Genomic DNA, 144,179 nt, shown 5'->3' with positions numbered 1-144,179 from the left:
CTTTTGTGTCTGCGGCTCATCCGGTATTCAAGTTCAGGTAATATAAGGTAATGTAGTATAAAGGCAAAAATATACATGTTTTTGTTTGGCTCCTCCTGACATTGTACTGTAGGAGCATGCTGCATAGTCACAGTGATACACAACAATAATATGATTGGGGAAAAGTGCTGTAAAAGTGATTGAAAGTCAATTGTCTTTGGCATTCTTGGTCACACAGGCTTGGGGTGGGGGGAGCGGGGTGGGGGGAGCGGTGTGGGCGGCTTGGGGGTTTTGTTGGGCGTTGAAATATTGTATTGAATTCAAAGCAATATCTCCCCTTCCAGCTTCCAGCCCTTTCTCCTCCATGCAGTCAGAGACAGAGACGTTACTGTGTTGGTAATTACATGTCTTTCCCTGCTTCCTATACGCTGCTCTATTGACGCACTGTTTATCACCCTGAGATTACAATGACAAATTGACTCTTAAAATGACTTACTCACACATTTGCACACACAGCCATACTGCGCACACCTGGTCTGGCTGTTCAAAACCCCCTCCCTTGATTACATTTGAGCGATAGGACGTCTAGACGTGTATAGGATGTTGTGTGAGTCAGTTACAGTATCTAGGGGTGAGTGTGTGTGTGCATGCATGCGATTGTGCACGTGTGTGTGTGTGTGTGTGTGTGTGTGTGTGTGTGTGTGTGTGTGTGTGTGTGTGTGTGAGTGACTCAGTAAAGTTTGAGCTTTGTTTGTGTTTTGAATAAGTGGAAATTCCAGCCACTGTTCCACATTGTGCTATAGCTCCGCTTAGTCAGACGTTTGATCAATGTATTTACAAACCCCTGGCTGCTGCTGGGAGATTGAGTGGCCCGAGACATCCACAGCAGACGCACGCACACACACACACACAGACACACATGCCGAGAGTCCTATGTGTTTGCTTAGCCCTGACATGTCATGTGGTCACTATATTGATCCCTATATACGGCACCAGAGGGCCACACAACAGCGAGTGATGAATTGGTTCGCAGTGATTGATCGGTTGGTCATTGTGCCAAACCCGATCGGGTGGGAGCTCGGGGATGTTTGTCTAAGCAGTGTGACAATGGTTTGTCTGTTCACATGGATCTGACTAGGATGATTGATAAGGCTGTTGTTGACTGTGGCCGTACACATGTGAAATGTGCAGCCTCAGTGTGAACACTATGGGCTGGGTTGCAGCGTATACAGGCCCCTGGTGTTCAGCGTATACAGGCCCCTGGTGTTCATGGTGCAGCGTATACAGGCCCCTGGTGTTCAGCGTATACAGGCCCCTGGTGTTCATGGTGCAGCGTATACAGGCCCCTGGTGTTCATGGTGCAGCGTATACAGGCCCCTGGTGTTCATGGTGCAGCGTATACAGGCCCCTGGTGTTCATACTGCAGCGTATACAGGCCCCTGGTGTTCATGGTGCAGCGTATACAGGCCCCTGGTGTTCATGGTGCAGCGTATACAGGCCCCTGGTGTTCATGGTGCAGCGTATACAGGCCCCTGGTGTTCATGGTGCAGCAGCGTATACAGGCCCCTGGTGTTCATGGTGCAGCGTATACAGGCCCCTGGTGTTCATGGTGCAGCGTATACAGGCCCCTGGTGTTCATGGTGCAGCGTATACAGGCCCCTGGTGTTCATGGTGCAGCGTATACAGGCCCCTGGTGTTCATGGTGCAGCGTATACAGGCCCCTGGTGTTCATGGTGCTGCAGCGTATACAGGCCCCTGGTGTTCATGGTGCAGCGTATACAGGCCCCTGGTGTTCACGGTGCAGCAGCGTGTACAGGCCCCTGGTGTTCATGGTGCAGCGTGTACAGGCCCCTGGTGTTCATGGTGCAGCGTATACAGGCCCCTGGTGTTCATGGTGCAGCGTATACAGGCCCCTGGTGTTCATGGTGCAGCGTGTACAGGCCCCTGGTGTTCATGGTGCAGCGTATACAGGCCCCTGGTGTTCATGGTGCAGCGTATACAGGCCCCTGGTGTTCATGGTGCAGCGTGTACAGGCCCCTGGTGTTCATGGTGCAGCGTATACAGGCCCCTGGTGTTCATGGTGCAGCGTATACAGGCCCCTGGTGTTCATGGTGCAGCGTATACAGGCCCCTGGTGTTCATGGTGCAGCGTGTACAGGCCCCTGGTGTTCATAGTGCAGCGTATACAGGCCCCTGGTGTTCACGGTGCAGCAGCGTATACAGGCCCCTGGTGTTCATGGTGCATGCAGCGTGTACAGGCTCCTGGTGTTCATGGTGCAGCGTGTACAGGCCCCTGGTGTTCATGGTGCAGCGTATACAGGCCCCTGGTGTTCATGGTGCATGCAGCGTATACAGGCCCCTGGTGTTCATGGTGCAGCGTATACAGGCCCCTGGTGTTCATGGTGCATGCAGCGTATACAGGCCCCTGGTGTTCATGGTGCAGCGTATACAGGCCCCTGGTGTTCATGGTGCAGCGTATACAGGCCCCTGGTGTTCATGGTGCAGCGTGTTCAGGCCCCTGGTGTTCATGGTGCATGCAGCGTATACAGGCCCCTGGTGTTCATGGTGCAGCGTATACAGGCCCCTGGTGTTCATGGTGCAGCAGCGTATACAGGCCCCTGGTGTTCACGGTGCAGCGTATACAGGCCCCTGGTGTTCATGGTGCAGCGTATACAGGCCCCTGGTGTTCACGGTGCAGCGTATACAGGCCCCTGGTGTTCATGGTGTACGACAGTGTTTTTTGTGTTTTTTTTACTTTTTTGAACTGTTTTTATTTCAGTTTAGGCAACTTCACAGAATTACAAGTATACATTTTTCTTACAACTGATTTTTTTTTCTTTTTTCTTTCACAACCTCAGCTGTTTCATACCTTCACAGGATATATACACTATATACTCATACACACAAACAACTTCACATACATTTACAAGAAGAAAAACAAGAAGAAAAACAAGGAAATAAAGTATATAGCGAGACAAAAACGACAAAGCGTCGACAACAATGGGAAGTGAACAATACTGAGGACAGACATGACTGGAGATGGAGGAAGTACGACAGTGTTTTGTGTGTAATTATTCACATGGCGAGAGTCAACATATGTGAAAATTCCTCAAAGCATGTGTGTTACATATGTGTGATTTTATGAGAACATTTCCCCCTGCCTGCGTTGCGTGTGCGTGTCGCGTATGTGTGTGTGTGTGTGTGTGCACGTGTTCTCCCCGTGGTAATAAGCGATAATGGAAGCTAGGGGTATACAGGAAGCTCGTAAGGAGAAGGAAGTCATGATGTCAGTCAGACGACACACTAAGCTACAGTACAAGACGTTCAGAACTCACAGGGGGAAAAACCTGACTGCAATCAACAGGGGCTTTAGTTTTCCTACACGGTTCTGTATGTCTGAGAGTAAACACACACGCACGTGCACACACACACACACACACACACACACACACACACACACACACACACACACACACACACACACACACACACACACATACTCACACAGGACTTTCTCTGCCCTGTGGTGGTACTAGGGAGACAGCCGGCAGCAGTCCCAATGCTTTATGGCTGATTCATTAGTTGGTAATAACAGCCCAGACTAAATAGACCCCCACTAATCACCACCTATGCGTGTGTGTGTGTGTGTGTGTGTGTGTGTGTGTGTGTGTGTGTGTGTGTGTGTGTGTGTGTGTGTGTGCGTGTGCGTGTGCGTGTGCGTCTGAACTATGACTAACACATAACTAACACTGATTCCTTTTGTAAACTTCATTTACATTTTACATTTTAAAGTAGCCTATACTTGCACTTCAGCTGTACTTTAAATAATTGTAATAAATGTTTTTCTTTGGCTGAAATTATGACGCTTTACCTCTGGCAGTTGGTAGGTGGGCAGATATACTGGCACACTTGAGGAGCAGTGACTGTGTGCTCTTTGTGACCTGGGAGTTGTAGAGGATGAGTTTCATTTTGTTTTCTAATGTCCACTATATCATGATTTTCATTGTTTGAAAAAATCCAGGATAAGAACCCAGATCTGTTTTGTATGTCTGAGTGTTTTATGTTAAATTGGTTGTTCAGTAATGATTTTTTTCTTTTTGGAAAATTCACAGAGAAGGCATGGCAGTTACGTTGGAGAACGATGTATCCATGAGTAACTGTCTATTTGTGTATATGTATCATTATATATGTACAATTTTGTGAGTGTCTTGTAAGCCCGTGCGGGCTGGGCATCTTATGATGTAGGACACTTTAATAAAAACTCTATCTATCTATCTATCTATCTATCTATCTATCTATCTATCTATCTATCTATCTATCTATCTATCTATCTATCTATCTATCTATCTATCTATCTATCTATCTATATCCCCGTCGTCATCTCTCATGATGGGTGATGTATATCCTTGCCTCCACCCGTCCTCTTTGCTTTTTAAAAGTGACGGTAACTTTCTTGCGGCTGCCTCAACCAAGTAGGTGTGACTGTAGAACTGGGTGCTCTGACTAAAAGGTATGGAAGCCACTGCCTTAAGACATGCACACACACACGCACACACACGCACACACACACACAGTGCACACACACGCACACACTCTGAACACCTGACACCTGCCCCTGTCAAACCCTAATTGAGATGGACATTTTATCACGAAGCGAGGCTTATGAGACTTACTGCTGACAGACAGACAGACGGAGCACCTGGCAGACGGACATGCTGAATGCTGATATGTAGACAGACAGACGGACAGACTAATGATGAGGTAACGAGCCACTGTAAAGAGCAGATTAGAAGAACATCATAGAAATTTCAGCACGTCATTGACGACTTGATGACACAAAGTATCGCTTTTGAATCATCCTATGCTCGCATTCATACTGGACTGTACTAAATGTGTGCGTGTGCACGTGTGAGTGTGTATATATATAGGCCTATATATATATCTTTCTCTTTGCACTTTGCAGTGTCTGCCTGTTCTCTCTCTCTCTCTCTTTCCATCTGCTCTATCACTTTCTCTCTCCCATACACTCTTCCAGTGCTCACTTCCCTCTCCCCCTCCCCCTTCTCCCCCCCCCCCCCCCTCTCACTAGCTGTCTCCAAGCCAACTGCAGTTAAAGTTTCAACCGATTGATTAACATACATATGGCACCCAATGGAAAAGTCATTTAGTCAACTGAAACCATGTGCCTGGTTATTGAGTAACTCAGGTAAGCTTATCTGGGACGAGCCTCGAGGTGGAACATTCCTAATGAGGACAAGTATATGGACAAACAAATGGCTACAGCACAGGTGTGATTGTGTGTGTGTGTGTGTGTGTGTGTGTGTGTGTGTGTGTGTGTGTGTGTGTGTGTGTGTGTGTGTGTGTGTGTGTGTGTGTGTGTGTGTGTGTGTGTGTGTGTGTGTGTGTGTGTGTGTGTGTGTGTGTGTGTGTGTGTGCGCGTGCGTGTGTGCGTGCGTGTGATACGTGAATATGTGTGTGTCTGTATGCACACACATGCACATCCACTTGTGAGAGATATATGTGGATTTGTTGTGTGTGTGTGTGTGTGTGCGTGTGCGTGCGTGCGTGCACTTGCATCTGTGTCATATTAGGCCAATGAAACCTGAGAGACAGCGATGGGAAGCCTCTGTGTAGCTCGGGTGTTGCCAGGTCCAGTTCTCTCCTGCGGTGTCTCTCTCGACTCGGCACTCGCTCTACAACTCGCCACTCACAGCTTAGTCACAGCCCCCCCCCCCCCCCTCCCTCTGTCTCGACCATCACATCGGTCCTCCTATTCACCATCACGTCGGTCCTCCTATTCACCATCACATCGGTCCTCCTATTCACCATCACGTCGGTCCTCCTATTCACCATCACGTCGGTCCTCCTATTCACCATCACATCGGTCCTTCTATTCACCATCACGTCGGTCCTCCTATTCACCATCACGTCGGTCCTCCTATTCACCATCACATCGGTCCTTCTATTCACCATCACGTCGGTCCTCCTATTCACCATCACGTCGGTCCTCCTATTCACCATCACATCGGTCCTCCTATTCACCATCACGTCGGTCCTCCTATTCACCATCACATGCACGGCGTCTATGGAAAGAGACATCGGGGTGAATGATGAACGTTCCATTACTAAAGGAGAAGCGGTACTGTACTGCCATGTATACGTCACCACCGCGCAGGATGTGGTTTCGGGTCTTGTGAGGCTGTGGTCAGCTGTCAGCTTTGAGAGTAGGATGAGGCTGTTGTCCTTGGCTACTGGTAAACACGTATTGTGCTTACGCCATTGGGATTTCTTTTTTTGTTATCATAGTGACAAGAGTTTGTACTGTATATGTATCCTAGAGACATGATGATGATGATATTTCTGGAGATGACTGGTCATGTGTTTGTGTTTTTATTCTTTTTTCTCTCTCTCTCCTTTGAGATTGTAAATAATTAGACACGGATCGATGTGGAATAAATGAAATTAAAATGTTTTACTTTTCCACTATAAATATACACTTAGTTGACCGGGATTCTCTGGGGCTGTATAGACTTACTCCTTTTTTCACTCAACACAATCCTGGTATTAGTACAAGACGTGCCTGTGATTCCAAGTAATTAATAAATTCCAAGTCCAAAATGTATATTGGTGCGTGCGTGCGTACGTATGCATCTATGTGATTGTGTGCATGTCAATGTTGATCTATGGGGTCAGCAAGGAGACTTTCCCCCCTGACAGGGCCAAGTGTTTGTCAAGCAGCCCTAATCCCCTCAACACACACACGCGCGCACACACACGCACGCAAGCACGCAGGCAGGCCTGGAGCTGTGGGGGAAGCAAGCAGCACATCTAGTGTTCTCGAGCCTGCAACACACTTTGCTGATGCCGTCCTCTCCTTTCTTCGTGCGTGGCCTCATTTGGCTGTTGAACCCCAGTCGACGACGACACAGGAGAGAGTTGCACAAACTCACTGCGAGTAGATCACGTTGAGAGAGCGTTGAGACCAGTTCCTACTAGTCACTTGGCAGTGAGAACGAGGCTGCATTCTGCTGACTGTGTCCTCGTGTTGGCCTTCGCGTTGGCGAAGAAACATGTGGCCAAAAAGACCTGTTGTCATGACTACGGCAGTGAGAGACAGTGGAAACTCTTTTTCATATTATACACTGTGAATCGTCACTGGTTCCACTCCCTGTCTGGTCATTTGAGAGAGAGAGAGAGAGAGAGAGAGAGAGAGAGAGAGAGAGAAAATTGAGAGACAGAGAGAGTGTGTGTGTGTGTGTGTGTGTGTGTGTGTGTGTGTGTGTGTGTGTGTGTGTGTGTGTGTGTGTGTGTGTGTGTGTGTGTGTGTGTGTGTGTGTGTGTGTGTGTGTGTGTGTGTGTGTGTGTGTGTGTGTGTGTGTGTGTGTGTGTGTGTGTGTGCAGCGAGCTCCTGCACACGTAAACCAGTGCAGAACCCATTGATCTGTGTTGCAGTGTGCTCTCCCTGGGTTTTTTCCTAACCTTCCCCTTCTGTCTCCTTTCTCCCCTTTCTCTCCCTCTCTCATTCATTCCCTCTCTTCCTCCTTTTTCTCACACACTCCCCAGCTGGTTTGGCATGACCTCTATTCTTCATTCTTTCTCTCTCTTCTCTCTCTCTCTCTCTCTCTCTCTCTCTCTCTCACGCTCACACACACACACACACACACACACACACACACACACACACACACACACACACACGCACACGCACACGCACACACGCACGCACACACACACACACTGGTTTCTCTGTGCCAGCTGTGTTCCAGTGTGTGAGTTACAGGGATAATGTAGAGGATAATACCGACGTTACAGGCTATAATGGAGATGAATGTCCAATCTGCATTCCTCAACTCACAATTTACAGTTTGAGCGTAGACGCTCTCGTATCTTATATCATCATAGACGCTCTTATCCAGAGCAAAGCGTAACTTGTGTCTACTTGTATCGTGTGCACTTTTGTACTGCTATAATTCTCAGGAAATAGACATTGCATTACAAAGGCAAGATTTTCACTGATAGATATCCCGGGATCAGGTAGACACAGTAATAGTCATGATCACAGATCATATTTCTTGGGTAATATGACAGATTTAAAGTAAGTACAACATAAGATCTGAGTTATTTTGTTTGCTAGTAATCGGTACAGAGATAAATAATAAGGTGACTATGCTACTGAACACCCCCGAGCCCCTCCCAAAAAGTAGTGGTCCATCCCTGCAGTGCAAATCCCCACAGAAGGTCATTGGGAGGATGAAGATAGTCACGGGTCTCATGTTAAAGTTTTCTAAACTTTGCACACGTACTGGAACAGATGCGTATAGGAGCAGGCAACCAGTGCATGAAACATGAGACCGAGAAACGTTGTAATAAACCACTTGTTTGCTGTAAGTGACACTATAGTGTGCGAGATCTCCATGTTCGAGGATTAGGCATTTAGAGGTTAGGTTCAGGGATTGGGCCATGCCTGATTTATTAGTTGTTCCACTTTGTTGTGCACCGATGTCACAGACCGTACATGGCACGTCATCTACTGTATAAGCTATAAGTCTGTAAGTCACGCTGACAACTAAGTATAACTTTGGCTTTAGGCTTAAAGTAGGCAAAACAAGGCAAAACAAGATGCAACAAAAATGGCATTCATAATTATTACCAGTAAGACGCCCTGAGGTCGCGCTGAAACAACAACAGAGCTTCTTAATACAGCACAGTTGAGAAGCAGGAGTTAAACTATTAATCTGGTATAGCCTCGGAAACCCAGACGTTTTTATTTCCAGGGAGAAAAGAAAAAAAGTCCACTTCAATTCGGCAAACCTGGCGCAAACGTCGATCACTCTCCGCTGATTTCCGATCGTCTGCACCTTTGTTAAATTGACGCATACACGCACACACACACACACACACACACACACTCCTCTCTCTGTCGCTCTAATTCATTAGTCTCATGTCGCGCAGCTGCTGCCTATATGCCATAGAAAGCATAGGTGGACCCCAGGCTATTAATCTGGTGACAGTGAGGTCAGAGGTAGAGCTGTTGGCCGGCTCCTTATATGCAGATCTAGTATGTCAAACCATGTATGGCTATCCAGGGTTTGATGAGGTCACTGTCGTGATCTCATGATGTCAAATTGACATATGGAGCATGTCACAGTAATGTCACGAGGCGTGATGGACTGATAACCATATATGGAGATGTAAGGGTCTCCATGATGTCACGTGATGTCACAAGGTCAGATCCATATATGGTGATCTAAGGGTCTCCACGCTGTCACGAGATGTCACGAGGCGTGATGGATTGGCAGCCATATATGGAGTCGTGACTAACAGGAGATGTGCAGGTGTTCATGGTAAACGCGACCTACGCTCGCAAGAAAATGTACTCAAAACTAGTGTAGTAGTAGTTTCAAGATGTTAGTGTGTCTGTGCGTGTTTGTGCGCGCTTCTTTTTCCCTTCCCTCTCCCGTCCTCTCTCGCTATAGCGCTGCCTTTCTTCTGTCTCTCTTCTCTCTGTCCTCCTTCAGTAGCACAAACACACGGGTGTGGCTCGTAGCCACTGTGTTGGCCTCAGTGAAACAGACAGACAGACAGACAGACAGACAGACACGGTTCTGAACTGTCGCCCTTTCCACAAGCCCCGGGATAGAAGTCATAAGGACCGATATAAGGATGATGAATGGTGCATGTCTGTCATGTCAAAGTATGGAGAGGAGCCTTTAGGCCTTATTTTGATGAGTGCTGACAGAGCACTGGATGAATTGGCCCACGTTTTCTCCTAATCTCGTGTCACGTGTGAGTGTCGTAGAGTTGATAATGTGCATATGTAGATAAGGTATGCGCAGACAGAGACGGCGCAAACACCACACACACACACACAAATATAGCCCTGCTTGTCCCAGATGGCGTTCCCACACTTGCATTCCTCCCAAGGACACGGCGTCTCAAAGAAACACCACAATACTGGGGAATTGTTTGTGCATGCACGTGCCGTGCGGACGTCAGCATGTATATCCGTGTGTCTATATGTGTGTGTGCATGTGGCTGTGTGTGTGTGTGTGCATCTTGACCTTTACTCTACAGAGGCTATAGGAAGTTCCGGACCTGTTGTTGAATAACAAGGGTGGACATTTTTCTCCCTCTCTGTCTGTACCACGGAAAGCCCGGCTGCTGCCGCCCTCAACCTGATTACCATGATTGCCAGAGATGATTTCCTTTCCTCTTAACGCCAGTCACTAATATTATTTCACTGCCTAATGGTCTGGCAAATTATGGCCTGCGGAGCTAATATGGTTTTCCTTTTTCACTCCTGTGCTTCAGTTCAGTGTAGGTGGCTCTGTCAATAAAGCCTGCCTTCGTGAGCGAGAGACGGACAGAAAGAATGAAGGGGGGAGAGAAAACAACTTGGAAGACAGAAAAAGAAAGAGAAAAGGAATACAGAGAGAGAGTTAATAGCTCTAATTAGCATAGTTAGATATAGATTCAAGTCATTCCTGTCTGGAACTTGATGGGCCTAATTACCTTCCAGGAAATGCCTCTCTGACCGTGCAGCACGGCCATTTCCCCTCCCTGCCAACGGACACAGCCCTGCCACGCAGCTTCTGTTTTCTGGTACAAGGCAATGAGCTGATGCCACTTAGCAACATCCTCGGCACCAGACATACAGTCAAACAGGCTGCAGCCTGGCCACTGAGCGAGTGTCCCACAGGAAATGGGGAAACGCTCAGTGGAATGCTATGGTGGGTTATGGGTTTGTTATTATCATTAAGTCTTGGTAAGAGACAGGCCGAACCTGTTTGTGTTTGTCCTGCACGAATGTTGCAACGGTCTGTCGCGCTGTTACCAATGGCCTTAACAAGTAAGCACCTGCATACTGTAGTATCTCTGTTTCGTCCCTATAAACACTAGACTATGACTATGGCTATTTTATGTAAAGCACTTTGGTCAATCTTGGTCGTTTGTAAATGTGCTCTATATAAAGTTTGAGTTGAGTTGACCTCCATCATATTGACAGGCCTGTTGACGTTCTGGTGTGTTCTGCAGCCCAATTAAAAGCTGTTTTTCTATGACTGTAAGTGATGTAGATCTTTTCTGATTGCAGGGGGAATTAAATTAATTTGGAAGTGAGCTTGTTGTTCCGCTGCCCAATTATATAACTTTGGATTTGCAGTAATATTCTAAGATTAGATAGTTTGGTTATAGGGCCTTTGACCCCTATGCTAATACCCAGGGCCTTGCCAACGGCAGTTATCTGTACATTTTGTTGTGAATTTAGTAAACGCTCGATGTGGTCCTGAAGAGTTTTTCCTCTGATGATTCGGGTGAACTGTCAGCTCAGAGAACAAGATGACACCTGACCAGTTTCACACATAAGTGACGTTTATTAGATACATACAACATTTTACATACAACATTAAATGCATTTATTTTTGAGTGGTGCAACCACTCCTACAACCAGCAATGTCCGTGTCCGCCTATGTGGCATTGGCATTTGGCATTGGTCATGAGCACGAGTATATGACTTATTAGTACCAGTAGGGGGCGCCAGAAACAGAGGGATAGTGCATGCTCTGTTGCCTGCTAATGAGAGAGAGAGAGAGAGAGAGAGAGAGAGAGAAAGAGGTGTGTGTGGGGGGGGGGGGGAATTGCACCACTCAGTTCACACGGGTGTGATTTTTTATTTAGGGTGGACCTACTGGGAGTGTGTGCATGAAAGGTTTGATGACGATCACTCCAGCGATGACACACACACACACACACACACACACGCACACACACGCACACTGATGTGCAAAAAACCCCATTATAATCTCCTGGCCTGTCAGCCTGCCCGGAGATAATAACCAGCAATGGAGCACCACCCTCATTACAGTCTTTGAGGTCACAGGCTGCAGTTGTCTTTTTTTCCCCGTCTTGATTCATGGTACATTTAGCCCTATATATTCCGATTGTCATCTGCAGCCCTCAGCATCCTAGTTGACTTACAGCCTTTAAGCTGAGCGGCATACAGTAATTCACTGCTCATGACAAGTATACACGCGGTTCAGAGAGAGCGCGTGCGGCGTCTTGTTTTGGCCTTCTCTCGGCTTTTCTTGCATCCGTCTTGTCTATTTATTTGTGCTGGTGGGAGGGAGGGAGTTATGGATGACAGGATAGAGGCCTGAGCTTGTAGAGGAAATGCTCTAATATGACAACAGTGCACTATTATTCTTCGTTTCCAGTGGGCCTGCGTCCCTGCCAGAGCACGCACACACGCACACACACACACACACACACACACACACACACACACACACGTGCAATTTATGAAAAATGACATCACTATAACATAAATCTACAGGCAAGCATGGACAGAACTTTTAATGGCAAATAAATAGAGAGATCTCTCTCTCTCTCTCCCTCTCTATCCCTGTCTTTCTGTCCTTCTTTCTCATTCTCTCACACACTCATGCGAACAAAGAACAAACGAGCACAGACAAATACAAGATGTCATTTATTGTTTGGGGAAAATGACATCACAAAAGAAACATACATTTGGATTTGGGCATGCTTGGATGCACCTTTTTAATGGAAAGCTGGAAACAGGTGGGATCTCTCTCTCTCTCTCTTACACGCACGCACGCACGCACGCACACACACACGCGCGCGCACACGCCACACACACACTGTGGGGGAGCTATTGATAAAGCACTATAAACACTCCTGTCCATTGTTTGGCCTGTGCTGGGCAGTAATTATGCGTGGCACCAGCGCCCAGCAGCCTCTGCTGAGGTTGAAAGGTGGCCCCTGTGTGGACTCCTGCCGGCAGGGTTCTCAGGACAGTGGTTACTGGTTTTGTGCCCAAGGCACACCATGATGGGCGAGTCAAAATCTCATGATTAAGATATTTTTATTGAGCAATTTGGAAAAACAAAAACATACACGTTTGTCTTCAAGTTGCAGTACTTTCCCCCCCCCCACACAATCAGACATAAGAAACAAATACAAATAAACCAGCTGAAACATGAAGTGGAGTCTGTCAACTCCCGCAATTTCCTTCTTCCCATATTGCGCTGCAACGACACTGGGATGAGCCCCCCGAAGGGGGGCGAAATTCTAGTCCATTTAACTTTTGTGTTTCTCTTCTTTATATATTACTTTACTGTTGAAATGTAAAATTTACATTTTAACCAAAGGACCTGTAAATGACAACACAAAAACTAAGGCACTGGTGTCGTACTTCTGGTTTACCGGAACGGGGTGCAACTCCCTGCAAAAATTGAAAATTGCGGAAATTTGAAATTGCGGAAATTTGAAATTGCGGAAAGCGGAAATTGCGGAAATTGGAAATTGCGGAAATTGGAAATTGCGGAAATTGCGATTACGATATCTGTATAGGGTATAGGCCAAAAAACCCAAAGCAGATATATAAGCTCACAACTTGTGAACCTATAGATTGGCTATAATATCGTCCACGAAAATGTCATACAACTTTTTTTTATTTGGACGGGACAGTGCGTATTATACTGTACATACATGATGTACTTCAGCACTTCAACTCAAGTGCAAAAATGTGGCTGAGCAACTTTCACTTGAGTAATATTTGACCAGGAGTATCTCCTGGTATATACTGTCCACCACTGGTTAGAGTTCCTCCCCTGAGGGTCCAGGAGGTAATCTGGTCATGTGTTAACCTGAGCTCTATAATGGCAGGGTGCTGCCGCTGGTCCTAAACTGAACCCTGATCCACACAGCTCTGACCCGCATGGCCCACAGGCCCATGGGAACACAGAGGAGACGAGGGCTGGCGGAATGGAGACGAGGGTAGCAGACTAGCAGGAGGGAAGGGTAGGTAGAGAGATGGAACAATGGACAGAGGGAGTGGACAACAAAGAGAGAGAGAGGAGGGAGGGAAGGCAGGAGGCTACAGGGGGTGAAAGAATGAACAATGAGAGAGGAGGAAGAATGGGGGGGAGAAATTGTGATAAAAAGTGAAGTCCAACATTCCAAAACCACACCAGATAGAACATAGATAGTGTTTTTGTCACTGCATTGTCCTCTGCATTTACCCATACAATAACTACTGGGAGCAGTATACAGCACCACTCTACGGTGCTCTGGGAGAACTTAGGGGTTAAGAGTCTTGCTCAGGGACACACATGGACACACTGATGGCCTGGCTTGGACTCGTACTGTACCCGGGACAACCAGGGCCTCGGTCTTACCACTCGGCTATATGGCCACCGGAAGGGCTGAAGAACATGTGGATGAAACCCAAGATACGACGAGATGTGAAAGAGAGGATAAAAGGGAGAGAGCTCGGGCCTCGTGGGTCAAGAAATGGGAGCACGATACACGTTCAAGGAAGGAAGGAGTCAGTCTCTCGAGACAAATTGAAAGGAGAAGAGGACGCTGCTTCTCCTTTCTGTTTTGACGATGGGTTCTCAGATTGGGAAGTGGACTGACGGAGAGAGTGATAATAAAACACAAGGATGGGAGGAGAATGGAGGGTGAGAGGAGACGGCATCTGTCAGCACTTAATTATTAACAAATAACAATGGCCTTTGTGTGTTAAAATAACATTTACACAGGTTTCATTTCAAAAAGAAATATCTATTTCTTATGGCTGCATTTGGAACGCATGCTGGATAAATATTAGAGGAAGTATGAAGGAAGCTCATTTAACCACCATATACTTGGGTGACTTAAATACATAAAAATATCCTAGCTGGGGGGGGGGTCCTGCGCTCAACACAGTTCATCCACTTTTGACTACAAACACAACTACCGCTGCTTCACAAAGCTATATCGTGGTATAAAGCACTTCCCCTCGAAGCACGTTTTTGTTTCTGTGAGACAGAAACAGTCCTACACTGAAAGTACTGTCAGAAAGACTTAGCGCTACTCAACTCAATTACAGTAATTGCGTTTTAAACATTTTTTTGGGTAGATTTCGTTGTGGGGCTGGGGGGGGGGGGGGGGGGGGGGGGGGGGGGGGGGGGGGGGGGGGAAGGAGGAGGAGGGTGCGGGGAGATGAAAGGGGTCTGTCTGGCTGGAGTTGTTTACCAGTACTGAGAGACCCTGTGTGCTCCGGCATGAGGCGAGGAACGTGGTTTGGGTGTAATTAAAAAGGCATTTGTGGAGGACAGCTTGTCTTTCACTGGCTCAGCTATATCTGTCCCCCCCCCCCCCCCCCCCCCACACACACACACACACACACACTCCCTTAGGAAGGCTGCTGAGGCAGGGAGGATGGAAGGTGCCCTTTGGTTTTGATCAATCCTCCCATCAGTGGATGGTTGTTTGTGTGTCTCTGTTGGTTTATTGAGTTATTGGTTATTGAGAGAAGAGAGAGCATCTATTGAGGCTGCAATGGCAGCCATTGAAGAACAGAGGGAACAAGTTTAATACCAATTGTCAACATTCCTCAACATAAATCACAGGCTCGGACACGGACAATGGGACATGCTATTCCTAGAGACGATGGACCTCGTTCTGTGTGTTCGTGCTATGGTGTTATTAGATTTGACAAACTTCTATTGTTGGCTCGGTATTTTCGTGACATGGAAACATGTCCTGCTTTTTTCTCACTGTCCTAAACAAAATAACAAGATCAGGCTCAACAGAGAAGTCATTGTAAAAGTTGCGACTGCCATTGCAACTTTTAATCGACCATCTTTACCCCTGCCTCTCTGTCTCTGTCTCTCTCTCTCCATCTTTACCCCTGCCTCTCTGTCTCTATCTCTCTATATCTCTCTATCTCCGGCTCAGAGGTATAGGAGCTACTAATAGCTCTTATCTGTTGATCTTATCTGTTAACCTTTCTCACTTGACCCTCCCCTGCCATTACTCACCATCAGGACAACAGCACAGCTTCAGCTGACAATGCCTTTAGTCTGCCGGTTAAACCAGTGACCTGCCTACACTGTGAAATACGGGTCAATTTTCACAGTAATTAACCACAGTAAGAACCCTGGCATCCCTAGTCTGGGCATGTCATAATTAAGCAAACGTTCAGCAGAAATAGGCAAACATTCAGCTTAATATTCAAGCTTGTAGATTGGCTATTTAAGTAGAGGGGTTGAATAGGAGGGGGGCAAGTACAGACCCCAGGGGCACCCTGGTCAACAACGTATAGGCTTTAAGAGTGGTTAAACCAATGACCTATAGTACCTACACGGTCAATTATTATACAACAGCTCGTTTCGAGGAAGCAATCTGATTGGTTGAAAAATAATATAACCCAATTGACTCCAGTCCTCTCTGTTTAATTCACTACAGTAAGCACTTGTGTTATTTATAAAGTGTTCTTAGAAGACAATTTTACCTGGATAAATTATATAGTATACTGTACCAATTTTATAATAATTTATAAACTGTTAATAAAAATGTATGACAAAAAGAACAGTGGAATATATCTATCTATATAATGAAACTATATTTATAAACTATGCATATAACCATGAAGTGCTATGACTACATAATGTGTGGGGTCAAACTAGGGGTTTTTCATGACTCTGAATCCATTAAAAGCATTACTTTTGCACAAAAAGCACTTTTGGGTGACACAGTACTACAGCTCTTGTCATGATTTCTGTATACAAAATGCAATCATATTCACCACAATTGCCCAAGAGATGGCTTATTGACATTACATTCCTCCTGGATAGATGGTTGTGAATGGCCTATTGACATCCCACAATCAAAATAGGAATAGCAATTTGCCTGATTGATTGCTATGCATACCTCAGCATACCTAAGATCATTGTTCCAGAACCCTTAATTAACACCTAGGAATGGAAAACTAAACTGAGTTCAAACCATATTTAATTTTTTTTACATTTTAAACTCAAAAGTTGAAGAATCACCCACATACTAAAAAAGTGCTATGATTACATACAAAGCATTAAAATAACAGTCTCAGATGCATTAGGCCATGTAAATGTGCCAAATGAGTACAAATAAAAACACTATATAAATGCACTATATAAATAAGATTTGTGTTGTTAAATGCTTGCTATTTTCGCTTATTTTGGACTTGAAGTTGTTTTCACAACTGGTTGCTTATTTCTCTCGCAGAATCTGGCAACATCCTTTGTTGTGGTAGCTCTGTAGGCTAGGCAGACCAAGACATTTTTTACAAAATACCATTGTTAATATTTCCTTCTCTGCTATTTCTGTTAGCCAGTTAGTACCATACTAGTATTATCTTCAAAAACGATCTGTTACAATTAACGGATTTTATCGCGAAATTGGTTTAGCAAATGACTTTACTAGCATGGAAGCTGTAGCATTGGTAGCAAATTACTTTTACCCATGCCCTAGCGGGGGGTGGAGGGCACTCCTTACTTTTACCAATTACTTTAGCAGGGGACCTTCACTTACTCAGTTACTCTGTGATGTTTGACAAGGGTGTCCCCCCATGCCCTCCGTGGGGGGACAAATACTCTATGGGGGGGACCCACTCCAAGCGGGGTGGGGGGCCTGCGTGTAGCGTGTTTACAGTCTAAGTGCGTCTGAGCCATAGGTCTGAGCCTGTCTGAATACAAAGCGACGGTCTGCGCATGCGCGACCAGACTCACTCGGGGGGGGGGGGCACTATCAGTTCCATATACATGGCCAGGCGGGCCTGATTACTTTACTACTATATAATGTAATGACGAGGTGGAAATGATTTGATGAAACCTGGCAGCGAGAATGACATGGAGAGAACAGGATGCTGGCTTCTGGACAGAGAGGTACAGGAAATATACAGGAACTGGAGGGATGGAGGCTTGGAGAGTGGGACATCTTCAAAACGTTCACCAACAGATGGGAGCCAGCCAGACATGCAGTGCCATCATCAATGGGGAAGGAGCGTGACAACAGCATGGAGCCATCTGGGATCTGACCGGTGAGAGAGACACACGCACACGCACACACACACACACACACACACACACACACACACACACACACACACACACACACACACACACACACACACACACACACAGTTATGCATACAGGCATGCACGCACCAGTATACGGTCAGTGTCGTCTTTCTCATTTCCTACATGAATCTGTAGATTCTGTAAACTCTGTGACCTTTGGGTGGCCCGGAGGTGGGGTTATTCTGGTGAGGAGGGATACAATTAGTCATACACAAACATGCACGCGCACACACACACACACACACACACACACACACACACACACACACACACACACACACACACACACACACACACACACACACACACACGGGGTCCCACAAAAGAATGTCCTAGATCTTGGGGTCCCATCGTTCTAAATGAGCGTGACCTGACTGTGTGGCCCGTGTGGGACACACACTGCACATTCCAGTCATACACACACACTGTGTGGGTGTCACAGACTATTTCACTGTTGCAATCAATCAGTGTCTTTCTTGTGCACTTTGTGTTTGACGTGTTCAAATGCTTTTCTAAGAAAAGTTTGTTGCGTTTTGTCTGGGTGGAAATGGCACCAATTAAGATCCATGTTTGCACCCAGCGGAAGACTTCATGAACCACATGAACCCCATGCATTCCTAATTCTGGGCATGTCACAATAGGTGAATATTCAGCCAAAAATAGCTGATCTAGTATACTGAGTATAGACCCCAGCCTGCATGGGGAACTATACCACTACCAGTCAACGAAGTTCAAGAGATTTAAGAAGTTTCATTTGATTATAAAGAAATTGACGGGTGGAGCACTATACAGCACAGATGCAGTAGATGTTTGGCGACGTATTCTTTGTGCTTACTGTATTATCTATCAGTATTCTTAACAAAGCCACGCAACTCAAACACACCAGTGACACGTCAGTTCTAATTGGATCAGGGTTCTGTGTGTGCGTGCGTGCGTGTGTGCTTGTGTGTGTGCCTGCGTGCGTGCGTGCGTGCGCTATGTCAGTAAACGTTACAGAGTGAGTCGCTGTCCAGCTACTGGCCACATAGACGACCTTGATGATTCAACTGGGCTGAGATCAGCCGCATGGGATCTGCTCATCAGTTCTACATTACGTGTTCACACCTGTTCCAGATAGGGATAGCTGTGGTCTTAACTCAGCCAAACTGATGTCATTACTGTATGTGGGGGGAAAAGCACAGAAACAGTGGGGGAAAGCTGTTCCAAACTGTTTAAAAAATAATGAAAAACATGTATTTAAGTATAGTTTGAAATTCCTGAGGATTTGAACAATAGTCCTTATGCCTTTTCTACTACAGCCTATTGTGTTTCCTGGCTTGTGATGTTTGAACTATGCCAGGGTAGAACAGAACACGACAGAACGGAATCAAACTGGTGTTTTGATTCACTGCTAAACCCTGGTCAGTGTGAGTCATCCCATAGCTCAGGGAAACCCAGGACTTCAGAAGTGCATTCAGTGCATGCGGAGAGAAGAGAGCAGCTGTGTCCAGACCTTGGCCTTTGGCCCGGTGAAATCATCTTTCTTCACTCATAGCGCAGCATCATCGTCCTTCCATCATTATCGTCCTTGGTTACACCCACATGACAAATACCCACCCAGGAACCCAATCGCTTGCAACACAGCAACAATGACGAATATGTTTAAAAAGAATGTTGCATTGGCATACAGTAAATTATTCTAGATTCATGTTTGCTGTTAAGTCAAACAAATGCTTTTCAATTGTGATTTTTAACACCACCATAACATCTGTTATGTGAGTGAGTGTGAAAGAACATTTCCCAATACATCCCAGATTCCCAGTACATGTTCATCCTTCAAAGACTAAAGACTAATCTTCAACTATTATACACGATTGTCAGACTTGTCATAACACATCCTGTGCTTTTTGTATATTGAATTTCATCAACCACCTCTCATTCAGACAGTGCACACATTCCACCTTGGCTGTCCCGCTGCAAAACAAGCTTGAGAAACAGAAAAAGTCTCTCATTCTTTAAACGGGTCTTTAGAAAGCCATTCTAGCACCTGCTACTGAGCCTTCCATTCCTACCATAGATAGACTCACTCACAGCAATATAACTCACAGATGTGTCAGACCAACACGCCCACCCAGGCACTATATTCTGATCTCCCAGTGGTCACAGTGTGCGCGTGTGCGTGTGTAGGCCTATACATGCCGGCTATGGCTGCCTGTGTGCATTTGTGTACTTCTTGCATCTGTGAAGCCTGATTTTAAAGATGGAGTGCCACAATTTTTTTATTTTTCCAGTTTTTCATGTGTCTATGAGGTGACAGTACGTCATTAGACACCCTGGAGTCGTTTGTATACGTGCAATGGTGTATTGACTTTGTATTTAGGGTTTCTTCCTGGAGGCTGAACCCTTGACAGTCAAACGGGCCAATGAAATAAACAGTAATATAGTGACGCCACACTATCAGCCCCTCCCCCAACCCCTCCCCTTTATCATACAACTACAGCTGTGGGTGCGGCTTCAGTTAAGGTGGATCACCACCCATCACCACCCACCAGGCAAACCAGGCATGCTTAATGAACTGGTGGACCTACGTGTCCACATAAAAGCATGATTTTAACAAATACTGTACACTTTTTGGAAAAAGTTCTTCCCCCTTATATTATAACAATACCTGATGATCATGTTTTAGGGTGGAAAAAAATCACGGCACTCCATCTTTAACTTTGTCGTGTTACAGTTTCGTCTGCCACCTCGCTGTGTGCGTGCAAAGCATCTGCCTGCTCTGCACCATGTGGCCCTCCCCACACAAGGAGGAGATGAGGACACAGCGCACGTTTCATCACGCCGATGCTATTTGAGGTCATAGGTCATCAGAAGTCACACAGGGAGGGTCCACTTCTTTCTCCAGAGTCAGCCATCCATTCTTGGCCGGGCCCGAGAGAGAAACTCCTACCCAAGACGACAGCGAGACAAAATAGGTTTAGGGGAGGTCATTGTTTTTGCTGATAAGGAACATAGTGGCGACCACTATGGAAGGTGTAGGGACTGTGGAGGATCACGGAAATGACAGTAATAGCTTTGTACATCACAGCTGACCACCACCCACTGTACAGATAAGACTCTGGACTCTCTCGTAATGTTATTACATGATGGTCTCAGTTCATTTTAGTTCCATGCAATTGCTTCTTGTCTATAGGGTGCACAGACGTACAGTGGGTGGATGCACAATAAATATACATACATACATACATTATGCCATATGCACACAAACATGCACTCTGAAACATACACGCACACGCACGCACGCACACACACACACGTGCACACGCACGCACACACGCACACACACACACACACACACACACACACACACACACACACGCATACTTTCACCCGTCCGTTGGATTGCCAGTAGGGACATCTGGCCACCAGTCATGTGAAGACCCAGTGGTAAGCTGAACCTGATATTTGGCTCTCTGTGTATTTCTGTCTCTTTGTGATGTGGACGCATACATCTGTGTCTGTCTCTGCCCAACTTATTCATAGAAAAACTTGCTCGAGGAATCTTCTTGCGGGAACCTCCTCGAGAACTCGTCTAGAATCTGCAGTGTTCTTAGTAAACGTTCACTAAACTCCCATAGATATTATACATCCTATGAATGTATCGTCGGTGCACCTGTTCACCTCCTAAAATTGTATTGTCACGGTACATCTGTATACTCCATAAACGTGTCGTCAGTGCATCTGTTAATAGCTATCATCCACTCTCTCCAATCTACTACTCTCTCTTATCTGTGCGAATCTTATCTTATGCCTGCTTTCCCACACTTCCAGCCCAATGCACTGCCCCGGCCCAGCCACGGCTGGTGGCTGATGCCAAACCCCATGCAGTGCTGCTCCCGGGAGCTGCACCCCCTCTGCCAAAGCGGTGCCTACTGCTTGCCAAGTGGGGAGGTTGTTTTAGAAGACAAGGGGTCATATACTGTGCCAACACAGTCTCGCAAGGGAGCGCTTCATGCTTATCACCCAGCCTCTGCCACCACCATGCAAGCACTGCCCCTAGTTTCTCTCTATCGCCTGACTGGCAGGTGGGCAGACAGTGGGTGTGTGTGTGGGTGGAATACAGTTCGCCGTGCCCTTCTGCCTCGCTTTGCCAACTGTACTAAAGTAACAACACGGCGACAGACAGGGCGCCTACGGTATGCCAGCTTCCTGCTCTCAGATTAACACAGAGCCGTTGGCATTGATAGTACGCCTTTGCCAGCTGTGAGTGGCAGCCACATGCTGCTCTGAGGGACTCTCAGCCTGTGCAGGATACTTATTGTGAGAAGTTGAGAACATGGAAAAAGATGTCTTCCTCCTTCCCTTCCCTTCCCTTCCCTTCCCTAGCACCCCAAAATAATTATAGATCTTACATAACTGGAAGTAACCAAAGCATTCACGATGTATTTCATCTGATTCATCGGATCAGTGACAGTCCAAAGGTGTGGAGGGAATTCATCCTTTGCTTTATACAACTGGTTCGCTGCCAAATCTAGACAGACAGCCCACGTTAGAGAGACTCGGAGAGACAAGTATCTTGGATCGGAATAGAATGGCTTCCTTGCACCTGCTGCATTATATGCCCCATTATGGAACTAAGATGGAAATGTGTCTGCCCTGAGGAGAGTGACCTCTGACCCCTACAGATCAGCTGACCACTGGGCGTACCGTAAACGATCGCTAAAGGAACCCTCCAGCCACACCTGCTGCAGGGCCAGTGAAGGGTGACAAGGGTCACCCTCCTGTCTCCCACCTCCTCTGGAAATAGACCCTGTTGCTACAAAAGTTACATAACTACCTGCTTTGTTGAGTGGTTGACTAATGGGCAAAAGAGGCACCCGATTTATAATATCTATTTCAGTGTGTGTATGTGTGTGTGTGTGTGTTGTTTCTTAGTGCTAGGGGCCACATTATTTGAAGGCAGTGAATGCCAGGCCTATTACTGCATTATGCAGTCTTTTTCAGCCTGTCATTCTATTTTGTTGACTGTAAGTAGTCAATTGTAATTCCAGGAAAATCACCTCAGTTGTGAACTATTGGCTACAGCTACACACAAGGATACAGCCTCGTCAGTCATGACAAAGAAGCTGGTAGAGATTATTCATCATGATTGAAAAATCCACATCAAGTCCAACCAGCCATCTGAGGATCTGCCTAAGTGGCCTGGGATCTCCCTAGGATAAGTGAATAGGATACTTTGTTGACTGGTGTTCCCCAGTAGTCTATCAACAACACTTCTAAGAACTGTTTTTTTGTTTGCTGCATGGCACACACCATACATATACATACAACTTCAACAGAAATTCATTATTGTTAGAATGTGTGGTAGAGGCCTAGACAAGTAGTTAAGCGGATTAAATTCATGGCTGTATACGGTATCATGTTACCAGTGAAACGTTATTGGTAGAAACAAAACCTGCTGTAAAATAGGAAGAAATGGAGGAGACACGTCACACATTTTGAAAGAACAATACCTCATAGTTTATTATCTCCGATAGACATTAGATGTGTTAAATACAATGTATATTATTTTCCAGTTTTTTTCAGTATTGCTTTCCAGTTTTGTTAAGTATGTTCTCAGTGAATTAAGATGTCAGTTCACAATCGTCAGAAGCATGAAACCAGCTTGACTTCAGTCAATGAGCGTCAAACTTAAATCTGACCAGCGGTCTTCTTAATAGCAAGGCAAATATAATTTGAAACAATTATTATTTACATAAGATAAAAAAATATATTTCACAAAAAAAGGTATTACTGACAAATTTACAATAACCAGCTCTATAAAATTACAAATATACTTCTATTATAAAAAGCCTTTTCTTTTTAAAATACTCTTGCTGCTCAAGTTTTGCATGAGGGAGCATAGCCTCTAGTGTGTGTGTGTATGTGTCTGTGCGTGCATGTGTGCGATAGATTTGTAATAAAGATAATACACATTCCAATCACTCTCTGTTTCATCTTTCCCCTCGTCCCGTTTAAATGATCCATGGATCACTGTTCAATACATTACTGTTGTCCTCATCTTCCCTATATTTTGAACCTTCTTTCAACCAAGAACCTTCTTTCAGCTAAGAACCTCCTGTTCTTAGCCTTACTGTACTGTAGTTTAGTACACTGTAAAAGACAAAAGTGTTTAACTTTGGGAGCGTAAAATTGGGCTTAGTTATTACACCACAAACACTCATTTTACATTGTATATACGGAATACGGGCGTCAGCTGGCGTCGTGGAGTCACTTGGCAGTCGCGGTGCCATCCATCCTGTCCTGTGGTGGTCGGAGGTGTGTGTGTGTGTGTGTGTGTGTGTCGGGGGGAGGGGAGTGCAGGGTCTGCTGCCCAGGGGTCCAGACAGTCACTCCATTCCCTCCCTCATGGCTACACTCCAAGATGGGTCTCAGTCTCCGTGTCTCCATGTCACATGCCTAAAGAGAGAGAGAGAGAGAGAGAGAGAGTGTTCTGTTTAGGACAGGACCTACTGGCTCCTTGGACTCTGGCACTATTCTTAGGGGGTGTGATGTTCGCTTTTTACAGAATGGTCATCGTAAACACGGGGTGGCCCTAATAAACAGGCCGCTCTGCTTTAAAGGGCTGGCTGACTGACTGACTGGCTGACTGACTGACTGACTGACTGCCTGACTGCCTGACTGGCTGGCTGACTGACGGACTGACTGACTGACTGACTGAATGGCCAGCTTTAAGAGAGCTGGATGTCCTCAGCTTTGAATGGAGAACATTCAGTGAGCAAAACACAGGAAACAGTTAGAGGAACACTGGGATTCTCCAATCAGAGGTAAAAAAAAATAACCCCCCCAAAAGAAGGAAGTGATTCAATTCCTAATCATGCGTTGCTCCATTCCTGACGTTTACAGTCGGAGTCCTAGTATACCCCAGGTTTTACATGTGCACATTCCATGTGCTCCGAGGCAAGTTCCAACACTCACAGAGCCCTGTAGTAAAGAAGAGGTCCAAAACAAGCCCTGTGGTAAAGACGAGGTCCAAAACAAATAAAGTGAGCTACGTTGGTCCGTTACCGTTCTGTAGCTACTCGCTCTCTCAGGTTACAACCGGTACATACATCGACTACCACAGATCTAGAGTTGTGTATGTACACAGAGAGATAGTGTGTGTGTGTGTGTGTGTGTGCGTGTGTGTGTGTGTGTGCGTGCGTGCGTCCGTTTTCACAAATGTATATGGGGATAATGGGGTGTTGTATGCGGTGTTGTATGCGTGCGCCTCTTGAACTCCACTTCTTCCTAAGATGAGTGACAGGTGAAAAGGGATACTCCTCCAGCTTAACCCCAGAAGGCCTCCCGCTCCGGCCAAAGAAGGAAAGCTACCTCTTTAGCTCCCATCATTGTTTCTTAGAAACCTGGGGGTACGCCGTGTCACTTTATGAGTGGTCGTTAGCATAGCTTACATAGGGAACACACGTCAGCACTAATCTGGGGGAGGGGGAGGGGGCAGCGCCAAGCGCCTGCACCAATTCATCATGGTCTGTGACAGCCGTGCTGCATTAACACTTACTCGCTAATGTCCTGTCAAGGTCAGCGATGAAGTCTTCCAGTTCCTTAGTGTCACCGAGCTTGGCTGTGGGACACAAGCGAGAAAGACCCGGGTTCAGTACATTGGCAGAACAAACAACAACAAACTCTAGTTAATTTAATGCTAGTGTGGGCAAACATGTTTGGCCATAAGACAGCAAACGGGAGTAATGCTGAAGATGTGCATTTAAAAAAAGAAATAATCTCATTCACCACATTTGACTTTTGCTGTTATAATGCATTGTTAGGTAGAATTGCTGTGTCCTGACACCATTCCACTTAGCTAAGACTTGCTTTCATTGGATTGACATGCCTTGTAAGGGTGTGTGAATGTGTTCTGGCACTGACAGTCATACCTGTGTGTGTGTGTGTGTGTGTGTGTGTGTGAGAGAGAGAGAGAGAGAGAGAGAGAGAGAGAGAGACAAAGACCTTTAGGTGATGTAAGAATGGGTGAGGTGGTGGCAGGGGAAAACACAGTGGGGGAGTTGAGCCTCTCGTCACTGAAGCTGAAGCTGTTTCTGTTGAGCGACTCTGCACCTGAGATAGAGAGAGATAGAGAGAGAATGCAGGAAAAGGAGAGAGATTCAATTAGTGTTCAGCTTTCACTGTGCCGCCTCGGTCATCTGTACAACATCCTGACCTACACCTAGACCTACACAGACACATACACGCACACACATACGAATCAAAACGTATCAAGAACCCACTTTTGTCACCATTACAAATGTACAATTGTGCATATATGTATGGTGCTTTTAATTTGTTGCATGGTAAGAAATCTAGATGGCTACAAAACACACAAGCACTCAGCAACCACGAAAAGAAAGGGAAGACTAACATTAATTAACATTATGACATTGGTTAAAGAAGACAAACAAAACAATATCTACTACCTACAAACATGCTCAACTCATAGTCAGGACTCCAGGAGGCATCAGTAAAAAACAAATTTTTAAAGTAAGGAGTTTTCCAGTTATGTCTGCTTCACTGGAGGACCAAAACATCAGATAACTCCTCTCCTGCTCTTCGAATATGAATTATTATGTATATACATTCAGAGGTCAGTGTTAAGAGTAGTGCAGTCCTGTCCGGATAGGACAAGGACAGTCTCATCCTGCCTTCTCCGTGCATCCCCAAATCTCTGCACAGATAGTTGCATAAGTGATATAATAGCCACTTAGATTCTGCCAAGCCATATTTCAAGCCGCTGCACAACGCGACATATTTTCACTGTTATAGTTTGTCTGAGGGATGGAATAGACTGAGAAAGAGATCTCTTGTGGGGAAAAGCTCTCTGGCTTCTGTGCAAAGTAAAGTACAATACCGGTATGTGCTGTCCCTTAACTTAGAACGTATTTATCTGTTCACCTCCAATTCCCTTTCTCATGTGGCAGCCAATACCTTTTAATGTTTGCCTTAAGCATGCCCCCCACCCCGCCCCTCACTTCACACAAGTATCATTTGTCTTTAATTCACTACAGCAGCAGCAGTCTGACAAACGGACGTGTTTCGGCTACTCAGACCTTCATCAGCGTTTCAATTCCTTAATAACTTAATACACACAGACGTTTCTTACAAGTGCTTCTCACCTGTGTTGTCTAACGTGAGTATGGAGTGACACTGTGTGTGTGTGTGTGTGTGTGTGTGTGTGTGTGTGTGTGTGTGTGTGACTGTGTGCATAAGAAGATTAGCCCGGCACTTAAAGCTGTCCTTGTCTATCTGTCTCCTCTTTGCAGATCTCCAGTAGACCCTGACAGAGTGTCTGCCACTTACCTAGTCTCCCCTCTCTGACCTGAACCACTCCTAGCACTCAGCACCCGAGACAGACACCCACAGACACACGGCAAGATGGAAGATACCGTAGGAAAAAAGTGAGATATGCCGACACAGACGACCATACTAGCCTGAGATGATAAGCATCAGCTTCAGGAACTGAAACTCTTTTACTCTCTCTCTCTCTCTCTCTCTCTCTCTCTCTCTCTCTCTCTCCCTCCCTAGTTGTATGTCTATTGCTGACAGACAGACACACACACACACACACACACACACACACACACAAAGGGGTGCATCAGGGTGCACATGTCGTTGGCCGCGCTTTCAGCGGTCTATCCATCAGACTTCAACACAATAGGCAGTCCCTGCATGGGACAGGTCTATCTTCAATAGACTACCATGGAGAGGACAGGGCTCAGGCAGGAATCCCATCCTCAAATCAACCAGCATGGTTCCTGGGCTTTTAATCATTGGAGGTGGGTTCATTTAGAAAGGTCAGTCCTTTTACACCAACGCCAGCGACACGATGAACGGTGTTGGCATTTCTCAGGTGCCACGTTATGTAACTGAACTAATTATGTTTTTATAACTGAAATCGGATTATTTGTTACATAATTTAGACTGTCTGATTCCAACTCTGAAGTCAGTCATATTATGTGTGATTGGAGAGCTGTCGAGTCTGCAGTCAGCTGGACAGTCTCTCTTTAAACTATTCCACAGGCTGCCCGTTCTAAAATACTTAGGGCTATAAAGCTCCTTTTCACATCTTCCCCCGGAAATCCCAGCCCACTCGCATGTGGTTGGGAAATTAAATAACTTTGCACATGGGGACCGGGAGCATATTTCTAACTATATGTAAGCATATCATGCCTTTGGTCTGGGGCCTTCCTGGGGCTTACAGTGCAGCTGGGTAAGTAGGCAGGTCTTTGAGACACTGTACGGTATGGTAATGTACAGTTTGAAGTCTACACAGGAGGGCGTTATAATATATAGTCAGCTTTGTGACAATAAAACGAAACACCGCCACAGAACCGTGGCTCCCTGTCAATATGCGAGCAGGTCTGCCAAAATATGCAGCAGTAGCTCAATCTGACCCCAAGATCTCTGGAGCAAGATCAAGGATTTCTATCTCTCTTGTCCATGTGTGCATACGTGTGTCGGTGTGTGCACGAAACAGTTTGCCAGCACTTGAAGGTACACCCATCCGCATTGCACAATTTGCACACATTTGAGAATGTATTTTTTGGACCATATACTTTGTTGTATAAAGATTATTTTCGGTGAGTGACTTCACAGTATATCTAACTCTTGAGTGAGAGAGAAATAAAGAATGAAATGGTAGGCCTATACTAGTATACAGGCTCTACTATTTCAGACTGTGGAGTGTATGCTTAATGTTTCAGTTTTCACCGTTGTATGCAGCAAAATCTTCAGTGTAATTTTGTTCATTTGCAACTCTGAGAGTGTGCAAATCTAAGGACGGACCTTACAGCCAGCCATGAGATCCAATATAATATTGCATGTGTATTGTGTATTGTAGTGGTAGCTATACCACTGTACACTTTCACAGTGTCATTATCAAAGGTGACAAAAGAAGAGCTTCGTCACTTACTCTCCGAGTCGCTGATCCCGCTGTCACTGACGCTCGCGCTGCTCCTTCTCTTCATGGTCTTCAGGTGCTCGTCGTACCTGAAGTGACGTTTCTCCACCGGCGACGTGAAGTCCTCGATCACGGCGTCAAACTCACACAGCACGTCGGTCAGATCGCTCTCGTTGATGAATTTTGCTGCAGGTAGACGTACAGTACGTGGCAATAATGTAATGAGAAAATGGATGGAACTGTATAAATCCTCAGACAGACACTGATTCTACTGTGTGTGTATATATAGGCCTACTACATTTATTTACGCTGAGGCCTACTGAATAGGCTAGTCAATAAATCACAGATCGCCTACTCAATTTAATACATGACCAATGTAGCTAAAGAAAAACACCAAAGAATGTAACAAAAATATAAACTTACGTTTACCTTGGGATTTCAGTTTTGGGGACTTCATGATTCCTCTATTTTTTAATTATGGGATATTATCCAAGATGTTGTATTGTATTGAAATGTCCCAGTCAGTCAGTCCCAAAGTAAAATCCCAGGCTGATTTATCCTCTGAGTAGCCAGTACTCCTGCAAAGTCTCTTCTAACAATCCCGCGCCAGAAGGCTGGCTTTTTAATCTCCAGCAGGGCTCTTTGGGGGCGGGGTGAGAGAGAGAGAGAGAGAGGGAGGGAGAGGGGGAGAGGTGGCCGTCACTTGGCTTCTTCAACTCTTCCCGGTTGAAGTTACACTCCCTGGCGTCACCCTCATATAAGTATGTGTTTGTAAACAACTTCTGTGTCACTTGGCGGGCAGAGATGTAATACAGCTATATTTATAGCCACGAGCCTGGTACTTTTCATACTTTATCACGAGGCAGATTTTGACACAACGAGGCCAGTAAATTACTATAGCTGATAGGCTGAAAATGGAACTTGAAGTCATCGCTATGAATAATCAATGTATTGTACCTTCCAAATTATAATTCCAAACATTCCACATTCACAAGGCAGCGCTACTACTCCTACTTTAAAAATAAAATAAACACTTCATTTGTATTTACAGTCAAATAAACAATAATAGTAGGCTATTAATGAAAATACATCGGATGACAATATCATGACATTGACGAGCGCCGTCTTCAGCTAAAGTGGGTTTGGTGCGACACCTAGCGGTACAATGTAACAACGGCACCCTTTGCTTTATTAGTAACTCCAAAAAGCAGGCCAGGCTCCTGCCTGCATGTAAAAAGTCGACTGTATAGGCCTATACTATACCGAAATAAACGGTTTTCTCGGATAGCGTAAAAGTGATGAGGCTGACTCTTTGAAATAACCTGCCCACTGTTTTCCCTCCAACAAGGAAGCCTATAAAAAAATAGACATAAACCAACACCTGCTTGTTTCTCATCAGGATTCCCAACAACACCCCCTGGGCCCTGCAGGATCTTCCCAGAGACAGGTCAGTAGCATGCAGGGGCACTTTTTAGGATTTTCACACCTTCAGTCAGTGCCCAGTCCAGCAAGGAAGGCAAATGGACAAATGGGCATGTGGATGTGTGTTTGCAGCTGCACCGTGACTCTGGGGGCCCAACAAGGTGTTGCTCATCATGGGACTGGCCTGGGTCGCTGGGTGTTAAAGATGACACCTTTTACAGCATGCAACTTGCATGATGCAAGGGATCGGATCTCACGTTTACACACGCACGCACACACACACACACACACACACACACACACACACACACACACACACGCTATGTGGCTGTGTCAGTGCCCATAGCATTACAGGTAGGCTAGCTAGATCATGGTTCATGGCCATATATATAAGCTATAGCGTGTCTTGGAAATGACAGACTGAAGGACTAGACGTTGATTGATTGATTGAAATATTTATTAACAGTTTGCACAATTACAGTACATTTCAAGCACAAACTCAATACAAAGACTGTTAACTGTGAGTGGACGACCCAATTAAGCATTACACTTGTTTACAAGAGGGTCCACCATGTTCAATTCATCAAAACATTTAGAGATGTAAGACACTTCTATATAGAACAGAACAGGATTTCATCATAAAGGAGGTCAAAAGGGAAAATAAACGTATACAGTAAGGGGAAAAGGGGGGGATACAGATTTTACGCGGACATTGTGATATCACAATGCGTATCCATATATGGGGACATTCCCATATATGGGTTTAATATCCCTGATAATGTCATAGTGATGTCACGAGACCTGGGCACAATATATGGGGGCTTTGCCCATGTATGGGGGTTTTGAGTGACGAAGAACGGTGCAGTATTGCACAGTACAGCACAGTACAGGACAGTATTGTACAGTGCAGTGTAGTATGGTACAGTACAGTATTACAGTACAGTATTACATTACGGTACAGTATTCTACAATACGGTATAGTATAGTTGCGAATCCAGTGAGCACTTACTATGAGACCTAGCAGATCATGTCTGTCTGTCTGTGTGTGTGTGTGTGTGTGTGTCTGTGTGTCCCACCTTTGTGCCCATATATGGAGCTGAGTGATTTGTTTGTGATTGATGCAACACACTCCATATTTGGACGTATAGCTGCTTTGGGGACTCCTTATATGGTTATGGCTAAGTTAAAAACTTAACTTAAAAATAACTTAACTTAATGTACGAGCTGCGTTCGCTTCCCGCGTTTGCGCGTCTTACTGGTATAGTATAGTATAGTATAGTTTTTTTAAGTCTCATGTCACCATGACTCAGCCATAACCATATAAGGAGTCCCCAAAGCAGCTATACGTCCAAATATGGAGTGTGTTGCATCAATCACAAACAAATCACTCAGCTCCATATATGGGCACAAAGGGGGGGGACACGCACGCACGCACAGACAGACATGATCTGCTAGGTCTCATAGTAAGTGCTCACTGAGTTCGCAATAACTGCAGTTGCTCTTATAGTCTCAACATCAACAATGTGAGTCTGCTGTGTGAATATAGTCAACTATATTCGACCGGCCTTCACCCTTCGGCCACCCCATCCAGGTGGCCAGTGTACTGTACTGTACCGTACTGTAGCAGGCTGTACTGTAGCAGGCTGTACTGTACTATACTATACTATACTATACTATACTATACTATACTATACTATACTATAGTATAGACTCACATTGTTGATGTTGAGACTATAAGAGCAACTGCAGTTATTGCGAACGCAGTGAGCACTTACTATGAGACCTAGCAGATCATGTCTGTCTGTGCGTGCGTGCGTGTGTCCCCCCTTTGTGCCCATATATGGAGCTGAGTGATTTGTTTGTGATTGATGCAACACACTCCATATTTGGACGTATAGCTGCTTTGGGGACTCCTTATATGGTTATGGCTGAGTCATGGTGACATGAGACTTAAAAAAGTAATAACTTAAAAATAAATCTTAAAAGAACCCAAATATGTACGAGCTGCGTTCGCTTCCCGCGTTTGCGCGTCTTACTGGTACTGCAGTTATACCAATAGGGTTCCGAGGGGGTGTTATGTGCACAATGGCCGCCATGTGAATGTGGTGATTGGCAAGCAACCGCCACGTCATATAGTGACGTAATGCTACATCACGGGATCTTATAAGACAAAAAGGCCCGTTCAGTTGAGTTTATATGCCTGTACTGAGCCTTACTCTTAGGAATGGACTCCATAGTGTGTTATGGCTATGAATCCGACGCTGAGATGGAGGAGGAATGCAGCGACGACGACACCCTGGAGCTGGACGATCTGGAGTTAGTGGATCCCATAGTGGATCCCGTCGGAACCGGCCACAGCCGAGGACGGGAGGAGGACTACCGCTTCGAAGTGCTGACCGGCCAACAGATCCACCAGCATATGCTGGAGTGTATCCGGGAGGTCAACGAGGTCTTCCAGAACCCTGCGACAATTACACGCATTCTCCTTAGTCACTTCAAGTGGGATAAAGAGAAGCTAATGCAGAGGTACTTTGATGGGGACCTGGACAAGCTGTTCTCCGAGTGTCACGTTATCAACCCCAGTAGGAAATCACAGACCAGTTGCCCGAAAAACACAGGATCATCTGCAAAGGACATGCCATGTCATATCTGCTATCTAAACTACCCCAACTCCTCCTTCACAGGCCTAGAATGTGGACATAAGTTCTGCATGCAGTGCTGGGGAGATTACCTGACTGCCAAGATCATGGAAGAAGGACTGGAACAGAGCATTTCTTGTCCCGCTCATCTTTGTGACATTCTGGTCGATGACAACACAGTCATGCGCCTCATAAAAGATTCAAACGTGAAGTTGAAGTACCAACACATAATCACAAACAGTTTTGTAGAGTGTAATCGACTGTTAACATGGTGCCCTGCACCTGACTGCCATCACGTCATCAAGGTCGAGTATCCGGATGCCAAGAATGTGAAGTGCAAGTGTGGCCGCGAGTTCTGCTTCAGCTGTGGAGAAAACGACCACGATCCCGTCAAGTGCACGTTGCTGAGGAAATGGATAAAGAAATGTAACGATGACAGCGAAACCTCAAACTGGATTTCAGCAAATACAAAGGAGTGTCCTAAATGCAATGTCACCATCGAGAAAAACGGTGGCTGCAATCACATGGTCTGTCGGAAGCGGAGTTGCAGCTATCAGTTCTGCTGGATCTGCATGGGTTCGTGGGAATGCCACACTAACTGCAATTCTTACAACGAAGACGCCATAGCGGAAAAAGATGCACAGCAGCGCTCCAGCGAAGCCCTGAAGAGGTACCTCTTCTATTACGACCGCTACATGAACCACATGCGGAGCCTGCGCTTTGAGCAGAAGCTCTACGCCGAGGTGGAGCAGAAGATGGAGGAGATGCAGCAGCAGAACATTCCCTGGATCGAAGTGCAGTTCCTGAAGGACGCCGTGGACGCGCTCGGCCGCTGCCGCCAGACGCTCATGCTGACGTATGCGTTCGCCTTCTACCTGGGGAAGAACAACCAGTCCATTATATTCGAGAACAACCAGGCGGACATGGAGAACGCCACCGAGGTGCTTTCTGGCTACTTGGAGCGGGACATCTCGAGGGACTCCCTGCAGGACATGAAACAGAAGGTACAAGATAAGTACAGATACTGTGAGAGCAGGAAAAGCATGCTACTGCAGCATGTGCACGAAGGCTACGAGAGGAACCAGTGGGAATACAGAGAGGCTTGAGAACACGTCTCCTCATCATGTACAAAGGAAAGGAAAGGTATTATGTTTACCCAGGGTAACGGGACTAAGCTCAAGAACTTGTTTACAGCCAGCTCATAGAACATTTCATGGTGGAGGTTCAATGCCTTGTCCAAGGGCACTTCAGCGGTGGTAATTTTAACGTGCCGGTCCGGGGATACGAACTAGCGACCTTCCGATATCAAGACCGCTCCGCAAATCGTTCGGCCACCGCTGCCTCAATTGCAGCATGCAGCATTGCACACATGCAAGAGTATAGGCATGACGGGGTACCCACTAGTGCTCTCTCTCTCTCTGTCTCTAACTTGAAGTTAATTGAATTTATTAGGGCTTAAATGGCATGGAAAACATGAAAAAATAAAGAGAAATGTATCAACTGTGTATCATTGCAATAAAATAAATAGTAGGTATTAAAAATATAAACAGAAAACGTGTGCTGTCTTGTCACATGTATCTATGATGTACGCCTCCATAATGGGCAAGTTTTAGACCATTAGTATCATTATTGTGATTGTAAAACGATATATGCTTATATACAAAATTATAAAAAAAAATATATACACTATGAGGAAGAAAAAGACCTAACTTATATCCATGACATGTGACTCCAAGGTTTCAGCGCAATCACAGCGCCACTGACTTTATTAAAGTAGCTATAAGCAATAATTATGTCAACGTTTTAATTACCTTTTTTTTTTCTTCTTTTCGTATTCACACAGCCAGCAATGGGTAAAACGCTCCACAAAAAACAAAACAGAAAAAAACAAAAAGGTCATTAAATCTTTGACATATTATTTCTTATAGCTACTTTAAAGCCTTAAATATCCATGGAAGTACTTCCTTGGCTTACTGGCAGTTTGCACAAGCAATGTGATACTGATCAGTATTCCAGTGGTTTGCAAGAATATCCCCACACACACACACACAAACACACACACACACACACACACACACACACACTTCGGCCTCCTATGCTGTCATAAATGCATAAACAAATAAATACATTTAACATGGTGATGACCATATTTGGGCATAGCTGGTGACTTCACACTACATCATGGATGATCTTTATAAGCACACCATATTTGGGCGCAGCTGGTGACTTCACACTACGTCATGGATGATCTTTATAAGCACGCCACGGGCGAGCTTCAGAACGGGGTGAGAAGACAAAAAGGCCAGCCAGTGCTAGTAGTGAGTTTATAATCACCACTGAGAATGGGCTCTGACAAGAGCTATGACGATGAATTTGAAGAAGAGATGGAATGCAGCGAAGACAGCCCCGAGGAGGAGGAGGAGGAACCTGAGGACGACACCCTGCAGCTTGGAGAAGTGGAGTTGGTGGACCTCAGTGGGAGCTGTGGCCATGGCCAGGGACAGGGGTACCGCTTCGAAGTGTTGACTGGCGAACAGATCCACCAGCATATGCTGGAGTGTATCCGGGAGGTCAACGAGGTCTTCCAGAAGAACCCCGCGACAATTACACGCATTCTCCTTAGTCACTTCAAGTGGGATAAAGAGAAGCTAATGCAGAGGTACTTTGATGGGGACCTGGACAAGCTGTTCTCCGAGTGTCACGTTATCAACCCCAGTAAGAAATCTCGGAACTGTGCTCCTATCAACACAAGATCGTCATCTGCAAAGGACATGCCATGTTATATCTGCTATCAAAACTTCCCCAGCGGTAACTTCACAGGCCTTGATTGTGGACACAGGTTCTGCATGCAGTGCTGGGAAGATTACCTGACCACCAAAATCATGGAAGAAGGAATGGGACAGAGCATTTCTTGTCCGGCTCATCGCTGTGACATTCTGGTAGATGACAACACAGTAACAGATCTCATAACAGATCCAAAGGTGAAGTTGAAGTACCAGCATATAATCACAAACAGTTTTGTAGAGTGTAATCGACTCTTAAAATGGTGCCCTGCGCCTGACTGCCATCACGTCATCAAGGTTGAGTATCCGGATGCCAAGAATGTGAAGTGCAAGTGTAACCGTGTGTTCTGCTTCAGCTGTGGAGAGAATTGGCACGACCCCGTCAAGTGCTCGCTGCTGAGGAAATGGATCAAGAAAGTGGCAGACGACAGTGAAACCTCAAACTGGATCGCGGCAAATACCAAGGAGTGTCCTAAATGCCACGTCACCATCGAGAAAGACGGCGGCTGCAATCACATGGTTTGTCGGAACCAGAACTGTAAATCTGACTTCTGTTGGGTCTGTCTGGGTCCATGGGAATGCCATGGCAACTCTTATTACAAATGCAATTCTTACGATGAGGACGATGCCAAGGCGGCCAGAGATGCACAAGAACTCTCCCGGGCGACCTTGCAGAGGTACTTGTTCTACTACAACCGATACATGAACCACATGCAGAGCCTGCGCTTTGAGGAGAAGCTTTACGCTCAGGTCGAGCAGAAGATGGAGGAGATGCAGCAGCAAAACATGTCCTACATCGAGGTGCAGTTCCTGAAGAAGGCCGTCGATGTTCTGGGCCAGTGCCGCTCCACGCTCATGTTCACCTACGCCTTTGCCTTCTACCTCAGGAAGAACAACCAGTCCATTATATTCGAGGAGAACCAGGCCGATCTGGAAAACAAGACCGAGGTGCTGTCTGGCTACTTGGAGCGGGACATCTCAAAGGACTCCTTGCAGGAGATCAGGCAGGCAGTACAGGATAAGTTTAGATACTGCGAGCACAGGCATACTTTGCTGCTAGAGCACGTGCATGAAGGCTATGAGAAGGACCTGTGGGAGTACAGAGAAGATTATCAAGTATAGTCAAGTATCTTGACTATAGTGCTGATGCAATTTAACAGTGGCATGGGCCTCTCCCTCTGCAAACCAGCCACTTTTTTGTGTCTTTTGCGTTTTTTCTTCCTGGTGTTTCTTTAATGAAATCTTTCATATATATATACACACAGTACAATATTAGACTAAGTATATTACAAGTATTTTTACAGTGGAAACAGCATGACATTGAGGAGGCAATACCTCCATCTAAAACATAATACAGCCTATTGACTCGTATTGTAACACATTCTTTTCCCCTCTGTTTCCCTGTCTTTTTTTCTCTTGTGAATCTTTTGTTAAGTTTTTTATTGTTTTTTTTTAACAATATGTTCCTCCATTACTATGATGTCATCAATATGACGGCAGTCCTCTCCATATTTGGGCTAAACCCGGCAATCTGACAGATTTGTATGTCCAGTAGGCCAAAGAATGTTTTTCCAGTCAACATCATTTTATATTTTTGTGAATGCATTCATTACCTCACGCCCATGTCCCTCAAGAATACAATATAAGGAGGAGAAGCATGAGTTAAGTCCGTTGCTCTCCCCAGGTTGGCGGAGGGTGTGTAGAGCCCAGGATCACAGTAGATGATTGACACAGGGGTGAAAAATGGGTTACAAAATCGTGGGATAAAAAATATATAAAAAAAAGAATACAATATAAGGAGATGCCCATGCTGTTCCCCTTCACAGGAGAGTGCAGCTACACACAAGGCCTGTGTATGAGGTTGAGTCCACACAAGTGTGTCTTTTTCCTGAACACAGTGTAACCGCTGCATACCTTTAGTATGCTACAAATGCAGCGTGAAAAGGCAAAATAATCATGCATGATGTTTGGCATTTACTTCTGGTCACAGAGTTCACAAATCACCAAAACCAAAAATACACAGGGAAGACATATTTCAATATACTACTATAAGTACTAATAATGTTAACTCCATAGATGCATACTTCATCTAACTATAAATGCAGTATAAGTCTGTGTGTGTGTGTGTGTGTACGTCTGTAATCCACGTAAATCCACATAGACATACATACAACAAAGTTAGCGATGCCTTTCATCACAATGAATATGACGTATATGTCAACAACATGACGTCACAGACATACTGTACACACAGAGAGCTCAAAAACAGCCAGTGCGGTCACTTAGTCCAAAAGGGATAGCTCCAAAAATAACTTCTTGCGGTCTTGTTTTAATTCTCTAACAATGGGTGCTCTGACAAACAGCCTGTTTATACTTGTTTGATACTCTGTGGGTATTGCATAACTCAACAGGCATAGACGTAGTCAATTATTATTAATAATATAAATATTCAGGATCTGTGTGTGTGTGTGTCTGTCACATATCTCAAGAACCGTCTGACCAATTGCTTTCAGACTTGGTGTGTGGATTGCTCATGGTTCAAGGCTGTGTCCCACTTAATGCCCATATGGAGATCTCTGTATATGTCTGTCCCTATTATGCCCATGTATGGCGATCCCTGCTGTCATCAGCATGACATCATAGTGAGGGCGGTTGGTGGCGTGCTGCATGCGAAAGAGACGCAACAGAACTGGCTTCATGCTTCAGAAATATGATTCAATATGTTCATAACGCCATGTAGTCTGTCACGTCTGGTTGGTACCAGCATGAAGCAGGAATCGGTTAGAAATGCCCTTAGAAATCAGCATTGCGCTTGCCACCCATTTTACACATCCAAATGGGTAAAATACCAGCATCTGAACTTCCTCAAACGACATTATGTGACAAAAAGCAACAATGACCTTCACATACGAGCTACCCCTAAACAACCGTCTATCTTGGCCATGTCCATGTATGAGATGGATGACGTGGTCATCGCACACTTGCCGCATGTACCAGTCACCAGTCCTACAGTTGCAGACGTCACGCTACACAGAGGAGAGGTCACCCGCGAGATAGTAACGCAGCCTGTGACATCCGCACCCACAGAGACCTCGTTACAGGCACCTGCTGCGTCTGGGGCGGAGTGGACCTCAGTGGAAACCCCCCGTGTGCAGCTGGAGACAGAAGAAGCCAGACACGGCCGTCTGCGCAGACAGTGGAAGGAGCTGAAGGTCGAGCTGGCTGATCTGCCGGACGTGTATGCCAGACTTGCCAAAATCAAACTTACAGCACTGGTGGTCGCGACCGCAGCAGTGGGCTATGCAATGGCTCCGGCCCCCTTTGACCCCACCGTGTTCTTTGTAACTTCCCTGGGGACAGGCCTGGCCTCGTGTAGTGCCAACGCCATCAACCAGTACATCGAGGTTCCCTTTGACTCCAACATGAAGCGCACAAAGAACCGCCCCCTTGTCAGAGGACAGGTAAGTCCCCTGCACGCGGCGTCATTCGCCCTGGCCTGCGGTGTGCCCGGGGTCGCCATGCTCACAGTGGCGGTCAACCCGCTGACGGGCTTCCTGGGGGCCCTCTGCGTCCTTCTGTACACCTGCTGCTACACTCCCCTCAAGCGACTCAGCGTCGCTAACACCTGGGTGGGGGCGGTGGTGGGGGCCGTCCCCCCCGTCATGGGCTGGGCGGCGGCCACGGGTTCTCTGGACCCGGGTGCTCTGCTGCTGGGGGGCTTCCTCTACTGCTGGCAGTTCCCGCACTTCAACGCCCTGAGCTGGAACCTGAAGGAGGACTACTCCTGCGGCGGCTACCGCATGATGTCCGTCACGCATCCCGCCATGTGCCGGCGGGTGGCCCTGCGCCACAGCCTGTGCCTCGTCGGCCTGGCGTGCGCGGCCCCCGTGCTGGGCGTCACCACCTGGGCCTTCCCGCTGGTCTCGCTGCCCGTCAACGCGTACATCAGCCTCCTGGCCTTCCGCTTCTACAGGAAGGGCGACCGCGGCAGCGCACGCAAGCTCTTCTTCTGCAGCCTCTGGCACCTGCCCATGCTGCTACTGCTGGCGCTCACGTGCAAGAAGAAGCCCGACGTGGACCTGGAGAGTGAACCGGCTCTGCTTTGCGGAGCCGGTGAACAGCTAACTGGCTGCACGTCTCTGAGTGGCATGACGTCATGTTGACGCTTTGTCAGCATAACATTTTGTGTCCAATGTAGAGTAAGTACCCCTTCCGTGTACCATATTGACGAGTACAGATTTACTATTCTTTACCTATATCACATGCCTCAATCATCAGAGATGGTGCATGCTGAGAAGTGAAGCTGTTCAGGAACTCTTGTTAAAAGAAAGTGCACTTACTAGCCTTGAGAAGGCTATTGAAATTGGTTTATCCAAGGAATTATGCCAAGACTCATCAGTTCAGTACAAGTGGAAAATTGCACAAGGTCTGGAAGAGCAAATGTTACCGATGTGACAAAATGGTACATCTTGTAGCAAGCAATTGTTGGAATGTCAATTTTAGGAAATGTGGCAGAAAGGGGCACATGATTGAACATGCTTGTAAAAGTTAGCACATGATTGAACATGCTTCTAAAGGTTATATAGGGAGCTGACAGAAAACAATGAAAGGCCATATACACACTAAAGCTGAAAGCAGCAGTGTATGTACTTTCAGTTACTGGGTTTCCCCTCTGCTGGACAGAGAACAAGGTTCATTCCCTCCAGTAGGCCTATTATAGTAATACTTGCAGGCCACTGTGGTATAGCCTATAGTCCGCATGAAAGAAGTGGCCTGGGACTCAGGGATGGAAATGATTATCAGTACACAGTACGTAAATTGTAGCAATACTTTTATCTTACCACTGCTTTGCATAAGCCTTCGTTTACTCTAGTGTCAGGACATGTCTAACTTAAAACTATACTCAATCTTCGATAAGAACAACATAGATATATTTACACATTCAAAATTAGCAACATAATAAAGGGAAACTAGGTAACATTAAGCCCCTCCAACGTATGTGGCAGCCAAGTCTATGGACTTTTAATGTTTGTTTAGAGTAAATTGTAATAGATGATGCATTAGATTGTGCATTACATTCACACACCGATGGCGGCGGAAACCATGCAAGGAACCAGCCTGCACATCGGGAGCAATTATAGGTGTCTTGCTCAAGGACACTTCGACACTAATTCTGGGGGAGGCTGGGTTTGAACTGGCAACCTTGCGGTTGGCATCCGTCCACTCTACCCTGAGCCACTGCCGCCCAGACAGAGTAACAGAGTAGTAACAGAGTTTAAAGTTATATTTTAGGATTTCCCTCGCAGCCACTATATTGTTGTGCTGATGTGTTTCCTTGGTTTTGTTCCACTGTTTAGTTGACATTCATCCCTTTCCATTTCTGGTGTAACACTTTGGAACAGGTTGAACAAGGAACAAAAGCAATGTCCAAGCATCAATCAATTTAAAGCAATGCACAAAAACATGATATTTTCAAGATACAGGGAGGAAGAAAATTGATTTCACGAGTACTCAAAATATATTATATTTATGTATATTATATATTATATATATATTGATTGGGCCATGCAAGTGTAAAACTTGATCTGTGCTTTGTGTGATATCACCACCCATACCCAAATATGGTGTGATCCAAGCAGGAAGGTCTGTCTCTCTGTCTGTCTGTGGGGAATTGGCTTTTGGTGTTGAGGGGATGACATGAATGGCACATCTCTTCAACATTTCATGGAAGTCTGGGACGGTACCGAAGCAGTAGCTGACTGGGTGGTCCCCCCTTTTCAAAAAGGGGTACCAGAGGGTGTGTGCCAATTATAGAGGCGTCACATTACTCCAGTCTTTCTGAGTGACGTGATGTCATGTGATGTCAGGTCGCAGACACATTTTTATGGGTCCGTGACTGACTGCGCTAAATATTATTTTCCTTTTCCTACATACATTCTTTCATCAATTAAAAACAATTTCACCATTTTTCATTCATTAATAAAGTGTTTCATAAATAACATAAAATAATTCAAATAGCGTAGGTCCTGGGCAAATTAAAAGATTTTGAGCTAAAACGTTTGGGAACAGCTAACATACTGATATCAGGCCTCCCACATGAACTGGGCTATTATTATAGCCATGCCATGTGTATATATAACATTCTCTCATTATAGAACGTTTCCCTCCAGACCTTTAATGCTCTAGGCTTTAATGTGATTTGACAGCATTTAATTCATCCACTGAATACAGTAAAGGGTAATTAGATTTATTGACAAATAAAATAAACTTATACTACTTACATATTTACATTCATTCACATTAATTCACGACACAATGCAATGTATATAAAAGTGTGTACATTTCATCCTCCATTTTCATTTCCTACAGTATGGAAAAGGCAATAACACTGTCTGGTATATTGGTTGCAGCATCCCTGCCTAGATGGATGTAACTCGAGTCCCCCCCTGGCGGCATGAATGCTGATTTATGATACAGTAGAGATAACTGTATAGCTGTTGAACTTCTCACATACACGTCACAATGAGGAATGGCCGAAAAGCAAGACGTGGATATTTTAACCTATACAGATATCCCCGTTTGTTTTTGACTGCACGTACAGACTGGGTACGTGCGTGCGTGCGTGCGTGTATAGGGTATATGTGCTTGCATACAGTATGTATGCATACAGTATGTACGTTTGTACTGTGCGTATCGGGTATACATAATAGACTCCGTGCCAGTATATGTTTTTGAGTGGTGCAACCACTCCAAGGAACAGCAATGTCCGTGTGTCTGTGTTCACCTATATCTATGTGACGTTAATGAGCACTAGTATTATCTGAGTACCAGTAGGGGCGCTGTTTGCCAGAAACAGAGAGAGACAGTGCTGCACTGTTGCCTGCTAATGAGAGAGAGGGAGAGAGGAGGGGGGGGGGGGGGAGAGAGAGAGGGGAGTTGCACCACTCGGTTCACACGGGTGTGATTTTTTTCTTCTTGCGTGAGTTCCATCACTCAAAGTCACAGCCCAGCAGTTCTATCCTCATGGTGATGGAACTCCTCCAACTCCTGGGGAGGACGCGTACGAAGCGGGAGAAGATGGGAGGGTAGATGTAGTTCTTCACGTGACCGTTGTTGTCCGTGTTCCCGATAAACGTCTGGAATGGGAAAGTATGACGGACATGTTTTGAATGACTCCAGTCGTCGAGCTATACTACTACTGCCCAAAACGAAAAACCAGTGAGTGAGTGGACTTGTTTTCACGTTGGTTGGAAAACAACTGAACTTACAGTACATTCACCCCCTTTTGGTGTTTTAAGCGTTATGCTATACTTTATAGCTATTGAAAAATAGCAGATCTACAAGCTCATATAACGAGATCTACGAGCTTGTAGATCTTCTATTTTTGACAGTCTGACTGCTGTCTATGCAGAATCGTGTAGGACGGTTTGTTCGAATTAAACTTTCTGTCTGTGTTCACACAATATTCGAGTCTGATACATCTGACTCTCTCTCTGTGAAAATAGTTGTGAAAATAGCAGATTTACGAGCTCGCAACGTGAACTGATCTACTATTTTCACTATAGTTTAGGTCCTGGGCAAATTAAAAGATTTTGAGCTAAAACGTTTGGGAACAGCTGACATACTGATATCAGGCCTCCCACATGAACTGGGTTATTATTATAGCCATGCCATGTGTATATATAACTTTTTGTACACCATCATAATAATATTTCAATTATTGTCTCCGTGGGGCCAAAGGCATGGCTGAAACTAGATTTAGACGGATCTAGACGGATCCGTCATATTCCATCCCGATTGGCTAAGATTGACTTTCATAGTTTGCAGAGCTCGTAGGTCTGCTATTTTTGAAAAATCGAAGAACGACTGACATTTTTAGAATCTGATCTCAGGTCAGAAGGTCATCAGACCAGTGTGTGTCCAGTGGAAACCTCGTATGAATCTGATCTCAGGTCAGAATGGGTTAACAGCTGGCATACAGTACCTTTGACGTGTAGTCCGGGTCATCCGTGTAGTCGTTCCAGTGAACGCCGTCGTTGCTGTATTGCAGGGCGTAGGAGATCACGTACATCTCGGTGCCGATTGCCTTGGCACCCTGTGTGACGATGCCAGTGATCTTCTTCACCTGGGCGAGCTCCACCTGTAGCCACTGGTACATGTTACTCGTCTAGAGAGAGAGAGAGAGAGAGAGAGAGAGAGAGCGTGAGTGAGTGAGTCAGGGAGAGAGTCAGATGTATCAGACTCGAATATTGTGTGAACACAGAGTTCAATTCGAACAAACCGTCCTATACGATTCTGCATAGACAGCAGTCAGACTGGGACATTTCCATAGAGTCGTGATGATTGTGTGGTTCTCGATCCCTTAATTCCCTTCCCAAAGTCTAAGACTGACATTAAATCGGAATCATCTTTATTGTCACATTAAATAAAAAGGTGGGTATAGAACAAAATAGACGGCGATGTGAGTTACTGACCGTCGGCCATTTGAATCGCGCATGTGCTTGCTGTGTGTATTTGTCTTAATCCATTCTGGGCGGGATCCCCTTTTGGTGTTAGCATTATACTATGCTTTAGCTATTGAAAAATAGCAGATCACCGAGTGGCGTGCTACGAGCTTGTAGGTCTGCTATTTTTTTTAATCGAAGAGCGAACTCACATATAAGACATTTTTAGAATCTGATCTCAGGTCAGAATGAAAACTGTCAGGATGTAGAAGACATTTTTAGAATCTGATCTCAGGTCAGAATATGGGTTGTACCTTAGCCTGCCATGCGTTGATGGTGCCTTGCATGTTGAGCCGTGCCAAGGACGGCTTCCAGGGACCAGAGTACCAGCTGGTGGCGGTGGAGCTGGCCTTAATGCGACCGTCCTCAATCCGCCTGCTCTCCATACCCAGGGGCACTGAGCAACCTGGAGGAGGGATCGTCACGTGATATCACAGGCAGCTGCTATAGTTTGCAGAACTTTCACCACGCATCAAATAAGGTATAGTTCTCTAAAATGGGGCCCTCAATGTCTTACCGTCAAGCTCACAGCCATAGAACTCCATGCGTAGCGTGGGGTTGTTGTGAGAGTTGATAGGGTGGAGTCTGATGAAGCGGCCAATCAGAGGCGGGAAGAAGGTGTTCACCTTCGTCTCATAGGCTTCCTGGTTCCCAGGGAATATCTAGGTAGACAGAGAGAGCGATTGTGGGTCAATTATCTAATGTGATCCTGGACTCTACACACTCTCCGCCAACCTGGGGAGAGCAACGGACTTGAACTCATGCTTCCTTCATGCCTGAGTGTCAAAGTTGCACGTTTGCACGTTCTAATCATCAGCATGAAGAGATTTTGTTTAATTATTATTATTATTATTATTTTATTATTTTAGAATTACATTTTAATGAATTACGTTTAAGTTAAAGTGACCCAAAACATGTTTGAACGTGAAATATCTCTCTAACTGTGTGGACTGGCTCTACTGTAACTTCCACCCACCTTCCTGAATCTGTTGCTGTCGCCCTTGTAGTAGATCCACTTCCTGCGGTCGGTGCTGTAGGAGACGGTGTAGTTGGTGACGTATTGATCGTACATCATCTGCCTGGCTCCCTGCGTGGCAACCTGGCTGATCACCACCGGCCTCAGGAAGTCCACCTGTGGCAAAGGGACAGGGGAGACATCAGACATGGACATTATCAAGGGACAGGGGAGACATCAGACATGGGGACATTATCAAGGGACAGGGGAGACATCAGACATGGGGACATTATCAAGGGACAGGGGAGACATCAGACATGGACACATTATCAAGGGACAGGGGAGACATCAGACATGGGGACATTATCAAGGGACAGGGGAGACATCAGACATAGATACATTATTAAGGGACAGGGGAGACATCAGACATAGACATGGGGACATTATTAAGGGACAGGGGAGACATCAGACATGGGGACATTATTAAGGGACAGGGGAGACATCAGACATAGACATGGGGATATTATCAAGGGACAGGGGAGACATCAGACATGGACATGGGAGACAACGGACAGGGGAGACATCAGACATGGACATTATCAAGTAAGTAAGAAAGTACATTTTATTCATATAGCACTTCTCACAGAGAAGACTCACAAAGTGCTTTACATACAGATAATAAAAAAACGAAATAAAACAAGGAAATGAAAGCAATTAAAACAGGCCTATACAATTTATCGCAAACAGGACATGAGCAAATAAGAACAAAAACATGGAAATCAAGACAGGAAGGCCATTTATTGTGTCCCCTATTGACTATTCCATACACATGTCAATATAACACACACACACACACACACACACACACACACACACACACACACACACACACACACACACACACACTGTAGGTACCTGAATCCAGTTGTGTTCCCCCTCTGTGCTCCATGCATTGTATTTACCCTGGTTGTTCAGTCTGGCCAAATGAGGTACCCAGAATCCTACAGAGGCAGACATGTATTTATATGCTTTTTGTATCCCCATTAAAGGCCCGTGCCCTATACACAGACAATGATTGGGAGAGTGCATACACTTTACAACACCTGCTTCCAATTCATTATCAATCAGCCGGCTTGGAAGTGGCGGGTCAAGTTGTAAAGTATATGTTCTATTTATTGATACTGTAACTGAAATTCATTGCTGAAGTATAGAGCGTCGCAGTCCCTCCCCCTTTCAGAACAACGAGTGGCCCAGGAAATGAATCGCAATGCATTTGTCCCATAGGCATTTCGTGCTTTAGTTATTTAAAGACCTTTTAAGCGTCGTACGAAGCCAACTCTTGTCGTGACAAATCATGACCACACACACAATATTTCGGGCCAAACAAAGAATTAGAAAGTAGAAAAAAACGGCAGGTTAAAACCCTTTTTGTTGTTGTTTTTCTTCTTTGTAATTATTTGTTTGGTCCAAAATATTGTGTGTGTTTTAAATGTATTAATAGCCTATTGATTTGAAGTTGAATTGGTTGTGAGTCACCTCTCCCCTCTGCAGTGGCATTCCTGTTGATTGGGAAGGTGCCAAGTGCTGCAGAGGAGGAGGGGCGTTTGATTCGAGAGCAATCTTATTTAAAACAAAACTATAGTTCGTGTATGAATGGACGTCTGGAATTTCATGTTTAAGTTAATGGTAAAAACCTTCAGTAAGGGTGTGCTAACTCATTGGCCTTTTGTTTGCTTATGGTGAGTTAATTGAATTGCCAATTGCTGTGATGTGGTTTGGTATGTCTCACTCCTATAAAAGGGAGCCTGCAGGTGATGTGTGGGTTAGTTAGACTTTGGTTGACACACAGGTAACAGCCTAAGTGAGAGCTGCCAGGGCCCTTTGGAAAGTAAGGGTATGGCCTGTTACAGTTTATGTGTGTACAGCTGTTATTTTGGCCAAATCTTGTTATTTGTCATCGTCTTTGCCGAGGCTGCACTGTACTATAATCTGCACTGGACTGGAAAGGTGAATAAAAAACGCTAAAAGGGCATTCTTGTCTTTTTGGAGCCTTGGCCGGTCGGCCTACTTCACAATATTTATTTATTTACTCAGTATTTAGCGTGTATCACAGGTGATAACTCGGACGGACGGAGACAGGCAGGCGGAAGGAATAAGAAGAGTCATAAAGGGCCGGGGTCCAAATAGATAGATTAGTTACATTAATTAAGAGATCTATATTCAATGCAATACTTTTACAGGCCACTGTGGCTGTGATACAGTAGGACTATGAAAGATACAGTATGTTACTAGGAAGGATACTATACATCATGGTTACCTCTGGTATGGTTAGCAGTGATCTGATTGTCTTTCACACTCCCAGAACTTAATCCCAGGGGATAGTAGCATTCTAGGAAAGATACATGAGCAATGTTACGGAATATAAAGTAACAACAAAATGACAATGAAATTGTGTTCTAACTTTGGTGGTCTATAGTGTTGAGTGGCTCGTACCTTTATCGAGAACCAGGAAGAGGGTCTGCATGCCGTTCTGCTGGTTGAAGCCAACCTCTGTCTCCAGCTGCCAAAGGCCAGGCTTGGATGGCTTCATCTCCAGAGTGGCAAAGCCCCCTGGGACAGAAATGGCAAGGTGAGGGGACATATTTTTGGCACAAGTGCTTATTTTGGGTTACATCAATAGTTTTTGCTGTACGTTATACAATATAAGAGTTTACAACTCGAGTCTCAACAAGCAGTCTCGTCAATGGTGTGTGCACAGCTCAGAAGGCACGGGAAGCACACACGCATGCTGCCCTGTACCTAAAGGACATTTCAGACCCCTTTTCCACTGGTTGGTTCCCAATGGGAACCGGTTCAGTTCTTTTTGGTTTTTAGTCCATGAGCCAGAGCTCCAAAATTGGTTGGCAAACTATACCCTATATTAAATTGTTTATAGGATCAATACAAGTAAATTAATACATGATAACCCTTCCACAGTAGTAGCTTTCTCATATATCATATCTCATATATTTAAATATTTAAAATTTGTAATACAATAAATCATTGTCTTCGTGTAAGTACTCAATTGGGGAAGTTTAATGGTGATAACAATCTAATATAGGTATGGTTTTGCACACTCAATTCATAATTAACGTTTCAATTTTGGAGCTCTGGCTCATGGACTAAGAACTAAAAAGAACTGAACCGGTTCCCACTGGGAACCAACCGGTGGAAAAGGGCCTGTGAGTGCTGGTGATTTGAAATTCGGAATAAAACCTATACATCAGACTGCAATGGAAGCGGCGCTAACCAGGCAGCAGCGGGAAGACAGCCTGTCGGTGACTCTTTGTCTGCTTGTGGAGGAAGGTCTGTCCGTGGAAGTAGACGCTGTGAACGTCCCTCTGAGATCCCATGTTCAACAGGTGCCAGCGAACCATCTGGTCTGTGTACATCCTCAGCCCCTTTAGGCTGTACACGATGCCATTGATGGCTGGGGGACACAACACCGGAGACATCAGTGATGGACAATAGTAATCAACATTCTAGCTATTCTATTTGTAAATGTATTTAAAGTAGTAGCTGGGTGCTTGATATTTATATTTTGTGGTTAAAACTAAACGTTTGTTGTTGTTGTTGAAAGGTTAAAGCACTATATTCTGATAGTAATCATTGCTATACATTAGTTTAACAAAAAGATATCACGTGCCCTTACCGTACCTTTAATAGTTCTTAGTATATATGCAGGGGAAGTATTTGACACAGATGGTCAGCTATATTCTTGTGAAATATACACAGTACAATACTCTTGTCTATGACAGTAAGCAACTAAGCATGGACCCAACACTGAGGATTTCAGTCAATCAACGGAATATAAATCTGTGAATTATGGGAGCGTTCTTACACGGGAACTTGTTCTTACACCAGCTCAGTGGCCTTGTGGTTAGAGTGTCCGCCCTGCGACTGGGAGGTCGGGGGTTCAATCCCTGGCCGAGTCATACCAAAGACTCTAAAAATGGGACCCAGTGCCTCCCTGCTTGACACTCAGCATCAAGGGTTGGATTGGGGGTAAGTCCCTGCGACATACTAGCGTCATGTCCAGGGGGTGTACATGTACATCAAGCTGCCTCACGCTACAGAAACAGGAGAGCTCCTGTCCTATGGGCCTCATGGCTCGGCAAGGCTACTACTTACATGGGAACTTGAGGTTCTCTCTAAAGTTGGGGTCCCTGACTGCCCTTTGGTTGGTCCTCTCCATCATCTCCCGGTTCCTGTCGTAGTACCAGCTCCGTGTCTCGTCGAAGGTCATGAAGAGCAGCACAAACTCCCGCATGTCGAGCAGCTTCTGGCGCAGCGTGCCCTCCCGACACACTAGCAAGGGCCCGATCAAACCGGAGTGGATATCCCTCTCCTAGAACGTTTTGTAATTTACAGTATTCAGAGATATTCTTACATGAAGATTCAGTGATATACGTGTATACAGGTGCATACAAATATATAATATTGTGGGGAAACATGCATATATTCTAGATTCATTGCATAAAAGTGAAACCTTTTTTCTTTTAATCTTGATTATTTTTTACGGTATAGCTCATGAAAAATGAATAAATATTAGTCATTTTCGAGTTACACAGCTTTTTGTCATAACTCGTGTCACATTTGCCATTGACAATGAAAGGAGAATTTACGCCATATGTATCCGAGCAAATCGACATGTTACGTCATGATGATGTACGATGATAAGAGTGCCCCTCACTTCACACGGTTTATATTATAATTTTTCATTTAAAATATTAGTCTTGTATAATAACAAAAAAGAAGAAAGTTTTATAACACAGAGATGTCAACCTTCCGAATTTGGCACCTTTCCACCAGTGTTGTTTTTGGCAGCAAATTTCTATTTTAGTTTAGTCATAGTCTTTGGACTGAAACTTCATTTAGTTTTAGTCATATTTTAGTCACCTGGAATGTCTTAGTGTTAGTCTAGTTTTAGTCGACTAAATGTCATAAGATTTTAGTCGACTAAATCTACAGTTGATTTAGTCGACTAAAATGTATTTTGGCGGGTCTTGATGCCGTCGTAAGGAGTGTTTTTACACTTGCTGAAAATAGCTGATCTACAAGCTCACAATTGCGACGCGTTGTGAGCTTGTAGATCGGCTTGTAGATCGGCAACCAAGTGTAAAATGACTTATACTGGATCTCTTGTCCACTAGTCCCTTCCTAACATTTTAGTTTTTATTTGTCGACGAAATTGTCAGTAAATTTAGTCATCGTAGCTTAGTTTTCATTTAGTTTCCATTTGTTTTTGTCAGTGAAAATAAGTAGTCGACGAACATTTTTCGTCTTAGTTTTAGTCGACGAAAACAACACTGCTTTCCACAGTGCAAAAACTACTAGTAACTGGTTTGCTGACGATCGGCTTTTTGTGCCAACACAAACATTAAATGTGCAAACACAAACGTTGTGCCAACACAAACATTGTGCCAACACAGACGGGAAGAGGTGAGACACCATTACCAACAATGCAGACGCTATCAAAGCAAACCAGGGCATGGTGGCATGATCAAGTATTGAGTGCATAAATGGACAACCTACTTTTCAGATGGTCAACATTTCTCTATTATAAATATTTTTTCAATGTAATATATTCTAATATTTTGAGATACTGGATTTTTGAGCTGAATTAATCAAGATTAAAAAAAAGAAAAGTTTGAAATATTTCACTTCATGTGCAATGAAAGTTTCACTTTTCACAATATTAAAAAAATATATATATATAATTCAAGAAATCTGATTGAACTGACAGTAGACGTTTACACAAAAGTTATAATTTTCAAAAGAAATACTTATATTACTCTATTTTTCTTTACTCACAGGATTGACCCCAGAATAGTACGCCCAGGTCCGACAGGAAGACTCGTCTTTCGATGGGCCGACCCTGGCAGGGACCTTCCACAGGTACGTGAAGGTGGTGTTGGGTTGAACCTCATTGTCGTATTTATACCAGTATTTAGACTCGTCGTCGTACTCCAGGCCCTCGGCCTGCTTGTTATAGGTAACCCCATTCGGGTGCAAGGAGAAAGGACGACTGGCCTTGTTTCTGAAGATCACCTACAATCCAGGAAGACCACATGAGTGGATAGTTTAAAATAATCCATATTTGAGCTCCAAAAGTGGTCTAAAGTGGTATACCACTCCACAAAAAGTGGTATATACCACTTTTAAAAGTGGACCATATGCCTCAGTTTAGTTATTTGCACATCATTGCTCATTATTTCATATTTTGTTCAGTTTTTTAAGATATTTTTGAGGCTTTTCTGCCTTTATTGATAGGACACAGTGAAGATAGACAGGAAACGGAGAGAGAGAGAGAGAGAGAGAGAGAGAGAGAGAGAGACTGGGAATGACACGCAGCAAAGGTTATCGGGATTGGGACTCGAACCCGCGACATGCTGTCAGGCATGCGCCTATACGTGTGGTATGTGCCGGCTGGACCACTAGGCCAGAGGGCGCCCAATATTTCATATTTTTATGTTTCTTTTCATAAATCAGTGTCCTATATTTTAGACTTTGTCATATGACATTGTCGTGCAGAAGTAGATGTGCTATTTCCGCTATACTTTAGGGATGCTTGTGTGTGTGAAACTGTAGTTGCACTATAACTTCACACTCATGCTTAAGCCCTTTCCACACCTAAGCGCAACGCGGTTTTGCGCCGCAGACAGATGAAGCTGTGATGCGTGTGCGCAGCTGTTTTTTAGACAGCTGGTGGGTGGGAATCAAGCTCCACCTCCGCGGACGATTGACGCGGAGGAGAGCACTTTCCTGGGAATCTGGCCGTTGCGCAAGTCGTCTGCGGAAGTGGAGCTTCTTTTCCATCCACCAGCTGTCTTAAAAACCCGGTTTTGAAGCTGTGCGCAGCCGAAAACGTGTGCGGCTCTTTTGATAGTGTGGCAGCACCTCTATAGCTTACCAAGATGCTCTGTCCAACTTCGGCCTTGATGAGCGGCCCCAGGATGCCCAGGTGCTCCTCCAGCTCCCCCCGGAGGTCTGGGGTGGTGAAGTCACTGTCCAGGTATTGCCGGAACACAACCTTGGTGAACTTGGTTTCTTCCATGCTTTGAAGCGTCTTCTCTTGCCGCCTGCGGTGAAACGAGTTAGTGTACACACTAGTATGTATGTATGTATCTTTGTTCACAGTTAGTATTGTGCATTTTTAGCAATAATATCCTCAAGCATGCCATCTTTCTTATGGCAGTGCGTGTCATTCCTAAACCCGGTGCTTACCTATGTCCATAGCCGCCATAGTCCCAGACTACTTCCTCTGCGGAAATGAAGTACGTTTTTACGTTGGTGCCAGCTGTTTTTAGGTAGTATTTAGTAGTCTCGTCCAGGGTGATTTCTTTTTGTTTACTGTAGGGGTCTATGTAGGACACGTACTCGTACTCGTTCTCTTTGACGTCGTCCTGTATGTCGAGATGATCGGGGTCTTCGCCGGGTACGTATAACTGATAGTCTCTGAAATCGGGCCGTGGCACACCGATGACCACCGGCGTGTTGATCAGATCTTCCTTGCTAGAGATGGACCGTGGCTTGCTGTAGACGGGCCGTGACCCACGCGGGGACATTCCTGCAGGGTTGAGGCCCCGTGGGGATAAAGAAACTGGTGGTCCAGTCCTGGCCTGGGGCTTGTACGCTATCCTCCGCCTGGTCTTCATGGCATGGCCTTTCTTGGGCCACTGTCTGAGGTTCACCGTCCTCTTGGGTTTCTTTGTCGTGGTCGTGGTCGGGGTCGGCGGAGCGGTTGACTTTGGCGGATCGTTTGAAATATACTTGATCATGTGGTCGGGCAGCTCCATGGGGACCGTCCGGTGTGAACCGTTGTAGGTCCAGTTGTGTTCCTGAGAGTGGAGGGAGGTGGTTTTGATCGCTTCCGAGCTGTTGTTCATTAGGTAGATGACCACGTCCTCACCGCTGTCACTCCCCTCCTCAAAGCTGCTACTGTCTGGAACATGGGGACTGTCCCAGACGGAACCTGTAGATTCACTTGATAACACGCTCATATTATTTTCATGTTGATTGGAATCAACGCTGGAATTAGTTTCTTCTGAAGAGGAATTAATTGGATTTCCATACTCCTGTCCCGCTGTCGTGTTCTGCATATCATGTACGTTGGTCACATTACTGCTTCCTTCCACCATCACTTCGGTGCTGGTTAGGTTGAAGCTGTCTGTGTTGCTGGTGTTAAAATGTGAAGCCGCAGCGCTGGAATTGGACCATGAATGGTTTGCTACATCTTTTGATATATTAAATGTTGCATTATGATTCGCCACTGTTGCGTTCTCAATGGATGAAACTGCAGTTAGAGATACATTGCCCGTTGATGAGACATGTTGACCAGATGTTGGATCTCCATGAATGGGCGTCTCACTCTCTGTCTTGGCCCCTGCATCTGGGACCGCCGTCTCCCCTGTGGTGTTGGAGGTGTGGTTAAGAGCAGTTAAGACGTCTCCTCCTGTGATTTTGTCCTCTGAATCCTCACCCTGGGTCATGTTTGCAGAACTCTGGTTTACACTCTTGTCCTCCAAGACCGAGCTAGCATGTCCTGATAACGTGTCCGTGACATTGCTAGTGTCTGTCGTTATGTTATCTCTAGCAAATGATGAACTCACATTATGAATTGTCTTGTTGAGTAGACGTGTTGATAAGGCATGTTGACCAGATGGCAGGTCTTCTTCCTTCATGGCGGTCTCGTTGTCTGATGCAGACGCCATCTTGGCCCTCGCATCCAGGAGCACCATCTCCTCCCTGTTGTTGTGGTGGCGATCGGGTTCAGAGTAGTAGAACACGTCTCCTCTGGTGATTCTCTCCTCCGAATCCCCACCCTGGTTCGTGTTCACAGAACTCTGGTTTACACCCGTTTGGGTTAAATTAATTCTCTTGTCCTCCACGACTGAGCTACCATGTCTCGTTATATGTTTTGCTTCTGTAATGTTGTTCTCTCTCAGCAGTACACTGGTGTTATGACGTGTGTTGTTCTCTGCCACAGAGATGTTGTGAAGAATTGAACCACTCGAAGCAGTGCTATTCTGTGTCTGGGTTTGATTTTCACCGATGCTTTGGTTCAACACAGTATTCGTCGTGTGGTAGGAGCCTTCAGACTTTCCCTGCTCAGAGTCTACGGTGCTATTTGACTCAGGCTCTGAAGGAACGGTGTCATTCCCATTCTTTCCCTTCTCAGCGGCACCCACACCATGTCCAGACACGCCATAGTCGAAGCCGGAGAGATCCAACTCCTCCATATCCGAGTTTTGGGACTTGTTCTTATGAGACCTGAGGCCGAGTTCTTCTGCAAACATTGCTGTGTAATCATCAACCACAACCTCTTCCTCCTCCTTGTTTTTTAACATTAACGCATTGCTTGCCTCCTCTTTTTTCTCTTCTTCTTCTTCTGAACTAGGAGGCTTCCAAATCGTAAAGTCTTCCTGTTTGCCTCCTGTTTCCTCGTAGTCTGAATATTCATACTGATAGTCACGGAAGCACTCCACATCCCGGAACTTTACTCTCATCCCTTTGGTTGTCTCATGGGAGTTGAGGGAAGCCAGGAGCCAGATGCCTGGTTTAAAGGAGACATACAGTATGCATTGGTCATCTGTGGTCTATATTTGGCCACCTGACCCTATCATCCCTACTCTGGAACCGAACATTTGGCAAAAATATCTGTTTTACAAGTTCACAGCGTGTTGCAATGCAAGCTTGTAGATCTATCTATTTTTGTCTAAGAGATTTGGGGCTCCATTTTCGTCACTGCTAAGCCCCTTATCCCCAAACTTCTTTTACTTTTTTACTATTTTGAAAAACATTTTTGAATAGTTCAACTAGCCAATCTACATTGACACGTTGTGAGCTTGTAGACTGGTGATTTTAACTATTCAAAAATGTTTTGCAAAATAGTAAAAAAAAAAGGCTAAGATGTTTAGGGATAAGGGGTTTAGCGGGGACGAAAATGGAGCCCTTGGTGATCCCTGGGGGGCTCTGGTCAATGAAGTACATGGGGTGTAAGTTGTACGTATCTGTGATGATGACATTATAATTAACACTGAACCCTCATCTATGCTAAACCAAAGGATTGCTTTAGCTGCAAATGCTATCAGACTGATCTGAGAGGATTACACATTTTACAGATCACAAACAACCGTGCAATGTTACATAAAAAGTCACTGTAAGCCACGACTTGCCAACATTGTCCATGTTCATGGAGATGGTCTCTCCAGTCATGGGGAAGAGGCTGAGGAAGTCCTCCGTGCGCTCATTCAGCTCAAACGTGTGTCCGTAGAAGGTGGCCGTCTGGATGTAGTCCTGTGCGCCTATGCTGGACATGTGCCACGTTGCAATCTCACCATTGCAGAAGCCCAGGGTCTGACCACTCTCAAACACATAGCCATTGATCGCTGCAGGGACAAAACATCAATAAATACTGTAATATATGGGTCAGAAATACAATGGTAGGCCTACAAGGGGGTTCCAGGTGGTCCCCAGCTACATGATGGAGAGTTGGTAACCCTTATTTAGATCTTTAACCCTTGAGAGCATAACATGAAACCATATTTTACGCTCTTAAGAGTTAAATTCTTGTTAATCTGCAGTACTTAATTTACAAGAAATATACACAATTAGAGAATTTAAAATAATTATAGCCATATAATAATGGAATTGTGAACAAAATCTTCTCCGACAACAAAATATTCAAAGTTTTGGGTCCGAGAGGCTCACATTCTGTAATGGACCTTGACATGAAAAGGGTTGAAAACAACTGATGTAAATTCATCACACAAATCCGGTTGTATGATACTGTAGATGGTAGGCCTTTGATGTGATATGGTGAATAAGACATTTTGAGTACTGTACAGTAAAAGGATGATGAAGATTTGTAGCAGAACTCACTGTGCATAACATTAGATTTATAAAAGTCAGGGTCTGCCTTGTTGACTCTGGATAGATCACTGTAGGTGCGAATGTTCTTATCCAGGTACCAGCTCTTGTTTTCATCAAAGACTGCAAACATGGCATGCTGCTCTTTGTCTGATTTCAGCTATAAAAGAAAAACATACAAATATAAACTGGGTTCATCTAAGCAGGATAAAATAAAACGGCACTGGAGAGAATTCACACTTTGTGTTTTAGTGGCCCCAAGTGGCAGTAAGGGGTAATGTCACACCAACATTTCACTGCTTGTACATGAGTGAGTGACAAATAAACCCTTGTGTTGAATCTTTCGTAGTTTAGCTTTAATACTGTTATTACCGTTAACTGTTACAAGTATTTTGTTTGTTATGCAAGTTCTCTGTAATATTGACACATGCTGACAACTACCACGTTATCTAAAAAAGTTAAAAAGTTTCATAATGCAGATGTCTTAGTGTCTGTGTGAAACGTGTGAGTACATTACCTGCACATTTCTGACATTGAGGGACTGACTCTTGCAGATGAGGATCGGTCCCACGAGTCCTGAGGCGATGTCTCGAGGTGTGTCCACCGCGCTGTGGTACATGCGCGTGAGACACCGGGAGTCTCCCTCCAATGGCTCGTCCTGCTCCACCACTTTCCATGTGTAGACGTGAGTCTGGCCCGGCTGGACACCATGAGTCTGGTTCCCTGGGAGGACACAGGCAAGTATCACTTCTATTCAGTGATGGATAGCTGCCAGGGCAAATGGGGTATGTGCCCTGATGTGAACATAAAACCTAGCAGACACTACACAGTATACATTATGTCTATCTACAGTAAATAACATAACATATGTGAACAACAAGTACTCAACATACATCTGCATAATGTAGTATAACTATTATATATTGAAAAAGACAGCAAACTAGTCATACAAGGAATGAGGAGTGCTAGAGGGTGAGTCTGAAAAGGTTTATTCCACAGCTTGGGAGCCAGGAAATAAAAAGGTAGATTTATTGCTGTGCATATATGGGATTCTTCATGAGAAATTAGATCAAATCTAGGACGAATTCAGCATTAAGCGCAATTTTATCATGGAAAAGGAATGAACTGCATGTATGTTGGCACTGAAAAGCCGTTTCCCAATGTTTGTACTGTATGTATTCTATAAGCAATATAACAGAGTTTGTGTCCCCAAGTCATGATAATCCATCTCTGTTTCTATTCTATCCTATACATTTGTTATTTTTTAAAGTGGAGCGGACAGCCCATTAAAACTAATGTTGGAGGAAAGACAGAGAGATTTGTTCACAGCAGAATCAGAATAAGATGCCATGATGCTCCACTCTTTGTTGTGTTGTGTTCTATGGTATTCTGTTGTGTTTCCATTGAATTGAAATTGAAATTTGGTCTTGGCTGTGTCCAATGAATAAATGTTACCTCTCAAAACAGAAAAACAGAAAGACACAGTACCTCCCGCTGGGTAGTTGACCCCTTCTTGTGATTTCTCTATGGTCAGTCCATGTGGGTAGATGCTGTAGGGCCTGGAGGCCATGTTCTTGAAGTAAATCTGATAAAGACAGATGGACGTGAGAGCCAGTATCTACAGTATGTGCTATAGTCAGAAGGTGAGTCGTGGGAGTGTGATGTCACCTTGATAACGTCTCTGATCTGGGCTCTGATCACTGGGCCCAAGATGCCAACCTCGTCCTTCCTCTGCTGGTTCTCTGCTCTCACAGTGAACGTATCGTCTGTGTACTGCGTGTACAACGCCTTCCTGTACTTTCCACCGATTCGATTCAAGCCTGGTGTCAGGTAGTCTAACTTGAAGTCCCTAAAACAGATTTATGGATAGAGTGACAGGTACACAGACAGACAAAACAAGCAGCCTTAGTACAATAGTTTTCCACTCAACGCATTTTGATGGCATAGGATGGCTCCGGGTAGAAGAAAATGGGGCTGACTTTCAAAATTGTGAATTCAGCCCTGCCCTCTGTGCCCTCAGTCCCCATTTACTTAACTGATTACCTCACAAGGGTGAGCAACTCTCACAGCCACAAGAGGGAGTATAATGATCTGGTGCCGCCCACATATAGAACAAATAATGGGTAAATTCACTTTCCACAGCACTGCCACTCAGGTATGGAATGCCCTGCCCCCTTCCCTCAAAACAAACAAATCACTGGCTTCCTTTAAAACCGGTCTGAAAAATCACCTATCAATGTCAGCGGGTCAAAAGGAGAGAAGATGACTTCCCAACCGCCCTATACCCCCCTCCGAGTGATTTATTTGTATTTAGATGTTTTTGTACTTACACCTGTAAATAGTTATCATGTTTTTGAGGTATCTCGATTACTGTCATCATTGTGTCGTGAATGAATGCATGGGACCCGAATGGAAACAAGACCGCAAGGTCTTTTTCCGGTGAGATCCTTTTTAGAGATGCACCGAAAGGGAAATTCTTGGCCGAAACCGAATACCGAATATAGGAAACAGTTGGCCGAAAACCGAATATCCAAATATGATTAATATTATATATATTTTTTCCTACCATTGCTGTCATGGCCGTACCTTAAAACTACCTGATTTATGGCAAAATAAATTGTTATGGCAAAACTTAACTTAAATAATAATCACTATTATGGGTCCATAAAACATTTATTCAGCTCTTTTGAATGCATTAATTGCATACACTATTCGGTGATATTTCTTCTGCCAGTATTCGGGCCGAAACCGAATAGGCCGAAAATGCATTTTTAGCCATTTTCTGACGAATATTTTCTGCGGACGAATATTCACTAATCCTTTTGGATAAATGTGCTTTGACTGTACCATGTACTGTTTTGCATTTGTTATTGTCTAATAAAATAATCAATCAATCAATCAACGCTATACAAAGCAGCTTAAATAATAAAAATAATCCCACTGTGAAGTGAGGGGCGCTCTTATCATCATACATCATCACAATGCACGCGATTGAGGATAAAAAGTCAGGACAGAGAATTGAGGACGATGCGATGATGTACGACGATAAGAGCACTTCACACGGGTGTGAATTTCATTTCATCAAGGATCAGATCAGTGAATATAATTTATTTTACTTGTCAATGGAATCTGGCATGTTGGGCGCGTAGTTCCAGATGATCTCCTCAGCAGCGATGTAGTACTTCCACACTTTGCTCTCACGTCTTTGCTGAATGGTCAGCCTCTGCTCGGGTGCCATGAAGCCAGCACAGAACTTCACATCCACAAAACCATGCAGGCCGGCTAGAGGGGAAACAATTATTGATAAAAGTGCAGTAAAGGTCCATTCGAAGGTACTTCATTGCATTTATAATATCTCGATGCGCTCTCTACCTTACTTGACTACTTGTAAGGAAATTTAATTAGTTCAAGAGGTTGTATAAACGTACTATACTCTACATGCTTCATTTTTGTTATACCAGTTATACAGTAAGTAAGTAGCCTTGTCGAGCCATGAGGCCCATAGGGCAGGAGCCTATCTCCTGTTTCTGTAGCGTGAGGCAGCTTGATGTACAAGTACACCCCCTGGACATGACACTAGTATGTCGCAGGGATTTACCCCCAATCCAACCCTTGATGCTGAGTGTCAAGCAGGGAGGCATTGGGTCCCATTTTTTGTCTTTGGTATGACCCGGCCGGGGATTGAACCCCAACCTCCCAGTCTCAGGGTGGACACTCTAACCACAAGGCCACTGAGCTGGTATACAGTGGAAGATACCAAATCTGTAGTGTGATAAACAGAACGCATGTTCATACCTTCCAGGTGTTTGGTGGTGTGTGAGGACAGCATCCACCTGCCAGGGTGAACAGCTGTCATGCTGGCCGTGGTGGCAGAACCACTGACCAGGCCCACAGATGACACTTTGTGCCCAGCCTGCTGAAACACCTGCCCGTTCATATGGACAGAGAACACCTCGGGCTCTGAATTCATGCCCATCAGGTGCAGGCTCACAGCGCTGTGAGCACAAATACTGACATCTGGGGGAGGGAGAGAAGAAAGCCACAGGTTATCTTAGGGGCAGCGGTGGCCGAACGGTTTGCGGAGCGGTCTTGATATCGGAAGGTCGCTAGTTCGTATCCCCGGACCGGCACGTTAAAATTACCACCGCTGAAGTGCCCTTGAACAAGGCATTGAACCCCTACCATGAAATGTTCTATGAGCAGGGCCTGGCTGTAAACAAGTTCTTGAGCTTAGTCCAGTTACCCTGGGTAAACATTGTAACTTTCTTTCTTATCTATTTTCTCTTGAGTTTACTGCCAGTGCTATTCGCATGGTCACATGTGGATATTTTGGCTGATTAAATTTAAGTCATTCATATTTTTTATTTTATCAATGAATCATTCACAATCATGTTATAGTTTATCAACTATTTTAGTTTCTAAATTATTCACACTGATTAATCAAATAATGGAAAATAACTTGACAGATGAATTGACATATTAACCAATTATGAAAATAATTATATCGGGCAATGTGAACCACAAAGGACCGATGTGTGACGTAAATATGTTGTCACACAGCAAAAATAGCAAATCTACAAGAGCTCAAAACAAGTCACAGATGACACCATTGTGGACAGAGAATACATTAGGCTTGACTAAAACTGACCGGGAAGGGATCCACTTGTGTATCCATTGATGGTGTATTTGACTTGGTTGTCTGTGCCGTGGCCTTGGCGGTACCAGCTCTGTCTCTCATCAAACACCCCAAACAGGAACACATATTCGTGGTGGAACCGGAACTGTTCCCCCAACTCGTCCAGACTGCCTGTTGAAAGCCAGAAATAGACACAGTGAGACAAACGCACAGACCGACCATGGAAGAGAGCGGAAATAAAAGATAGGAAGAAGAGAGTATGGCGTAATGGGGGGAGAGAGAGAATGTGTGTGAGTGTTTGGGCTAAATACTGTATTTCCAATACTATTTCATAACTCATTTCTTCCCAAACATTGTATCACAGTTTTTAAATTCAATAATCTTGCAGATGATGGTTGTGATGGCATTAGAATCGGTGCACCTGGCTTCGCTGTCTTTTTAATACTGCATGTTGTTTTTGCAGACAGAAGCCCTTGTCCAGTGGGGTTCTTTCTTATCTGTCTGCATTCCGTTATGTTGAGCTATTGCAAGCAAGGTCATTCCCTCCCTTTAAAACTCTTGTAATCTACCAACTCACTGAAAGACACTGAGGCTCCTACAAGGTCTCAAAACGTACTCTAAAGCTAGCAAACAATTTACAATTTAGGCATTTAGCAGACGCACTTAATCCAGAGCGATTTATATTAAGCAATAACAAAAGCATGGCATACATCACATATATAAAAAGTAGTTATCATGAATCATGTATAAAATAAGAACGTAACAGTGGAGTATCTATGTAAACTATACATATACTATATTATACATGTGTACTATAAAGTGCTATGACTACATAAAATGCAATTCTAGTGCGGTCTATGTAACAAGCTATAAGTCTGTTTAAAATACTATCCAAGTCTACATAAAGTACTATCTAAGGGGCTAGGCTAGGGTAAGTGCTACGGGCCATGGTGTAGTCTGAAGAGGTGGGTTTTCAGACTATGGCGGAAGATCGGGAGTGAGGCTGCAGTTCTGACTGTGATGGGAAGTGCATTCCATAGTTTTGGAGCCAGAAGGGAGAAGAGTTTGGGACGTGTGAAGGTACCTCCAGCTTCCCTGTGTTCTGGGCTGATCTGAGTGCGCGAGAGGGTTTGTAGGGTACGATCATACTTGTGCGATATGGGGGAGCCATGCCTTTGGTTGCTTTGAATGCCAGCATCAGAGTTTTGTATTCTGTGCGGGCAGCGACCGGGAGCCAATGGAGGGAGCGGAGAAGGGGGGAGACATGTGAGATTTTTGGCTGGTTGAAGACCAAGCGAGCTGCGGCATTTTGGATCAGTTGGAGGGGCTTAAGTGCACATGCCGGTAGGCCAGTAAGGAGGGAGTTACAATAGTCAAACATTAAACAAGACAGAGTGATTGTGTTCAGTGATTAATCTCACCACTGTTCATTAAGTTGCATGTTGCATAATGTACCTGGCTTGCAGATTATGGTGGTGCAATAGTGTACAGTACCTGGCTTGCAGATGAGCAGGGCACCAACGAGGCCTGTGTTGTAGTCCTGCACCATGCTGAAGTGGGACATATAGGTGTAGGTGAGACAATCTGGGTCATTTATCTGGGGGGCCACGTCTGATGTCAACTCCCAGTAATACGTGTGCTCTCCATTGGGTGGTACCACGTCATCCTCCTTCTCCTTCTGTGACGTGTTGTCAAAATACTGGGCTCCTGGCAGAGAAGAACAGCTCCAATCAGAACATATCATCATGATCCAGGAAAGAATATTAATAACCATTTAACTAAAAGGTACACTCAGTACTCGATCTGCCAAGACCATGGATGGAACTCCTATATTCAGCTATAGTGTAGATTCTTGTCCTAACATAAACATGAAATGCCATTGACAATGAATAGAGAATTTCCGTCATGTGTCTGAGCAAATCAGTATTTTTGTGTTAACAAACATTAAATGCCATTGACAATGAATGGAACAGAGCGCCCCTCACTTCACACGGGTGTGATTTTACTTTTTACAAAGAATAAAGTGAAATATTTCAAAAATATATACAAAACTAGAACTGCACTCTGCCGAGTGCATACTTGCTTGTTGCACACTAGTAGGCCATAAATGGCCTACTAGTGCGCAAGCAGAGCGCGCAAGTACTTTCGACCGCTGGAAACTATCACATCTCAGTATCTCTGTGAAGGAACGTTTGAAATGTATAATCATTACGTGTAACTATTTTCTACCTAACTACTTTTTTACAGAAAAATGAATCATTTATGTGATGAAAAAAAGGTATATAAACTGGTATATAAACTAAAATATATTATACAGTATAATTATTTTATTACTTATTGTAAATTGTCAATTGTTTTAAATGTATTTCATTTTGTACTATAGTGATATTAATACTAAATCATGATCAGAGTAATATGTGTCTCTAACTTCAATTTCTGTAATAATACTTTCAAATTTGTTGAAATATACATGATCTAAAATACTTCCGAAATCTGTAGTTGGATTTGTATCTCAGTGATGACGTAAGAGAAATGGTCATCTGTGTAATCTGGTCCCACCAGATACCACATTACGTCATCGTTGAGAGCTGGGACCAGAGTACACGGTGTGTATATGTATGACTAGCTCTCAGTGATGACGTAAGAGATATGGTCATCTGTGTAGTCTGGTCCCAGCAGACCAGGCACAGATTTACAAATTACAAATCACATTACAACTACATACAGAGTATGTAGTTGTAATTTGATTAGAAGTATACTGTGGTTACTTGGTTCCAAAAAGTGAAGCCAAGTTTTTTTCAACCGTAAGTCTGTGCCTGGTTTGCTGGGACCAGTTACAACATTACGTCATCGTTGAGAACTGGGACCAGAGTACATGGTGTGTATATGTATGACTAGCTCTCAGTGATGACGTAAGAGATATGGTCATCTGTGTAGTCTGGTCCCAGCAGACCAGGCACAGATTTACAAATTACAAATCACATTACAACTACATACAGAGTATGTAGTTGTAATTTGATTAGCAGTATACTGTGGTTACTTGGTTCCAAAAAGTGAAGCCAAGTTTTTTTCAACCGTAAGTCTGTGCCTGGTTTGCTGGGACCAGTTACAACATTACGTCATCGTTGAGAACTGGGACCAGAGTACATGGTGTGTATATGACGTAATGTTGTAACTTGTAACTTGTAACTAGTCCCAGCAAACCAGGCACAGACTTACGGTTGAAGAAAACTTGGCTTCACTTCGAAGAGACCAAGCGAAATGATTACTTGCGCGCTCTGCTTGCGCAAGTAACTACATACAGAGTATGTAGTTGTAATTTGATTAGCAGTATACTGTGGTTACTTGGTTCCAAAAAGTGAAGACAAGTTTTCTTCAACGGTAAATCTGTGCCTGGTTTGCTGGGACTAGTTACAACATTACGTCATCCTTGAGAGAGTACATGGTGTGTATATGACGTAATGTTGTAACTTGTAACTTGTAACTTGTAACATTACGTCATATACACACACCATGTACTCTCTCAAGGATGACGTAATGTTGTAACTAGTCCCAGCAAACCAGGCACAGATTTACCGTTGAAGAAAACTTGGCTTCACTTCGAAGAGACCAAGCGAAACGATTACTTGCGCGCTCTGCTTGCGCAAGTAATATGTGAAATAAAATGCATGGAGGTACATCCAGTGTGCTGTGTGCACAAGAAAACTAGTGCAGGGGTGCAATGGGGTTGTCCTCACTTCCTGTGTCAACCGGAGTCAGATTAACATTTGACTCATGCTCAAAACATGCTGGAGGTTTAAGCCTAGTAGAGCAGTTAATAATTTAAAGAGTTTCCCGTACACAAGTCATGGGGTCTGTTACGTAATTTCAGTTATTAAAATAAGACCGTGCCATCCTCGATGGTTTTAAAATGCCTGTGTTGTGTACAGTCAGTGTTAAAATGTATTATATATTATATATAATTATATATAATATATGAAACAAGGTTTTCCTCTCTATTACGTGCATTGAATATTACCGTAATTAAATTGTGATTAGTCTCTCGACCCCCCCCTGATCCACAATCCCAGGAAATTGTTTCTTATTGTGTGTATGGAATGACACAGATTGAACAGGCTTAGCAGGGCATGCTGTTGGACTTCAGTACTGTTGACTGCCTTAATCTGCTTATCCTAGTTAATATTGAAGAAAAGGCCAAACACAGATGTTTGTCTATTGCCCAATTTTGTGTATTTAAATGAATCAGTACTTCAAGAGCACCCAGAGTAGCCTAGGAAAAACCATTTGCTCAGTTTTTTTTTATAGCATGTCTGGTGTCCTTAGGGGTTCTAACAGATGGGCGAACCTCCGTGGCCACAGTAAGCTGCCACAACAGCCATGACACATGTGTAGTCGTGTTTAACAGTACCAACCCTCTGACTGTTTTCATGTGTAGCCGTGTTACAGTTTAACAGTACCAACCCTCTGACTGTACCTGTAGTGGTGTTTAACAGTACCAACACTCTGACTGTTTTCACATGTGTAGTGGTGTTTAACAGTACCAACCCTTTGACTGTTTTCACATGTGTAGTGGTGTTTAACAGTACCAACCCGCTGACTGTTTTCACATGTGTAGTGGTGTTTAACAGTACCAACCCGCTGACTGTTTTCACATGTGTAGTGGTGTTTAACAGTACCAACCCGCTGACTGTTTTCACATGTGTAGTGGTGTTTAACAGTACCAACCCTCTGACTGTTTTCACATGTGTAGTGGTGTTTAACAGTACCAACCTGACTGTTTTCATGTGTAGCCGTGTTACAGTTTAACAGTACCAACCCTCTGACTGTTTTCACATGTGTACTAGTGGTGTTTAACAGTACCAACCCTCTGACTGTTTTTCACATGTGTAGTGGTGTTTAACAGTACCAACCCTCTGACTGTACCACATGTGTAGTGGTGTTTAACAGTACCAACCCGCTGACTGTTTTCACATGTGTAGTGGTGTTTAACAGTACCAACCCTCTGACTGTTTTCACATGTGTAGTGGTGTTTAACAGTACCAACCCTCTGACTGTTTTTAACATAGTGGTGTTTAACAGTACCAACCCTCTGACTGTTTTCCGTAAGCGATCCCATGTGGATGGATGCTGTATGGCCTGTCCGCCATGTTCCTGAAAGTAACGACAAGGACCTCTCCCACTTGACCCCTCAGCGTGGGTCCGAGTAGGCCTGCAGAAAATTGGGTTAAAGTTTAGTTATTAAGGCTTCAGCCCACTAGCACTCCTCACTCAGTCTTCACACACTATACTACTAAATCAATTAGTAGCACTATTTTATGTATGTGATGAGACGAGATATTAGTCTAATACTATAGTGGTCAGGAGGTACAGGCACATCCCAGTAAATTCAACGGGTGCTCGAACAAAATAAATAAACTGAAAACGAAGAAGGAAGTCTGCACACTGTTAAAAGCTCCCAAAAAACATTAAGTACTAGAGCGGGAAAAAACATACGTTTCGAAACGTTTGTTTTTTCTGCTCTGGTAATTTAAGTATTTGGGGATACTAGTCTAATACCCCACAATCAGTATCCTTACTGTGTGTGCTGCAGAAAGTAATACATTATATTGTGACAATTGATGGAATATTATGTATATTATAACATATGTATATTATGTTATTGTGTGTCTATGCTTGAACACTTGACCCACATTATTAGTTGTAGGTTGGTTTCCCAGCAGAATACAGTTCATTCAATCAACCCAGACATGTTGTACAATGTACATACTGTGACAATGTATAGTAGTTATCCTCTCACAGGGCAAAAAGACCCATGCTGTCACAATAGGCGCCTCAGGAAGTATTGAGAAATGAACATACGTCCATAGCAATGTGTTCAAGTGTTCAAGCGATGACTGTTAACCCATTAGTTCCCATAATTCTAAAGGCGACGGACGCACAGAAATGATGATTCAGTGTTAATAACCGTTTGCATTGTTAACGGATGGGCGAGGGACAGTTAGGATCGATTGCACCAGACTTCATGAACTGCCACTCTGTGTTTTTGTATTGCTGAGATGGAGAGCAATTTGGACGCCCAGTAACTCATTCTGTCATATTTTAACTTTATTTGTTTGTTGTCATCAAGAGCTATCTACATCACAATGCGGTTAATTTCCACATTTATTCGTCTGGGTGGGAACTGTATTGGGAAATGCAGAAACCAGTTCCCGGTTATGCAACTCAGACAAGACAGCACGTTTACCTAACCAGGAGGGATGAGTCTTTGCCTGCTTGAAGCCTCTCTCATACTCTCTGAAGACCACTTTCTTATGGGTGTGACCAGACCTGGTATAAAGGTGGGGAACAGTGACTCAGCAATTCTCATACTGTATATCAGCCACACCAACAACAACGATTGAACATTTTAAATTAATAACACGTCAAATGACCCTGAATAGTTGCAAATGAGATCCATGTCCACTCCGAAATGCCTGACAGCCCTACCGGAGTTGTTCACAAAATATACACCTCTTATATAATAGAAAAGAATATATGTTAATTAAATGATCAAATGATTGTATGAAATGATTACACAAGACCACATGTAATCCTAATCTAATTAAAAGCATATCAGGCATGGCGACAAGACCATCTAGTAAACATGATAAACCCTACCTTTGTGGTCCATCGCCTGAATAGTCCCAGTCAATCTGAACAGCGGCAATATAGTAGTGTCTCTCCTTGAGTTTGTCCTCGTGAGCTCTTATGATTGAGAGGACAGTGAGAAGAACCAGGACAGGCAAGAGGCAAGGAGCTCCTGCCCAGGAAAAAAGTCTCATATCTAAGGGTTGGAACTCCTGGTGAAAATGGTCTGTTCTGGAAGTCAGGAAACTATGATCTGACAGAGGTTCACTGTGTGCTTTATCTAACACTGACACATGCACCGTCGCACGTACACGCGCACGCAATATACACTCATGCTCATGATACACGTTTAAACATTATGTCCGAGGGCAGTGAACTGCTTTTTTTTCTTTCACTATCCTAATTGAAACCATGTGCATTTTGCCCCAAACCACTAGGAGTCCCTCCTAGTGGTGTGTCTATTCCCATAATCTATGCAAAGAAAAACAGTGGGGATGACAGATTTAATTATATGACGTATTTTGACCACAAAATGTCTTCGGAAACTTTCCAAATTATGTTCAGTTCCCAAAACATTGCATAATTTCATTTAATAAGACACAGGATGGTCGTAAGATTTGTGATAGGAAAGAGAATAATAATTGTGTTAACCCCTCTGGCTCCCTCTATTCTTAAATGCGACATATAAAACAAACTAATGATTTTGTTCACAGACCTTTTGTTCTTGTATATACAATCTAATCTTAATGAACATATCAACATGCCGTGCTCTCTCCATTAAAAACAACTTTATTAATTCTTAGCCTTAGGTAAATGAAGCAATGAGTGAATTATAACTTTTATAACTTAAAACATAAAATGGTGCTTTTAATTAACTGCGTAAAACTATCAATTTGTATGGACTTTCCATGGCTGCACTGTTAATCTTGTTATTTTCATTTTATTAACATCAACATTAGCAGTTTAGCTTGAATCTTCATGCAAAGAGGATGTATAACAAGGTGTAACCAAAACAGTCAGTGCTGTTACTCATTGTTAATAGACATAAACCATATTAGTTTTCAATCAAAGGTTACATCACAGGTGGGAAAAATAAAATAAAACTAAAGTTTAGAAATGGTACAGGTGTAGAGAGCAGAGTAGGTAGGCAGACACTACCGTTACAAACAAAACCAGGTTATAATGTCATGAGCACAGTATATTTTCAACCTTGTGTGTGTGTTGAATGTCACTTGACAGCAGCATAATTCACAAATCTTATAAATGACCTATGATAATCCCTTTTTTCTGAAAACACCTAAATGGATATAGAATTTGAGAAAAAAATGATCAAAATACTTTATAAAGTATAGAACTCATACAAACAATAAATTGAGTATATGTGGTTAACCCATGCATGTAACAGTATTTAATGACCGCTCAGATGGCTAGTAGATGAAATTATTTTGCTAAACATTGCATTTCTTTACATCCTATCAGCACAAACAAATGATCAAGACAGCGCAGTACAGTAAAGGGTTTTTGAACATTGGTAGGTGCTGAAGACAATACTGGAGGCATGAAAATAAAGGTTAATTAATGTAAACTGTAAAAGGTGACTGACCAGAAAACAAAGGTTTGTCAAAGCTAAATGAAATGTATGGAGCTGCAGTACAGTACATCTGGACACAGGCTCAAAACAATCCCAATACATTGGTTGTGTTTAGTCATTGCACGATTACTGCGAAATGTGTAAAAAGGTAGTTTGCTGCATAACATGCTAATCTAAGAAAGAAAGTCAGGGCAATGCATTTTAAACTTGAGTTTGCTATTTTCTACAGCTCCTCCAAAAGTATGTTAGCATGTTTCAAGTGTCAAAAGAAAATAATGATAATCTAGTTTCAAAATATCCAGGTTATTCTCAAAGCTAGCTGCAACCTGTCATTCTGCAATGAGCAAAAACCTAATTTGGATGCTACTGTAACTGTACCTGAATCATTCAGAGGTAAAATTATAAAATGTATTTTAAATGTGCACATTTGGAAGAATGAAGCACAACAGATAAATTCACATAAAAACTACTTTGTTCATGTTTACATCATAACAGTGGCCAAATGTTCATTTGAAATAAATCATATATAATATTTTGTAAAAACTCAGCTGTCAATTACATGTTACCTATTCAGCCATAAAAACAGCTCCACTGGCAAACTGGCTCTTAATTAAGGAAAATAAAGATGCCAACAAGCCATCACATTAGTGTGGGTAAAGAAAAACACACTAAAATAAACAAATACAGCATGTGGCGTTTCGAAAATGCTGGCAAAAAGCAGAATAATCTACTGAGGCAAAATAGTGGTATCTAGAACCATGTTTACAGAGTGTCCTAGAAATGCTTGCCCTACCCTAATCTTACAGTACTTATGGGAGTCTGTTTGAATCCATGGGCTTGGTTCAGACCAGACCAGAGTGATAAGAGTGGTTTATAGAATACTAGTTGCAGCAAATGAAAGCACAAGGAAATGACTAAATAACAGTGCACTCACAATAACACCAGTATTTTATAATATTGATTGATCAAAATCATTAGCCAAAGTACACTTTTGTGTTGAACACACACACCTAATGTCGCTTTGCCTCCCCTTCTCCAATGGACTTGATCTCGAGCACTTAAACAGACTGTACTTTGCTAAAGCAAACATAGAGCAAAAAAATAACAAAATACTTCTACTCTCACAACAACCTCAAACAGTCGATTAAAAAAGAAGAGTAAGAAATGGTCATCTGACCCGAGGCCATTTGCTGCATGCCATCCTCTCTTTCTCCCACCTTTTCCTTTCTCTTTGCTGTCACTATCAAACGTGTTAAAGGAAAAACTGCAACTGATTTTGCCCTGCTTCCAAAAATATACAATCTTGTTTCGAATTTACTCAGAAACAACATGGATCACATTTGCACACCAGTGGGAACAGAACTTCACAGTCCCTTTGATATTAAGAACAAATGGATCTTGTGGAGTGAATGGGTGAAACTTCTTTCACACTCGCCTTGAACATGACGGATCTGCAATGAGTCCTGCATCCATCCAGTTTTAAAACCCAAGTGTTTAGTGGTTCACAGTTCACCTACGCAGTACAGCGAGGGTCTTGAAACGGTTTTATGTTCTTTTTCAATTGAAAGTTGTTCCTTGTAATTGTAGTTCACAGGTACGTTTTAGAACATCAAAGTTCTGAACATGGAAGGGAGCTTCTTTCGCTTCCTCTTTATGTCATGGTACAGAAAAGGCAAGGTACAACCTTATTTTTGTTTAAAAACTAAAAAAAGAAATGACTAAATTAATATAAAAAACAAAATGGAGTCAGAGTAGAAAGGAGATAGCTCATAGCTGGTTACTTTTCTCTTTTCTGTGTATTATTGGCTAGTTGTCAGTAGTCGATATAATGTAAGGGATGGGTAAGTCGTTTCTTAGGCCTCAGAACTCATCGGGGTTCGTGTGGGACTGGGAGGGAGACGAGCTGCCGCACTGTGCTCCGTGCGGAAACTGTAATCGTATTCTTTTTCAATCTCATCCAGTGACTTGATTGTGATGCCCATCAGATCCACTTGCTGCAGGTCGCTTGAGGCACAGGCAAACTTCTCCGAGATCATGAAAGGCACTCCATCCATGGCTGTGATGGCATAAAGATTTGAGTTTTGGTGCTCATAGTCTGGCCTGGTAGCATTCTTGCCTCTGAAACTGGCTGGGAGTGTCATGGATATATGCTTAGGCATGGGAGTTGCTGCATTTTGGGCTGGAGTCGAGGTGGAGTTGGTGTTATGGACGTTGTTGGTGGTTGGAGTGGGCCCAGCAGAGTCCTGGGCCCGTGGAACATTGCCCATGCGATACCAGATCCCCATGTTGTTGAGCTCCCCAATGAAGGTGTACTGTGGTGGGGCCTGCTTGGATCTCCCCAAGATGCGGATGTTGCAGATGGCTGCCTCCGTGGAATCCCGTGGAATGAACTTGATACACAGCCGCTTTCTGCGGAAGGCCTGCTCCTGTGTGTCAACGGTCTCCTGGATAGGGATGAAACCTACAGGCAGGGTGTCTTTTATGTCGATCAATTTCATATCCACAAGGACGTTACCTAAATGGCTATTCTCCTTGGAGAAAGCCCTGGTGAAGCACAGGTATCGTGTTACTTTGGATTTGAAAAGGCCATCCTTCCACAGATCGGCATCCAGGCCATCCGTTGTTGTACAGACCACATCATACCCAGTGGGCGCCCTGTTCCTGGAGGCTACAACCCCCACCCCGGTGATGGGGTCCATGGGCATCTCTGGCAAAGCCTCGGAGAGCTCGCGAACCTCGGGCATCCTGGCACACGGCCAGACGAACAGCCGATTTAGGAAACGCAGTAAAAGCAAGTCCTCCGTTCTTCTTTGCCCGGCGGGATGTCCTTTTGAAGAATCCGATCGTCGCGGAGAATGATGGACGTCTCGCAATAGCCAGCCGATAGATATCTCTATATAGGCCTATATATTACTCCGTCGGTGTTATTGATGACGTAAGACGTCGGGTCTGACGGCGTGGAGATTCGAAGATTTCCAGGTCTGGTCATATATTAAAAAGAAAGTCACAACGTGATTAATTTTAGGCCATTAGCGTCATACATTACAACTAGCGGTTTTGTGTTTACTTCTCCATTTTATTACGGCTGGCTAGCTCTTGTTAACTTCCGCTCTTCGACCCGGACATTACCTCATCGCTAGGGCGGAGCCTAGATCCCATACGGCGAAGGGACAGCCAGGCTGTGATGTGATGGGTTGGTTAGTTGGTTGTTAGGCAACCCGCCAACACAAAGGAAACGTCAGACCTAAGAGAGCTAATAGAGTATATATGAATAGTATAGTATATTTTACAGTCTATGTATAACAAGCATTGTTGAAAAACAAACATTAAAGCTGTATATATGAGGGGCTAGCGCCTCTCGAAAATAAAGATGGATTTATTCAGGCGTTGCCAGACAACCAAGTAACCAATCACTGCACGGCTGTCCCCTCTGACTATGGGAAGCAGACTCATTAGCTTTTGTAGAGCGCATGCGCGCATACAGAATAAGGCAAGCAGGAACCCAGCAGGAAGCAGACGTCACACTATACACAACAATGTATCTGCAAACACGCCAAACAGCTGGACATTAACAATTAAATGTAAGTTTTATTCAAGGATTTCGTTTTGAAATTTAAAGATCTCATCGCTATGATGATAGATAACGTGTAACTTATTGAAGAGCGGGCGTTTTGTTTGGTCATTTTCAGACTGACTGACAATACACTGTGTGATTGTCTTGTTTTCATTATTATGTTAGGTGTGTCAGTTAGTCTGCGAAAATGATGGTTCCTCCAGTTGTCTCTTCTGGCTATCAGGATATCAGACAGATACGTGCGTGTTTTGTGTCTGAGTTTATTCCATGATACTGTATACATGCACTTGTCTTACAGCAAACACTACACCCTCAGCCATGATAAATAACATTGTTACTATATTCACTGGCTCTACCGCCTACACACTACAGTATATTCATGGCATACTTCTTTATTATAATGAGGAGGATGGAGACCACCATTTTTAAATGAACACACAGTTGAAAGCATACGTTCACTCTCATTTTGTGATTTCAATCACTTTGAACTTGTATCCTTCTAGTAGGTCTCGGCTAAGAGATTTAAAGGGACACTTCACCCTTTTTGCAAAAAAATATATGTTAATGACGTTTAGGAGCTTTAGAACACTTTCCTGGGGGTCTTTATGTGTGTAATATGTGGTTTTAGATATTTTAGATTGTAGCAGTGAGCCTGTTGTCTCTGATGTCATGGACACTGGGCTCACTTCCCTTCCTTCCTGGACTACCCCCTATCCACAAGGAGGAGCAGTGCACCAAAGAATTATGGGAATTGTAGTCCAGGAAGGTAGTGAGACCAGTGTCCATGACATCAGAGACAACAGGCTCACTGCTACAATTTAAAATATCTAAAACCACATATTACACACATAAAGACCCCCAGGAAAGTGATCTAAAGCTTCTAAACGTCATTAACATATATTTTTTTGCAAAAAGGGTGAAGTGTCCCTTTAAGAATATCCATTTCACTAAGAACTGATTGAAAATAACTTAAACTTTGTACTATTTAAAGTCATAAAAAAATATGTATTTCTTTATGTGATATTTGTAAATTCCAAATATTATCAAAGTATTCAGCAGCACCCCTGGACTGCCATCACGGCACCCACTTTGAGAAACCCTGCCGTACGGTCCGGATTGATTCTGGTCAAGTGTACTATTGGGTTGGACAGGATGGGGCCGGTGCTTTAATTGAATGCTGAAGGCTGTGTTTGTGCTTTCCCTGTGTTAGCGGGAGAGTTTGAATGTGCGAGGGTCGAGCCTCCAGCCTGTCCCAGCTGCAGCCATGGTCTGCTGCCGTCCCTGCTCCCGGCTGTGCTCCCGGTCGTCGGCCTACACTCTGGCCCTCGGCCTGGGCTTCGTCACCTTGGGGACCAGCCGCATCCTGCTGCTCAAATTCTCTGCCAATGCACGTACGTAAAAGACAACTAGGCAGATAGTGTCCATAGAGGGTATGCGCATGCATAAAGTGAGTTTAACGTAGCTTAACGCAAGCATATTGGACTTTTCTGTTTTGATGATGATGTCACGCGCATACCCTCTATTGAGTGTTTGTTAATATGGCAGTTTATCTCTTTTATCATCGTGTGAAGTTAGACACCATCTGCTCCTTTGGTCCACTTTGACATATTGTTCTTAATATTAACTCATTTACCACTAGTCTATTTCCACTATACTGTATGCTTTCATCATACAGTTTGGAGCAACATGTCATGAGTAAACTATAAAGCGGAAGTGGATACTAAAAAAAAAAAAAAAAAAGCTCTAATGATATTTAAAAATATATTTTCGTGAATGGAAATGGCAGCTTCCTTACTCGGATATCGGGAGGTGTAGTTCCAGACTCTATATAGCATTCTACCACGGATGGACAAAGTCAGAGAGAGAAGGATGAGGCTGGCAGGGCACTGCGTCAGGCACCCAGAACTTGAGGCAAGTAAATTGAACCTATGGGAGCCAACCCAGGGCAAAGCCAGGAGGGGAAAGGAGTGTACCACCTATGTAGACGTGTTGCGGCGCGACAGCTTGGCTGACAACACTGCAGAGCTCAAGAACCTGATGTTGGATAGGTAATTGTGGAGGGCAGTGATCCAGGAATCCCGAGTTGGTGTTGGCTAGACCTCACTCTCGCAGCTCACTCTGGTTTGTTTTTGTTGCAAGGAGTTGCAGCGGTGTGGTTTGGGCCTTACATATACTAGAGAGAAATACTGTGTTTTTATGTCCATTAATAACAGTAAGCCATGATATATTTCTGTGCATTTCTGCAATATGTGTCTGGTTGGAGCACTGGAGAGTGGAGAGCTAATCTGGCAGCTTTGTTTTGAGCTATTTGTAATTTTTGTATGTCTGTTTACGTAGCAGATGACCAAATGACTGGACAATACTAGAGCTTGAATTACTGCTTTCCGAGTGTTAAGTGTTATGTACCTAGAACATTTCCTGTTTATAGCAATGCTTCTTCCCATTCTAATTACTATATTAACAATTTGCCACCCGTGCCAAAGTTTTAAGTGCATTTCATCTTTTGGGTTCTTGTTTACTGACTGCTTCTTGTTAACTAGGAAATAAAACGTCTGGGTTTCCGAGGCTACTTGTTAACTGACCGTGTTTCTTTCTTAATGGTCTGTGTGCAGAAAACGAGTATGACTTCCTCCCTGCATCTGTCAATCTGTTGGCCGAGGCGCTCAAGCTGCTTTTCTGCCTGGTCATGTCAGTCAGGGTCATAGTTCGAGGTAAGACTCCATTGATTGAAGGCACAGCTGTGTGCCTTCAATCAAATTAACATCATTTCATTTGTGTGTGATCATGTCACTGTCTGACTGTTTTTTCCCCCCCCCATAGAGGGCCGCTCATGCAAAGACCTGGGCTGTTCCTCCCTTCCATCCTTCCTCCAGTTCCTTAAGTGGTCTGTCCCTGCCTTCCTCTACTTCCTGGACAACCTCATCATCTTCTACGTTATGACATATCTGCAGCCTGTGAGTTATTGACCAGCAACAAGAATAGGTTCTATGTCCACGGTCCGCCATATGTACAGTAAAGGTGGTTGCAAACTGGACGCGTGTTTCGGATTTTTTGCTGCGTTTTTTCCAGTGTGCAACGACCTTTACTCTGTTCTTTAAATCTGTCCATTATTCAATATGATTATGCTTAACTACTAGCCTAACAATATGTGTGTTATTCTGGACACCTAAACGAAATGTTTTGCATATTAACTTGAAAGAGCTACACAATTAGGTTTTTTAGAAAGGCTACTTAAGCTTTTCCTTTACACATGTTGTTATGACGTCAGAGAGTCTTGAGCTACGAAACGCCCAAGTCCTGATGACAACTTGACCAGTAAACCAGCTAAGCGTAGCCAGTTTTATACCAGGTTTTGGAAGTCCCATCTTTGTCACATATTGTATGTGTTGTGTTGTAGTTAATCTCCACAATCAGTCTGTTCTATTATCCATTATCTTTAACACCCCACCCCCTTTTCACAGGCCATGGCAGTGTTATTCTCCAATTTTGTCATCCTGACCACAGCTATACTGTTCAGACTGGTGCTTAAGTGAGTGTAATGTTCAGTTCTTTTGTGGTTGGACAACAGAGGCCTTCATTATCTGTGTTTACCTTATGATAAAAAAACAAACATAACTGACGAGATGACTGCGTCATTTACTCTGTGCACTTTGCTGCAGCTCCCATTTTACTTTGGTAATAAAGTCTAGAGGGCGCAGTTCTGATAGTAAAGTACAAAAGTATTGACATCAAAATAAGTACCAAAAGTAAAAGTACTCGTTGTGCAGAATGGGCCATTTCACAAGTTCAAATGTATATTAAATAAATAAAAACTTTAGAAAAAACGTTAGAAAACCTGTCTTATGTTCAAATGGCCGAAATATATATAGGGCCGAAGTGGTTAATGTATGTGTTGCACTTGTAATAATAATCAGCATTTTCAAATGAACTTTAGTACCTAAAGTTTTAAAATAATTGTAGCCTAAAAGTAAAATTACAAAATTGTACTTGAGTGCATGTACTTTATTCACATGTGTTTCCTCTTCCCAACACCAGGAGGCGATTGTCCTGGGTCCAGTGGGCAGCATTGGTTGTCCTCTTTTTGTCCATCGTCTCCCTGACCACCGGATCAGGGGCCAGCCAGCACTCCATAGCCATACCAGGCCTCCGCTCCTCCCCCCTCTCTCCCCCTTCCAACTCCTGCCTGCTCTACACACAGCTGCTGGATCAGATGAGAAACAGCAGGTATGACCACTTCCTAAGCTCACACAGTAAAATGAACGAATTATCCCCCGTTGCAGGTCGTCGCATGGCGCCTCATCGCGTTTGCAAGTGTTTCAACTTGACCAATCGCGAGCAAAAAGTTGATTTGTAAAAGTACAGCATCACAAAGGCTGGATGAGACACTAAAAATCCAAAGGCTTATTTCCATTGTGGTCCATTAACCCTGTAAGACCCGGATATATTTCTACTTGCAAAAAAGAGATTTCAACCTTACTACTACTACTACTAGGACTTATGTTAAAAAGATATGTAAAAAAATAAATAATAATATAATAAATTAATACTTTACATTTGGTGGATATCTTTCACAATAATGAATAAAACATGTTCTAGACATTCTAATGATCACAAAAAAACATATATTACAATTATTTTACTTACGGTACTTTTATTCCTTTTTGTCCAGAAACTTTTAATTTGTGTTTCAGCCTCTGTGGGGGGTATTTGTATGCAAATATCATGACCAATGGCATTGCAATGAACATCACTGATGACGTTTAGGTGAAAAAAGAACAGAAGAAAATTATAATAATTAATTAAAACTAAAATGTTACCGAAAAGCAACGCTGGGTCTTACAGGGTTAAACATTCATCACTCAAACAAGTGTTCAGACGACACTACAGTGAAACAAACGACGTTACAAAATCGTTCACGGCACAGAACCGGGGTGCGGACTGTCCAATTTTTATACCAAATTGCGGTTTTAGGATTCTGTTGCAACTCGTTTGTGTTGCGAATCACTGGTGTGGAAGGCCTTAAGGATTTGGCCGTGTGTTGTATATGTTCAACCTTTTCTGTCTGCTCTGATCTGTTTGTGTGCCCCGCTGCGTCCCCCACAGTGCCAGTGAGTCATGGGTGTCGGCCCTCCCGGGACAGGCCTGGAGGGACGAGGTGGGCGTGGGTCACGTCCTGCTCGTCCTGCAGTGCTTCATATCCTCCATGGCCAACATCTACAACGAGAAGATCCTCAAGGAGGGAGACCAGCTCACGGAGAGCATCTTCATCCAGAATAGTAAACTGTGAGAGAATAGCAGATCTATTAGACCTATAGTGGGCTTATAAGACTGGCTGATTTTTCTTTCGGTGTGTAACGGTTGCATGATTAAGTATAAATCCGGCTTACCGGTGACGACATCAGGCAGTGTTGATGGTAGATGATTGTGATCACTTAAGAGGTGGCTAAATGAGGATAACGCTGTTCTGTTTTGTAGGTATATGTTTGGCTTGGTGTTCAACGGTCTCACCCTGGGGCTGGGCAGGGAGGCAAGGGGACTCACCCTGCACTGCGGCCTTCTCCATGGCCATAACATCTACTCCCTGGGGCTGGTGCTGGTCACTGGTAACTATCGAATAATATTGGCTTAGTTGATACATTCTGCTGAATTATCTAAATTAAATTTAGAAGCATCCAGGCTTTGCATTGAACATTCTGAGGAAGTAATTGTACACCATATACAAGTATCAGTGTTTACTGAAACCATATACAGTAAGTCCTGTAACACTTTGGTTCTTAACCTATTTTGTTAGCATTATGTAATGCTTTAGGTATTGAAAAATAGCAGATCTACAAGCTCATAGCGCGCCACCGAGTGGCACGCTACGAGCTTGTAGGTCTGCTATTTTTGAAAATTTGTGAGAATTATTTTTTTTCCCGAAAACTGTCACGATTTAGAATAAATTTGTAGAATCGTTCCCAGGTCAAAATGGGTTAACCGCTCCCAAAAACCTTCTATCTTGTCTTCAGCCGCGCTGGGTCTATCCGTGGCCTTCATCCTGAAGTTCCGAGACAACATGTTCCACGTGCTGACGGGACAGATCACCACCGTGCTGGTGACCGCCCTCTCCCTGTTCCTCTTTGACTTCCGCCCCTCGCTGGACTTCTTCCTGCAGTCCCCCATTGTGCTGCTGGCCATCTTCATCTACAACGGCAGCCGGCCCAAGGACCTGGAACACAGCCTGCAGCAGGAGAAGCTACGCGTCATCAATGGGGAGGTGTTTGAGCGCTCGAGAGGGGTGAGCAACTTGCGGCTCTCGCAGTCAAGCCAAGAAAGTGTACTTGATGATAAATTGTAACGCAAGTAATTGCGATTGACAATTTGAATCGTGTTTTGTTTTGCATTGGACACTTAAATTGTACAGAACGGATAAGACGAATAACTTCCAATATACAAAGAAATGATTGGTAATGACGGTACAATTTAATACAAATTAATTATGGACTATGGCCCAAATCGTCCATATTTAATCATTTTTACGTACAAAATGTATTTAAAAATCGTAGTAGCCGATATACAAGCTAGATCTGCTATTTTTGGAAATGCAGGAACATTTTTCAACATGGAAATGATTATGCAAAATAATTGTGATTATCTCAAATACTTTACAGGCACACTCACAAATTTAAAAGCTTGTTTTCCCTTTTTTTGCATGCCTTTCACAGTACCCCCCCGCCCGTCCACACACACCCATCACACACGCACACAAAACTACATTAGGACACACAGACCTAGTTTTGTGTGGAAACCCTGGGGCTCAATTCTGTGTAATGTGATTTCTTCAATGTGGAAAGAAACCTGACTCCCTTCAATGAAAACGGCATTTCAACTCATACCTCGCTTAACTTAATTTGGTTAACGCAGTGAATTTCGTCGGCGAGAGAGAGTGTTATTAGACAAGAGCTGCTCTGGGGACTTGTGAGGACACTGACCTTGAGTCAGTATTGCTTCTTGGCAGCTTTATTACTTGCATCTTGCCATAACACAATGTGTTTTGCGTGAATGGTATGGTTTTACTGGAATCCCCTTTAAAGCCGTTTTGTGTAAATTCAGAATGTATCATTGGCAGTCTAAAACTGAGAAAAATGTAGGTTTTGGCAAGAGACCAGTCGTGTGTCAAATGTCTGGAGGCTTTTATTTGTATTTTTTTTGCCTGTTAAATATTAGCACAACCCTGATATGAAGGCTCCCCCCGCTTCTCTGTTGTTAAGGTAGTAAATCATCCAACTCGGGACTTCTGAACTTCCACCCTCCACTCCTTCCTGTCCAGCATCATGGTCTGGAGCTCTGCAGTGTTGTTGCTTTGCTCCGGTGTCATGCGGTGGTTAGTCTCGCGTTACCAGACTGTTGCCTCTCGCAATTTTCCAAATGCTTCCATCATACATCTGTAAAACGAAGTGCCCAGTTTGGGACATATGAATAAACTTGACCTTGACCTTAACCGTGATCTTGACCAGTCTGGAGCAACTGTCATGAGTAAAATATAAAGTGGAAGTGGAGCCTCCTCCCCACTTCCGTTTCGTCTTTACAGTCGTATCCTAATATGAATAGAAATCATCTAAGCATATATAGCTTGCTGCTGCTTAGCAGAAAAGGAAATAAAATGTAAAGATAATTTAAAATATATTATTATATTTTAAATTATAATACATTTATTTTTCTATGCGGTGGTACACCTGCTCCCCTCCTCGTTGTGCCTTACTGTAGGTTGACTCCCTCGGTATCAGTGGGCTCATCATCAGTTCCAGGTGCGTGACGTTGCCCAGCCAGCCTCATCCCTCTTATCTTTCACCTCGTCTGTGACCCTGCGGCCGGGGGAGGTCCACGTTTCTGACGTGGTCCTCAATTAAAATGTAATAATAATATTGTGCCAAATCACAGCGAAGTGATTAATGGCATAATCTCACCGCCAGAGCACTCCGAAAACGGAGCAGGTTATTGGTGCGTATGTCCGAATGCACCCATAACATGGTAGCAATCCACAGTCGGAAGAGACACGGTCCGCAAATTGCCACATGCAGACCCTGTATTTACTGTGTGTGTGTGTGTGTGTGTGTGTGTGCTTTAGATGTGCAGGTTCTGTTGAACCGGTGTACATGCGTACGTACATGGATACAGTATAAAACACAAACGGTGGTGGATGAATTGTTTTTGGGACTACATTCTCATTGTGTTTTGTGTTGTAGGATGGAGAGGAGCTGCAGAGACTGACAAAGCCCAACACAGACAGCGAATCGGAAGAGGAGTCTTTCTAGTGCTACATTAGAACAGGACTGTTAAACAACCTGTGGATGGAGGAGTTGTTTTTTTGTGGCTGCAGGTATGTGGACCCAACGCGTGCACGCGCACACACGCACACACACACACACACACACACACACACATCAATCTACAATACAGTTTGTTACAGCATTTACAGTATTGTAGTTGTGTAGTGTGTCAAGCTCTGTTGGCCTTGTGGTATTCTGCTGGCATTGTGACAGAACTGTGAGTACTGTACATTATTCTGAAAATGTGCCTGTCTGTATATATATATATATATATGATCGCTGTAATATGTGCTTTGAATTACTTGAATTGTGAGCTGTCATTGGACAGTTTGGAGCCAAAGGGATGCTGATATTATGTATAATTACGAGTCATGATTCATGTGGGGATTAATGCAACTGGGAGAGGGGGAAACCGTTCAATGTTCAAAACAGTGACGGGACTTGAGGATATTCGGAAGTGTCCAGTTTTTCTTTTGAAAAGCACAAAATACAGCCCTGAACTGCTGTTCACTGACGGATATGCCTGGGGATCTCCATATATGGACATTAAGGGGACACAGCCAGACAAATGCAGAGATCTTCATATAATGGACACAGACAGACAGATGGGTATCACAAGACAGGATATTGTTCATCATGGCTTGCATCGTTCCAGTGTAGGCCGCTAGTAATCTCGACTGATATTGATTGCCTCTTGCGTACAATACATCTATTGGTTTTATTATTAATAAAACCCACTACTATAAAATACCCACTACTAATAATTTTAGTAGTGGGTATAAAAAGTGAGGACAGAAAAGCGAGGAAGTAAATTGTGATTGGCATATTGTGATGTCACCGTATATTGTCCAATTTATATGAGGGCAAAAAGTTGTATAAATAACAAAAGTAAAGGTATGTCATATCCCCAAACGGTTATGGACTAGTTGGGATTAATTGGCTGTGTTGCTGAGCTCAACTGTGGAGTCCTGGGGCCTTTATGTTTTAACCCCTTTTAACTGTCCGCATGCTTGTTTCAAATTAAACGTATAAGCTACAGCTGTGATGATTGTCAAACCCTCTGCAATAAACAGTGAAAAAGACACTGTGTGTGTTGGGTAAATGTTCATATGTGGTAAAGTGGTTCACAGCATGCTTCCATTTATGTACACAGCAAAATGCCTGTTTTAACTAAATTAACTGAAGGTATTATAAAGGACCTGTAAAAGACGGGTAGAATTTTATGTAAATTAATGAGGGGAACAGGTGTGTTGGTCCAATGGTGGTGAAGAAATTATGGGTGGACACTGGACAGTAGCCTTGGGCGGCATCTATTTTTTTCATACATTCCTGTCATACGTATATGACAGTATTTCTGTAAAAAGACAAAAAATATATAAAAATAATATATACATATGGTTCATATATTAATGAATAGATATGAAATAAGCAGCCTTCTTCTATAATCTGTCGGGTGGAAATCTCATGTCCAAAACTGCTACTTTTTCAGGATTCAAATTCAAAACGGACAAAAGTAGCAGATGGACAAGCTCAAAAACATGTCACTTTGTGCTGTGTTTTGACTTTTGAGCTTGTAGATCTGCTACTTTTGTGACACTGCAGTATGATCAGGTAGACTAATAGAGTACGGCATTCATTTGCGGAAAAAGGCGAAAAGTTAGAATATGGAGATGAGATGTTTCTGCCTGACGGCAACGATATTCTAACCTGACGCTGCCAGATGAGGGCGGTATTGCGGAAACATATTCCCCAACACAACACTCATCTGGGATCTCTGACGGAGTTGAGCCCTGAGTCAGATCTGCTTCGTACCGAACCAATCAGCGTGAGCTAAAGGCGGGATGCGGATGTGACGGTATATAGACACGTCGATATGATTGGTTGTGTTTTCACGCCCACACGGTGATAGACAGACGCTCCCATCCAATCATCTACCATGTATCTTGAAAAAAAGGAACAGCCCCGTCATCGAATTTGCTTCCGCGATCCCAGATCCAAATAAGCTGTGAAACAAATTTGTGTAGCAAGCTTTTTGGATCTGGCAGCGTCAGGTTAACGATATTCACCATACCTTGCTGGAGGATCCGATGACACTTGTTGCCGACATGTCGGTGGGCTGAAGGGAGAAGGTGTGTGTGGGTGGTGGTGGCAGACTGGCAGTTGAATACAAATCAACTGCATTTGTAGTTGGAAGAAGTCATCCAGTGGAAAATAGCGGATGTACAAGCTCACAACGTGAAAACTCATTTTAATTCCCTATTCATCATGTATGTAGGACGGTGAAAATGTGTGATTAAAAAAAAAACCTGGCCAGCCGGGGTGCCTGATGGAGGGGAAAAGAACTGGTTGGAATAACGTGTTCCTTCCACGCGCTACGTCCAACCAGGGAAACTCCCCCCTGCCAGGTGTAAAGGAGCGACTTGGACACTCGGGCATGAAGGAAGCATGAGTTCAAGTCCATTGCTCTCCCCTTGTCCCCCATAAATGGGGACTAGGTTGGTGGAGGGTGTGTAGAGCCCAGGTTCACATTAGATAATTGACACGGGGGGTGAAAACTGGGTTACCAAAATCGTGGGATAAAAATATATAAACAAAAACAATGTTATAATAAATATGAAAAAGCTACTTCTAGTGGATATTGTGTTATCATATATTAATATTGATCCTATAAACAATTGAATATACCGTAGGTATGGTTTTGCACACTCAATTCATAATTAATGTTCCAATTTTAGGGCTCTGGCTCATATACTAAGAACCGGGCCGGTTCAACCCTGGTGGAAAACGGGCCATTGCGAGCTTGTAGATCTGCTATTTTCGTACTTTTACTCAAGTTCATTTTGAATACCAGACTTTTACTTGTAAAGAAGTATTTCTACATTGCGGTATTGATGCTTTTACTTAAAGGAGTCGTTTTTGTTGCATTCTTGAGCCAATCATTTGATGACGGCAATAGTTTATTGGCTCAAGAATGTGACAAACATTGAAAACCCCCCATTATAGGGTTAATTATAATGCAATTAATCTACATACTGCGGATACATTCATTATAGGGATAATTAATGTACAGACTGCAGATACGTACATTCATTATAATGATAATTAATGTACAGACTACAGATACATGTATTCATTATAATGATAATGCAGACTGCAGATACATTCATTATAATGATAATTAATGTACAGACTGCAGATTCATTCATTATAATGATAATTAATGTACAGACTGCAGATACATTCATTGCTAAATGATGAATAATGAAATGTCTGTGAAAGTTCATATGTCCCCATCAACATGTGTTGCAGTTGGAGGTGTCATTCACCATGGCAGGCCACTAGGTGGCAATGTTGCACAGAAGATCCTCAAAGTCAGCCACTTCTTGATGTGAGAATTGTTGCCATTCATAGTGATATTTTATGGATAGTTAATAACCAGTTCAGAAGCGTTTACTGGTAGTAAACACAAGTTTTATTGGTCAGAGTATAAATCAGGCATGCAAACAGGCCCAAGGTGAAAAAGGTGACAGTGTGCGGGGCCGACGCTGTGCCGCGGTGCAAATCTTTTGAGCGTTTATCGGTACTAAACCCACTTTTTTTTGGGGGGGGGGGTCGTGGGGGACAGTACATACTGCACTTAAGAGTCATCAGCACAAATCTATTACTCTCAGTATGTAGAAAGATGTTCAAATTAATTACTTCCTGTACTGTACTAGCCCTCCTCCCCGGCCTGTGTGTCTGTGTGTTAGGCTGTGCAACAGTGACACTTGGTGGTGAACAAATGCTATAACGCTATGTCCGTGCTCGGACACAGCCAGGGACACAGGGACACAGCCAGGGACAGACCCAATGACACAGGGACACAGCCAGGGACAGACCCAATGACACAGGGACACAGCCAGGGACAGATCCAATGACACAGGGACACAGCCAGGGACAGACCCAATGACACAGGGACACAGCCAGGGACAGACCCAATGACACAGGGACACAGCCAGGGACAGACCCAATGACACAGGGACACAGCCAGGGACAGACCCAATGACACAGGGACACAGCCAGGGACAGACCCAATGACACAGGGACACAGCCAGGAACAGACCCAATAACACAGCCAGGGACACAGCCACACACACATACTGTAGCTGTCTATAGTGTGGTTGAGTGGCTGCACCACTCAAAAATGACAGATTTACTAAATCAGTACAAATCTAGTAATTATTGATCAAGATGTTAACATTCATGTCCCGATAGTCATAGAACAATTAATTTACTCCAACAGGAGCACTAGCCCCTCCTATATTCAGTAGATTTGTGTCCTAAATGCCATTGACAATGAATGGAGAATAATTGTCATATCTCGGCTTTTTGTCCTACACAATCCTACACATTCATTGTCACAAAAATGACAATGAATGGATGATGTATGATTATAAGAGTGCCGCTCACTTCACACGGGTGTGATTAAAAAAAAAACAGGTCCAGCACTCGCACTCCCATCTCAAAATCCCTTACAGTTACACTCTTCACATCATGTAAAATAGAAATTATATTCACTGGCAAAATAATACATTATAATACAAATAAAATGTTTACTTCAATATTTTAGCCTTAGTCAATTTAAGACATGTAGAGTAACATCCTCTCCTTATTCAACAGTAGCTGCATGTTTTCTTTTTTAATATATTAATTTAGTATAAGCCCTGGGGGGGGGGGGGGGGGGTGTAGTACTACAAGTTGTATGTGTCAAGAGTTTTATTTATTTACTCACACGCACGCACGCACGCACACACACACACACACATGTGCGCGTTTATTTACTCGCACGCATGCATGCACATGCACACACACGCACACACACACACACACACAGCGAGAGAAACTGACACCGGCGTGTCCACACCACAGACAGTATAACGTAAGGTGCTAACGTTGCTAATGCTAACTATAGTAGCAGCTTAACTATGGAACTGACTGGCGAGTCACAGACAGTCTGTCGCGAGTCACAGACAGTCTGTCCCAACTCCCGCCGAGTGCCGAGTCCACACAAGCGGAGCGACCAGCGGCGGCGCACATCATGCCGCCCAGATGCAAGCAGAAATATCGTTCAGAATCATTAGTGATCGACTCACGAGACTAGTCCGTCAGTCTCGTCAGATAATTCTCCGGGCAGCGGGCTCGGGCTCCACCCCCACCCACAGACCCCCTCACCCCCCCCAAACATTTTTTTAACGGATTTGCATGAATCACACAGGTCCTATATTTGGGATAAAAACGGCGATTTTCGCCGAAAAGCTACACTTTTGCATGCCTGATAAATAAGAACAGTGTATAGCAACAGGAACTTTACAAAAGACAAGTAACATTTCACCTTCTTTCAACATGGTAATGGATAGCTGTACCTTGAATGCAACAGATGTCCAATAAATACATGTATTACTTATTTTAGCCCATTATCTACAAAAATAAAGGTTCTTAAAGCAATACTTCACCCCACACATATGAATATTCTGCGTCATTAATTACTTATGCCAGTTGAAACATGGATATGGTTTCATTGTCCACACACGACACACAAGGACTTTGCCAGAATAACTAGAAAGCTTCGCCAAAATACCGTAATTGACGTCAATGGTGACCAGTTCATAGTTACAGAAATGGCCAGGAATGACCGTTAAATTATTCCACAGCATAATCCAAGTCTCCTGAACCAAATAATTGCACTAAAATGTTTAAAACAAATTATATTGCTTGTACACAATACATCTTTCCGTAGCCTTGGACTCTAAATGTGGCATAGTTTGTGTTCTTATCGAACAGAGCGTGAACACACATGGGTTTGACTTCAATCGATCTTGTTAGAGAATGTTGCAATTAAGTTTAGCTATGAATCTCCTTGTGTGTTGTGCCGACTAAGAAACCTACAACTGGCACGATGAGTATAGAGGACAGAATTCTCCGTTTAGGGGCGAACTATTCCTTTAAGGACAAGGTGAGAATGGAAATTTGGCCTGAAGGGCAAGTGAAGGAGATGAATAATGAGACGTGCAAAAGGCTGTGCGTTGGAAAAGTTGAGACGCGAGAGAAGAACAGGATCCCTGAAGTTTGAACCCTTGACATTTCCGGACCAAATAGTTACCATTAAAAAAAAAGCCTCACCGTTCTCTTTCAACAAAACACTAGCTCTGAAAGAACTAGACAAGGTAACGGCAGCGAAACTGAGACCTCCATTAAGTGCTACAATGTTTCTCTGGGGGCTTTCACCCCCCCCCACTGAGCCAACCACCGCCTTTCTAAGGGTCATGGGTCAAATGAACACCTTCTCCGGCAACAGAACGAGCACACCGGCGACTAGTAACCGTAGCCCTGGTGATAACCGTCCTGGTAACCGTGTTCGTAACCGTGCTGGTGGTAACCGTAGCCGCCGTACTCGTCCTCCGGGCAGCGCATGCCCAGCGACTGCTGGATGGCCATCTCCTGCCTGCGCAGCTGCATGGAGTCCACCAGGTCGTAGATGTTGGCCATGGACCACATGGGCGAGGGGTACCAGGACTTCACGTTGCCGTCCTTCCCCACCAGCAGCATGGAGAAGTACTCCGGGCTGATCTGGAAGTAGTTCCTGATGTCCTTCACCAGCGGGGCCGATAGACCCTCGCGCTCCACGGTGGCACTGCCTGATAGGGGGCAGAGGTATGGAATTAGGGATGTCCTTGTTAAAAAAGATACATATGATGACCCAAGTCTAGGCTATTTGAACTGTTTAGCTTAATCTAGTATTTAAGTGTCGTGAGAAAACGAACTCTGCTTCTCTAAAACCTTGCAGCCACTCTAGTTTCTACCCTCTTGCGTAAGCCTGAATCTCTCCACAGTAAAAAAGCCAACGCCTTTCTTGGTTAAGAGCTCCCAAAGGTAATCTCATACCAGGACATTTGAAATGAAAGGGATAACTGTCATATTTCCACGTTGACACCCCCCAAACCACAGCACAGTATTATGCATGCTTATGCAGCTGTGAGACTGTATGCAGATGGTCTGTCTGTGTACAGTTGAGGTTGGCTCCCTGAGATGATCAAACATTCAGTTCCTCGGGCAACATGGTGAGAATAGTGATGAAGGGAGGGGACTGGGATGTAGAGACTCAGGGGTTGGGGCCCAAGCAGGGGGGGGATTCGGTTCAGAGTGGAGGGCTGCAGGTATGTATGACTTGTATAAATACTTTATGAACTCTGTGGCTTTTGATCTTAGTAGTTAAGCAAAGCCACAGTATGTCAATATAGTGCCCCACTCGTGTGTGTGTGCGCGGCAGACATGCAAAGGCATGTTTATGCTTGTTCTAGCCAAGTCCTAATCTACTTACCGTTGATTGGATAGAGTTCCAAGACTCCGCCCATATCTGCAGCCTCTGTGCCGACCAGCTTCAGGATGGAAATGTGTCTCAGACCTGGGTTGCCATGGAAATGCCAGTTATATACAAGACAAGACACGGATAACTAAATGTCTTTGAAAGATAAAGAAAAAACAATTATGCAGATGCTATATCTACTGTACAGTACGCCGACCACCTGTTTCTTATCCATCCATCCTTCTGTTGATCCCTAGCTTGATTTTAAACGGTGCCTGTTTATTATTGGAACCATCCTAGCGGTGGTTTCCAGGTAATTCAATGGGTGAATGTGGTGATCTTCTAGACTCTAAGCCCAGCCAAAGAATGCTTTCCTCAGAGGAGGGCGAACCCACAACAACCACACAAGAACACTGGCTTGCCTATAGGTGAGAGCCAAGTGCTTGAATACCCAGATCAAACCTTCCAGGACTGTGGCCCAGTCAGCAGGACAGGCCTTTGTCTGGGACAGAGAGGGAGGGTACAGCCCTGGGACTATTCCCAGCCAAGAGCTACACAGGACGGGAAACGGTCCACATCGCCTCTGGTCTGGGATGTGATGATAAGCGAGGCTAAGACCTGACTGTTATGTGACCCAACTACGGCCACATAATATAGAAAAACACCCATGCCCGGGTCCTAATGAGTAGTACAACAGCGGAATAATTGCATGCGAGCCATATACTTGTAATGAACAGTTGAACACTCATATTTCCCATGGTAATGGATACACGTTTGGTAAAAGAAATAAGAACTTTGTCTGCAGCAGGAGCGGGACTGAATACACATACTGGATGGGCAGTTTTGTTGCAGTACACTAAGTGTGTATGTAACATAAACCATTCAGACAAGTACAATCCTTGAGATTAGTGAAGTTTAGATAAATAAGACATTTTTGGGAGTTATGTTTGAGTCAAACTGTGGAAAAGTTGACTAATTGGCAGGCTGCAAAGTCTATTGTCAGTGAAGGAAAGAGCTTGTTATACCCAGACAGAGCAGCCATGTGCCAGTACTGTCATCTGGATCTCTCCGCATCCCATTTTTACACACACACACACACACACACACACACACACACACACACACACACACACACACACACACACACACACACACACACAGCGTACACTAGGCCAGGGATACATGCTCATTCACAGCAACACATTCATAGGCAAACCGTGACATGCACTCACACACGGCTCCTGAGAGTATCTGGAGAAATGCTTGTAAACAGAAACATTCCTTGAGAGTTGAGATCAAGCTCTCCCTGAAGTGGAGCCATTAACATATATTTATAAGTGGTTGGACTAATGTTTTGGATTTCTCTGAGAGGACACAGCCTCACGCCTGGGTAACTCTAAGGTCACTGTGAAATATCACAATTATGATTGTTTCTTAATCCACATAGACAATGGAATGTGTGAGAGTCTTCTGCTTTGCTTTTCCACACGTAGGCTGAATGAATGATGAAGAGGAGAACAGACTAGGGCTGTCAAACAATCAATTATCTTCTTGGTGATTATTCTATTGTGATGCGTTGTGAGCTTCAAGCTTGTAAGCTTTAAAAACATATTCGTATAATAGGCGGTCGCTGTTGTAGAAGTGGTGGTTGCTAAGGGGAAATCGGTGGTTGTTGTGGTAAACAGTGGTTGCTATGGTAAAAGATTAATGATAAGTACATTTTGCCTTTAAGAAAATGACATCATTTTCTAAATGGCAGGTGCAGTTAAGTAGTGGGCAGTTTACAGTTCACCACCAAACGTCCTGGTTTGGTGGTGAACTGTAACTGCCCACTACACCACTTAAATGGCATAAAATGCCACAATAAACTCAAAATTGCTGACTTCCTGTTGGGGGTTTAGGTCATGCAGCTCCTAGGGGCATTTTTGTTAGTCCAGCCATGATACATTTTTGAGGGGCGCTAGTCCCCCCTATGCCCAGCTTTGTGTGTCTGTGTCAATAATAGCGATGATTTGATAGGCTGATCACCCCATAGCGATGATTTGATTGGCTGAGCAAAGTATACGTATTGAGGATCAAAAGTGAGGACAGGAGAGTGAAGACGGAAAAGTGAGTCAGATTGACTGCTTGTTTTGGTTCTGATTGGCTCACCCAGGTTACAGGCCTGGCTGGACATGGCGTAGAGCTGCTGCTGGTAGGCCCACTCCTCGTCGTTGGGGGCGGAGATCAGGAACAGACGACGCCTCCATCGGAACCTGCAATCAGGGGAGCATTTTGAACGAGCCCTATAAGTGGCATGACATCAGTGAAACCTCCGCACGACAGACGGCACACGGTCGTTCCCAGAGAGACCGATATATGCACTCCCGTCCCGTCGGTGCCAGACGGGTGACAGCCCCGGGAATTATGGTCAAAAACAACCTGCCAGATCTCCGCACTGTCGTCAAACTGGAATTCTGGTTTCCATGGAAACAATTCTGTCTGTTTTAGAGATCTGAGGGAAAGTATGGGAGAGCAAGTGATTCAACCCAGAAGAGTGGCTATGGCTGTGCTGCTTTTAGCGCACATGCTCATGAGGGTGGCGTGCATGCGGACACACGTACACACACTCGCACACACACACACACACACACACACACACACACACACACACACACACACACACACACACACACACACACACACACACACACACACACACACAGAGGGAAGCCTATAAAGAATGTTGTAAACTGTGTGTCCTACCTGGACAGGAAGTTCTCCAGTGACCTGGGCTTGTCCTCTTTTTTGCAGACCACTCCGTCTCGTTTCTGCTGCTCCATCTCTCGGATGCGAGAGGAGAAGGTATCGATGTAGTCGAACACGGCCTTCATGGCGATGGGAACCTCGTAGGCTTGCTGTCGGGAGAATTAGGGATGGGGGGGAGGTCGGTCATGCCAAGAGTTTATTGAAAGATGAAGCAGAGTTATTAAATTGTGAAATAAACCCTGGGAACGCCACAGTGGATGTAGAAATAAGCTCGAATTCTACTCCTGCGAAATGTTGTGAAAGTAAAGTAAAGTAAATGTGGTGTGTCTTTGCCACTTTCCCATGCATTCTTCATAATTCATTCTCTTCTGGGAAGTAGAGAGGCACTGGGTTCAACGTAACGCAATATAACGTCGAACTTGATTCATGAAATAGCCCGTGCTTTAAGCAATCGCAGCATGAACATCGCGTTATGAATATGTGAATATTCCGTTGCCAAACTCGCACAAAAACATACATACATTTACAGCCACAATTTGCAGTTGTGCTGATTCCGCTGCGTAGGTGCTTTCAATTAATTCACACCTTCACGTCTCTCCCCTTTGCTCTCTCTCTCTCTCTCTCTCTCTCCCTGCCGTACCCACACCCAGTGCCCTGTATAGTTTCATAGACTTCCCAGTATTTCTGTCAGCAGCAGCATGAACACTGGTGTCTTTGTTAAATCTGCCTGAAAACAGCTTGCTGATTTACCCTGGCACGTACACACACGCGCGCACACACACACACACACACACACACACACACACACACACACACACACACACACACACACACACACACACACACACACACACACACACACACACACACACACACACACACACACACACACAGCTGTTGGGCAAGAAACGTCATGTTGTGTGAATTAAAACAGTGTTTGGTCAAGGCAGGATGTTGACAGTACAAGGACAGGTCAGTGGACATGACAGGGATCCCACCTCCAGAGAGTAGTAGGTGTGGGTGGAAAAAAAAAGGGCAGAACGTTCTAATGGAATTATTGACTATAGCATGTAAAGAACAGCATTCAAGGACCATGCTGGTGGTCTAGTTACATCTAGGTCTATGTTTAGCTGAGAAGGTAAGGATGGAGTGTGTGAAGGATGGCATTTAAGAACAATACCTGTGGTCTAGTGTGGTCTCAAAGTGAGGTCCGCGATAATTCGCACGTGGTGTTCACTCACATGTGGTTGTAGTATGCTTATAAGTGTTACGAGGATGAGGGGGTACTTGGAAATAAGTCTTTAAAAAGGGGTACCTACCTGGGCCAAAACAGTTTGAGAACCCCTGGTCTAGTTAATCTTGGTCTATTTTTAGCCCATTGACTCACGGTATAGTTGACATGACTGATGAGCATTTCCCAAAGCCTTTGAATACCATTCATGTCAGTGCAGAATGATAATCGTCTCAAAGAAACCTGACAATTGCTTGAGATAGATTAGAACATTCCACTGCACTGTTTTTGTACGTTTTGCCGTATTTTAAAGTGTGGTCTAGCTACAAATTATCGTTGGAGGGCGCGTCCTGTGGAGACTGGGATTTGATTCCTCCCCGGCGCCTCCGGCTTGGCTAGGCACTCCGACAAACAGTGATGACAGGGACTATCCACCTGTTTCCAGTGTCCCATGAGCCTTTGCGTGAAATGTGGGCATCACTCCCTCTTCCTCTTGGAAAGAGTGTTCATTTAGTAAGATAGTCCAACCTGATTGGAGCCACGAGAGGCGACATGGTACACAAATCCTACAAATGGTCTCCTAAAAATGCGTCCACCTACTTCACACAGATACGGGATGTAAACCGGAGATGGCATGTCTTGCTATTACAGTCTTGGTTGCTGTGTTGCTGCTGAGACCAGTGTTGCCAGATTATGCGAACAGAAACAAGCGGGGCAGGTCTATAAAAACAAGCTAAAAAAAAAAGCAACTCGGCTGTGTTTTACCACTTTACATCGTCTATTTGAAAATAGCAGATATACAAGCTCACAGCGACACGTTGTGAGGTTTTAGATTAGTGTTTTTTTTATATTGAGAATCATATTTTCACGCGCGCACACACACACACACACACACACACACACCGGGACAAGCAGGCAGACCAGCATAACTGCTGCAGGTCAAGACTCACCTTGACTCTCATGTCTGTGTCAGTGAGGGCCATGTAGAAGTCATTGTGGGTCATGCCGAACTCCTTCCTCAGCTCAGTGATCAGGTCCTGGTTCACCAGATCTTCCTGACGAAGGCCCTTCATGGTTTTGTCATTCTCTGCAGATCGGGGAGAGCCCATTGGTCACATTTTGTACAAGAAGGTCTATGTTTCATATACGGTAGATTGGATGTTTAACCCATTCTGACCTGAGATCAGATTCTAAAAATGTCTATTACATCCTGACAGTTTCATTATTAACCCATTCTGGCCTGAGATCAGATTCTAAAAGTGTCTTCGATTTAAAAAAAAATAACAGACCTACAAGCTCGTAGCGCGCCACGCTATGAGCTTGTAGATCTGCAATTTTTCAATAGCTAAAGCATAACACAATGCTAACACCAAAATGGGTTCCCGCCCCAAAATGGGTTAATACTCATTTGAAATGGTGGGTTAAGATTAAGAACAAATTGTTGTGTCTGTTCTGTTGGATGTTGAAGCTTTCTCACTGTCTTTGTAGTACAATAGGGAGTGGACGTGTCCTGCTTCCTTTTCATGTTTTTAATTCCCAAACATATTCGCAATGTTACGCAACTTTCAGTCCGAACACATGCAGGCACGTATACACACACACGCACACGCACATACACGAAGAGAACAGAAGACAAAATCATCTCATTCCATCTGTGTCCCCATAAAATGTTAATTTGAGCTTTTGTTCTCAGAAATCAGCCGTGACATGTGTGCAGCAACAGTAATCAAGACTCCATAATCGGGAGATGATTTATGACCACAATGACGTGACGGGTCATCACATGTTAGAGCCAAAAGGTTGGCTTCTTTTTCTTTTCTTTTTTGGACACATTTGGAAGAACGTCCCTTTGAATTTATATCTGAAAACCCCCCTCTAACGAGGCTGAGAACCAGGCTTGATAACGAGGAGCAGCATGTCAGCTTGCAGGGACACTCTAGAGACTCACTAAAGACAAGCTTTTATTCACCGGCTGTGATCTGGCATAGTCTGATGGCTTAGACCAGAGTCTGAAGCTAGCATTTATATACAGGCCGCAGCCGAAGCCTTTAATCACGCTGCCCGTACGCACACACACACACACACACTCACACACACACACACACACACACACACACGGTTGCAAAAACACCGAGACACACACTGACTGAGGCACTGGCACACATTCGCACACACCCATAGATGCATGGAACATACAGTATGTTGTGAGGAGATGTCAGGAAAGCCCCGGCACGTGCCGGACAACAGTAGAGCAGGCGGTGGTGACGACAACACAACATAAACATAAACACACACACAGTAGCCTACTATATACACACACAATGTCCACCATGTTTAGAACTCAATTACTTTAGGTCAGTTCTTCCAAAAATGGGAAATTCATTTTCCATCATACAGGACTGAAAGAACCAGTTGTTTGCGCACGCACGCACACGCACACGCGCACACACACACACACACACACACACACACACACACACACACACACACACACACACACACACACACACACACACACACACACACACACACACAGTTAGACTTACATGCATACAAAGACCCTCCAGCTAGTGAGTGGAATAAAAGTGTAACCAGCGTTAAGACTCTAACTATGGGTGAGGTTGTCTGTGTGTGTGTGTGTGTGTGTGCGCACACGTGTGCGTGCATGACCTCACCTCAGAGCCCTTTCCAGCATTCCATCTGGATAGAAGCCTGTTGTCATGTGGAGTGACAGACTAATAAAGTTTTACAAAGTGGGTTTGTGTATCCTGAAATTAACACGCGCTAACCAAGGCCCAGGGACTGTAAAATATCTCAAAATACACAACGCCGCCAAGCACAAGATGACAAAGCATGGCCTCATATGAAAGGGCAGAGGTTTAGCTCCCTCTCTATTAGCAGCTTGAGGTAATTTTAATGAAAGGGAGACTCTAAAAGCCTTAATAATTGTATAGTGATGTAATCGAGTGTGATGTGTCTGTCTGTGTGTGTGTGTGTGTGTGTGTGTGTGTGTGTGTGCGCGCGTGTCCGTGCATGTTTTAGGCCGGGTGTTGAGAGACCACATGTGTGGGAGTGATGAACTAATCGTCTACAGCGTATCCATCGCTACGCAGGAAGCACACTTAACTCCATGTCTGGGATGATCAGCTAAAAAGGTATGTACTCCCGTCTCCCACCCCCCCATACGTGTGTGTGTGTGTGTGTGTGTGTCTGTGTGTGTGTGTGTGTGCGTGTGTGTGCTCGCACGGCACTAGGGCTTTAAGCAACTAGTCGACTATTCAACTAGTCGACTAGTAAACCCACTAGTTGACCTCACTGGTACTAGTTCAAAGGAAAAATATTTTTTTTGTTTTTGTTTTTTCCTCCCGTTTTTGTAGGCCTCAAGATCAGATAGATTATCGTTTTATTATAATTAAAAAAAACTACCTTTTTAATTATTTTTACATAATAGGTAGGACTAGTTAAACAACTAGTCGAATAATAAGCTAGTAAAAAACACTAGAAGTGAAAGCCCTATTATTAAATGACTTTATGTTAACCCATTTGAACCCAAAATCCCAAGTGAGGGATAGGCGAACATTCAAACAAAATAGGCAAACATTCTGTGCAGCAGATCTACATGCTTGTGAGATGGTATATCAGCTATTTTCGGTGAAGATATTTGGTGTAGAGCGGCAGAGGGAAGGAGAGGACCAATAGTACAGACCGAGGCTCTGGGTGACTGCAGTCAAAATCCATGCAGGTTTTGGCTGCCTTGTTAAGTGGTCAGATTGGTGGGTTGCGAACACTTTTGACATTTTCAAGTGTGCCCTGATCCAGAAAAGGTTGAGAACTCACTGTATTATACTGTATGAATTGCCACTGAAATAGATATTGGTTCTATGAGGCCTGCCACATTTCTTATCGAATGACGAATACAAAATCAGACCAGTCTGAAGCGAGTGGTGCAACAGCACCCCCTATTGGTACTCTAAACATCGGGACAAAGGTTAGTCGTTAGGACATACGTACATTGCTCCAGACAGTGGCCTTGTGGTTAGAGTGTCCTCCCTGAAACTGGGAGGTCGGGGGTTCGATCCCCGGCCGGGTCATACTAAAGACTGTAAAGATGGGACCCAATGCCTCCCTGCTTGGCACTCAGCATCAAAGGGTTGGATTGGGGGCTCAAATCTACTAATCAAATGATTCCCGAGCGTGACACGGCTGCAGCTCACCGCTCCAAGAGATGGGTCAAATGTGGAGAACAAATTTCACTGCGGTAACGTGTGTGACCAATCGTATGACTTTGACTTGACTGATTGATGTTCCTTGGAGTGGTTGCACCAATCAAAAAAAGTAGTAGTTTAGAGACAGATATCTCGTCAACACTCTAGTATCATCTACTGTATACAGATTACTACAGTAATGCTGTGGCTTTGGCAAGCAGTGAGTATTCACAATGTTATCGTATACCGGCAGCGCTCACTTTAAGCATCTGGGCTGACTTCATACACAATGCAGGTGTAGCAGAGTAACGTTGCCTGGAACCAAGAAGCCTAATTCCTCCTTGTCCGAGACTGAATTCCACTTTTGAACAAATTCGTTTTTTAAATTTCCCATGAGTGAGGGCCGGTTTTAAACTCGGGTAGTTACAATTGTGCCTTGACTATAAGACAAGGGTTTGAATGCAGGTGTTCACACGGCCACCTGGAGTTCTTCTTGCATAGGAAGGTGAAGTAAGGACAGGACAGTAGAGGTGCTAAATGACACCAACGGAGCCTTTTCCCCTTTCACCAGCAACATTTGGATTAAGTTGCCACTGAACTAGAGTTGAACTTTGCAGCAGTGTATCAAGTAGTGTTAACCAGTTCCATAGTTTGAACACAAGGGCTAGTGTAGCTGATCTTAAACCACCAAACCTGAGACATAGGGTAGGTAGAAGCTCATTTAAATATACAGGAGTGGAGGATTGGAACAAAATCCCAAGGGAAATTAAATTTGCCCAGTCTTTGAAAATTAAAAAAAATATATGTTGAAAAAGTGGCTGATGGGCAAGTTAGTATAGTGCTGTATTTATCTATCTATCTATTTATTGTCTTTTGTTTATTGATTTATGATGGCCGGTTGTAAATGTCATTAGTATTGTAATGTTAGTACACATGTTCTTCTTATCATATGCTGTAGCGGCTGTAGCCTGTAACTATTTATTTATTTATTTGGATCACAATGGAATTAAGTCCTCAGACTTTTTGTGCAATCCTGATAATTCTGTACTGCTCTTCTATGAATTGTATCATGAATATATCAAATCAATCAAAGTGAAAAGGATTCAGATAAGACCATTGTGGAGTGTTTGTATAGACAGTGACCAACATGATGCAATTCTTAATATTTAGATAGTAGTTTGACGAGAGGAGAGTACAACAGAACATGTTGTGTTTAGCCACATACCCAGCTGGTAGTGGTCTATCTTCATGGTGGAGTTTGTGAGCGAGCCAAAGATGGTGATGATGGTCACCTTTCTGATGGCCATCTCACACACCGTCTCCAGGTACTCGTCTCTCTGCTGCGCGTACATATCGCCGTCTTCAGCGGGAGAGGTGATCAGCTGGAGGGGTGTAGGGGTGGCATCCGAACAGAGAAAGAAAAAGTGAGAAAAGAGAAAACTTTAAATTAGCGTAGAACTTTTATACGACTTAAACTAACACTCCGGATTTTGCTGTGTACCTGTGTGTGCGGGTGTTTTTCATTTATGCTATTACATAAATTCAAAATATGTGCATCATGCATATACGGTATACGTGCACACATTTGGCGGTGTGTTCTTGCGGATGTGGCGTTGTTTACATTACACTGCGGGGAGAGGATGGGGGCCATCATGTTTTCCCACCCCACCCTGAGCACCGCTGTGATAAGAATCTAGACCGGGCTGCAAAACACTGCCATATACTCTGCAGTGTCTGCAGACTGCCGTGCAGAGGATCTGAACCTTGTTCTGATGATAGAACAGTCCAGGGATCTGGACTGAAGTGTTTTTGTAGCCGGAAAGGATCAAGTTTGTTTATTTTACTGCCAATTCTGTGACGTAAGTTTTGCTCTTATGTACCTGTACACAAGATGTAATAATAAAGCACAACCTTGAACCGTGATGAGCTGTCAGTGACGCTCGTTCACAGCAAGCGAGTCAGTGAATTAAAGGACAACTTTAGTTTTTTTCAACCAAGGTTCATGTATTTAGGTTGTTATTAGAGAAAGTAAAAGATGAGTGTTAATTTTTTTTTCATTTGCTGCTTTCTTTCGTTTCAGGGATTTTAGCTGTTTTTGACAGGGAATTTGAGCATGGGGCTAAGTATGTATTTTTTTTACAAAATATTATGGCGATTTCTTTTTTGTTATTTACTATAGTCCAAGAAATTACATCTGGCCACAGAAGATCATAGGATCTACTGAATCGCCATAATATTTTGTAAAAAAAATACAGAGCTAAAATCCATAAAACTAAAGAAAGCTAAAGAAAACAACCTAAAACATGAACCTTGGTTCATGTTTGTTTTTTTAACTAACTTTTTTTGTTGTCCTTTAACTAACTTGATCTTTCCTGCTGCAAAATACATCATCTGTCGATCTGCGGATGATGTATCATTAGATCATTAGAGCATAATTATGTAAGAGTGAATGACAGTCTGATAACTCTGCTCTGTATTTAACGGTAACCCAAGTAGAATTAAGATCAATTGTGTTGAAAACAAATCAATCAAATGTATGAAAGTAACTTTTTGAAAACTATGCTGAGCAGCAGTTACTTATAGTTACATAATATGATCATAAAAGGGCCAGTGTGGCATCTTGACTGTAATCCTTTTAAGTAACCAATCCCTCTCCAAGTCAGTGAGGTCACTCTCTGTAGTGAGTTATTTCCTTTGAGAAAGGTTTCTCAAAGATAAAAAGGCAAACTTCAATGGAATCTGCTCCTGATTGTGCTACTTACTGTATGACAGCATAATTGTACGACTCTGTAATGCTTGAATTTCCAAAAGTAGTTGAGTACAATATGCCATCAGACATCTACACACAATAAGTGGAAGTAGAATGACTGGTTTTAGAATGTACCAAAAAAAAGAGGTCCAAACTGGTCAGACAAAATGGAAACATCTAGCCAATATTTTACACTAGACAAAGAGTTACAAAGATTTACTTTCCACCCCTTGGTAGTTAATGTTGTACAAGAACGAGTGTGATGTCATGTTCTCACCAGCAGCCGTCTCCTGCTCTCAAAGTACTCCAGGAAGGAGGCCAGAGAGCCCTTGGGAGGAGGCGGCTTCTTAGTGGGCTTCAGGTACTCCTGAAGCTTCGTCAGCTTCTTCCCGTTTTTCTTTCCACCATTCTTCCCCTCCTTCCCCGCCTTCCCGCCTCTCCTCTCTGCCTTTTTGGCGGCCTTGTCGTTCTTCTTCTTCTTCTTGTCGTGTTTGTCGTGCTTGCCCTTGGCCCTCTTGGCAGGGCTCAGGTCGACGTAGGGGTCTGTGTCCTCGGGCTCAGTGACCGTGGGCTTACCCAAGTCAATCTTGTCCTCGTACTCGTTTGTCAGCACCTGCACACGAGGGGTGTGGCAAAGAAGAAGGTCATAATAATAAGTAATAATAATAATGAATTTTATTTATATTGCACTTTTCATTCACAAGGAATAAAAACAGATCGCTTATTCATTTCTGCCATGATCAATTATTTTACGTTATCTGTATGCAGTTTTAGAGCAGGGCTCTAAGGACGGCAATGATGCACCATCAAGCCATCTAATTATTAGTCCCAAACAAGAAATCTCGATCTGCAACGATTCACTCAACTCACAATCACAATATTACGTTCGCAATATGAATTTTCACGATATTTAAACAACTGTAAACATGCTTTCTTGTTTAGAACCTATTTGGTCACATCCCTAATATATACATAAATACTGTACATACATATAGGACTCGTGAGAGAAGAATTTACTAAATGTGTACTGCAGCCACATATTTGCATTTTTTGTTTGTTTTTAGTTACTCTATTCTTATTGGATTCGTATCATTGTCACACTGTCGAGGAGGCTATAAGAACGAGAATTTACCTCTCTGTAATGTTGCTACAGCTGTATTATAAGTGTATGTGACAATAAAAGACAGAAAAGGGGGAAAAAAACTAAATTTTACACTTTACTACAAAGTGTACTGAATCACCTTTTCAAGTCCATTTTTCTTCTTGGAAGGTTTGGCCTTGGTGGGTTTATGTGTGGTGGGCACCAGGCCGGCCTGCTTGCGGCTCTGGGGCTCTCGGCTCTCTTTGTCCGTGCGGTTATCTCCAGACGGTGTGGTCTTGGGTTGGAGCCTCTCCCTGTCACTGGTGGTCCTGGGGGCAGGGAGCCAGTGAGCCGTGGTGTGGGCCTTGGTAGGTCTCTGGGTGGTGGTGGTGGTAGGTCTAGTGGTGGGGCGCTTTGTGGTGCTGGTTCTTCTGGTTGTAGTGGTGGTAGCTTTAGTTGTGGTTGTTGGTCTGGTGGTGGTGGTGGTTGCTTGGGTTGTGGTTGGCCTTGTTGTTGTTGTTGTTGTTGGCCTTGTCGTTGTGGTTGGCCTTGTTGTTGTGGTTGGCCTTGTCGTTGTAGTGGTGGTGGCAGCAGTGGTTGCTGTTGTAGTCTGTGTAGGTCTCCTGACTGGTTTCCTTATGACCTCCTTTCTGTCTGGTTTCCTCTCTACTGGTGTGTCTACTGGCCCTCCTGTTAGGATGTCGAAACGAGAGAGAGAGAGAGAGAGAGGTCTTTAGTTAACTGTAAATACCCGGTATGTAATGTTGTTGTTTATGTTTTGTGCATGTAAATGTAAAATTGAGAGGGGAATTGAGAGGGGATGAGAAAGTAAGAGAATATTATTGTTTAATTTCTAAAAGCGACATGCTCACTGTTCTGTTCTGATTTCATCATCATTATCATCATAATATCCCTCTCACCTGCTGTGACCGTACCCTCTTCCACCTGCCCCTCCACACCTGCCCCTTTGCACTTTTGGACGAAGCCTTTCTGCCGCATCTTCTCCAGCTTACGCATGGGGGACTGGTCGATCACCTCGTACATGGCCTCCAGCCTCACGGGGTAAGGATATCGCTCCTCCACCTGCAAAGTCTTCTTCAGCAACACCATCCCAAATTTACCTGTCCGGGTGCAGGAGATGATCAGAAGACAGCGATGAAAGGTTAAATGGTGGTTAAATGGTGCGATGCATGCTTAATTCTGTACCATTTAGAATCTTTAACAGATTGAGTTGGAAAGGAATGCCATTTGGAACAACACATACTATAGAGTTCTGGGATCACAATAAACGTGTTTGTTGTGATCATGGAACTTGTTTGCAAGTTTCTGTAATGTAGATTAATTAGTTAATTAATTAGTTAATTAATTAATTGTCAATCAATTATATATTTCTCCGAAACTTCTACATTTTCTACATTCATTACCTTTCTCCAACTTGAGGAAACTCATGAGTCTCGGGATGAGGGCGGTGTCCAGCGGCTCCTCCATCACCTTGCCCTCTGGGGTAATCCTCCTCACCTTGCCCCCCATCTCCCCCTCCTGGTGGAACATGACGACTTGATGCACGTGCCTCTCTGCCAGTTCGCAGTACACGTCGGGTTTAAGAAGAGTCATCATTAGCCGATAGTAGCCATCCGAGTCGTGAGGCGCCGAAATCACCAGGACACGGTTTTTCCCCGCAAAGCTCGCCAGCAGGTTCGGCGAGCCGGCGCTGCTTGGCATTCGGGCGACCCTGGCTCTCGCCCCGGGAGTGCCCTCGTCATTTTGGGGCATCGTGCCTGCACCCTGGCCAGCTATTCCTCTCCCCGCCATTGCCCGGGGACGTCCTGCTCCCTTTCCCTGTACATATCTCGTCCTTACAGCGGGTACAGGGCTCTCGTCCGCCTGCACCCCGTCTGCCTCTTTGGGGCTGAGCACGGAGACAGCCGACGCTGCCCCGGGACGTGCGCCGCCGTTAACGAAGCGTTCCCTGCCCGCTGCGCCCGGCTGGAGACGTCCCCTCTTCGCGCGTAGGCGCAAGGACATGCGTCGTAGGTGACCGTGACCCTGCTTGTCTGCCTCACCTGTCCATGTTAACAGGCATATCAGAGCGAAACCAAGTGCAAACGCTCCCCGCATACTTTAGTTAGATGTCCGATAACTCAAAGGGGGGGGAAAAAATAAAGATCCAGTGGTGAACCTGGGATCTCGGTGCGTCTTTTAGTGCATTTGAGCGTCTGGTGATTATTTCGCAGCAGACAAAAATCCACTTGTAACAGTCTGCTCCAAACTTTACTGACGCGGAGAGCGCGTAAAGAGAGGAAACGTGTTAACAGAGATATACAGCAACACTCACGTTACAGATTGTATTCCTCCACCGTCTCCAAAACATCCAGAATTCTGATGAGAATAATTGAGCGCAGAGGAGGGGGGGGGGGGAAATAATTAAAATGGAAGACAATTAAGTCTTACAGCATCACATATCCAATCAGGTTGATGATACCCCATCCTATAAGTGAATGTAGAGCAACGTTTATTTCCAACAGACAGTATGAAGAAAAAAAGCACTTATTCACAAAAACAATGGAACTTTACGCAGGCTAGAGAGGTCTGCGTCGGAATTCAGCTACTGTAGAAACCCTGTAAAGGAAGATTCGTCCCTTGCACTCGTTGGCCAGTCTGAACTGTGGAGGCTTTCCCAGAAATGTCCACACAGACCTCAGCCTCCGGGCTCTCTCTCTCTTGGCGACGGAGCAACATGGACCTGCCCCTGAATAGGTGGTTGCCAGTTCAGACTGTAAACCCCCGTGTTAGAGGAAAATGTATTTGTAATTAACTTCAGCATCCTCCTTCCAGGGAAGTTTGGACTTTTATAGAAGGCTAGCAACAAGTTAGGTGGTTGAATAAAAATAAATGTTCAATGTAGGCTATGTTGTGACGGTTTCAGTTACAATCACACGGTTACTGTATATGCAAGTGAAGTCCACTTTCCTCAGGGGCCAGGCCCATTATGTTCCTCTTGAGAGGGAACACCCCCTAATTACCTCCCCTACATCCAACAACAAAAATACACCATACTTTAATTCCCATGCACCTTGTCCAAAAGGGATTGCCATATTGTGGTGCATTAGACCACCAAGGACACGGAACATTTAGAAAAGTACTGAGAGCTGGTGTATATTTATAGACTGAGCTCGGCAGCTGTTTACTACCGGTATCTCCCTACCATTTTACAGAGAGCACTGCAGGGTAAGTGAAGGGATGCGTTTACTGATGTTTATTGACAACAAAGCATAATTACAATCTCTGTTTATACCATTTTATGATGCCTCTTTTAGGCCACATCAGACTTTTTCCCGTTTCCTCTTTTTTTTTCTTCAAAGAAGAGATCAAGCATTTCCCAGTCTTAAACATTCTAATTAGGACTCCCCAGCGAGTTCTGTAGTCTACTGCACATTTGTGCCTGTTCAGTCAAGATGCATGTAGGCCTACCCTGCTGCTATGCTCGTTTTAATAAACGCACAGCTTTCAGAAGTCCAGCAGCATGCAGTTTATTGATCCGACCGTTTCTATCTTCCAACAAAGTCAAATTGGCTCTCACAGAAAGGTGCAGGGATTTATTATTCTCTCTACATAAGTCAGGATATTGAGACGCGCTAACAAATTTGAAACAGCTGGGAAATAATGAAAATCCCGGGTCAGCCTTTAGGACTGATGCTGAACTAATTAAAACGTGCATATATAGGGAACCTTCAACCCTGGAACCATGCAGTCCAGCAGCTCCATGCGTCCCCATGCAGCACGGCCGCACTGAACCTATATACATTCAACGTCACCGAGGAGCCATGAACACACGGTCGCTGACGGACCACCTGGTACTCTCTTTAGCCCTGAACATCCTCCTCTAGGAGGAGACGAGAGGATGTTGGCCTCGCAATTACAGTATATTATGACAGCCGAGCCCCGCAGGCTACCGGGTTATGCACAGAAAACAATGGGTAGCTACTCATTTTAACAGATAATCAGAATCACATGTAGCATTAATAATGCTGATATTCCAGTGAGAATTAAGGGCCCCCCAATTCAGCATCCTGCCTTGATATTCAGCAGATAAGACCCAGAAGAGAGGATCAAGTATGACTTCTCTTTATATTGCATATTTTATTTAAACTTGAGAAAAGACCCACAGAGAGAGGGTCATGTTCTGTTGGGCTGGGTCGTGTTTCCCGTGAGTCAATTTCTTGGTTCCGCTCAATTTGAAACTTGTATTGTTACAAATGTATCTACACAAGCTCACCACACGTCAAATCTGCAACGCATTGTATAGGCCGGGTGTTTTCACCACATGGCGCTGCCGTGTGAGCGACTATATCAATAGGGCTTTAGGTGTGCTGTCAAAACCACATAGCTCACGGCCAGCTGCCTGTCTACTGCCTGTTCTGAATAATGTGAGATGGGTCCAGACCAGTCTGAACATACGGAGGCCATCAGCGGAGCTCTCCCCATGACTTACATTCTGTAATTACAGTCTCTGTGCTGAGACACTAGTCCTCTCTGCCCACTAAAACAGACTGCACATGTACTCGGCATCAAACGGCATCCAAATCATTTACAGATCTTTTTTACAGACCATTATCACAGTCATAGACTTGAACCAGTAGCCTCTTATAAGCATTATAAGCATTCGCTCACGCACGCACGCACGCACGGCACGCACTCACGCACTCACGCACACAGACTGCATTCAGGAAGCAGATGAATGGACTTTGCCAGAGCTTTAATATGTCCTTTAAACACTTGCTGCATGTGGTATTCACATGCACAACACACAACAACAAGGCCATAACTCACGATGATAGAAAAAAAAATAGAAGAATCCGCACACTGATTTAGTGAAAAGCTCAGAGTCAAGGCTTTATCACAGATTAACGTTTCGACACAAGGTCTTCTAGAATGAAGAAGACCTTGTGTCGAAACGATAGTGTAATAAAGCCTTGACTGGGAGATGTTTTACTACATCAGTGTGCAGACTTTTATATTTTTATATTGCCTATTCCACTGTTGGTCCTGCACCTGCCGTCCAGCGGATGTTTTATTTATTGTTCTATTTATTGTTTCTCATAATTCACGATGAGCCCCAATACAGACTCAGCAGATGGCAATCTCCGCTCTCTTCTCTTATTAGAAGTAATTGGCTATAGGTGTTCAATTTGGCCTTGGACAGGTCAGGAGGTATCGGGAGTCACGCAGATATGTAGGCTATGGATGCCTGTTGTCTTGATCTTGACCCAACCGATTTGTGTGCATGGTTGCTTGTAGCCATGCATGAACGTTTGCGTGACAGCACTGTTGCTTATATGGTGCTAACTGACTATATTCTGACTGATTAGAAAATGCGTTGAAGAAAACATTTGGCATTTTGGTTTGGTTCTGCGTACATACTACCATTTCCTTATGAGAGTCATTCATAAAAAAACACACCAACCCACATAAATCTCTCAGTCATCTGTACTTTGTTATGCTCAAATGGTTTCTGTATGTGCGCGATAGACGTCAGATTTAGTGCCTGCAAATAAAACTGCGTGTCAAGAGCCTGGTACAGTAGGTCTCCTCTCACATTCTCAATAAAAACAGATACAAAAGTGCATGGGCCCATGGGAAGCTCCGTGCAAACGGTCACAGCTTGCTGTTTGATCCTGACCAATATTATTCATTCGTCTAATCGTCTTACCCTTTTCAATCCCGGTGGAATGTATGTTTGTTGTGGTTTGGCTTGACGGTGTGACATTTATCGAGAACAGAGACACTATTTCTGTACCACTGAGTTTTCAGAAATAGCTGGTGAGAGATCAGTAACATGTTTTGACAGTACCTGGTCAGATTCAGTTACTATTCTGAGACGTTGGACATAATAATGAATTGCATTTTATAGTGCTTTTCCAAGTGCTCAAAGCGCTTTACAATGGTTCATTCATTCATACATTGGGAGGTGAAGTGGCGAACAGTCGACGCCAGCGTCCTCACTTCCCACATTCACACACCAATGGTGGCAAGCTACTGTAGCACCGACCAACTCATCAAGATTCTATTCTTGCCTTATCAAGAATATAATTCTAATAACCTGACTCTGAACCATGTCTGAAGGAGGGAAAAGGAAAGGGGAGGTTATGATGGATTCTGATCCGTTGTTGGGTCGCAACTGGAACGGCCCTGGGTCTGCTAAGCAAACTTCGCAACGTTCAACACGGCAACTCGCTCACTTTAGCTCGCTCTGTGGTGGCTCAAGTTCGCTTGAGACAGCGGTCTAGTCCATAGAGTAATATATTTAGGTCTAGTCCGCAGGTGTTGTAGGCGAGAGGCAAGAGGCACTTCCGCCGTTGGCCACAGAAGTGGGCCGTGGTTATAAGCACAACCCGTGTAGAATTTAGAAAGTTGCTGCCAGCACCGGTTATACTTTCTTCTGATTGGTTGAAACAAAGCGGAACTGTCTGGGTGTAAGCACACAAGAAACGCCTAGCCCAGGCGTCTCTTCTGGGTTTTTAAACAGCTGGTGGATGGAAATGACGCTTGCGCACCGCTGCAACTTGACGTGTTGGCAAAAAAACGGAAACGCTTTGCCAACGTGTCAAGTTGACGCCGCGTGCGAGCGTCATTTCCATATACTAGCTGGACTATAGGCGCCTTCTTGACGCTTCTTTTTCAATTCATGACAGTGTTACTAAATACACTACGAAAGATGTAAACATCCAATCAGGTAGCTATATGATAATCATAAACAGTAGACAGCTGTGTTGACAAGAGTCACGTGACCTTAATTAAAGGTGCAGTACACCATCGTCTATGCACTCACCTGCTTGGAAAGAAACCTGGTCTTCTCTTCACTAATGTCTGCATGTTTCAAATCAAATCTCATGTATGTGCATTTGATTTATATTTATATTACATCTGGGCATGTTGATCTCCATGCATGTGCATTTGACCGGAACTCAATATATTCATTGTCACGGGGCAGCCTGTGCCCTATACACAGACAATGATTGGGGACATTGCATAAACTTGACTACACCTGTTTCCAATTAATTATCAATCAGCCGGCTTGGAAGCTGTAAATTGTATGTTCTATTTATTGATACTGTAACTGAAATGCATTGCTGAAGTTTACTACTAATGGTTTTTAATGTATTTATTGATTTGAAGTTGAATTGGTTGTGAGTCACCTCTCCCTCTGCAGTGGCATTCCTGTTGATTGGGAAGGTGCCAATTAAGTGCTGCAGAGGAGGAGGGGCGTTTGATTCGAGAGCATTCCCACCTAATACTTCGGTAGACTTGATGCGAATGGGCGGAGAAGTTGCGATTCTTGCATATTTAATTTGCTGCGGTTTGCCTTCACACTGGCTGTGTCAAGCGCAGCAAGGAAACGGAGCAGGGAATTTTATCAATGTGTAGAATTCATAAAATACATAGTGAAAGCTAGTGAAATATACTAGTAATAGTTAGGACTTTTGGCGTGAGGGTAACGGATATGCAGTGTGTCGTCGGGGACTGGACTGTCAGTGTGTGTGTGTGTGTGTGTGTGTGTGTGTGTGTGTGTGTGTGTGTGTGTGTGTGTGTGTGTGTGTGTGTGTGTGCCAGCCACTGTTCTTTTGGGCACGTGAACGAGGCACAGCGGAGACGGGAGCTCAAAATGATCCGTAGTTTACAATAGCTACTCCCAGAGTCCCATTGATGATCCGATCACCATATAGCCTATAATTATTATGCATATGTCATGTTAGCTATACAGTTTATAAATCATGCTGAGCTAAACATGTGTTTTAATTTTGAACTATTTATATTTAAACAAGATGAAGAATGTCTCCACGCACACAGTGAAAGCCCTCCATGTTTACGCACGACAGACAGCATATTCTGTACACTGCAGTGTTTTTATGTGTTTCCTTTCCTTAAGCAATAGATTAATGTACTCATATTTCGATGAGGGTTTCGTCTCCTTATTTGACCATGTCACATGGTAACGTAACTGGACGTCTTTGTACTGTGTAAAATGAATATCCCTTCTCCGTCTCCAACTATCCGCCACATAGTTTGCTTCATTTCCTTTATTTGCTGCGTATTTCATTCCCACCTGCACCGAATCGTAATCAAGTGTGATTGGAAGCAAAGTGAAACCCCCGTTTTTGGCCGGAGTAGAATGTGGTTCTTTGATGCGCATTAGGATTCGAATGAGCCTTCACACCTGCCAAACGAAGCGCACGTTCTGACAATATGCATCAGGATTCGTTTTAATCGCAGTAAAGCTTTCTGGTGTGAATGTCACCTTATTTAAAATGTTGGACGTCTGGAATTTCATGTTTAAGTTAATGTTAAAAACCTTCAGTAAGGGTGTGTTAACTCATTGGCCTTTTGTTTGCTTATGGTGAGTTAATAGAATTGCGAATTGCTGTGATGTGGTTTGGTATGTCTCACTCCTATAAAAGGGAGCCTGCAGGTGATATGTTAGTTAGACCTTGGTTGACACACAGGTAACAGCCTAAGTGAGAGCTGCCAGGGCCCTTTGGAAAGTAAGGGTATGGCTTGTTTACAGCTTCTCGTTGTTTTAGGTGTTGTTCCGTAGTGTTGTCTTCAAGTATGTTTATACAACTGTTATTTTGGCCAAGTCTTGTTTTTTGTCTTTGCCGAGGCTGCACTGTACTATAATCTGCACTGGACTGGAAAGGTGAATAAAACCCCCCAAAAGGGCATTCTTGGACTCTTCTGTCTTTTTGGAGCCTTGTCCGGTCGGCCAACTTCACAGTCATGGTCGAAGTGGAGCTCCTTATATGGATCCTGATTTGTTTGAGTCTGATGTCATGCTGACTGGGGACACAGTAGTATTTGTGTAGCTGCAGTGGGTACTCTATGGTCAACTGGTTATATCTGAGTCATAGTGAAGTTGTGAACTGAACTCTATATGGATATGTCTGAGTCATAGCACCGGTTTGGCCCCCAAGGGCCATCCGCAGTGGTCCACCGGCCGCATCTCCCATTAGGTAATTGTAACGTAGGATTGAATGCGTGGCTAGTGGCTACGCCCATGGTTGAGCTGGTCCCATTGACCTTTAAAATGCAGCTGAACTTCCTGGCCCATCTCTGCTTTCTCCCAGGCAGTTTGTTTGTTGTTCCCCGCTCTCTTTGTGAGACTGTAACGCTGAGATTAACTGATAGCATAACCATTTGTCATAGGCTGTGAGTTGTATTGTTTGCAGCCTGTATACTAGTCTAGTGTAAACTGATGCGTTATTACCGTGAGAGAGTTATCTGATGGTCCAATAAGCAGGCTGTACACGTAAGTCATGGAATCATAAGATCTGGCATATTTTATTGCCCGGGATACTTATCCCAGAATGAGTGGTCATGTGATATGCATATGAACGGCAAAGACATAATATGAAAGCAAATACGACCTGTTAGATCACAAATCAGATTCGATCATATCAGTCCGTTGGTCGGGGCGCCTCTTGAAGCACAGGCCAGAGGGGTTGTCTGTCCTGGAGAATTCTGACGTGTCTCTACTTTTTCAGACACTATATAGGAATCTTTCTGTCCCTCTGTGACCTTGCTTGAGCACAGCTAGGGTGCACACTCTTATGAGTAATGGTAACTGCTTAAAAGGTCTACTTTATCCCAACAAAACGTATGTGTGATGGATAAAAGGAGTAGGTAAGAAATAATCCCAGTGAAACTTGGGTCTGTCTAAACACCCAAGGTAAGGAGTGGATAATGCAACTCACTGTATTTTGGATTTCATGCCATGGCTCTGGTAACTATATATAAGAGTTAAGGAAGAGAATGGCGGTTGAATTGGGCTGAAACCTTGCCCTTCACCACATGAAGTCCCGGATTCGCTTGAAGCCACACCATTATTGGACCCAGGCGCAGGCACATGCTCCTGTTTGGCTGAGTGTGCATGTGTCATTTTGTAACTAGAAATGTGTACTTTGTATATTTGTACAGCTTTGCGAATTGCGATACATTTCAGTTCACCTTTAGTTGTTGTGTTGTTTCTGTCCAGCCACATTACCAACTCACAATAATATTCTTATGTTGTTTAACCCACATCATATCCCCTTAAATATCCTGGGGTTATAACTTTGACACTGATGCTGTATATTATTGCACTTCACTATGTAGTCAATTAAATGCTTAAAAATCAAAGCACAAATGGAGGAATATGCACTGGAAACATCGTCTGAGTCTCACTCCACAGTCCACAGTGACACCCTGACCCTAATGAAGTGTTGTTGACACAGCATGTTCAGTCTAGGGCTCCTTTCAAAGGCACTGTGACCTTTGACCCCTGCCCCTTGACCTCTCAACTCTGTCCCTATTTTGCCTGAAAGAGCCCCCACCTCGTGACTTTGGGGCGCGTTCGGAAATACAGCACCCGAGCACACTCGTCTATTAGTTTGCATTGCACAGTGCGCTCAGTGCGCTATTTCCGAACGCGCCCTTAAGTGCCACCTGGTGGACACCAGTTTTGGCCCTCCCACCGAAGCCCATTATAAATAAAAGAAAGAAAATTAAATTCTATTTTGCATGTAATGTGCATATCATCACCTGCACACCAGATTAGAGGAATTTTCAAAATATGGATTAATTTAAAAAAAAAAAAACATAAAAAAACGAATATATTAAAAGAAAACTCTCGGTCACCAGGGGGAGGCGTCCAAAGCCGTCCTGTGGCGTGGAATGAGTTTTAATGTCTGTCCAAGAGCACAATAAAATCGCCAACGTTGATTTAAGTTATAAATGGATGAATGAACTCAGCATATGCTCGCCAACATGCACAGACGTACATGCGCGGACGCACGCGTGCATGTCGCACACACACACACACACACACACACACACACACGAACATACACGAACATACACACACAAAGACACGCTACTAACACACATAGGCCTGCTATACACCCACACTCACTTGACTTGTGCACACAACTATGTGCACATTTGTACAGCGGTTTAGGGGAAATACTTAGCTGGGAAATGATGCGTTCACAGAGTTTAGGCGTGGGTTTGGCATTGAGAGACCATTGAGTAAGAGAGTAGATAAACTCTTTATGACATGCTTGTATACTGTAATCGCAGAATTCAAATACAGAAGAATTACTGCACACTCACACTCAGTTTTGATTATTTTAAATGTGGTGTATAGGCTAAGTGATATTTCTCTTTTAAAATGGTATATGTATAGCTGCCATTGCTTTAGAGTTCAGTAACAGGGGTCTCTACAACTCTATAGTAAGCATAAAATTCACTTTCAGGTCAGGATACCAATAATCCAATTAGGAGAGAGATCATTTCAACTTCAAGTGTTACTGTTTTTTTTTGTTTTGTTTTTATGAGTTTATAGCACAGGCAGACTCTTCACATACCAGAGCATGTCTGAAACAAATGTCAGAGCTGAAATCGACATGTACATATGAAATAAATGCCCAAACATGTAGCTAGGTGTAATGTTAGAGACCACAGAAGTGAACCTTTCAAGCCTGTTTTTCTCAAAACTCGCTGTTTCTCTGCAAGACATTACTCCAGGGGTCACCAACCGGGGGTTCGCGATCTACCGGTAGCTCGCGGGAACCTTTCGAGTCGATCGCGAAGTGTCAGACCCATTGGAATGCAAATGCTTGCCTTTCAGGCTGCTCCGTCTCGCAGCCTCGCACTGACTGAATGAGAAGAGCAGCCGGGCGATTCCCCGTCATTTGCATTTTGAACGGATCGTTCACGGAAGTGACCGGATCGGTTTCGTTCACCAAAAAGAACTAGTTATTTTGATTCGTTCGTTCATGACCGACTAAACGGCGGTGAAAAGTTGACTTCACTGACTGATTTATAAACGGCTTCGAGTCAGTGTTACTTCCATGTTGCGTAGCACTGTCCAATCTTTGGTATCTTTGGCAGCAGCAGCTGTAGGCTATTTTGTCGTGTTAATGAAACCAAACGCTACACGCGGTGCAGGATTATTATTTCATGTGAATCATGTCAAAATGAAAAGATGATGATGTGGTTGGCACACAGCGCAGCAGCAACGCAGCACAGCAGCCCGAGAACACGATAAGAAATATAACATTATTATTCTCCTCCTCCAACAACTCGATAACGTTCTCATTTTAGTTTGTTACTAATTTTCTGAGCCATGCAAATAAACAACAACCAGCACTGACTGGAGACGGAGAGGTTCATGTGCCCTGCGCGTAAAGCTTAGCCAGAAACAGGACAGTCACTGCGTCAGCATGGTTGTAGCCTCGGAAACCCAGACGTTATATTTCCAGCACAGAGGTGAGGGGGGGTATCGCACGCTGAGAGCCACATACACAGCTGCATTTGGTTTTTAATTAAAGGCGCGTTCTGAATATACCAGTCTGCAATGCAAACTAATAGCCGAGTGCACTCCAGGGCATATGCATAGGGAAAGAATGACTTCTGTCCGTGACAATAATCAATGCTACAGTTTGATTTCTGTACACACGCACACATAGAGCAAAAAATATGATAAATATGAAATATGAAAACCTGTTGAAGTACAACGCATGAGTCAATTAAGTAGCTGCTTTTGTATCAAACCCTTTCCTCTTTACTGAGCCTACTGTCATTGAACTGCTGTCCGATAAAATGCAGGATGTGTTTGCATTAACTTCAGATATTTAAATGGAGATTATTGGATTAGTAAGTGACTGTCACCTGCAGGTCAGAGCTAAAGAGAAGGAATTTTGGTCTCTTGTGAGCAGAGAAGTATCCCCTGATTGTGTCGTGTGCACTGAAGCTGCATGCCTATACTTTGGTTCCACGTACTTATGTGAAATGGCCTTTTCACAAATGAAAATAATAAAATCCAAGTTTAGAACTCGTATGACTGACTCACATCTTAATGACACCCTCAGACTGGCAATCACTAAATATGAACCAGATTTCAAAACGCTTGCAGATAAAGTGCAGTCACAGCAGTCTCATTAAAGGTGGGCTGACCCTGAGAGTATGTCACCATATCTGTGCAAATATATATGGTCATGTTATGCCTATGTCATTTGAACATCTGCCAATGTGAATATTCATTGAAATGAGAAACAAAATATTTCTAATACTAATTATTTCTAATTTGTCTTAATATTATTTGACATTGATAATATAACTTACTATAAGTATTTATTCTAATTTAAGCTTTAGTCTTTGTGTGGATGTGTGCACATGCATTGAGCCTGTCAGAAATAGCAACAAAACAAGTGTTTTTTATAACACGTTTTAGTGGTAGATCTTGGCTTACAATTGGGAATAAAATGGGCTCTTGGGCTTGAAAAGGTTGGTTACCACTGCATTACTCTATAAGCCATATCTCCAAAACTGGTGGGTCAAACTGAACAACCAATATGTCAATTACAATTTGAAGCTATGATTCCCTGCTTTCATATGACATGAAAAAACGAAAATTAAAAAAAATCCAATGGCAGTCCCTCAGTAAAATTTTGTCACATTTGGTCTTGCCACTTGTTACTAGAGCGGCGCAAGTACTGTTTTCGGCTGCGTATGTCGGTGACACCCTCGGCCAATCAGGGATTGTGCATTTTTTGGTGACACCCTTGGCCAATCAGGAACCACCGTTTTTACATAAACATACATAGTTAATGTCATCAACCGATCCCTGATTGGCCGAGGGGCATATGTCAATGTTGTCCCTCGGCCAATCAGGAACCACCCTTTTTACATAAACTTACATAGTTATGTCATCACCACCAAAAATACACAAATTTGAGTTTCAAACTTATAGGACACTTAAACATTTAGTTCCACGGGATTTATATAGACATTATATAACTCAGATGTTTCAATATAATAACTTGGTTGAGGTAAGTTGCGCACAAGTAGGCCAAACTGCTCAACAGTGCCACTTTAGGTCATCCAGCGGTATTGCAGCTGTCCGTACTCAAAGGGACGGACATACTGTACCTACATAGAGACAGACAGACACACATAGCTGTTCATTGGAGCGGTTAGGCACCACTCAAAGATATGTTCTGTTTACTAAAGAGCTGGAGAGAGAGGGAAGTCTATAGCAATGATTACTATCAGAATAGAGCCATTTAACACTTGTGTTTTCAATTAAATATCACTTGTACCTCCTTTATTTTAATTACCAATTACCAAATGGAGATGCATTCCTCTCTATTTGATTTTGGAAACCTAACCGTGAGAACAAATGAATCAGCAATGTATTCTCTATCATACTTCCTGGTACAGTGTAACCTACTGTCTAGTACCAAACTGAACATGAGTATACATGAGATACACAGATGGATATTTAGCCTTTAATCTGTTGTCCAATTATTCTGTTTTAACTTGATCCAATGGTCTGTTTTTCTTTTCAGTGCTTTGTACATTGCCAGCATCTCAAAGTTACTGCAGTGCAGACTGCAGTAAAGATGGCTGATATAATTGCATATACACACATAACACATTTAAGAAATGCTGAGTAGAGGGCGCAGGGAATAACAGATGTCTAGTGTAAAGCTGAAAATAGCAGATCTACATTTTGATCTTAATTTTAGTCAGTCTCTTGAGTAGTTTTCATTTAGTTTTAGTCACATTTTAGTCACCTTGAATGTTTTAGTACAGTTGATTTAGTTGAACAAAATGTATTTTGGCGGGCCTTGATGCCGTCGTAATCACTGTTTTTTTACACTACGCCGATCTACAAGCCCACAACTGCGACGTGTTGTGAGCTTGTAGATCGTCTATTTTCAGCATGCAACCAAGTGTAAAATGACTTATACTATACTGGATCTTTTGTACACTAGTCCCTTCCTAACATTTAGTCTTGTTTTGTTGACGAAATTGTCAATATATTTAGTCTTAGTTTTAGTCATCATAGCTTAGTTTTAATTTAGTTTCCATTTAGTTTTCGTTAGTGGAAAAAGTTTTAGTTTTACGAAATCAACACTGTTCTGAAGCAAACTCCTTGTCTGCAGGAACCCGCAACATTTCTAAGCTTGGAAAAACATGAAAGAGAGGTGCTGGGTTTAGAAATAGAAGGGCAGTGCTTACATTTGACTGAAATAGCCTAATGATTTTCATATGCCATCATTTAGCAGCAGAGCTCAGTTGAACTGCAAAATAAAACCTCCCAAGTTAGAAATGTGCAGACTTAGAAATGTGCAGACTTTGATACGATCGAGGCCTGTTAAACTCAAAGTTCAACACAAAAGAAACTCCCATTACCTCTATTTCTCCTCGCACTCTCTCACGCACGCACAGGCACACACACACACACACACACACACACACACACACACACACACACACACACACCTATGTACTTTCAACTTCCCTTCCTTTCATTCACCCTCCATTGTTCACTTCGAGGTTCTATCGTAAATGTGTGCCACATTTTCCACTGAATATGACCTCAGGAGTGAGAGAATACACCAGCTGTGACTGTGAGAATCTGTGACTGTGAGAATCTGTGCGTGCGTGCGTCTGTGTGTACACTTGTGGTTGTGCATGTGGTAGCGGCTGGGCGTGGAGCTCCAACCTAGCCAGCCAGTGTTTTGCTGAGGGCAGAGACCCCGTCAACTCATAGCGCACACCTTATGCAAACAGAACGCCCTGAAAGCCCACAGCATTGGAAAAATGTCTACTGTATTATACCGTAACAGTGCATGCTGTTTCAGTGGGGGGGGGAGAGAGAGAGAGAGAGAGAGAGAGAGAGAGATGAAGTCATGGCCGGAGGAAATGCCTCGGGAGTTGCACAGAAACATAGAAAATGTTACATCATCCAGTAATAGTATGCTGATAATTAAAGAAGTAACCACATGAACCCCTGCATCCCTATTCTAGGCATGATAAGGTGCATTGTTCAAAATAACAGTTCACAATGCGTCGCACGCAACACAACACTGTGAGCTTGAAGGTCGGCTATTTTCAGCAAAGAGATTTGTATTGAGTATATAGACCCCTGCTGGGGAGGGGGGGGCGGGGGTTTGAGGGGAAGGTGTGCATGAGCTTGTAAGTGTGCATGTTGTGGTTTGAGAGAACGTAACTCATGGGGATTCAAATAAACAAAACTAAAGCAAACAAGCACGATGTGCAGGAAGTCAAATACCGAAATTGAGCAAATCATCCATCATTATGCACTGAATATACAGAGCTGCTATTTGGTTAACCAAGTAAACCCTATATAGTGTACGTTGTTGTCTGCGGTCCCCGGGGCTTTATACTTTTGTCACTTTACACATATCTCTTCGGCCCAAATAGCAGATATACAAGCTCACAACTTGTTATTCTATTTATGAAGTAGAGTTGTCTTCCCCTTTTTTCCCCCACTTTTCCTGTATCGCAATTGACACTTGAAATTAGACAAGTCTCTGATGGTCTTCCATCTTAGGCCATAACCACATACTGTACACCCTTGTCTTAGCTGGGCATGACATAATAGACATTCAGTGCAAATAGCGTACAACAAAGTAGGGTGACCACGAGACTGCTTTTTTTACTTTGACCATTCAAGGTATAAAGCTTGCATTTGTTCAAAGACAGAAGGCTAGTGTTGAACATTGTATACTCTCACAGTCACCGGAGGTCATATTTTTGACAAATGATTGTACTGTATGCACTGCAGTATCCCTTTGTAAACTCTGAATCGCGTCGTGCAGATCAGATGCCGTTCAGAGAATACCATTCTAAAAGTTCCTTTCCACTCGAAATCCATCCTCATGGCAGCGTGAATAGATTCTTCAGTGGAGTTTGCTCAGCTAAGTACCCTCTAAGTGTGTCAACCCACGGATGTATACGGGTGTATATTTGGATGATTATGTTTATGTGTAAACCAGGTCTGAACCGATGACCTCTTCTTGGCCATGACACTTATTTCCCGGGGCGCTGCACCGCGAGGTTGGACCCATTCATCATGTCAATAGGGAGCCTTTTATCGAGGAGTGTGGGGGGGGGGGTAAAACGCCATATAGAAGTCCTGCGGGGCAAAAAAGCACAGACCGTGACTCAATCCCCACATGATCCTAGCTCGGACCAATAAGGCTTACCAATGATGACCCAAGCATGTGTAACACTCGAATCTCACTTGTTCCATTTCCTCCGCCCAGCAGCACTGCAGACATTTTATGGCAATGACTTGTTTAGGTGTGAACCCAGAGAGGAGGAGGTTTGTCAGAAAGCCACAAAGGATGAGAGGGGGAACGCATGCACGCACGCACGCACGCACGCACGCACGCACGCACGCACGTCACACACACACACACACACACACACACACACACACACACACACACACACACACACACACACATACGCACGCGCGCACACACACACACACACACACACACACACACACACACACACACACACACACACACACACACAATTCAATTCAAAGGGCTTTATTGGCATGAGAAAACATACGTTTACATTGCCAAAGCAGAAAGAACAATACAGCAATACAATCAAAACAGAAATGATGTACATTTGAAGGTCAGAATCTTCAATAGATCAAATTCTATTTACCAAGGTCACTCAATGCAGGTATAGTGCAGGAATATACACAATGATTAGTCTTTAGGGTGGTTGTGTTCCATTTGATATCCTTCTCCTATCACAGCAACTCACAAATCTTGCTGCTGTGTTTGCACATTGTTGTACTTCGCCCAGCAGATATGGGAGTTTTTGGTCATTGGTCATGTTTTCAAAATCTCTGTGTGTGGTTGTGATCTGTGGGAAGTATGTGTCTCTGATGTCTTGGTACAATGGACAGATGGTTAGGAAGTGTAGCTCGGTTTCCACTTCATTTTGTGTGCAGTGTGTGCATAGTCTGTCTTCTCTCGGGATACAGGTCTGCCTATGACGGCCTTTCTCGATTGCGAGACTGTGCTCACTGAGTCTGTACCTAGTTAAGATTTTTCTTTGTTTTGGGTCGGTCACGGTGCTCAGGTATTCTGCCACTGTGTATTCTCTGTTTAGGGCCAGATAGCATTCTAGTTTACTCTGCTTTTGTGTTGCTTCTTTCCAATGTGTAAGATAGTTTTCCTTTTGCTGTTTTATAATTTGGTTTAGTCCAATGGGTTTACTATCTCGTGGCTCTGTTTGTGTTTGTGCTCGGAGTTCCAGGGCCAGCTGGCTGAGGGGGCATCTCTCTAGAGTTTCACTGTGTGTGAGTGCCTTGTTATGGAGTGCATCTAGGTCACTTTCTTTTAGGTGGTTGTAGAACTTAAGTGCTCTCTTTTTTATTTTGATTATGAGTGTGTATCGTCCTAATTCTGCCCTGCATGCATTATTTGGTGTTTTTCGCTGGGTACGGAGAATGGATTTGCAGAGTTCTGTGTGTAGGGTCTCGGTTTGGTGTTTATCCCATTTTTCAAGATCATGGTTTGCTAATGGTCCCCAGATCTCGCAACCATAGAGGGAAATTGGTTCTATCACAGAGTCCAGTATTTTAAGCCATGTTTTAATTGGGATGTCTATTTTTATGTTTCTTTTGATGGCATAGAATGCCCTTCTTGCCTTGTCTCTCAGGTCCTTTACCGCTTGGTTGTAGTTCCCTGTGCTGCTGATGTTTAGGCCAAGGTAGGGCACACACACACACACACACACACACACACACACACACACACACACACACACACACACACACACACACACACACACACACACACACACACACACACACACGTTATATGTCTCTTTGATCCCAAGAGTCCTTTATACCACAGGTGAAATCACTGGTTGACTTGAACATGACAAATGTTTTATTTCCGACCTCAACCCAATATGGGTCATGGCCCATGGGAGCCCAAGAGGCAAACACTGAGCAACGATTTGATTCCGTTCATTAACGTGTCAACCGGGTGACCCCCCCCCCACACACACACACACACCCCAGACCGCCTCAGCAGAGCCCCGGGAGAAACACTTACATTAATGTTATGACCCGTATTTCCAAACCCATGGGGGGACAAAGCACATTCCTGCATTCCAGTGATTTGGAATGGGGAGAGTGGGAGAAGAATGTTATTGTTGCCCGAGCTTCCATGTGTACAGAAGCAACGTGTCCACATGACACCACAGACGGATCAATTCCAGCTTTGTTAGCGCAACGCCATGCAATGGCCCTGTGTGTGTGTGTGTGTGTGTGTGTGTGTGTGTGTGGTGCACTGTGTGAAACGTGTGAAAGCCTTTTTCTGGATGACAGGAGAATTGTACAAATTGAATATAGAAAAATAACACCATTTAGTACATTTGCATATAGGATGCATATCGTTTGAGTTTTGTATTGGACGTGATTTCACTTAAATATCACTTATTTTTTTGTTTTGTTGTGATAATCCTACCTACTCTCCATGTCCCCAGTTAACCCCTGGGGTCAAAAAAACCGTAGGTTTTGTTTTTGGCTAGGTCGCCCAGCCTTCATCCAATCAGTATAGAGAGGGGGCCTTCCGCCAATCATGATCGAGCGGGGGCGGGCCTTGGCGTGCTGTTGGCTTGTCGCGCTAGATATTTGGTTTCCTATACAAACCCATTGCAACTTCTAACTTTAGTGTCCTGCAGAGTAGTCCTCCTTCTCATTATTTTTCCAAAAAGAATATTTAAAAATAAATGAAAACAGTAAATGAAAAACCATGTGAGCCCCCTCACTTATTAGAAGGACAATATCAGTCAACAGAAAAAAGGACAGGTGTTTTCGATGAATCTATCATGGTTACTTGGAATATCCTCACAGCCTTACAGTGAGACCCAGCCCACAGGTTAGGAATCTCTGTTCTATGGTTTGCATTTCTACACCGCTAAATCTAATTATGCAGCTGCAGAGATTGCATAATAACTAGCAGACTTCCAGGTTCAGAGAGCACTGGGAATGCTTGATACACTCACACACTCTGCATTTCCAAATGCTCGCAATAGCTTGCAAAGGTAAATGACAGACGTGATGCAATGCAGATGATAATTTTAATGACAGCTATAGCTACTCAGCTAATGTCCGACAGCTGAGGTTAATGTTTACAGAAGTTTAAACTTTATGTTAAACAGGGAAATCATTGGCCTGTAATTATTTTAGCACTTTAATTCCTTTCTCACTGGCTCTCACCAAGGTACCATTTTGCCCTGCCCTCGTTTGAGTCAATCATTCTATAAATGCACGTAATCTCTGCACGTGTGTGTGAGTAACTTTCATAGTTCCCAAAGGGCATCGTTAGTTTTGATCATTTCTGGTTGTTTCTAATTTATTATTTTGAAATGATTAATCCATTTCAATAGAAAATTCTTAATAATTCTTCATAATTTACACATTTTATAAAATAGTAACAAAAAGTATAGACAATACAAATGATTCACCATGCTTTATTTTCAAAAAGTGGCATATTAAATTACATTTAAATTTGTACTATATAATAAATAAATCATTTCCTTTGGTGAGTGTAAGGATTTTCCTATCCTATCTACAGCACATGGGCATTTCTGTCCATGGACATTTCTGTCCATGTTCAAATTTCACTATGGACAAATTACCAGCATGTACACGTCACATCTTTTATATCTGGCCTTAAAATGTACTGAAGGCTTTGGGGAATCTGTCAACTCACCTTCTCTGACAAGGTAATGGATGAAACCAAATTGTCGAGGATACATGTTAAGTCATTGCAGCTGCTTGAGAGAAAGTTATAGTGACAGGGAATCCCCTACTATTTCCTTTTTCTTATGTCCAGGAGATTAGCGATTAGTTCAAGCGAGTGTGTTAGTTGCCGTGGGGTGCAGTCTGTCCTGACAAAGTGTAGATCAAATAAAACCAGAAAAAGTGCTCCTCAGAGCACAGGTCAGGTAGTTATTCATTCATTATAGAAGTGAGTGGAATCAGTAGAAGTTGAGGTTATTTATTGTACAGACACATTATGTTGATTTGTGGGATGAGCCCACTACACAACTTTTGCCATTCGTAGCCAATCAGGATGGACTCTAAAAAGACAGACAGATCTGTCTTGATCACATGACTATAGGTATAATGTGTACCGATTTGTGTGATGTTTGGACAAAATAGGAGTACTAAAAGATTGACCTCCTGGTGGCACTATAACAAAATAACAGGCCAATGTGAGAAAGAGGTTCTGCTCTTGAATTGTGTGTGCACAGTTTCACGTTGATCGGGCCAATGGTCCGGAGATTAGCTGTTCACAGACAGACAGACAGACAGACAGTTGTTGACTTAATAGAATGTTCGACCTCTGGGTGTAAAGAAAAAATCACACCCGTGTGAAGTGAGGGGCCCTCTTATCATCGTACATCATCATGACGTATACGTAACATGTCTATTTGCTCAGACACTATAAGATGTAAAATTGTCCATTCATTGTCAATAGGAATTTACACTCTCCTACACTTTGTGTAGGAGAAAAATAGACATGACACTAAGCCGTTTTGCGCATCCATCCATCTTCAACCGCTTATCCGTAGTCGGGTCGCGGGGGTAACATCTCCACCAGAGTGCTCCAGACTTCCCTCTCCAGAGCAACATTAGTGACTTCCTCCTGGGGGATTCCGAGACGTTCCAAGGCCAGTGAGTCGATGTGTTTCCTCAGCTGGCTCCTTTCCAGGCGAAGGAGCAGCGGTTCTACTCCGAGTCTCTCTCGTGTGACTGAACTTCTCACCCTGTCTCTAAGGGAGACGCCAGCCACCTGTCGAAGAAAACTCATTTCGGCCGCTTGTATTCGCGACCTTATTCTTTCAGTCATGACCCACACTTCATGACCATAGGTGAGAGTAGGAACGAAGATTGCTCTGTAGACAGAGAGCTTTGCCTTCTGGCTCAACTCTCTTTTCGTCACAACAGTGCGGTGCAGCGGTACAGCCGTTTTGCTCAGACAGTAAATTCTCCATTCGTCATTGTCAATGGGAATTAAAACAAAGCTCCTCTGATAAAGGGTTTCTTTGACCATCGTGCGGGTCTTGACTGGTTCGGAACCACACTTTAGTTCAACCGACCCACTCGTTGAGAAACACGGCGGTGTAATATTTCCAGAGTTGAGGTCTCTGGTTCTGTGCAAGATATACAGCTCCTAAGGGATGAATAATGAACAAATTCCTTTGTCTTGAGGAGGCATTTTTTGTGGCTGAAACAGAGCCAGGGGTAAAGTGTGTTGCAGCTGGGTCAATGTGGGGCATGGACGGAGCCAGGGGTAAATACCAGTTAAAACACCAGTTCATTAAGTATGCCTGGTTTGCGGTGATGGGTGGTGATCCACCTGAACTGAAGCCGCACCCACAGCTGTAGTTTTATGATAAAGGGGGAGGGGCTGATAGTGTGGTGTCACTATATTACTGTTTACTTAATTGGCCAGTTTGACTGCCAAGGGTTCAGCCTCCAGGAAGAAACCCTAAATACAAAGTTAATACACCATTGCACATAAAAACAACTCCAGGGTGAAAAACTGGAAATCCTTACTGTCTGTCTTAATGTCACTGTAAACATTATGACAGTATATGCCATTTCCACATTCACAACATGTCCTCAAATTATAACTGGACTTATGTATATCCCCTGCCCCAGAGAGTCAAACAACACACTCCCTCTGCTCTCTCGGGGGTGTCATTCTCTGCCCCTCGCCCACACACACACACACACACCCCTTTTTTCCAGAAAGATATCGTGAATTGCTTTTTAGTGTTGTTTGCTGATATGTAATGTAATTGTATGTCTTGATGAATTGAGTACAAAGGACCACAATGGAAACCGGGCCAATCAATCGAATTGCTATATATTTTTGGAAACATTTAAAGAATTTCCCCCAGGGTGACATTTGAGTATAGGCCTATACTGATAGTTTGAATAGAGTAAATGTTCAGAGGTCAGGGTCATGTTACTGTATAGTTGTATCATTCATACCTTTCTCTTCTTCTATCACTCCATCGTCTATCCATCATAATGTCCTCTCTCACAGACACCATCCATCATAACACGTCCTCTCTCACAGAGCACCACCAGCACACCATCAATCAACATAATGTACATTTTCTCTCTTTTCTTCTTTCTATAGCTCTCTCTTTCTATAGTTCTCTCTCTCTCTCTCTCTCTCCCTCTCTCTCTCTCTCTCTCTCTCTCTCTCCCTCCCTCTCTCTAACTCTCTCTCTCACACACAAGCTGAAACATTTACCTGAGGCCAAAGTGCAGAGTTGAGAATATGAACTTTGTACTTGAAGTATGCAAGTTCAAGGGTTGCTTAACCTTACAGTCAAAACCTTATCAAGGTCCAGAATGCCTCACAGATGTAGCCGAAGAAGTAAAAGTATTGGAAATAGGAAATATTCCAGGCAGTAAAGTAATACTTAAGAAGTAAATGTACTTATTTACTTTCCACCATTGTGTTCATGTTGCATTCCACTTCCAAAATGTTATGTTCCACTTTACAAGTGTGTGTGTGTGTGTGTGTGTGTGTGTGCGTGTGTGCGTGTGCGCGTGTGCGTGCGTGCGATACTATACTATACTATTCTATACTATACTATACTATACGCTATACGGTATGTATGAAGGGAGAGCCAGGCCTCATTATATCGCTCATAGCAATATGTATGCCCGTTCTGCGCAGGCATAATAACATGATATGCCATAGCCATAGGTGTATACTTACTATACAACTCGACAGTCAACAGTATAGCCCATTGGAGCACCATGTGAGAGTGAAGGTTGCTGTTTTCTATAATTGAAGTGCGGCCCTGATATGATGTTTGCCTGTGAAGGGAACACAGTATGGTGTGTGGGTAGGAGGACTACGGTGTTTGAACAGTGCATTCCACAGCCAAGCTTTAGAATAACATTCCCTGCACATACAGCTACCGCCGGTACCAATGACCCCATGCGCCCCCAGAGACCGCTGATCTGGGGCAGTATACAGTCTGGCAACACATACTGTACCTGTACAGACGTACATTATAAAACATTAAGTATACAGCATAATATGCTACTGCAGCCGATCATGGCATATATCCACACACAGTCAGCAGCAGCATAAAGCCGGCTCCTTGTAAACCTCATGCCCTCAGACATTTCTCTATTCACTCGCCTCTCTCTTCGGGTACTCAGTTGAAGGGTGTACTACTTGTATGTTATCTTACGTGCTGAGTGACTGCTGGCGGTTTGACGATAGGTCGATATGTACCTGACTGTGGTGTAGGAAATAGGTGCATGAACCTCAGAGTTGACCCTCTGCGTTCCTGTCCCGGACCTCTTCGAGTGGGATATGTCCTCGATGCCAGGCTGTCAGCGGCTCTGCTCTTGACCTCATAGTGCTCCCCTGAGTCTCCGATTGTCCAGGTCACTTTAAGGAGCAGGCCAGCAGCACTTTGAATCTGAAGATGTGTCAATTTTTGTTACCACACTCTAATTACGTTGTAGTGTGTATGACAGATAATACATCTGTGTGAGGCTATTAAAATAGCCAAAAGACCAGAAACTCCACCTTATAAATCTTCACTGTAAAGTGAGAACCCCAAAGTCTATCAAGAAACCCAAAGAGGAACTCTAGTGAAACTTAGAGTCGTGCAAAAGACCTGAAAGGATTTTGACACAAGAAACGTTCTTAAAACAATCCAAGTTTAGTGAAAATCTTCAGGTTCAAAGCTTTGTACAAAATGTAAAGGAATAGTGGAGAGAGAATTCTCCTAAGTGCTCTGAACAACTGTCACATCATTTTGCATATATACTGGATGAGTCTTATATGAAACGAGCAGGCCGGGAAATGCTAACAATGAGAAGGAATACTTTGTATGTAGGGTCAGTTTTTGAGCGGTGCACGCCGCTCAAATGAAGGGCTGGGTGGGTATGTCTGTCTGTCTGTCTGTTTGTAGCACGACCCATTGACCCCTGCAGATGATTGGGGTCACTGTCACATTCGGGTCACACACTGTTGAGCAGCCGGGCCATTCACAACGAGTATAGTCAGCTAATTGGGGTCGCATTCTGGTCACGCACTCACACACACACACACACACACACACATACACACACACACACACACACACACACACACACACACACACACACACACACACACACACACACACCTGTCACCACTCAGTTCAGACGAGTCTGTTTTTTTAATGACTGCTGCACGATCAGGTCCGGCGTCTTTCTATGCATGGACATCTGTGTGCGTAACTCAAACTGTGGTGAACAATGAGAGCCAGGTCCACCAGTTGTTTTGGCAAAAGTGCATCATGTGGACATGTTCAGTAATGAGCACGTGTGTTGTGAGCTGACAGATCGAGGAGAGGTGGAGAAGGACGTAGCTGCACTTTCTGCTTCGTCCTACTCTGTCCCGCTGTCCAGATTCCCAGGCACAGATGGAGCCGCCCACTTGTTGCCACGGTGAAATATATAGACAGTTTCAAATGTAGACCCTGCTTTTTAAAAACCGAGAATGCATCCACAGTTTTTGGGCAAAAAGTAATTGAAGAATGTCTATAGACCGAAAGCTTGCTATATATATACTGTTTTGAGTGCGCAGAGGCTGCCTTTATTGTTTATTATGGTTTCCTTTTGGCTCCAGCATCTCATCCAAATCTGTACTGGCAGATGAGCCGTGGCTTTTTTCATTGTTTTGTCAAATGGGAAAAGCTGTGCTCGAAGCATGCGTCAGTCCGCTGCCCTCCCCAGTTTGGCAGAGGAAGTGTTGCACCAGGATTACATGATTAGATAATTGACACTGGGTGTTGTAAAAAATGGGGTTGCAAAATCGTGGGATAAAAATGAAAAAAGAAGAAAAGAAAACAAAGTTGTGCTCCAAAATGAGAAATCCATCATTTGAAAAAGGGCTCTGTTTTGCCACGTTTATGCTAACACCCATGTCTTCAAAGACCATATGAGCTAAATATGAACCAGGCCAGAATCAACATAACCAGGGGCCTGTTTCACGAAACTTGGATTAGGGATTAAACCGGGATTTAACAAGCCTGGTTTTGCCTTAAATCCTGGATTAGTTAATCCAGGTTTCGTGAAACCTGGCCCTAGCTTTTTCATAAATGGGCTTTGCAGAGATTGTGCATTACATTCACCCATTTCACACACACATTTATACACCGATGGCGGAATTGTTAAATACCATGAGACTTAACCCATATCAGTCATGATTCAGAGATTTAACATGGCAACTACACAGTCAAACATGTTGACTTCACAGGCAATTAAATTGCCTATGAGAGTGTAGTTAAATGTATCAAGTTGATCAGTCCAGGCTCTACTTCATACACATAATGCTGGACCACAACTGATGCCTTCTGAAACCCCCCAAAAATGTCACCCATATTCTCAGTTCTCACTGACTCATCCCTGGCACCGTCACAGTCAAAAGAGACATCTTTATCAAATAATCCTCTCTGGGGCTATACAACTAAAATGACATCATAGATAAAGCTGGATTAATCAATGAGAGCCAGTTCAGAGAGAAGTATCTCATCATGGGAAAATCTAATTCACATTTCTTGTTTCATGTTTTTTTATTCTCTATCATTTTTATCCCACGATTTTGTAACCCCTTTTTCACTGCATGTGTCAATTATCTAATGTGATCCTGGGCTCTACACACCCTCCGCCAACCTGGTCCCCATATATGGGGGACAAGGGGAGAGCAACGGACTTGAACTTGTTTTGTGTTTAATACATCCACAGTGAAACTAAGATTTTACAGTGTTCATTCATTTCCCAATTTTGGGATCCACATAGAACTCGTTTATACCTCAACACCTCCCTCAACATTTTCAATCACTAATGACTTCTCATCAACAGTTTATGCATGTCCGCCATATAGTTGTCATGGAGGAAGGCACTTTCTATTCTTGAACACTATATCAATTCTGATGTGATAGTTCCCGGCCGTGCATCCTCCACACACAGATAGAAATCGTGTTTTCTTTTTCTTGAGTGATGTTGCAATTCAGTGTACATCTTTAGACACAGCTGGGGTTGGATGAATCTAGTTTTTGGCTTAACCCATTCAGGCATGACGTCGAAATTTAAAAAAAAAAAGTTTTCTAAATCATGACAATTTTCGGAAAGATTTCAGGCACACTTGAACGATTTTTCAAAAATAGCAGATCTCCAAGCTCATATGAGCTTGTAGATCTGCTATTTTTCAATAGCTAAACTATAACATAATGTTTAAAACACCAAAAGGGGTTCCCGCCCAATTAAGTTGCAACATAGTGAGTAGTCACACGTTCAGTATGCCACGGGAGTAACATAAATCTACGTTAGATAATCGATAAACGATTAATTTAATTAACACCAATTTCTTAACAACTCTGGGAATGTTTTTGTGTGCGTTTGTGTGTGTGTGTGTGTGTGTGTGTGTGTGTGTGTGTGTGGGGGGGGGGGGTACATCAAAGGTTAGTAGGGAAAGTCTTAACCATGCTCGTTACACAATAAAGGCACAACACAATGGAGACCATTCAAGTTGTCGTTATATCTCTACCGGAATATCTCCCCGGTGTTTGCACACTTGAAATAGTTTGGGTATAAGCATGACATGCAAAACTGTGAACTTCTGTTCAAAAAGTCAGTTTTTAGCATTAGACAAGAAGACAGCGCACACACCGGGCCTTTGATGTGTGTTGTTTTCTTTTCAGAGACACAATTACCACAGGAATGTTCTGCTGGGATAGAGAGGTCAGAACGTGTTTAAAATAAAACTGTGAAGAGCCACAGAGAAAAACAGACCAATGCGCTAGCACACACACACACACACACACACACACACACACACACACACACACACACACACACACACACACACACACACACACACACAGCATCTGTATGTCTGTCTGTACGTCTGTCTGTCTGTCCCAGGCCAAAACTTGGGCACTGTCCGACCGATTGACGGATTGACCCACCTGTTTAGGCAGGCTTGTGACGCTGTGTGACCTGTGTCTTCTGCTGCAAGCTGTGTTTTGTTCTGCTTTTAACTATGTCTTTGTACTGTTTTTAACCTGTACGGCGACCTTGAGTGCCCTGAAAGGCGTCCTCTCTGGGCGACCAATGAGGCATCTATATCTTTTTAATATCTATGCAATTAGGCTTCACAGACTGGTCCGTCACCTAACTGTTTCACACATTATGGTTCCTATCACTACCTCCACACATGTAACAATAACAACAGTTGTGTGCCAACTTGTTACTTCATGATTTAGTGCAACCAGTGGGGGAAGTCAAGTACTGTACAATTAAGTTTGAGGTACTCTTAGTTTACTGGAGTATTTCCAATTTCCAATACTTTTACTTCCACTCCACTGTTCACTATCCACAATCTGCTTCATAGTTTGAACAGACTTGAGACTTGTAGCAGAAGCAACCACAGCATCAACTAGAACTGCACTCTGTCGAGTGCATACTTGCTTGTTGCACACTAGTAGTGCGCAAGCAGAGCGCGCAAGTACTTTCGACCGCTACAAACTGTCAAATCTCAGTAATGACTACTTGTGCCTGATACGGCAGTGGTGCCAGATTACATACATACATGTATACATAGGAGCATTACCGCTAATCCTCCCGACACTAAAACATATCGTCATTACGTCACCACCATCGAAAACCATTGGTTTTATACATATACATATGTATAACTAGCTCTCAATGATTACGTAATAAAGATGTGGATTAAAGGACCCAATGCCAGAGTGCAATTGGTTTTCGATGGTGACGTAATGACGATATGTTTTAGTGTTGGGAGGATTAAAGGTAATGCTCCTATGTATACATGTATGTAATCTGGCACCACTGCCGTATCAGGCACAAGTAGTCATTACGTCATTTGCTGGGACGGTGCATACGCATAAAAATTGCTGGGACGGTGCATACGCATCAAAATTGGCGGGACGGCTGGGACGGTGCATGCATACGAGTCCCGGGCCAAACTAGTACTTGCGCGCTCTGCTTGCGCAAGTACTGAGCTGGATGTAACATCATACACAAGACAACCAATCTCCCCCCCCCCCCCCCTGGACTGGCTGCATTTCAAATATTTAACAGTGCATAGTAATATTTAATAAATCACAAGTGTGAATTAAATAAGCTTAGTTTGAGAAAGGCACAGCTGTCACCAGAAGGGGCAGGGACACCAACATGAAACAGTGACCTTGAACCTGCTTTGGCCATGTACCTCGGTTCAAGGTCGCCACGTCTAGGGCACTTCCACACATGCTGACTGTTTAGTCATATTTTGCCTTCTTCTTTAACCAACACCTAAACGCACCAAAGATGTCTGGTTTGTTGTGCTGTTGCTTGTCCTAAATTATATGAATCAATGGAAATGATAGATTTGGCTTTTAATGATTTTTTATTTTATTTTAAGTTCACTGGAATAATAGCCTACCTAGGAAACAAGAGTTTGCAGGTTTGATTCCTGACAATATCTGTCTCTAGAATAAAATGATATTAAAAAAAAAAACGTAAGCTTACATCATAATAGAGACTCTCAAACCCAGAGATTTTGATTGTCTCTTTTGACATGCTTAGAAGTTCAATGTGCTATGCATTGCACCACAGTATATCTAGACAGGCACTTTTTAACCAAATAAGCCACACCACCAGTTTTTCACCAACAGTTTGGCTGCAAATGGAGAGTAAAACAACACATATTGAGTAATTAAAGCCTAAAGTAACTAAACTTGGTTGCTTGATGCTGTGCATCTGATAGAAAGCTTGGGTAGCAGAGTCAGAGCTTATACTGTTAAAATGATGAATGCAAAGATTTTGTACATAATTAATAATTATGATATCATGTCTGATAAACACTTCACTAGTACAGTAAGCCACTGTCCTGGCCTGGGTGGGCTCGAACCACTATCTCGATTAACAGCCGACCACGCTAGCCTATTGTTGCACCGCAGAGACTTCAACCTTAAGTGAATTTTCATATAATGGTCATTGGTTTAGTACAGCCCAATCTGGTTTCTATTAGAGAATATTTTGAATCAACCGTAGTTTATATCGTGTATAAGCGACTCTGGTGGGACTCTAACCCAGAGTCATTGATCATCTCTTTTGACATCCTATATATAAGTCCAATGCGCAGGCACGTGCATAGTGTTAAAGAGGCAGGGGCTGAAATCCCATAAGAGGGCACTTTTGGCCCAAAATAGTGAAAATAGCAGATCTACAAGCTTTTTTCACTTTTAGTAGGCCTATATTTTATAAACCTTGTGTGCAGTTACTTTATCAGTTATGTCATCATATCATGCAGCAATGCAACAAGTTTCAACTGTGAAGTCCGGACAAATAATTATGTAAATATAAATAAATACATTTCACACATAAATACATAGATAAATAAATGAGTAAATTGTCACATACATAAATACATGTATTTATTTTTATATTTATTATTTCGTCAATTATTTTTGTTGTTGTTTTTAATTTAATTCCTACGAGTACTTATTCATTTCATTATAGATATAAGCCAATCTGTTTTTGGTGAACAATAGCAGCATATTCTATGAGGAGGCTGCCACCTGCTGGTCGCCACGGAAACAGCGCCTAGTGAAGTCATTGCCGGCAAACGGACACAAGAGAGCACTATCGCTTCACAGATTTCATAATGACCTGAAGTGACCCTTTCCTCATTGTCGTGTCTGTGACCAGAATTTGTCTGTCCTAAACTCCTAACCTTGGCCAGTGGTTACCAAACTGTGTGCAAGGCAACACGGCACGCTGGTGTGCTGTGAGACGATTCCCAGGTGTGCCTTGGGATTTTCTTGTGACAACCACACTATTATTATTATTGGAATATAACTGGCCTGCAGTATAAAAACATGGCAATCGTGTCATGATAGCATGTCATGTTTAAAAAAACAACATGCATTATGTATATTTTCATTTAAAAAAAATTGTCTCGACAAGTTGTGAGCTTGTAGATAGCTGTGTTTTTTTTTCGATTTGTTTTGCTACAAATACGTGTGTGCCTTGAGATTTTTTCCTTGCATTAATTGGTGTGCCTTGGAAAATGTTTTAAAACCACTGACCTAGGTCCTTGACAAGGTTTTCATTTGATGTCTGTGTCTTGTCACCCTTTCTTCTCCATTGCATTGTAGCCTACTACTGTAAGTAGCTGCAAATTGCCCAATTGCTGGGAGTATTATAACCGCAAGTGTTTAGCGGTTATAAAGGGCATTTTAAACCACCCACAGACAGATCCTTCTCCTGGAGACTGCAAATTATCTGCCCTTGTAGGTGCATGTCTTTTTGAAAAGTAGACAGTACACTGCTGGGTGGCAAAATGACCAGACATCAGTATACCTGTTCTGAAAACTGAGTGTTTTAATTGGACCGATTGAACCATATTTAGTGGAATGAACTGGATATAATTTGAAAAATACTGCATGATGGCATTCATATATTTGGTGTTCCTCTGTACGCTACTGAATTCCAATACATTGAATTGCCTTGTTGTTGAAATGTTCTATACAAATAGACTTTCCTTGCCTAATGTATTATAGAAAAGAACAGAAGACCACAGAATTAATAAAAAAAAAAAGAATAGATCCTCTTCAATTCTGTGCATGCCCACACAGTAAAATCCTCAGTCATAATTTAAGTCTGAAGAGTGTCCAAATGCTTGTATATTTGTACACTCTCAGAGTTAAATGAACACCGATTATTTTACTGTGTAGCCCCTTTCTTCCTGAGGGGCCTGCAGTCAACTTTGACCTGCACAAAGAGCTTGTTAAATGCCTGTGTAATCCCCATGTGCGTGCACCTGTGTGTGTGCGTGCGTGCATGCTTGCGTGAGTACGTATGTGCGTGCATGCGTGCGTGCACATGTCCCTATCTTTCATTTATTAATATATGAGAAGTGAGCATCGGCATGTAATCCCTGGTTCGGGTACTTGGGGAAACATCTTGTCTTCTTACCTTATAAATTACTTTGATTGATCACACGGCTCGCAAACAACAAGCCTTGCCTATAAGCTATACCCTCCTTCTCCTGGATCAATATATAAGAACTGTCCTCTCAGAAATGCCATGGACATTATTGACTGACAGTACACTGCTGTGCCAAGGCCCCAGGGACTTGGAGAGGATGAAAAATGATGGTACCGTCCATCTTTGTCCCAGTCCATGCTGGTGGCGTCAGTGTGCTATTACAGTAGCAGTTGTCGAATGAAGACAGATGAACCAGGGTGCGAGTCACTGACATTCACATGCCTCAGCTCTCTTCTCCTATAGCTCCTCTCAACCCTGGTGTTCACCTCGGCATGGAATGCCAAGGAATGCTCTCTTCTCATGGGGAACCATCCAGGATATGAATCAACTCGTCCTGTTTACATCTGTAAATAAGAGGACCGGGCTAATGGGTGCGCGTGTACGCGTGTGCGTGTGCGTGTGCGTGTGCGTGTGTGTGCGTGTGCGTGTGCGTGTGCGTGTGTGTGTGTGTGTGTGTGTGTGTGTGTGAGTGCGTGCGTGCGTGCGTTGTACTGTATAGGGAAAGTCATGCTGTAGAAATGTTGATAGTGATGTGGTGTGGTGACTGGTGAGTGGGCGAGCAGGTTTACGGTGTATGGAAGTTAAATAATGTGGTGGCAGCAATTAAAGCATGTTTGCATACAGTAACGGTATCTGCAACCGTGTGTGTTTGTGTTTACTTGTTAACTACTAAGTGAAGCTCATTTGCATGTTGACGCTATAAGAGTGTGGTGAGTGGGCAGAGTGGATGCAGAACGTGAATGCGTGCTGTACTGTATATGGTGTCAGACTACAGGTTATACCAATGTGCACAGGATACGGAACTGAATGCACTCTTGGAATTATTAATTCAATTAAGATAAGATGAATCTGCATGACAACAACACTATGATGATGATGGCGATGATGATGATGATGGTGGTGGTGGTGCTGGTAGGTGGAGACCTGTTGCATCATGCACTGAAAGTGATATAGCATTCACTACTTCCAGTTGATCAATCACATGCAGGGCTTAGCAAAAGATAAAGATTACGCACAATTTTGATTCATCACTGTCACGATATCAGTGTCTGTTGTACACTTTTATTATGTAGTGTTGCCCTAGTGTTTCCTGTTCTGCCTAGTCGTGTTTGCCTGATCATGTCTCACCTCCCTGTGATTACTAGTTTTCCCCACCTGTGTCCTGTTAGTCTCCCAGCCAATCCCAGTGTTGATTGTTTGTTCTGTTCACCTGTGTATTGTGAACCCTCAGTCCCTTTTGTTCCCTGCTTGATTATAGATGTTGTTACAGTGTTCAGTCCTAGTTATGTTCTTGTAGTGTTCTTTGTATTCTCCTGCGTTCTCTTGTGTTCCTGTATTTTTGGAGAATAAATCACCTACATTTGTCCTGCTCTGCTCCTGCTCTGTTTCAGCAATTGGGTTCTACATATCCTGAGTCGCACCGTGACAATCACATGCCCAGGTAAGCTTACAACCCAAGAGTCTACCAGAGGTAAGTAATAACGATATAATTTAAACCTGCACGTCAGTACATGTCTGGTTGGAGCTTTCACTAACTGGGGTTGTCAACGTTTTTGGCTGGGGACCCCCGGAAATGCTCTCGCGACCCCCACCCCCACCCCCAATACAAAATGACTGCAAAAATAACCTTAATATTAGAGAAAATATATCATAAATTAATACTGAAACCAGATATAATCATGTAAGTTTGTACTACTATACTACTGTATGTAAACTCTCCATTTCCCTTTTCAGTTGCAAATTCTATTTTAATTTTTTTATATAATTTAGGGACACCCCAAAATAATCTGGCAACGCCCCCTAGGGGTCGCGTCCCACGGGTTGAGAACCCCTGCACTAACTAAGGTGAGGGGATTTCATCTGAACTTTACCATCCACAAATGGCTGCCTCCGATAGGCTCTTCTTAACGTGAATCCCATGGTCGGCAATGCTTTTAACAGCCTGAGACAGAGAATGTGACAACTTCTGTTAAATTTATGACAACATCTGAGTCTTTTTTTTTTTTTTTTTCCCCTTAGGTCACATACCAAAGTGTGCGTGCGTGTGTGTGCTTGCGTGTGAGTTTGTGTGTGCATGCTCCGTCCAAATGAACGCCCGCGTTGCCACCCTGTTTCGGCCAGACGGACGTTATCTACGCTACTCCAACAAGCGTTTTGTTTTGAATGGGCTGGGTTTAGATAAGATCTCCTTAGTGAATGCTTTAGCACCCTTCGCTATAGGGATGGAATGCAGGGTGGTGCTGAGGGTATTCTGCCTCTGTAGCTTCCCCTGGCAGTACCTCTGGGGATAATAACTCTCTACAAATGTATATGGATGGATGGGCTTTAAAGCTACAAAAAAAAACCATTCACAGGCTAACAGTGAACACTCACATTATTTTGTCCAGCAGGACGATTGATATGAAAAGAAGTTCAGAACGCATTATGTTTACACGGGCACGGACACACATGTGTGTGTTCTCGTGCACGCGCCTGACACACACACGCACACACACACACATGCACACACTCTCTTAGGAGCGTGGGATGAGGTCTTCATGAACTGCAACCAAGCACCCCAGTTCAAAGGTCAAGCTACTGATTTGACCCGGTCCTTCCCTGCACACGAACACACACACACACACACACACGTTCACGCACGCACACACGCACACACACACTCCTGTTGCCACACTTCACAATGCGGATGCATGGTAATGAACGTGCCATGAACTGACAACCCCATTCACCTCCATGGGAGCAATTGAACAAAATGATGGAAAATAGATTACGCCAACTGTTGAGTGAGTGTGAGTGTTCCAGCCAGTCAGAAAAACTAAACCAAAACTAATCTGCTTTCTGAAGTTCACCACTTTATACCACTCTACAAGCAGATCAGCACATTAACACATGAACAAGATACATAAATATCAAACATATCAGACCTTTACCAAAAAGGAAATGCACGTCGTGTGCATGTTCAGTCTGACCAGAATCAGGGATAAAAACCTGTCCCCTGCAATAAGGATGATGAAAGCGAATGACAAGGTGGCGCCGGGGGGCGGGGTATCAAAAGCAGAGGTATATGGAGGACCTCCCCATATCCTCCCCAGCAAATCAATCCATCACCACCTTCGACCAACCACCGTCTTCGGCCAACCACCATCTTCGGGCCAACAAACCACCATCTTTGACGATTCCCCCCACCCACCACCACCACCACCACACACGTATACTATACGTATAGCTGATGGAGTCCCAGCCCAATCCACCTAAAGTGTCACTGAGGAATGTTCCATCATTTAAACGGGGGGAGAATGCTGCACTAATATATAACCAATTACACTGGTCACATTTCCTGTGTCTCCTTTGAGCTCTCTGCAGGCTCAAAGTGCCAATCAGGCCTGGAATGCCAGAACATGGCTCTTATTTGCCAGGGGTCAGCGCACTAGTAACCTCACATTCTAAAGGACCATTGTTCCCATGGCCAGAGACTTGTAGAAACACACATACACATCCAGGGTGAAACACACGCACACACGCACACACGCGCACACACACACACACACACGCTCGCACGCGCACACACGCACACGCACACGCACACGCACAAGCCCTGGCCCCTGGGGGCCCCACATCAAGGGCCCGCTCTGTTTAAACAGCATCCGCCTGCACAGCCACCCGCCATGAAAGGGATTAAATAAGGTGTGTGTGTGTGTGTGTGTGCGCGCGCGTGCCTGCATGTGTGTGGTGCGGTATGTTGCGTGTGTCAGTGCAATTGCTCACACTGGTCTTTAGAGGGCAAGGCGACACAGCCGAGATTATTATTTTTTTGGCTTCATGGTGTTTTTCACAGTTGCAACACACTGTCTGAAGTATAATACCTGTGAACTTGGGATGCAAGTGCACGCACAAATACAAAATACGCCAAATTAAATACGCCGTACACACAAACGCAATGTACAGAAACACAAATGCATTGAATTCAGTCAATGTCAGTGGCCTTAATTAACTCTAGCATGGAGCTCAGACCACACTAAGCAATACAATTGCTGACAGTGAACTTGGGGTCAATTTTGTTCATTGTCAAATCAGAAATATTTTACTGTACATGTAATATTTAATATAGTATGGCTCTATTTTTGGGGATAATAGGCAAACATGCATTCAATGAAGACGGCTCATCTACAATGCAGCGTGGTGTGAGCTTGTAGATCAGCTATTTTCAGCGAAGAGATCTAGTGTAGAGGGAAAACAAGAGGGGTCCAAGTATAGACTAGAAGGGCAGGTCTCAGTAAACACACTACTGTAAATAGGTTAGTAATGTTGCGTCCACAACATAAACGACATACATTTAGCCTATATGCTATATTAAAACCCCTAAACGTGAATGGGAAAATATAACCATGTTTTTTGTGATGGTTTCGAGGCTACACTGCTCCCGTCCAAGCATTGTTGTCTGAATTTGTTGCTTATTCATGTCAAGTAGTACAAACTGTGAATGAAGGAGTAAGTACATACTAACACTTTCATGTTGCTACCAGTCCATTTATATGCCTTTTAGCCTTATGCAGTCATTAATCCCTATCATTTTACAGTCTGCTGCACAGACAGCCAAATGTGTTTTAAGCTGACATGGATAACACCATGCAGGCTAACACCAACAAAAGGTGGAAAGACATTGTTCATTGACAATCCCCAAAAAATAAGCCAAACCTGGTCTGCACCTTAACCATTTTCAACATGGCCCCTGGAGTCCCTCTTTGTCATTTAACCGTTCTAGAGAACTAAGCTATATAAGAGCTTAAGTTGTTAACGTTCACATGACATACATTCAAATTGCAAGACATTTCAGCCTAAGTGTTTTGTCCTCGCTGGAGACCGAGGCGCTGGTGTGTCCTAAATGGAATGACCTGTGAACCTGATGCAAGGAGGAGGAAGGACAGAGACATGATAGGCTGTCTAAAGGAGAGTTATGTTTGCTGTCTGGGCCATGCATGTAGAGAATGCTTGGACTCCATTTTTTTCTTTTATGTTCCCCATTGCAACTCAAAGCCACATACCACACGCGCACGCACATGCGCAAAAACAAACACATGCACTTGTGTTCACCCATACTCACATAGATGGCTACACGTGTGCGCGCGCACACACACACACACACACACACACACACACACACACACACACACACACACACACACACACACACACACACACATACACACACACACACACACTTCCACAGGTATGCAGTCACGTTAAGAGAAACCTGACCTACCTGACGGATCGAAACTACACCTACGCTGCCTTGTTAACCCCTCCGTGTGCGGCGTGGGAAACAATGCCTCATGGCTTTGGGAACTAAGTCCTTTACAAATACCTGAGACGGATGGGTGGACGGATGGGTGGATGGATGGGTTGATGCATGGCTGGCGTGGACGATGGAGGGACGGACAGACAGACAGACAAATGGAACGTCCAGAAGGATGGAGTTAACATACACTGATGAATGGTTACATATGGCCTTGGAAAAAAGGGTGACAGAGGTCTCGGAAAGTGGGTGATGATGAGGAGTGTGAGGGAAAAAGGGTTTGTCAGTGTGTCTTCTCTCGCCTTTCATTTATGTTTTCCACGGCGTTCCTGTTCTCGTCAGGCCCTTAACACACATCTCTGGGGGCTAAAGGCCAGACAGACGTTTTCAGAGAAAACATGATTGCAACCTTGCCGCGAAAGGCTTTTCATTTAGAAAGAATACGACTTTCCGTAAAAAGCGGAGAGAGCCAGAGCCTTCGCTCACTCTTCACTCTGCAAACACAAAGACTGTATGGCAGAAAGAGACCTTGTTGCTTTGTAAAAAAAAAGAAAGAAAAAAGAAGCTATCCAATACACAAGCGACCCAAGCCCCCTCCCTCGTTCCCATATAACACTCTGAACACTGTGGGTTTAGAGTGACAATAATAACCATCAAAATACCGTAATATGATGATTCACATTCTAAGTCAACACCTGAGGCTGAATATATAAACGTCTTCTGCACTAAAGTTTCAAGAATTGTCTTTGAAGATTTTTCAAAAATGTTCCAAAATAGCAACAGTACCGTACTGTAATGCCCTATATCTGCTATTTTTGAATACCCAACTCTAAAGGCACGGATCATTTCCCGGTTTTAATGGGTTTATCGTGAAAAACACACAATGAAAACTAAAAATACTTTCTTTCAACAGAACGGCTATTCCAGAACAGCGACAAACGTCCTATGCAATGTAGTTGCTGAATGGATATCAGGTACGTACAATACATGTACATTTGCATTTACACTAGAGTCACACTAAGCACCCACAAACACTCCCCCACGTCAACCTGCTGTGTCATAGTTTGGCCTATCGCACGCTTAGCACAGCCCACACTGTTATTCTGGCCTCATGTACTCAGAGGTTATGTAGCTTAGGTCAATGCCGTGTGTGTGTGTGTGTGTGTGTGTGTGTGTGTGTGTGTGTGTGTGTGTGTGTGTGTGTGTGTGTGTGCGCGTGTGCGTGTGCGTGCGTGCCCGACCACTGCACCGCCACCGGGTGATGTCACATGGCTTGTGAAAGTCCTCTTTGATGTCAGCAGTTTGATGGTGAGACCTTTGGCTAGACTCAAATCTACAACCTGCTGTTCCCGGCTAGGCCGGGAGGTTGCTAAGTTACCCCCGAGGAAAACATTTGATGTCTTGATCCTTATCATCAACAGGGTGCCAAATGGCAAATGAAAAACTGATTGTGCTTATGTCACACCTGAGTGCCGTTCACATAGCGTTATCCATGGATAAAGAAATCCACGACGGTAGTAGTTGAAGGATAGAATTGTGTCAGAAAAAGTTGTTTGTGTCCTGGGAGCCTGTCGTGACATATAACGGCTCAAAGGTTGCAGTTGTGATGGTGCTGATGCATAATGAAGAGACAGTGGCATTGCATTGCAAAAACTTAATTGAGGTCAGCCATCTAATTATGTGACAAATTGTATTATTGATGTGGCTTCTCTGAGGCTCGGGCTGACATGTTGCATATACTGTAGCCTACAGCGCCGAAGTCCTGACGTCCCCTGGTTCTGCCTGGTTCACGGAAGTAATTTCTCAATGGAGAATAACATGGGGTCATCTTAAAATCGTTTCATATAAGCATTGTGGTCCAAAAATAAACACGCTGTCTCTGCGTTATCGAAATTCTAGTATGATACAGTCTGTTTCTAGCGACAATGTAACTAATTCAGTAGCAGCAACAATAGCGTTGTCTCTCAGTCGGTTGATTCTTCATATCCATATGAGTGAAACGGCCAGGATGACGTTTATTTTTCAAACAGACTTCGGTGCTCTATACATCTGGAAGATAGGCAGGTGCGCTTCCTCTGGATGCTTTCATGAGCAGTGGGTGTTCAGCCACAGGAACTAGAAAAGGTGACCACACTAAAGGTGGAAGTGGCAGCACGCCAAAATAAGAGGATGCTATAACAAAAGGCTCAGTTATTCATTCCTTATTGGTTCAACGTGTTTCGGCACCAGCCTTCCACGGAGCAAAAAGGAGTGTCGCATGTGCATTGAAATGCACCACATTCTGTCACATTTCACCCAGTGACGCTATACAGGAAACACAGCGATATAAATTGATCCCCTGTCCCTGCCCCACCCTGCACGTAATCCCACACATATAAACAACTGCATTGTGCAGTACGGTGCGGTTGTAAGTTAACGCCAATGCGAATTGCGTGGGCTTGTCCATATATGACCTGCGAACTGTGTGATGTAGGCCGCGCTGATAAGGCTCAAGCTGGCGGGGCCGGGAGGGGAGGGGAGGGGAGGGGAGGGGAGGAAGGGACGCACAGCGGCACACTGCTTTATCACCTGCGTGTCCTTTGATACAGGTTCATTGCGGGGGAAGATCAAAGCGGCCCAGGCCGACTCCCAGGGAACTTAGGCCAGGAAAATAAAATGTTCCTTCTCTGACAGGAGCAAGCTATAGGCCAGCCTGTTGTTGTAGAGAATGCATGCTTTTACTCATGGACCTTCAACCGGAAGCCCTTGCTCATTGCCCTGTCACTGACTCCGATGCATGGGGCTCTCGAGTGCTTGAGTAATAACTGTTAGCGTCACAGAGGTGCACACGGGGGCCAGGCGGCAGGCAGGCAGGCAGAGTGCACGGCAGGCAGCCTTTGGAACTGGTCCTCTCTTGCTCCACCTGAGTCACTTACAGCTCTTTGGCAGGCAAAGGTGTCTGATTCCATATTAGGGGCTTCCCTCGTGCCCAGCTCGGTTTCAAAACCGGGTCGGAGTCCTTCCTGTATCCACGCTGCAGTCCTTTAAAGGCAGTGGAGGCTGTTTGTTGGGGTCAAGATTTTAAATTTGAAATAGAATCCTTTTGTATTCTGTCAATTCTCATTCAGTGTCGTCTGAGAGAGGCTTGGTGGATATTTCAGGGGGAAGCCCCTCAGATGGAATTTAAGACTGGGTCCAGGAAGTCACTGGTATATTTCATCCCAATTCAGGTTCAGTTTTCAATCGACCGTGGAGTAGTGTTTTGCCATGCCTGCGAGGCATATATTATTGGTTTCAACACTATGCAGTCTATAGGAAATGTAAGAGGTGCCGTTAGGGGCTAATGATTGTGTTTCTATTCTTTGGACAAGCATATCTAAAAGCAGTTTTATTGGTTTGTTGTAATTGTGTAATATCCCACTTTGCATGGAATAGTACTACAAGGACTGTGTGTGTGTGTGTGTGTGTGTGTGTGTGTGTGTGTGTGTGTGTGTGTGTGTGTGCGTGTGTGTGCGTGTGTGTGTGTGTGTGTGTGTGTGTGTGTGTGTGTGTGTGTGTGTGTGTGTGTGTGTGTGTATGCGTGCGTGTGAGTGCGTGTGCGTGTCATTTGGACAAAATAAATCACACTCTTGTGAAGTGAGGGGCGCCCAGATTTTTGGGGTCATGTTGATGTTCTCATGTCCGTGATACATTTATCACAAGATTATTTATATCAGTGAGATGTGTGTTAAAAAAAACTAAAGGCTCATTCATAGTCTGGATTTTTGGTGGTGAGCCGACCACCGCTCCGGTGGTGAGGTGACCACGGCTCGTCACGTCATGTTGTAGTTCGGTGACTATGAATGAGCCTTTACAATACACACACACACACACACGCATACGCACGTATGCACGCACGCACCCACGCATCATCATCATCATTATCAGAAGGTGGTCACTGCTCAACGCGTGAATGAAGGTTCATCTACGCAGTGTAGACATTTATAGGATTTGTCCAGTTCTGCAAAATGTCAGGCCTTGCCACGCGCAAGACCCTCTGAATGTGCCTGTCCATTGAAGCTTTCCCACATCCCAAAATGATCCCTCGCCATCCTCCCTCCAGTCAAAGGATAGCGCTCCCTGTCATTTGGAAACAGTGAGTCTCACCGCCACATGCAGCGCGTCAGCGTGGGATGAATGCGTGCCGTATCGGGTTTCAGCTCGCCTTTAAGGTAGGATGCCGTTTGCCATCAAAGCGAGTCTGCCAACACAAGACCCCCGCCGACTCTGACGGAGCGCAGTGAGTGACACACGTATACTGCAGTGACTCACACAGACACGACGACATGTGCCAAGAGAGAGAGAGGAGCAAAAACACACAAAGAGGGCCGCAGACCGCTTATTTCACAACACCAGCTGTTGAGAAGGACTGTATTCGTGGACGCAATGCGGCTACTGAGTGTACGCATACCGTGTGTGTGTGTGTGCGTGCCGTGCGTGCACCGTGCAGTCAGTAGTTCGTCATCATGGCCAGACCACAGTAAATTAAATAGTAGCCGGTGGTCAGAGGAGCTGGGACTTGAGGCCTGTCAGGGTGCGTATCACATGACTCGGGCACAACAGACGGGTCGGCAGCATGTGGACCGGACAGATCGGATGTGTTTCTGCCAGCTTCTTGGTTTCGCCTATTATTCAGAAGCGGAGTGCATAAAGTCCTCACACTGGTTCAGAAGTACAGCCAGATTGCAATGAAATGCTTCGGTGTTGCACAAAAATCATGCAGCTAAATTCATTTTGGGTGGGGAAAAAGGGACATTGAACATTGGTAGAAGGTCATAATTCCATTCACTCTAATCGTACTTTTAGAACTTAATTGAACGCAAACAAAGCAGATTCTGTCTAGATATTATATCTCTGCTGTCGAGAGGAAACCTCACAACTCCAAAAATGTTCATTTTTCAGGAAATGAAAGATAAGTTTTTATAAAAGACTCCCAGGACTGTGTACTTTGGTGAAAGTGGAATGTATTCATGTTATATTAACCTTGAGAGAAGTTCAAACAAAAATGGATGGTTCACCGATACCGGTGTAATGCAAGTGCTGCTGCCACCTCCACACACAATGAAATAAGTTGGAAAAGAAATAACATTCTGTACCAGCACTCGACTTTTATATACAGTATTGCAGTGTCTACTATAGCGTGCTTCCGTTTTGTCGTTTTACCCAGGAAACGTCCCTAATATATTCAGCTTTAATCATTCAACAATACCGAATCCACTATAGTCTGTCTCTGTTGTTTGTCTGACAGATGTGAAGTTGATTCTGTCATTTAACCCATTCTGACCGGGCACCCATTTTGGTGTTAGCATCATGTTATGCTTTACCTATTGAAAAATAGCAGATCTACAAGCTCGTATCGCGCCACCGAGTGGCGCGATACGAGCTTGTAGGTCTGCTATTTTTGAAAAATTCGAAGAACGACTGACATTTTTAGAATCTGATCTCAGGTCAGAATGGGTTCATCAGACCAGTGTGTGTCCAGTGGAAACCTCGTATGAATCTGATCTCAGGTCAGAATGGGTTAACATAATAGACACACTATACCCAATCTTTTCACTGCAACCCGGCAACCCCAAAGTCACTCACTTCCCGCTTCACCAGAAAGAACAGCCATGAATGGCTGTTATCCATCAATCAGTGTCAGTTAACTTGTGCTGTAGCTAATTGCCAACCAAGAAAACCTTCGCTTTACATGGACGTCATCGTGTCACAGAAAATATAATATGTATAGTCAACAGCACTGCTCTCCTTAGTCTTGCAGGTTCACACGCACGCACGCGCACACACACACACACACACACACACACACACACACACACACACACACACACACACACACACACACACACACACACACACACACACACACACACACACACACACACACACACACACTTTTGAGAGTTTGCTAGGCATCTTCCAACATCACACTCTGCGGTAACTACATCTCCCAGAGTGCAACAGCAAGATGGCTGCTCGTTTGGCTGAGCTGGAACACCTGAAAAGACTGGAGGGAGCATTCAAACTGTAAGCTATACACCAGAGACAAGAAGCTAGATCTACTCGGCATGTTCCAAGTCCAACGACGCCAATGGTCGGTGATATTATTTTGTATTAATCAGTGATATTTGTAAATACAGCTTAATGTGTTTAAAATCTGGCTTTTAATGGGCTAATGTGTTTAGTAACTGCTACAGTTTGAATTGGAGAAGGACCACATTGCAGTATGTCATGTTATGATTGGAAGCTTGTGTTTCATGTGTGTGTGTGTTTTGACACACACGCGCGCGCGCACACACACACACACACACACACACACGCACACGCACACACCCCATACACACCAACACCTGAAGCGGTCTGTTATAGGGCCACCATTTAAAAAATGTGGGTGCAGAGGTTCTTAATTCCTTGGTGTATATACTGTTCTGTGAGTGTGTGTGTGTGTGTGTATAGTTTCACACCTTTAACGGCCCATCACAGACACCCAATTCAATTCAATTCAAAGGGCTTTATTGGCATGAGAAAACATACGCTTACATTGCCAAAGCAGAAAGAACAATACAACAATACAGCAATACAATCAAAACAGAAATGATGTACATTTGAAGGTCAGAATCTTCAATAGATCAAATTCTATGTACCAAGGTCACTCAATGCAGGTATAGTGCAGGAATATACACAATGATTAGTCTTTAGGGTGGTTGTGTTCCATTTGATATCCTTCTCCTATCACAGCAACTCACAAATCTTGCTGCTGTGTTTG

At 43.9% G+C, this 144,179-nt stretch overlaps 8 protein-coding genes across 10 annotated transcripts; 4 read left to right on the top strand and 4 right to left on the bottom strand.

Annotated features, from left to right (window-relative positions):
• Positions 1 to 23,352: 23,352 nt before the first annotated feature.
• On the bottom strand, positions 23,353 to 29,416 carry rgcc (regulator of cell cycle; the record flags this gene model as incomplete). 2 transcript variants are annotated; one of them, XM_080786618.1, is made up of 5 exons in its annotated part: positions 29,235 to 29,413; positions 28,824 to 28,997; positions 25,868 to 25,975; positions 25,422 to 25,484; positions 23,353 to 24,319 (listed from the first exon to the last, which is right to left on the bottom strand). In XM_080786618.1, the coding sequence occupies exons 1-5, from the start codon at positions 29,266 to 29,268 to the stop codon at positions 24,312 to 24,314; spliced, it is 387 nt and encodes a 128-aa protein (XP_080642744.1). In that variant the 5' UTR covers positions 29,269 to 29,413. The 2 variants fall into 2 exon arrangements, with proteins under 2 accessions (XP_080642744.1, XP_080642745.1); XM_080786619.1 differs by lacking the exon at positions 23,353 to 24,319 and having other exon boundaries at positions 25,411 to 25,484; positions 29,241 to 29,416.
• Positions 29,417 to 32,457: 3,041 nt separating this feature from the next.
• On the top strand, positions 32,458 to 33,978 carry LOC308330413 (E3 ubiquitin-protein ligase arih1-like; the record flags this gene model as incomplete). The annotated part of the gene is made up of 1 exon (XM_080785260.1): positions 32,458 to 33,978. One exon carries the CDS (start codon positions 32,458 to 32,460, stop codon positions 33,976 to 33,978), a length of 1,521 nt encoding a protein of 506 aa, XP_080641386.1.
• Positions 33,979 to 35,214: 1,236 nt separating this feature from the next.
• LOC308330412 (E3 ubiquitin-protein ligase arih1-like) lies at positions 35,215 to 36,777 on the top strand (the record flags this gene model as incomplete). The annotated part of the gene is made up of 1 exon (XM_080785259.1): positions 35,215 to 36,777. One exon carries the CDS (start codon positions 35,215 to 35,217, stop codon positions 36,775 to 36,777), a length of 1,563 nt encoding a protein of 520 aa, XP_080641385.1.
• Positions 36,778 to 38,597: 1,820 nt separating this feature from the next.
• On the top strand, positions 38,598 to 39,818 carry LOC308330411 (protoheme IX farnesyltransferase, mitochondrial-like; the record flags this gene model as incomplete). Its single annotated transcript, XM_080785258.1, has 1 exon — positions 38,598 to 39,818. One exon carries the CDS (start codon positions 38,598 to 38,600, stop codon positions 39,816 to 39,818), a length of 1,221 nt encoding a protein of 406 aa, XP_080641384.1.
• A 2,078-nt stretch (positions 39,819 to 41,896) lies between these two features.
• Positions 41,897 to 67,514, bottom strand: f5 (coagulation factor V). The gene is made up of 25 exons (XM_080786564.1): positions 67,319 to 67,514; positions 66,906 to 66,988; positions 65,748 to 65,870; positions 62,156 to 62,368; positions 60,674 to 60,832; positions 59,821 to 60,042; positions 59,142 to 59,307; positions 57,694 to 57,874; positions 57,514 to 57,610; positions 56,543 to 56,748; positions 56,038 to 56,185; positions 55,332 to 55,544; positions 52,381 to 54,709; positions 52,067 to 52,235; positions 50,968 to 51,204; positions 49,285 to 49,501; positions 48,404 to 48,583; positions 47,608 to 47,724; positions 47,432 to 47,503; positions 46,030 to 46,115; positions 45,136 to 45,291; positions 44,677 to 44,821; positions 44,414 to 44,565; positions 43,640 to 43,822; positions 41,897 to 42,791 (listed from the first exon to the last, which is right to left on the bottom strand). The coding sequence occupies exons 1-25, from the start codon at positions 67,480 to 67,482 to the stop codon at positions 42,645 to 42,647; spliced, it is 6,165 nt and encodes a 2,054-aa protein (XP_080642690.1). The 5' UTR covers positions 67,483 to 67,514; the 3' UTR covers positions 41,897 to 42,644.
• A 547-nt stretch (positions 67,515 to 68,061) lies between these two features.
• LOC308330608 (multivesicular body subunit 12B-like) lies at positions 68,062 to 71,983 on the bottom strand. Its single transcript, XM_080785548.1, has one exon. The coding sequence runs from the start codon at positions 71,621 to 71,623 to the stop codon at positions 70,733 to 70,735; it is 891 nt and encodes a 296-aa protein (XP_080641674.1). The 5' UTR covers positions 71,624 to 71,983; the 3' UTR covers positions 68,062 to 70,732.
• Positions 71,984 to 72,368: 385 nt separating this feature from the next.
• Positions 72,369 to 81,830, top strand: slc35a5 (solute carrier family 35 member A5). 2 transcript variants are annotated; one of them, XM_080786130.1, is made up of 10 exons: positions 72,369 to 72,460; positions 73,664 to 73,844; positions 75,066 to 75,164; positions 75,274 to 75,407; positions 75,915 to 75,982; positions 76,489 to 76,677; positions 77,557 to 77,736; positions 77,929 to 78,056; positions 78,462 to 78,730; positions 80,679 to 81,830. In XM_080786130.1, the coding sequence occupies exons 2-10, from the start codon at positions 73,718 to 73,720 to the stop codon at positions 80,745 to 80,747; spliced, it is 1,263 nt and encodes a 420-aa protein (XP_080642256.1). In that variant the 5' UTR covers positions 72,369 to 72,460; positions 73,664 to 73,717; the 3' UTR covers positions 80,748 to 81,830. The 2 variants fall into 2 exon arrangements, with proteins under 2 accessions (XP_080642256.1, XP_080642257.1); XM_080786131.1 differs by having other exon boundaries at positions 72,370 to 72,464.
• Positions 81,831 to 86,577: 4,747 nt separating this feature from the next.
• ccdc80 (coiled-coil domain containing 80) lies at positions 86,578 to 102,925 on the bottom strand. Its single transcript, XM_080786563.1, has 10 exons — positions 101,543 to 102,925; positions 101,039 to 101,239; positions 100,279 to 100,808; positions 99,315 to 99,650; positions 97,514 to 97,670; positions 93,034 to 93,170; positions 90,850 to 91,001; positions 90,256 to 90,359; positions 88,120 to 88,203; positions 86,578 to 87,436 (listed from the first exon to the last, which is right to left on the bottom strand). The coding sequence occupies exons 1-10, from the start codon at positions 102,234 to 102,236 to the stop codon at positions 87,114 to 87,116; spliced, it is 2,718 nt and encodes a 905-aa protein (XP_080642689.1). The 5' UTR covers positions 102,237 to 102,925; the 3' UTR covers positions 86,578 to 87,113.
• Positions 102,926 to 144,179: the final 41,254 nt, after the last annotated feature.

The sequence above is a fragment of the Protomyctophum bolini genome (genome assembly GCF_963924005.1).
Source record: "Protomyctophum bolini genome assembly, chromosome: 16".
NCBI lineage: Eukaryota > Metazoa > Chordata > Actinopteri > Myctophiformes > Myctophidae > Protomyctophum > Protomyctophum bolini.
Note: the sequence above shows the minus strand (reverse complement) of the source record. Positions and strands in the feature narration are given on the sequence as shown.

Excerpts from the sequence above, each read along its gene's own strand:
- f5 (XM_080786564.1), bottom strand. The coding sequence starts at position 67,482 with ATGAGACTTTTTTCCTGGGCAGGAGCTCCTTGCCTCTTGCCTGTCCTG. Across the intron at positions 54,710-55,331 it reads CATGAACATGGACAATGTTG|GCATCTGGCTCCTGGCTTCC; the intron begins GCAAGTCGTGGC and ends CCTTTAAACCAG. Across the intron at positions 47,504-47,607 it reads CTTCCTGGTTCTCGATAAAG|AATGCTACTATCCCCTGGGA; the intron begins GTACGAGCCACT and ends TATCTTTCCTAG.
- LOC308330608 (XM_080785548.1), bottom strand. The coding sequence starts at position 71,623 with ATGCCCGAGGTTCGCGAGCTCTCCGAGGCTTTGCCAGAGATGCCCATG.
- slc35a5 (XM_080786130.1), top strand. The coding sequence starts at position 73,718 with ATGGTCTGCTGCCGTCCCTGCTCCCGGCTGTGCTCCCGGTCGTCGGCC. Across the intron at positions 75,408-75,914 it reads TTATGACATATCTGCAGCCT|GCCATGGCAGTGTTATTCTC; the intron begins GTGAGTTATTGA and ends CCCTTTTCACAG. Across the intron at positions 78,057-78,461 it reads GGGGCTGGTGCTGGTCACTG|CCGCGCTGGGTCTATCCGTG; the intron begins GTAACTATCGAA and ends TCTTGTCTTCAG.
- ccdc80 (XM_080786563.1), bottom strand. The coding sequence starts at position 102,236 with ATGCGGGGAGCGTTTGCACTTGGTTTCGCTCTGATATGCCTGTTAACA. Across the intron at positions 97,671-99,314 it reads AGAGCAGGAGACGGCTGCTG|CTGATCACCTCTCCCGCTGA; the intron begins GTGAGAACATGA and ends ACACCCCTCCAG. Across the intron at positions 88,204-90,255 it reads CAGCCAGGCCTGTAACCTGG|GTCTGAGACACATTTCCATC; the intron begins GTGAGCCAATCA and ends ATGGCAACCCAG.